This window comes from Sorghum bicolor, chromosome 1 (genome assembly GCF_000003195.3).
Source record: "Sorghum bicolor cultivar BTx623 chromosome 1, Sorghum_bicolor_NCBIv3, whole genome shotgun sequence".
In the NCBI taxonomy this organism is placed as follows: Eukaryota; Viridiplantae; Streptophyta; class Magnoliopsida; order Poales; family Poaceae; genus Sorghum; species Sorghum bicolor.
Window position 1 is genome coordinate 22,200,015 of NC_012870.2, and position 105,772 is coordinate 22,305,786.

The following is a 105,772-nucleotide window of genomic DNA, read 5'->3' on the forward strand; positions in this document are numbered from 1 at the left end:
TGCAGTCGCGCCTGGGAGCACCGAGGGGCTCCCGAGCGCGGCGCCGACTACAACAAGCAGCCCGACCAGGGCTGGAGAGGCTCCCCCAACTGACTCCTCAGAGAAGGGAAGATCTCCGACCGCTCCTCCTGCCGGGGGGAGTGAAGTCCCCCCGCCGCCCCGAGCAGGAGCCTCTTCGGCTGCGGGCTCCCCAGGTCTGGTCCAAGGGCCAGTGATGCCTGGGACCACCACCGGGGGTGACGCAGCACAGGAGGAGGAAACCCGGGCGGCCTCCGATGACGAGGTGGAAGAGATCGAGGGTCGTCCCCGTGATGGCCGCCAACACGTGTATGTGTGGCGCCAACGCGGGGATCACTTTATCGGGCATGAGGAGCTCACCGAGTCCGAAGAGGCCGCCAGGGTGGAGCGCGCAGCCAAGCGCCTCGTCGACGAAGTCAAGGTAATCGGCTTTTTGTGCTGCTGCGCATTCTTTTGCCTTGTCTTGCATGGTCGTTATATGCTTGCTTTGTAGGACGTAATGAAAACGGCGAAGTACCGGAAACGGTCCTTTGACCAGATAGAAGGCGTCATGACCGAGAACAAGGCCCTTGCCGCGGAGGTAGACCGGTTGCGGGCGGAGGTCGGGGAGAAGGTGGTCGAGATGAGTGCCGAAAAGGAGCGTCGTCTCGACCTCGCTCGTCGTTTGGCCGACCAGTACCGGCTGCAAGAAGGTTAGTCACACGCTCCGAGCAGCTTCGCGTGCTTGTATAGTTTGCTTTGCTGACCAGTTTAGGATTCACGCAGACTTGGAGGAGGAGGTGGCGAGCCTCCGACAAGAGAAGGAGCAGCTCAGCCAACAGCTCGCCGGTGCGCTGGAGTCCGGGCGGCGAGCAGAAGAGGAATTGGGTCGAAAAGACCGGGAGCTATCTGGTAATGGGTGCCGCCTTGTTGGTTGCTGCCTGCCCCTTTATTTGTCTGGTATGCCGAAAGTAACGTTTCGTTTGTTTGCAGTGCTCAAGGTGAACACCAAAAAGCACCTGGATGACCTGATCAAGGACCGGGACTCCTGGAAGGTCAACTGTTGCAGGATCTGGAAAGGAGTGTCCCCGGTCCTGGACCTGATCAGTCCCGAGCTCCCGGAGAGCCAGCCCCGCGCGCCGCAGTTGACCCCGGTCGAGAAGGCGCAACGGGCGTGGGACTGGCTCCAGCAGTTTGTGAAGGACGCCGGGGAGTTTGCCGGCGCGCACGTCCTCAGCATGGTGCGCGCCCACTACCCCCTGGTCGACTTGAGCAGGCTGGAGAAGGGGTACCCGAAGGAAGTCGGCCCACAGGAAGCGGACGAACTTCGGGGTAGTCTGCTGGACTTGTCGTCGACAGTGATCGGCGACATCAATCTGTGCGGAACGGCCACTCCTCCAGACCAGCCGAGTTCAGATAGGTCGGCCAGGGAGTTGTCGGGCGCGTCCGGTTCGGGAGATGGGCGGTCGACGCCTGCGGTCTCGACCAGCCAGGCGCCGGTGGCCCCGACCCCTTCGTCCGGGCAGCAGGGCCAGGCGGGTGATCAGCCCGAGCAGCTAGGCCAATAAAGTATTCTGTAGGAATAGACTAGTGTCTGCCCGTCAGGGTATTTATTGTAAACTTTGTATGTAAAGTTTGTAATAAAGTTTGCTTTTTGTCATGACTGTTGTTTTGAGCGCTGTAAGACTATCTGAGTGACGTGTCACCGTATTTGTCTTGGTTGTCGCTAAGAGCATCCGTTGCAGGAGTTTTGCCGAGTGCTGTGTGTGACAAGGTATGGGCCAAAAATAGAGAATTTCATTATCAGAAATTATAAGATACTTACAAAAGAAAGTCATAGAAAATCTTTATGGATAGAAACGTCGCAGTTTGTCGATGTGCCAAGAGTTAGGCACTCGTGTTCCGTCTGGGTATGCCAATCTGTAGGACGTAGGTCGTGTGACCTCGGTCACCACGAAGGGTCCTTCCCAGGGAGTGGATAGCTTGTGCATTCCCTCCTGGCTTGTTTTCCATCGAAGCACCAGATCGCCGACCACGAAAGAACGGTCCTTGACATTCCTGTTGTAGTATCGCCTGACTGCTGCGAGATATTTTGCTGTTCGGAGACACGAAACTAAACGCTTTTCCTCCATGCAATTGATTTCGAGTCCTCTGGCGTTGTCGGCGGTCGCCTGGTCGAAGTGCTCGATTCTAGGAGATCCGAAGTGTATGTCAGACGGCAAGACCGCCTCTGCACCGTACACCATGAAGTAGGGAGACACCCCTGTGTTTCGACTGGTCTGAGTTCGGAGGCCCCAGACCACTGCCGGCAATTCTTTCATCCATCGACCGGGTGCTCTGTCGTTTTCGGTGTACAACCTTTTCTTTAGGGCATCAACGATCATTCCGTTAGCACGTTCAACTTGACCGTTGGCACGTGGATGTGCCACTGACACATATTTTATGACTATGCCTCTGTCATCGCAGAAATCCCAAAAAGTGGTGCCAGTAAACTGAGTGCCCAGGTCGGTGATTATGCTGTTCGGGATGCCGAATCTGTGTATGATTTGATTGAGGAACTCCACAGCCTTCTCGGAGGTTGCCTTGACCAGGGGCATGTATTCAATCCACTTGGAGAACTTGTCGATTAACACGAAGACAAACTTGAAATTGCCCGGGGCTGGTTTAAATGGTCCGATCATGTCAAGCCCCCAGCAAGCAAAGGGCCAAGACGACGGGATGGTTTGAATTTCATGGGCAGGTACGTGGGTCCTCTTAGCGAAAAACTGACATCCTTCGCAATGCCGAACCAGTTTTTCTGCGTCGCCGACCGCGGTTGGCCAATAAAAACCTGCTCGGAAAGCCTTTCCGACCAGCGTTCTAGATGCGGCGTGGTTGCCGCAGGATCCGGCGTGTATGTCCTCCAAGAGCTTGATACCATCATCTTGGGGTATGCACTTGAGCAGTACTTCGGAGCTTGCGTTTTTCCGCATGAGTTTTCCGTCGACCAGGATGTAGTTCTTTGATCGTCGGATGAGACGCTCGTTCTCTGTTTTGTCCTGAAAGCCTGTCCCGTCTGATATGTATTTGATGAACGGGATACGCCAGTCACGCCCACCGGTTGTCGGAGTGGCGTCATCTATGAGCATTGCCTCGGTGGGTTGCTTGCCGACCAGGGGGGAGCTTACGCTCGGCTCATGGATGTCCTGGACGAAAATACCCCGCGGGATTTGGGCCCGAGACGAGCCTAACTTTGACAACGCATCTGCTGCTTGCTTCTTATCCCGGACCACGTGGATGTACTCTATGCCATAGAAGTTAGTTTCCCATTTGCGAATTTCTTTGCAGTAGAGATCCATCTTCTCGTGGGTTGCGTCCCACTCCTTGTTGAGCTGGTTGATGACCAAAGCGGAGTCGCCGTAGACATAGAGGCGCTTGACCCCCAGTTCAACGGCTAGCCGTACGCCATGTAAGCATGCTTCGTATTCGGCGACATTGTTTGACGCCGGAAAAAGGATCCGAAGGACGTAGCGGAGTTTGTCCTTGTTGGGTGATACGAACAATATCCCAGCGCCTGCACCGTTGATGTTCAAGGACCCATCAAAGAACATTGACCAGTGGTCTGAGACATCTGGAACGGAAGGCTCGTTGAGATCCGTCCATTCGGCAATGAAATCGACCAGGGCTTGAGACTTGACAGTGGTGCGACTCTGGAACTCTAGGGAAAATGGACATAATTCCATTGCCCATTTCACGATTCTGCCATTGGCGTCTTTGTTGCGCAGGATGTCCCCGAGAGGAAAGCTGGTTGTCACCAGGACTCGATGGCCGTCGAAGTAGTGCTTCAGCTTTCTTGACGTTATCAGGATGGCGTATATAAGCTTCTGTATTTGTGGGTACCTGGCCTTGGATTCGTTTAAAACTTCGCTTATGAAGTAAACGGGTCTCTGGACCTTGAAGACGTGACCTGGTTCATCTCGCTCGACCACTATTGCCGTGGAAACAACCCTGTCGGTTGCAGCAATGTAAAGGAGTAGCTCTTCATTGGGCTGAGGCGCTGTGAGGACAGGCGGTGAAGTGAGGAAGGTCTTAAGCTGAGTGAACGCAGCGTCGGCTTCCTCTGTCCAAGAGAATTTTTCTGACGCTTTCAGTAGTTTGAAGAAAGGGAGGCCTTTTTCTCCCAGCCTTGAGATGAAACGACTGAGGGCGGCCATGCATCCGGTTAGCTTCTGAATATCCTTGACGTTCTTCGGTGGTCGCATGTCGAGTACGGCTTTGACTTTTGAAGGGTTTGGTCGTATGCCGTCGCGACTGACAACGTTGCCGAGCAGTAGACCGGAAGGAACGCCGAAAATGCATTTCTTGGGGTTGAGCTTCCACTTGTACCTATTGAGTGCCTTGAAGGTTCGGTCTAAGTTGTCGATTAGGGTGCTCGCGTCCCTTGTTTTTACGACCACGTCGTCCACATAGGCCTCGACGAGGCCATCGCGAATCTCGTCGTGGAGGCATTGCTGGATGGCCCTTTGATAAGTGGCCCCGGCGTTTTTAAGTCCGAAAGACATGGTAGTGTAACAGTATGCGCCGAAGGGTGTGATGAAGGATGTTTTGATCTGATCTTCTTCCTTTAGCGAGATCTGGTGATAACCAGAGTAGCAATCTAGAAAGGAGAGGAGTTCGCATCCGGCCGTTGAGTCGACCACCTCGTCGATGCGAGGAAGACCAAAAGGATCTTTAGGACAGTGTTTGTTGAGATCGGTGTAGTCAACGCACATTCTCCATTCATTATTCTTTTTGCGTACAAGAACCGGATTGGCGAGCCAATCGGGATGATACACTTCTTTTATGAATCCGGCTGCTAGAAGCCGTGTTATTTCTGTCCTAATAGCCTCCTTTTTGTCACGAGCGAACCGTCGCAGTTTTTGCTTGATTGGTCTTGCGGTCTTCGAGACGTTTAAGGAGTGCTCGATCAGGTTTCGTGGGACACCGGGCATGTCTGCGGGTTTCCATGCGAAAACGCTCACGTTGTCCCTTAGAAACCTGACGAGCGCGTCTTCCTATTTTGGATCCAGGTTAGCCCCGATGAGGGCTGTCTTCTCGGGGTTGCCTTCGACCAGCTGCACTTCTTTGTGCTCCTTGGATTTCGAATTCTTTCTGGCTGTCTCCTGCTCAGGTAATCGGAGCTGGTCGGGAGGCAGCTGTGCGGCTTGGTTTGCTGTTTCCGCCATGCGGATTGAGAGGTCAATTGCCTCGGTGATCTTGAAGCTTTCTTCTTCGCAGGTGTACGCAGTGTAGACGTTGCCTCTGATGGTTAGGACACCCTTCTCCGTGGGCATCTTAAGGACTAGGTATGAGTAGTGCGGGACTGCCATGAACTTTGTCAGCGATGGGCGACCCAGTATGGCGTGGTAGGTCCCGTCGAAATCCGCGACTACGAAGTTGATGAACTCCGTCCGGAAGTGATCGGGTGTGCCGAATTGGACAGGCAATGTTATCTGTCCGAGGGGCACCGAACTTTGACCTGGCAAAACCCCCCAGAATTGGGCGTCGTAAGGTTTTAGTTGTGCCGGTGATATCTTGAGGGCGGGGAGGCTGTTGCGGAAAAGGATGTCGATGGAGCTTCCCCCGTCCACGAGCACGCGCTCGAATCTGATGCTATTGATGCAGGGATCAAGAATCAGTGGGAAACGTCCCGGCTCTGGGATAGCGGCCCACTGGTCCTTCCTGCTGAACGAGATCTCCCTGTGGGACCAGGCGGGAAATTTCGGATCTGCGATCAGCCCGTCCGTGCTGTCTATGTTGAGGCAGGCTCTCTTTAACAGCTTTCTTTCTCGATTGGACTCAGTGGAGACCTTGCCCCCGAAAATGGAGTGGACCACGTCGGTGGGGCTAACGTATTGGTGTCGGGGGTCCCTGTCTTGGTCCTCAACCTCATCTTCGTGGTTGTGCCCGTCGCGTTTGTTATTTTTCTTGGCGGAGTCCTCTTGGGCGGCCCGCCGTGTATAGATACTTTTGAGGACGCGGCACTCTTCCATGGTATGGTTAGACTTTGGGTGTAGCTGGCACGGTCCCTTCAACGTTTTGTTGTAGTCGTCTTGGTAGTCCCGTCGTCCGTTGGGACGTTTGACCGTATTTACTTCGTGGTCGTATTCACGAGGGCGCTTTCCTCTGAAGTCGTCGCGGCTGTCGCGCCGCCAATCCCAACCCTCTCGGTGATCGCGGTTGTCGGAGCGGCGGTGATTTCTGTTGTCGTAGCGACCACGACCGTCATCTCGCCGAGAAGGCTGGTCGGGGCCTCTCGCGTCGTCTCGGATTAGTTTTTCTGCGTCATCAGCATCGGCGTAATTTTTAGCCGTGGCGAGGAGCTCTGCTACCGTTGATGGGCGCTTACGCAACAACTTGTTCCTCAGCGCTTCATGAAAACGCAAGCCCTTGATAAAGGCTGATATGGCCTCGTCATGAGAAATCTTCGGGATTTTGAGGCGCATATCCGAGAATCGTCGGATGTAACCGCGCATAGGTTCATTCTTCCTGTCTCTTATCCTTTCAAGGTCATACTTGTTTCCGGGCTGCTCGCATGTGGCGATGAAGTTGTCGATGAAAGCCTGTCGTAACTCTTCCCAAGAGTCGAAGGAGTCCTCGGGCAAGCCGAGAAGCCACTGATGACCAGCCTGGTCGAGGACTACGGGGAAGTAGTTAGCCATGACGTGCTCATCTCCTGCCGCTGATCGGACGGCGATTTCATAGAGAGTGATCCAGTTCTCTGGATTTTCCTTGCCGTCGTATTTTTTAAGTTTTTCGAGCTTGAAATTGCGGGGCCACACGACCTGGCGGAGGTGTGAGGAGAACTGCCTTAGGCCCGGAGGACCGTGGGTCGCATCGTACTCGATGCGGCGCAGGTTTTCGTGGACTGCTCTCTCTGCGGCGCGCCTGTTGATGCGGTCCCGGGCATCTTTGGGAGGGATGTTGTGGCGGAGATCCCTGTGTTGATCTTCTTCTTCTTGGCCGCGTACGCGGTTCTGCTGGCGGCGGCCATCGGCGTCCCGACCACCATCGTCGCGCCGTGAGTCCCCTCGACGGTTGTCGGGGGAGCGGCTGCGGTGACGCCTGCTGGGTGAGGCCCGGCTACGATCAGTCTGGTCGGAGGCGACTTCCGTATAAGAGACGTCCTGGACTCTCTTGAGCAGAGTGGCTGTCTGTCCCATTGCGGCGATCAGGTGTGCTCGGATGCTGGTCCGGACTCCCTGGCACTCGGGGGTGTCAGGAAGCCGATCCAGGTTGGCCATGGCGACAGCCACGTTGGCGCTTGGCGTTTTGTAGACCGGCTGGTCCCCGACCATGTCAAAGGCATCGTTGAGGTTACTTGGTGGCATCTGTTGTTGCTCGTCCGCACGCCGTCGGGCGCGATCGGCGTTACGCTGTTCGCGGAGTTGCCTCTGGTCATCTGTTTCTCCGTCAACAGCTGGTTCGTCGGCGCTGACATTGAACACGATATCCCCTCGCCGGGGGGGGAATATCGGGAATCGGTCGAAACCCGGAGGGTGTGAAGGAAAATCCAGGTCGTAGCCCTCGTCTTCGGTGTTTATAACCTCGGTGGGGACGGAGCCGGTGCTTGAGTTGGTGCTGGAAACCTGGCCGTCCCGTAGCGCTCGGATTGTCACCATGTTGACATGGTGGCGATTGTTCCTCGTCGGCGACCAGCCCGCTTTGCTGAAAACGGATTGGACATGCTGTGAGTAAACAGAGGCCGAGTTGTTCAGGCCGCGAGGATAGTCTTCCTTTTTGAGCTCGACGGATCGTCCTGAGGGGGTTGAGGTTATCGTCAGGGACGTTCCCAGCCGTTCGTGTGTGGCGACACGAGTTGGCCGACGGGATCGAGCAGCTTGGTCGGGTCGGCGCAGAACTCCATCTATTAGTTGGGAGACTTCGAGTAGCTTGGAGTCAGCGCGATCGAGCGCTTGGAGGAGGTCCGAGCAGTCGATCTCCTTTCCCTTGTAGAGTGGGAATGGTGGTCGGGAGCTTGGTGCCGTCATGCGTGTGGTCGGAGACGGCGTGATCTCAGATTGGATCTGGATCTCTTTCGGAACCGTGGTCGCGAAGCCGCCGCTGCACGTCGTCCACGTGATCTGGCCGACGGTGAACGTGAGGCCTTCGGGCACGGCCGCGGAAGCTGGGATCGTGACCATCTTGTTCGCCGGAAAAGTTGCACGCACACCCCCTACCTGGCGCGCCACTGTCGACGAAAGCTAGTCGGCAGTCTACCTTGGGGTATACCCACGGTAGTAGTTTATCGGTAGACGGTGCGCGAACTACGAACTCGACGGTGACGCAAGACACGGACAAGCTTTTTATCCAGGTTCGGCCGCCGAGTTGGCGTAATACCTACGTCCTGCGTCTGGTTGTATTGATTTGTGCTGAGAGAATATGATATCCTAGGGGGGTCCCTTGCCCCTCCTTATATAGTCTGGAGGGCAGGGTTACAGATCTGGAAACTAATCCTAGTCGGTTACAATTGCCATAGATAATTCGATATCAATTCCTATTCCAACCGGCTAGAATCCTGCTTGATCTCCACGTCTTGTTTCCTTGCGCGAAACTCCGAGCTGTCAGATCAAGCCTTGAACTCGTCTCGTAGTGGGCCAAGCTTCCTGGCTGAAGTCTAGCCGTAAGGGTATAGGGGTTTATACCCCCACAGTATAGGGGTTTATACCCCCACATGACTGCCGTGAGCATTTTTTTCACGCGTCTGAATAACAGAGAATACAATCAAAACAACCAAGAATTGAGCTACAATTACTGCATACTTTCATGTTCCAAAACGGCAAAATCATTATCCCCACACAACATAATTTCATTGGCTAAAACAAAGATTAGTGCCTCTGTGCCTGAACAATAGTTATAACATAGTATTGCATACATCCAGTTGAAAGCACACTTTCTCCATGTAGTGTCAGCGCATCCTCTCGATCTTAGCCATTTTTAGATGAGCTTATCCATCTTAACCATAGTATGCTTCTCTAGCTTTATTTGTTGTTGTGTGCTATAACAAGCTCATATTTGGACCCCTTATAAAAATCAACAACCACTCAACTCCTATTGTAAATTTTCTTACCTAAATTTAGAGAATTGCCGGTGCTCGCGATGAATAGGCGCCTCTTATTAGACTTTCTCTCCAATCGAAGATGCAAAGAAATCATGCCCCTTGGAAGTAGGTTTCTCCAACTTAACCTGCAAAAAAGACGGCAAAATCATGAGGAAAAATATCTCAGGCATACTGTAAATATATGTTTAATGTAATTGTGAAGAAAAATATCTCTAGATGAGTAGAAAATTCCAACTCTCATACTACAACTATTAGTATCAAGGACTAAACTCGCTTGTGGTAATTGTTAATTCTTTTAGCTACTACCAAAAATAGAAAATACACCGATGCTCGAATGTCAGCTAAGGCTTTGTTTAGTTGATCCCAAAAACCAAAAACTTTTCAAGATTTCCTGTCACATCGAATCTTACGGCATATGCATGAAGCATTAAATATAAATAAAAACAAAAACTAATTGCATAACGAGAATCTTTTAAGCCTAGTTACTTTACGTTAGACAATGTTTGTCAAATAAAAATGAAAGTGTTGTAGTGTCGAAATCCAAAAACTTTTCAAAACTAAACAAGGCTTAAGAACTACATTCTAAATCGAACGATTCATGAATGTCATCTACGAACTGCACATGAACACATCTTGGTACAAGCAACGCAGCGCCACCAAACACATCGTTGGGCGCAATGTCCGCGCGCTGAATTAAAGATCCCATTGTGAATCCGTTGGTTTTCACACAGAGAGTGTTGCCGATCTGTATCTTGGACCATACTCCCTCGTTATCCTAATTAGATGGCGTTAAGGACATGAATATAATTACAACAATCAATTGTAGCTTAGCTGGCCAAGACTCTGCAGCCTGAGCCCAGAGGGTGACGTTTCAAATCGTGGCAGCAGCAGCCCAAGGATACTTGCATCCAAAACAGGCCTCACAAACATAAACGGTGTTCGCTCCACAACGTGGCGGCAACCCAAGGGTACTTGCGTCCAAAACAGGTCTCACAAACATAAATGGTATTTGCTCTAGAACATCTTCTATTTAGGATATGAAGGGAGTATATAGCTTGATATCAATTCTATTCTATGCTCGAGGGGAATGGGACCAAGTTGCTTATGGAATACTTCCTTCGTCTCAAAATAAGTGTTGTTTGTGCTTTTCGAGAAATAACTTTAACTAAACATATAGTAAAAATATTAATATTTATAGTACGTAATTAGTATCATTAGAAAGATCTTTAAGTCTAATTTTTTAACAAATTTATTTTGAGACACAAATATTACATGTATTTTTTATAAATCGAGTCAAACTTGTGGCACAAAAACCTAAAACAACACTCTCTTTGGACGGAGGGAGTACACTGCTACGCCATCACATCGTTTCACGAACCTAAGGCCTTATTTAATTCCTAATTTTTTTTCAAGATTCTCTGTCACATCGAATCTTTAGACGCATGCATAGAGCATTAAATATAGATAAAAAAATAAATAATTACATAGTTTGTCGATGAATCTTTTGAGCCTATATAGTCCATGATTGGATAATAATTACCAAATACAAACAAAAATGTTACGGTAGCCAAAACCAAAAATTTTTCCCCTAGAAGTTGTACTATCATCTGTGCACAGCACACCATGTTGAGTTTTCCCCTAGAAAAAGAAAAATAGAAGTAAAATACAAATCATGAAATAAAAAATCTTGAAAAGAATAATAAAAATACATGAAATAAAAATAAATAAACAAAACTAAAAGATATATTGAAGCTAAGAAATAAAAAATAATAAGTAATAAGAAAAGAAAAGAAAACTAAAAAACTAAAAGAAACAAAAAATGAAAAAGAATAATAAAAAATAACAGAAAAAGGAGAAAAATGAAATAGAAATAAAACGAAGCACATAAAAGAAAAAGAGAAAAAAAAAGAAAATTAAAAGAAAAGGAATAAAGAATAAAAACTAACGTATCTAGCTCTCGCGCGCATGAAGCACGTAAAGGAAAAAAAAAGAAAAACAGAAAAAGAGAAGGTGCTGTCGTTCACTCGCGGACCAGGTGGTGGGAACCCGAGCCTGACCTGGCCGGGCGCGCTGGCGCCCCGCTCTCCGCTCACACGCGACACGCACGGCTCGTCCTCGTAGCGAGCGAAAACGTCGTGCACTCATGCTCGACGTGCGGTTCGTCACTTTGTACTGTAGCCTCGACCCGCGGCAGGCAATTCGCCAACTTCTCAATCCATGCGCTGCGGTGGGGTGGTGACGGGCACCGCGTGTCGGCTTGCGCGGCGCGCCAGTCGCCACGACGGAGACGTGCATGGACATGGACGCCGCGGGGGCGGGGCGAGGCGTCCACGTCGACGTCGCTCGCGGACTCGGCGTGAACGTGAAGCTGCCAAGGGCGCCAGAGCATCATGCGTCGTCCGCTGCCGACGTCACTACGCTCGCGCCCCGGTGGGAACGGTGCGCCGTGGAGCCCGCGGGTCGCCGTCGGGTACCGGTAGAAAGCCGAGCGCTCCGCGGAAACTCCAAACCGCTTCGGCTTGCGGCCGCAGCCTTTATCTTTCACCGTTCAACTTGCTTTAAGATTTGTGCGCCGGCTAACTCCCGCTTCACACTCTTCCCATTCCCATGATGTCTGTGTTCTGATTTTTCATTCCCATGCTGTACTCCCTCCTTCTCACTCATCCCACTCAAAGCTGGTCGCCGCTCCCATCCAATGAAAAGACGACAGCACCTGCCACCTGCCTGCGCGTGCGTCCGGACCGAAAGATTTCCGGGAGTCAGAGGCACGTTGAAGAAGTTGACGTCCCCACTTCCATCTTTTTAGATGTAGAGACTTGTTTGTTGCTTTTATACCTTCAGTTTGATTGAATCAAACAACTAGGGCCTGTTTAGTTCATGAAGGAAAAAATTTCGCGACACTGTAGCACTTTCGTTTGTTTGTGGTAATTATTGTCCAATCATAGACTAACTAGGCTCAAAAGATTCGTCTCGTCAATTCCAACCAAACTGTGTAATTAGTTTTTATTTTTATCTATATTTAATACTTTATGTATGCGTCTAAAGATTCGATGTGATAGGGAATCTTGAAAAATTTTGCGTTTTTTTGGTTGAAGTAAACCAGGCCTAGGTTGTTAATGCAGATGCAGTGCAATAGCGAGTGTCTCATTCTAAGTTTTTTTTATTTTAACACTGTAGCATTTTCATTTTTATTTGACAAACATTGTCCAATGATGAAGTAATTAGGCTTAAAAGATTCGTCTCGCGATTTACAGGCAAACTGTACAATTAGATTTTATTTTTATTTATATTTAATGCTCCATACATGTGCCACAAGATTTGATGTAATGAGAAATCTTAAAAAAAATTTAGTTTTTAAAGTGAACTAAACAAGACCTAAATTATGAACGGCCACTTTACAAATGAACATGTGGTAACATCTACTTAAACTAGTTTGCTTCTGCTCAATCTTTGCGCTAGGCGCGGCGGGAGGACGTTGTAACACCCCAGGTGTTTGCCACGAGTTAGACTTTAGGTTTTGAGCTCAAACATGTCATGATGAGTGGTGATGATCATGTTAAGGTTAATCCATGAAAGTGAGCCTGAAGTTAAACTTGGAGAATGCACCCTTGCTTACATATAGGCCCTTTTCAAAGTGCATGCTTGAGTGATATTAATGGTACCTCTCTCATGTGCCCCACATCCATTACAACCTATAGTGATCACTCAAAGAGTTTCAAGAAGTTTGGAATCAAAAGGTCACATGAAATGTTAAGTTACATGCTTGTTGGAATGACCTCATTAAGTGAATAAAACCATAGGTCATCAACAATTCTTTGAAACCTTGCCCAAATGACTCTAGATGAACTCTACAACAAAAGTCATGAAGGGTCCATGTTGAGCTTGTGCCCAGAAAGTGCTTCAATTAGCCTAAAACCTTGGTGTGAGCTTTATCAAGTTGCTGCTTTGACCAAAGTGAAAGTTTAACTTCTGTACTAGTTGTGAGGTTTGACTTTAAATGAAAGTTGTAGTTTAGATTCTGTAGAACAAACTTTGTTTAATGGTCAAGAGCTAGTTTTGCCCCTAACCTAATCATATTGAGCTTATAAGATTCAATGCAGTGCTGTTTTGGAACTCCATAATTTTGGCTAAGTCCTGAGGTGCTCAGTTTCGGGTATCCTAGTTGGGAGCCTTGTATCTTCCAAATATGGCTGAACCAGTACAAGATCCTTTAATAAAAGTTGTAGTATAGTTTCCATGCTACAATCTTTGTTAAAGTTACTAAGTCTGAATCATCTTTTAAGCATATCAAATAATAGTCCTAAAATTGAATCTGCTATAATTTCCAGCACTTAGAGTTTCTAAGTCTAGGTTTGCAGTTCATCACGTTGGCATTCCGCGTTCTCCAAATTTTACTAAACAACATGCTTGGGTCCCAGAATAAAAGTTGGAGTACATATTGTGGGCAAGAGCATGCCAAAAGATGACACCAGTTTGACTTCGTTTTGGTCATCAATTTTGAGTTTTTCTAATCACTATCAATTCGTTGACACTTATAGATTGACATCAAATTATCTTCTAATCTGTAACTCTAATGACCATGGCGCCTTAATCAAAGTTGGAGAGTGTCAAGAGTACGACAAACTTCATTTTTGGTCCATGCCCAAATTCGGTCCACATCCGGCCCAAATCGGCGTCCCACACTGGCCATACCGTCACCCGCCAGGTGTTCGCGTTTATGCTTCAAAGGGCGACGCGTGTCTGGAACGTGGCGACCAGGCAGAGAGCGCCCACCTCCATTGCTGCCACCTCCACCTTGCCCTGTCCTCTCTGCGCCATTGTGGACGAGCGCCAGAGAGCTCTCCCTGTCCTCCTCCACTCCCTCAACGCTCTCCCATCCTCCACTCGCCTTCATCCCTCTCCACTCTCTCCCTCTGTCCGCCATGGACAGGCAGCCTCCATGGGCGCCGGTGCTGCTGCACTGCAGCTTCCTGCAGCGGCCAAGCCGTGCACGTGGGAGTACGTGTGCACAGGCCTATTCCCGTCGTGGCCACGCCTTTCCTTGCAGCAACCGTCGGCCGGCCGGACTCCTCCTTCTCCGTCCGGTTCCGTCTCTGCTTTGGTAAAGAGGATGAAGAAAGGACCTCGGGTTCGAATAAGAAACAACCCAGGGTTCCAGATGCGAAGCCAAGACTCATATGAATAGTGTTTGTGGGCTGTTAAGTGATTCATGGAAAGTTCAGGGTCCCCGGTGAAAGATCTGTTTTCCTTTTCTTTTGTTTTTGCAGATTTCATGGGTGAACTTTGGAAATGCATAGAAATTCGTAGATACGTCGTAAAATAGCAAATGTGGACTTTTTGGAATCCTTGTGAAATTCTCTATGCAGTAGATCTATAATATGGCATGGTTTAGTTTGCAGTTTTAGCGGTAAAAATAGATTTATACAGTTCTGTTTTGATTTCTTGTTATATTTGTCTTTTTCATAACCACTGTTTTATTGCTCACATAAATGTGAAAATATTGTGGCATACTTCACATATAATATTTGATGTCTGGTAAAATTTTGATGAATTTAGGAATGACAAATTAAGAGTTATAAAAATAACAAATGATCTGTGTTGCCTTGCTCCTATTCTGAGTGTATCTGCATGTTGATATTGTTTGTCTCAGTTAGGTTGTGAATCATGCCTTGATGAAAATATATGAGTTGTAGTATTTTTCATAAGCTTTCCATTAAGCTAAATAGCATAATTTTTGGTTAAGCATATCTTTAGTTATAGTGGTTTAAAGTGCTATTTCAGTTTCTGTCTAAACCCAGACAGCAATACATTGTTTGTTATGTAAGTCCTTGTTAGTGGTAGATTTAGCTCTAGATGTTTATAACAAAGTTGTTAACAATTTAGTAAGCTTTCTAGAAAGTACATAACCATAATTTATGGACATGTGAAATTCAAGTTATGGCTGTTTAATGTGACATGATAGATTCTGTCCATGTTTTGGACAGAGATATCGTTATGGATCTTGATAAATGGTTTATAAGTATAAATAAAAATGTAAAAATCAAAAATGTTGTTCCAATACAATCCTATGATATTGTTGTATCATGTTTATGTATGTTATGGCCATGTGTTTGAAGAAAATATGATTTGTGCATTTATCTTGCTCTCACATGGTTAATTGCAATAGCAATTTGTCTTTTTCATAGTTGTTGATATGTTTATCCACATGCAGTGAAATTTGTACAGTAGACTATGGATGGTATGTAGAATCTACTGTAATTTTTGTAGAATTTACTGTGCATGTTTGTTATATGTTCTTCAATTCACCTTATTATCCAAATAAATTAAGAAATGCATTAAATAAATTTATTTGGAAATGACCACTATGTTTTCTGGTGTTCTTTAGATATATGAAAACTGTTGGTAACAATGGTTTTGCTCAAATGCATGTTTGAAATATAAGTTAATAATTAATTGCTTGCAATTGTTGTTTCTGGACAGTTTCGGGAACTGTTTGGATTACAATGTGTAAATGATGTTTTTTGGGAATCTTGTTTATAGTAAAGTTGTAGATAATTCATTTATCGAGCTGTTGTCAAAATTTTGTAGTATTTGGCCTTGTGGTTTGTGAGTTATGTCTGTTCAAAGTTGAATTCCAGAAATAGCTGCTCTCTGTTTGTCAGGGACAGATTCTGGAACTTTATAATTTCTACCAGCTTAAGTTCAGAATCATGCTTTTATGTCTAAATATCAAATGTAGATAATTTCTTAAGATTTTCAGAATGTCTTAATTCATGTCTTTCAGATTCCTTGTATTGTTGTTGCTTGGTATATTGCTATGTATGACTCATGTCTTTGGTAATGGCCAAGTTAATACACCTGAGATCTTGTGAAACATGTATGCCATGCCTGATATACTTGGTTGCATTCTTTTCTATCTTAGTATGTTGATTGTGTTATGTTACTTAAGCAGCATGAAACACATATGTATGTGTAGAGTAACATAATATTGTCTCCTTGCTGTATATCATGCTTTGTCTATTGCACTGCTACGTGTTCATACACTTGCATCTTGCATCTCATTTAGGTACGCTAGATGAACTACGTGAAGGACTTTATGGTGGACCTATCGGGATGATGGAAGGACTACACAAGTGTTGTCACCTTAGATGTCGTCAAGACGGTGCAAGCTAACTTAATTGACTTGTGTCGGATTCCAGGCAAGCCCCGGAGCATTCTAAGTCTCCTACCCTCTCTTTTTATAAAAGCACAAGAGTATAACTTTATATGATGCATTAGGTGATAGGAGTTGAATGAAACCGTTGGTGCATATATTCCTACCTTGTCCACTATATGAAACTACCTGAACCCTTACTAGTATAAGGAAAACGTTCTATGCTTAGCTATGCTTAGCTCGGTAGAAGCCAGGTGATTTCCTGTCACCTGCGAGAGATAGGTGGATACCTGATCACGGTTGGCTATATTTGCTATCGTAGAAATAACCATGTGCTAATAATGAATTTGAGACCGGGCGGAATGACGATAGCGAAGCAACAAGGCATGGAGGTCTTGGGTGTGAATCTATCCCCGTCTGTGTCGTTTAAGGACCGAATCACTGTACGTCCCCGTGTCATGTTGAACGCATGCCTATCACTTAGTTGGCCGGATAAGTCGTTCCGACCGCGAAGCCTACGAGTGCAACTCCGGCCGGATACCCCGATCTGGTTAAAGTGCGCACCCCGGTTGGTAGTAAGGATGTGCGGGGAGTCAATGGCGTAAGACCGATGAGTCAGGTTAGAGTCCTGACCCTGGCAGATTGGCGGTCCCTGGGGGTGCGGCGCCGTACGGACCCGCGAATTGGTCCGGAGTTGTGCTAAAGGTGATCCAAGCTACTCTAGCTGAGTATGCCTGGGTGAGTGCTAGGAATACCCCTCCAGCTGGATAGGAATCGATTCGAATCGCCGTCTCTCCCGGATAGTGAGAACTTGACTCGGGCAGCGGCAACGTAGATAAACTAAATGAAACTTAATGGTTATGATGATGATGATGGCTACATGATAAACCAGATATGGTTATTAATGTGATGCTTATTAATCAAGTGATTGCTATAGAGTAGGTGCAAAATCTAGCTATGGTAGCTTAACTGAACTTGATGCTAAAATATTGACTAAAAGGTTGAAAGTAAGGACTCATGATAGTAATGCTCTTTTTGGCAAAGTTATGCTATCCAACCAACTCCACCAAAAAGCCTTGCATATCCTTGAGTGTCTTTTATTTTCTCTCCTGTCGGGTAAGTCTAGCTGAGTACATTCAAGTACTCAGGGTTTATCCCACCATGTTGCAGGTGAAGTCTTCAGCTTGCTAAAGATGGTGGCTAACCGCCGGTGGGCTCGGTGATTCTATAAAGTGTCTCATCTACATGCTTTTGTCGGAGGATGTCACTTATGCTAGTAATGTATTTGGAACTTATGTTATTGTAATCATTTGAAAGCTATGTTGTTTTCTAATCGATTTGGAAAATTCAAACTTGTATTATTATTTGTGAACTCTTTTGTAATATTATTTCCGCTGCAAATCTCTGAGTATGTGATGTGTATTTGCTTAATCATGCGATCTTGGTGTAAAGTTGATTTACCGAGGTCCTTTGTGACACTCGGCAGACTACCGGGTTTATATAAGTGAGAGTATGCGCGTGTCAACGTGTTAAACGGGGACAGTCGTACTTAAGCTTGTATAAATTGGGCGGTTCTGTCACAGACGTGGAACACGAGTTCATGACAGAGGTGAAGGAATGGTCTTTTTTAGGCCGTGTTTAGTTTTAGAAGCGAAAAATTTCGCGACATTAGAGCACTTTCATTTGTTTGTGGTAATTATTGTTCAACTATGAATTAACTAGGCTCAAAAGATTCGTTTCGTAAATTTCGACCAAGTTGTGCAATTAGTTTTTATTTTTATCTACATTTCATACTTCATGCATGTGTATCAAGATTCGATGTGACGGGAAATTTTAAAAAAAATGGATTTTTGGATGGAAGTAAACAAGGCTTAAAATAAATATGAGGGGTTAATGCTAGCATGGCACGCTAGCCAAAAAATATTCATGTGGCTGGCATGAGCCTACGGTGCACCGCTTAACAAATTTAGGATCCAAAAATACGTTTTCCAAATTTATAGACCTATATGTACCATTAAAACGTATTCTCCATTCCCCCATCAACAGGTATCGCCAAAATCATTTTTACCTACCTTTGTTTGCTTTTGATTTTTTTAGAGGTTGTTTTTGTAATAAAAATTGGTTGTGTGCAAAACTCTTGCAGAGACCGGAATAAAAATTCCTTTTTCTAAAAAAAAATTGCCAAAATTAGCTGCGCATCTTCTTACCAAAAGGTGTCACGGACCAGCTGGGTGTCCCATCCACCGGTAATTGGGTTAATCAGCTCAGCCACCTTGCTTAACAGGCTCGCTCCTCTTGGCGTGATCGGCTTCCTGGAAAAATCCCTGAGAATCCAGGCCTCATATAATCTTGAAACAGCTTAACATACAAACTCTGTCACGGGTTGTTTCTTTAGTTGTCTCTTGACAGTTTTATAATAATCCATTAAATTGTGTTTTAGGATATGATAAACTCCTGCTGACCAGGGTCAACCGAAATCCTAATCCAGACAGTCAGATACTGAGTAGGCCCCGCGCATGACTTGCTGCATCACTGAGAATCCAGGATTACAAGATGATGGTTGATTGAACTACTAATTAAAACAATGGTTAAGTTGGTACACACAGCAGACAAGTACAAAACAGAGAACGCAAAGCAAGTCGTACTTGCCCAGGTAAGAGAATCCAGGATTTTCCAGGTTTCAACCAGATGATTAGCGTTAAGTACTCAATTTGCAAATTTCGCAGACAAACACAGGCAAGTAGTAGAGGTTAAGGAAAAGAAAAGAAAATGACAATGAGTGCATAACGAACATCTTGCCACGACTATATTCCATAATAATGTGATGGTTCAATTGTATCTCATGCTCAATTGCATCTCATGCGTTCTACCATGTGGACCACAAGAACCAATTTCATTGTCCTTTCTACTTTCTACTCTAATACTCTCGTGTACACAATGTATACTACTACCTGGACGTCAGCATTTACAAAAAGAACAAAAAAAATCTGTCAATGCCACATGGACAGGCATCATCTCGATCTGCCATCTCTGTTTAGAGTCTCCCAACTAATCTCCTGGCCACACTCGTCACAGGTTGTCGTGCACCCTGCTTTCGTGCCATGACTTCTTAGAGTCAGCAAGTGGGTTAAGTTGTTGCACTTCTTTTGATTATTTGAGTTAACCTTAGGTTGCTGCAGTTGCCGGCTTCTCGAAGCAGGCTTAAGTGGCCGCACAACATTAGGATATGTTGGAGCTGCGCTCATGTTTGATTTTCTCTCGGAATCAAGTGCAGCTTTCCTCAATGACTCCCACTCTGACAAAGCCATATCTTTCTCCTCCTTTGTAAGCCTTTCTTCTTCATTTTCTTGGAGGAGAGCTTCATGTTCATGGTAACCTGAAATCCACCTGTAAAGTCCAAACAGATGTTAACCAACAAGCAGCTACTTAGTACAGTTGACATATAGGCTGCCAGGCAATAAAGGAAATAAACAGGTGTGACATGTCTGATTAGATATAAATTAAAATCCTTATAGGATTAGCAATGTTTGGACCTTGGATGCATAGTATTTTTGGAGTACTTTGGTTTTGGAGCATGTGTTTGGATGCAACAAACTTTATGGTTTTGAAAACCATAGTATTGTGAGTTTCAAAAACTCCACTCTAGACCTCTTTTTTCTAAACCATAGTTTTGCACATCTATAGGTTCTAAAACTACAGTTTCTTAGTACCATGTTTTTAGGTACAACAGCATCCAAATAGGGTCTAAGTATTCATAAGTAATAGGATGAGAATTACCGAGTTTGCTCACTGAGTAGGCTCAGCATGAGACTGTCGACAGGTACAGGCTCAGAGGTTTTAATAGTGTCAGAAGTGGATGGCTTCTCAATTATGGTAGAACCATTCTCATTCTGTTCCATTAATTCCTCTTCACCAAATTCAAAAAGATGCAGCATCTCTTCTTTGGAAATGGTTCTTGAAACTTGCTGTCTATCCACCACCCTTGCTGCAAGGCCTTCTTTTGTCACCTATTAATACTCAATGAATTGATTTCAAACAAGGATGGAGCTTTATCTACCAGGTACAAGAGAATGACCTGGATAACTAAAACTGAGAACTCAAAACCAGAAGAAAAATGCAAAATTACCTGGCGCTTATATATTTTCTCTTCCATTGTTCGATGTGCCATTAGGCGGTAGGCATATACAGGTTTGGTCTGGCCATACCTGGAAAGATTATCCCCACACAAAAAAAATAAATAGCAATATTCAAGTGCAATTAATGAGCAGCCCAGGTGACAAGTTCTTGCCTCCAAACCCGATAAATGGCTTGCAAATCATGTGTTGGATTCCATGATCCATCCAGAAGAACCACGCGATTTGCAGCATGAAGGTTGATACCCAGGGATCCAGCACGAGTTGATATCAACGTGCATTTCACTCTTGTGTTTCCAGGGTCATTAAACATCTCCACGAGATTCTGCCGTTCAGAAGATGGAGTGCTCCCATCAAGCCTGTCCACATACGAATATATAATAATTTGCAAAATCAGTCATAATGATGATAAACAACTCTGGTAAAAATAATATGCCTAGAAAAACAATAGCCACTGCAGAAATAGATGTCTCAATGGTGCTATATTGCTATCCAAGCCTTTTTGTTTTGCAAAATGATCATTATTCATAAAGATTATATTGTCAAACTAGCACTACTGAATCTTCCAAACAGAGACATGACAATTTGCCTTAGTAAAAAAAAGAACATAACGGAGTCTGGAGTCCTAAAAGGTTACTAACTGACCAGCGCACCTGAATATCCAAGCAGAGTTGAGATAGAAAGATTGGTGTCTTTTGCTGTGGAGTATGATGTGATATTGTGATTGCAGATTTCCTAGTTCCTACTTGAAGCACCCTTGGCAGCCATTCATATTTTTTCCATTATTCATGATGGTAGATCAATAATTCCAAATACTCCAGAACAAAACATAGCAGATGGCACTAAAGTGATACCAGCATCCAGGAACTACCAAAATGCAGATGTTCTCAGGTTTCACAACGGCTTCATTCCCAAATGAATTGGGAAGAAAGACCACTTTACAGGCTCACAGCACAGCCTAGTTTTTCAGTTTACAGGAATAGACATCATACTATGGGAAGGCCGTAGAAACACATGTATACAAAGCAATAGGTCCAGGATCTTGTTGAGACAGTAGGTTATGGACAGTTTATCTCATGAGCATGTAGACACGAAGTACAAGAAACCAAAAGAAAACAGATACTTGTGGAACTACCACGCCAGTAGCTGCAAAGTTTTTGTGAACGAAGGGAAACTTTTGAAGTGTGGAAGCATACCTGTACCAATCCTTCCCTCGCTTCCAGTGTTTGCCTTCTTTTCCATTGATTTGCAGTTTTGCCAGATAAAACTCCACTAAATCCAGAGTGGTCAAACTCTGGCTAAAAACTAATACTTTGTCGCCTAATTCAGAACTTTTTGACAGGATATCTAGGAGCAAGGTCATTTTGCCACTGTAATCTGCTTCCATATAGGTATTCTCATCTAAAAGTTCCTCCCACCAGTTACTTTCCTACAATAAATAATAATAATAAATATGAAAAGGAGACACAAAAAGGGTAATCAGAATCAAATGCTTAGTCTGTCATGCAAAGTATTCCCCCATTAGCATAGGTATCTTTTGATTTATTCAAGGTTACAAAAGGCGCTGGGAGGTGACCCTCCGCCTAGAGCCTAGGCGCGCCTACCTCACTGAAGAGAAAGGTCCATCAAACAGGAAATGCCCCAAAGCCCAAGTCCCCAACATCTTATCCGTTATTTCTCCTCTGCTCGGTATCAGCTCGCAGCCGCTGGTCTCCCCCCTCCCCCTCCCTCCTCAAGTCCCCAACACCTTATCCCTTATCTCTCCTCTGCTCGATATCAGCCCACAGCCGCTGATCTCCCTCCAGTCACCACCCGCACATGCATGCGCCCCCCCCCCCCCCTCCCCCCCCCCCCCCACCACCACCAACGGCGACCTCCGCCCGCCGCTCCTCCTCCCCCACCGGCGACCTCTGCCCACCGCTCCCTTCCTCCACCATCGCCAATGTCCACATCGCCCCTACTTGTCCCTGCCTTAGGTGGGTCGGTGTGCCTTCCGCCGCTTTTGCATGCAGTCCCATGCAGTACTATAGAACAAAAGTTTCATTTATGGGAACTTAGTTACTATGTGTGAGTGTGTTGGTGTGTGTTTGACCGCATTGCATTCTCTACATTTTCTTCTTAATGCAAGAACATCTGGAGACTTTCAGCTTCAGGAGAATACATGACAAAGTATGCATATGATGCGTTCTTTCAGGGCGCCATTTATTTCAGACCGTATGAGAGAATATGGAAGTCATGGACCCCTCCCAAATGTCGTTTTTTCATGTGGCTGGTTGCTCATAACCGGTGTTGAACAGCTGACAGGCTTGCTCGGCAAGGACTTCACATACGGCCAAATGTTTGCTGTGTGACCAGGAACAGGAAAGCATCCAGCACCTCCTGATTAGATGCATTTTTGCTAGGCAGTTCTGGTTTTCACTCTTGTAGCGCATTGGGCTCTCTTCACTCACGCCTCAGCCCACTGATTCAGCTTGGGAGGACTGTTGGGAAAAAGCGGAAGCAGCTACCGCTGGGGATGCGAGAAAAGGCCTAAACTATATCATTATCCTTGGCGCCTGCAGCATTTGGAACACCGGAATGACTGTGTCTTCAATGGGGCTGCACAAAGCATTGCCACAACCCTGAGTCTAGCTAGGGATGAAGCTCATTGGTGGTGTATGGCAGGAGCAAAGGGTCTGTACTTGCTCACTGCTAGGGGCTTTTAGTTTTAGCCCGCTCGGTCGCTGTACACTCAGAAACAGGTGATTAAGTCATAGAAAATAGGGAAGGTGCAGAGGTGTGGGTGTGGGTGTGTGGGTCTATGTATGACTCCTTTTCTTATACTAATACAATGATACGCAGCTCTCCTGCGTATTCGATAAAAAAAATATGCATCTCTCCTGCGTATTCAACAGAAAAAAAAAATCATAATTCATGGTGGGTAAGGTTAAGAACCTCATTCACAATGTTGCTTTTTTTGGACTGCTGATCAGCTCTATCCTTCTGCTTCTCTGTAGAAATGATAAAGTGTATATATCAAAGGAACTTCATCAGATAATAACACAAAGTGCACTGTGCAGGTTTGCCGAACCCTGATGAGTGTTATCAACAGCGGCATATAATAAATTACCTCCATTAGGCAAGTAATTTTCAACATTATCATCGCTTGAACTCTCATCCATCATAAAGTTCTCAACAGTGTCTTCACGACGCAAATTTCCTCTCTGTTCTTTAGCCATCTGGAGGAGCCCCGGATGATTCCATACCTACACTTCAACAGTGTTACTCCCTCGCCCCTCCATTCCAAATCATAGGTCACTCTAGCTTTGGCCATGTCAAACTTCTTTAACTTTGACTAGGTTTTTAGAAAATTAGATTAACAATGAAAAGTTCAAATACATGCACTATCAATACATTTCATAAAGACTAATGAAAATAATTTAATGTTTTACATGTTGGCTTGTTATTCTATAAGACTTGGTCAAGTTGGAGACTTTTGACTTAGGAGTTAGGAGAAAAGCTAAATTGACCTATGATTTGAAATGGAGAAAGTAGACAGCAATTCCACCTAGTTTTTATCTAAGAAACAGCACAAAGATGCAAGGTCAACGTACCTGGGCTAATGTTTGGTACTTGGCAAAGAAGGAACTGTGAGATTTTTCTGAATAACCACTACTTGAGAAACCATGAACATCTAAGAACCTTTTGTATAGCTTCCTCTGCAGCTGAGAGAGCTTTACAGTAATAACAAAAACCTTCTTTGGTGGTAGATCATTCTTCACAACATTCATGCTCTTCCGCTGGACAAAACCTTTCAGTTGTTCAAACAAGATGTGTGATCGTTGGTTCATGATCTTGACATCATCTGATGTTGAATTCATGTGTTGCCCATTTTCAATTGGGTTCTGGAACCTGATAAAGCAGAAAGAATTCATTATTTCAACTTTAAATAAAACTACGGTGCACGTATGGCAGCGTTCACCTACCTGTTTCGGAATTCATGAGTACTCCCAAGAAAACCTTCCCTGACAAAATCAACCATCTGCTCACAAGATTAAAACAAAATACGTTGGCAAACTACTAGTATTAAACATCAAAGTAATTTCATTAACTGGATGATTAAGCAAACAAAACAGCAGGGATGCATGGCTCCTTACACAATAATATTCCATCAAATTATTCTGCAACGGAGATCCAGTTAAAGCAATTCTTCTCTGTGTTCTTACTTGTTTCAGAGCTTGCGTAATGTCGGCCCTCCTGTTCTTTATCATATGTGCTTCATCACATACAAGAATATCTGGCCCACACTGGCAGTACAGTGAACTGTGTCAAAAACCCACAGCTAACATGTAACAAAGTTGGGAGAAAGCATACTATATGTCTATATGTCATAATGTGTGCCAAATGCCCACATTACCATGAAAATAGAATATTATTGAAACCTCAGTAGTACATAGCCACAAGAAGGAATCTAACGAGTTTACTATAAGACCTTGAAACAGTACCGATAGCAGGGACATGGTACGTCACCTGCAAAGCATAAGCAATTTCGTTTGCAGAATTTTTGTCCTTCACATGCTTTCCAAGGGATAAGTTCCTAAATGATGAATAACCAATGAGAAGCACTCCACCCTTCACTCGCCATCTGGTTAGTAAATCTGGCCTTTTCACCCTGCAAAAAAAAGGAGTCAGATGGACCATTCCATCCTAATCCTAGTAGGTAAAGCTTTACTAAAGGGAAACAGTACTCCCATGTAACCAAAGGGGGGAAAACACAAGCACACCATAAGTAAATAATTCAATTGTGCAATGCAATGAAAAAACATCCTAAATAATGCAACATAGAGAAGGCCAATAAACCAATGAGGTGAAAGTAAGGCTTGTCCCATAATCAAGTGAATATTTGAAGAAACATTTGATCCAGTGAGATGGATAGAGGATCACACTAAAAACTACTTGAAGAAAGTATTAAGAAAAAAGGCAATAGAGTAAAAGGACATTTAAGCAAGCTTAGGAAGCTTTCATCTTTGAGTACTGTTGACTCCAAATTCGAGAAAAGTAATCAGAATGACCTAGTGGGAATGCCACTATTGAACTCATACATCAAAGGAACCAAATACATGCATTATGTGTACAATTTATAATATATGAAGTTCCACTTCCAAGATTAAGTTCTCAATGTACAAATAGTGTTAAAACACTGGCCTAATCCAGAAATTTGAAATAACTAGAATATAAGTCATTTTGTCAGGTAAGAGTTAAGACTACAGCAGGATGCCTACGCCCAATTACAGGATTGAAGCAGCTTTCATAGAATGTTTGTAGTTGAGTTGCAACCTCCCACCCCGACCCAACCGTAGCTGTTTTGACAATATGTGTTGTTTAGGGCTTGCAGTGTTTTATCTTCTTTCCTAACTCTATCATTCATAAGCATATGTACTACATATGTTGTCTTGGGGAAGGTGCAGGAAATTCTTTAAAATTTGGCTTCTTAAGGAAAATACATGGAAAAAGTAAAACTAATAGGCTACTTAAAAGTTTCATCTAGCAGACCACACCATCGCCAATTAATTCAAGTATTCAGAATACACTTGTACAAAGATGGATTTTGAATATATGTGCATACATTCACAAGGAATCTACCCTACTTTGCGCATCCAGAGTGAACATCTTGTAGTCATATAAACAATATATTGGCACATAAAGGCTCTATGTCACATCTATTAGGTGAGGAAAAAACTAGCTGCATGAATAACAAATTAACAATAATGCAACAAAACAAGAAAATTATCTGCACCTTGCAACATCTTCCAACATAAAAACACGAAGAGGTTTCAGCTCTGCTGGACGCCACTTGCTAAACTCTTTCCTCCAGTTATGAAGAACATTGACAGGGGTGACAACAAGTGCTGTGCGCAATCCCAATTGAGCACATCTCATAACAGTATAGAGGAATGTAATAACCTGCAAAGTGCAAAAGAACAAAGATAAGAACGTAACTCCCATTATGTCATGTAATGGAACATGTTAATTGCATAAGTATATGAAAACTAAATGTCAACCTAACAATAACTTAATCCAAATATGAGAATACAAGTACAGAAATTGAAGTTGATTGACATGCAATGTAATGGAACACGATAACTGCATCAGTATGAAAATTAAATGTCAACCTAACAATAACTTCATCACAAATATGAGAATACAAGTACAGAAGTTGAAGTTGATTGACGTGCATGGTCTAGTTCCAGCACATAATTGATTGCCACAGGAACAACAGTTGCAGCATACAACGAATGAATAACTCGAAGAAATGTATAACCAAGCTATAAGCCAACACAGACCTGAAAGGTTTTCCCAAGGCCCATGTTATGCGCCAAAATGCACCCAAGACCTTTATCCCCGGATTTGACCTTTTTAACAGATTGAATAACATTTTCCCACATAAACCTTATTCCTTCTACCTGTGATATCATAAAATCCAGTCAGACTCAGATATGGGTTCCCTGTACTGGTATTAATTGCTGGTGCAAGAGCAACAGCATAGCACTTGCAAACAGTTAAATCCCCTCATTAAGTCATCACATATTCAGGATTAATTATGGAGATAATAAGAGAGGAAATCTTGACCAGGCAGACCTGATGAGGTTTCAGTTTAGAAGACATGCTGCTTGGAATCCTAACAGGTTCCTCATCCTCCTCCCTGGCAAGGTTGACTATATGTCCATCACCAGCATCCTGTAAACAGATTTTCACTGGAGCTTCAAAGGGAGTTCCAATATTCTCACTCCTTAACTTGGTGGCAGATTGCTCTTGCATGGACTTCAAATGGTCTTGCCTTGCCTACAAAATAATGTTACAGCCTAGATAAAACAGCTTCAAACAAGACTATACATCAAATAAAGATTAGGCTGAAAAATCACAAACCTTCTCCATTGCAATTCTACGCTTTGTTTCCTCACCAAGTTCTGTATCATCCATAATTCTTCTAATACTCTTCTTCATTCTTCGCTTGCTGATAACATGTTGAAGGAATGACCAGGAGCTGAGCTTTGGCATGCTAAATGAAATAGGGGAAAAGATCATACCTAACAGTTGCACTATTCTCTGGTCCAGAAAGCTCTGTGTTGCTACTCTCTGAATCAGAAGATTCCACGCCACCGAGGGCCTTGTCACATTCAGAAATTAAAAGTTCCAGTTGACTGGGTATGCAGCAGCAACACTGCCAACCAGTGGCTTTAGCTTCTGATAAGCATTCTTCACCTAAATTCTTTGACAGGCAATTTGTACAGAAAAGAAGCTTACAAGAACTACAACTTTGAAGCAGTTCACTTCGTGCACACCAAGTGCAATAACCACCAGATACAGGATCCTGCCCAAATGTAAACAGCATCTCTAAGAAATCATTAATGCCTAGTTGATGATATCAATAGTCAGACCTAATTATGTATAAAGTTCAAAAGTATCTACTATTCTAAAGGAGGTAAGTATCCACCTCAAGACGATTCTTCTCTATCACAAGAAATCTGCATGATCCACAAACAACAACATCCAAGACAGGGTGGCGATGCACATCAGAGGCATTCAACATTTCAGAGCAAATAGTACATTTGAAAGTTTTAGGCAAACTCTTAGTAGGGAGCTTAGGGCTTTGTGATGGGAAAAGATCAAGATCAATGATATCAACCACTTTTTCGACTTCTGTGGAACTACCTTCACCATCCTTTTGTAAAGCTCGTTTGTTATCTGTCTGCATATCATCATCACTTTCTATTATAACAGTTTTCAATCTCTTCTCGTTATCATCATCTTCAAATGTATGCTTCAATGTCTCCATAGAAACTTTGTTTTCATCAGTTTTGAGTTTTTTAGATGAAGGAAGATCACTTTTAGCACCTAAAACACCATTTTCTGGTAGAGGTTTCTCATCACATGATGAGACCAAACCAATGTTCTCCTGAAAACAGGAAAGGCTGGATTAAATGAAAGAAATTCACCCAATAAATCACAGACCAATCTACAATGCATATTTATAAAAAATTTAGTTAACACGGAACAGAGCTTGAAACCATTTACTTTAAGTAATTACCTTACACCAGCCCCTCGTCCTTTTTCCTTTCAAACGACGCTGCAGGCACTTCATTATTTTTGCATCATCCTCTTCCGTAACCTACATTAATGGTATAATTTAGTTTCCCATTAACTAAGAAAGTACACGAAGGAATTCCCTATCAAGAAAACCTTATATTTTGCTACTAGGAAGTAGGAACCCAGCAGCTAAACAGAAGCAGTGATAGTAGATTCTCATTCTTCAGTTGGGCTACTTGGGTTGCAGTGGTGTTACCGCTAACAGCAGTATCACCCAAATTTGCCAGTGCAACCAGTAAGACATGATAACTATCTAGTATCTACAGCCTGTCCACTAAGAGAGAAAGGGGAAGAATAAAGTCCAACTAACATCATGGCTGTCAATGGAGTCACATGATCAAACAGTATTTGGTTAGTGCTTTTATAGATTACCTATTGTCTGGTTCAATTAGAACTACATAAAACCTCGACACCTCCATGCTGCTCCCAATCTAAGATCTTCAAGCAAGTTCTCAGAGATGAAAGCTTAGGTACTGGGTTTGAATAGAGGATGACCCACAGACCCAGTTGATCAGGCTCAGGCCTTAGTAAAGCAAAGACAGACCAGCACATCCATGAGCAGCACCTTCCTATATGCAGGCACGAAGGCTTGTTTGACTGACAAAATTTGTTTACCTCCTCCCACAAATGGGCACATGGTCTCTCACTCAGTGAATTGGTAAAGGGTAGGCAGTAAGGCCTTCATGCTTGATTACAGTTTCTTCCCACAAACGACACTAGGGGCATTATTTTTCTATAGCTATTTTTTTCATTTCAATTAACCACATCTGTGCCTCCTAGAATGTTGCGTCATCTAAAACCCTGGTTTAGGGAGAAGGGGCCATTTGCTCTGATTTTGAGGCTCAAGGAGTCCAAACAAGATAGCTTGTCATTGATGGTTTGAATAGACATGTATAAGTACTGGGTTAACGAATCTTGCATCTCCTTCCTACATTATTCACTGATGCCTCATAGAGGATTCAGATTGGGTCTATAAATAATCTGCAGATGCCGCTGCAATGTAGCAAAAACCTTAGACATGGCTGCCAACAGTACAAAAACGAGGTATGAAACAAAGAAACTATTAGACTACCACTATGATAACTAGGCATTCATATACTGGGAAGTGGGAATAAACAATAGTGTGACAAGCAAAGGTAGATATAAGGCATACCCAAGCTCTAAAGCAGAAACAAAAGGTGCATGTGCTGCAATTAAGCCTAGAACCACAAGACCAAAACCAGTGGCATGTTTGCAGTTTTAACTAATTAACAGAGCTAAAAAAGTAGTCTCAGCTGACCTTTCTGTATTTCCTTCTCTGTTCCTCAGAAAGCTCTACTTCATCTACACCTTTTATATCATCAAAAACACCACCAACTTCAGATATCTCCTCTACCTACAGAATCGTAACAATGATAGCAAAGATTTAGACGGAAGAATCATAGGTGGCCAGCGGATTCAAAAAATTCATACCCTGCTAGTTATCTAAGAGTATAACATGAATAAAAATGTACTAACTGAAAAACATTCTCTATTTATCTGTTTAATATTTAATATAGATAAAGAACGTAGACAACAAAACACTTTAAGTTCCACGGTAGTGAGTAGTGACTATTGACAAGTAGTTCTCTTTCTAAAAAATATTAATACAGCTCCAAACACAGTACACGGTACAGCACTAAATAGCAATTACTTCCAAATTCATCACGGTCTATCTTGCAGTAATATTATTTTAACTAGAACAAATTACACTTGCTGTGCATACCATTGTGAAGAGATGAAAAGCAGGACTGCACAAACATCTTGGTGACATTCTTTTAAAAGATGCAAGATGAAATACTAAAACTGGTCAATTTAACCATGGTCAATCACCTAGCCATTGTGCACATGAGAATTGACAATACAATAGACAGTCTCATACTCTCGTTATAAAAATAAAGTTACTGCGCATTGTCCTAGTCTTGTCCAATACCTTTGTCCTAACATTGCATGAAAACAACGCTTCAACACAGGGTGGGGTGGGTTTTCCCCTCTGTTATTCTTCAGATTATCAGATAAAGTAAATGAAAAACATGTTTCTAAAATTAAGAGAAGAGGGTAGGATAAGATTTCAAGAAATCCATGAATGAGACTAATAAATAGTCTAATGATTGCATCACAAAATATGAGAAAGTACTCGGTTGAAATGGCACCTCGTCAACTCCAGGAAACTGGAGACCTAATGCGGCTGCTTCCTGGGGGGTGCTTGCAAGATAAACTGATGCCCAGTTACTGCTACCAAATGTATTCTCAGCATTCTCCTTAGATTTAATAAGTTCATTGAAAGAGCTCCAACTTTTCTCATGACACTTAACAGAATCATCATCCTCAACAGGAATTTTTCCAGTAAGAAAGCCACTAGCACCTTCCTCCAGCAACCTCCCGTGTTTTCTGATCGAAGAAGACAACGTTGAGTCTTTTTGAGAGAAAATACAGCAGGGGAGGCCCCCACTGTTTGCTTTATTAAAACAAAATAAAAAAATAAAAGGACAACACTATACAACGCTGTCTCTCATACAATATACACAAAACAGCAAAATTGTAGCCCCAAAATTACCTCCGTACAGGTCTGCGAGACTGAAGGTATTCATCAGCATTTTTAATGGATCGGTTAGCTTCTTCAGGCACTTGAGAACCAGCCCAATGTGTCCTGCTCTTCCATGCTTCAGTTTCACAAACATTTGGAACTTGACTTTCAATTGACTTATAGAGTCTGGGAAGTTCAATTCCAGCAGCATCAAGTTGTTCCTGCATCATATAAAAAATGCAAATTTTATCTTCAGCCATGCAAATTTGTCTTCAGCATGATGAGTAACATGGGGCTTCTCAAAATATTCTTTTCCTATAATAGAAATAGATAAAAGCACATACCAAGCATCATGGGAGTAAACAATATGTATCAGTTTAACATAACCAGCGTTAAAGTCTAACACAGAACCAGTACAGAGAAATTTAATGTGGCCATTTTCTTTGTGCTTAGCAAAGCCAAGTCCCCCAACAGGATTATACAAAAGAACTCCAAAGATACAACAAATGTAAGTGCCATTATCCATAAGAAAGACAGGTTGATTCGGTTCAGCACTAAATCTTCATATGCATTTATATAGCACAGGAATTTAGGAAATCTATCTGAGACAACACGTGCAAATGGTAGTTAGTAAATGTAACATGGACAAAAAAAAATATTTACAAGGGAAAACATTACCAACAGAATAGAACTACGGATCTCTAGATCATCAAGTTCATTTTCCCATTGCATCTGGAATTGCTCCATCTCAGTTGACACAGCTGATTCTAACTATTTAAATAATTAAAGGATAATATATCAGTGCACAGAAAGAGAAACAATTGAGGATTACGATTTACAAATTACGAAATAAATATGAACATGTTCAAAAACCTCATCTCCTTGAAGCCTCTCAGATAACTCCAATCTTACTTCAATTTCAACTTTGTCCAGTGACTCCTTTTCAAGTGACTCTTGCGCTTGAGCTGCCTAAAAGTCACCAGAAACACGATCAATCAAACAGCAAAAAAAGGGTGTGAATAAAACAGAAAAGATTATATAGGTTACTTTGCTCTCGACTTCGAGGAATTCAGCAACCAATTCTTCAACTTCTTCCTCAGTAAGAGGTACCTGTTAGACAATCAAATTAAAAAAAAATTTGTCAAATACTATTTAAATTTTAAATAGAAACTACTAAATTTCTGCCCATCAAGATTTTAAACTTCTAAGAAGAAACTACAATGTAGTTAATATTTAAGTGTAAATAACACAAAAAGGTACTCCGTCCCAAATTATAGATTGTTTTGGCTTTTCTAGGTACACATAGATTTTGCTAGGCACCTAGATATATGGTATGTTTAGATACAGAACAAACGGATGTAGCGTAAATTATATAGAACATCATGTCAATCAACAATAAAATAAATAAAGATGGCCATCAATAAAAGTTCCCAAAATTCCACACCAAGTTGCCATACTTTCTCTATGGGTGCCTATGGTACATAATAATATTGTTACCTTCAATGAAAATATATGATTTATTAATACCAACTAAACCTGACAATGGTTTGGGTTAAAACCGGGTTTTTGGTTTGGTTTTACTTTTGGGCTGTATTGGTTTGGATTGAAACAGGCTGAAAAGGCTGTTGGGCCAGTTTGGTTTGGGCCCTATTAAAGTGGGCTGAACTGGCTTGGCTGTAAATAATAGAGTTTACAATGATTTTTTATTCTATCTATTTATTTTTTGCTTTTGTTTATGGCTAAATATAAACAATAGCATGAGGTGCCGGTGAAATGGTGGGTTGGAAATGTATTTTAATGGGTCTAGCGCATAAGTGGTATGATTTGGTGTGGATGATTGAAGTCATGGTCTAATTTGGTTTGGATTTGACTTTCACATATATATGTTTTGGATTGGTGTGGGTTTGGTTTGGATCTCAGCCCACTGTCTACCAACAGAACTTCACAAAACTTAAGTAGACAACGATAGATATCGAAATAGTTTATAGGATTCACACACCTCAGTGCCTTCCACAGATGCTGAAGCTTGTTCATTATCTGATTCTCGGAGAGAGCTTTCATATGAATCGGACTCTGTATCATCATCAGTAATGGATGTTTCTTCATTCGCATTGTTGTCCATTGTTGTGCATGGAGGCTCCTTATACTCCTTCAATGAACTGTCTCCTATGCTAGTACTAGTATCCACACCAATTTTATTTTCATCACTTTGAGAGTCGATGATTATTATATCTACTAGCTGTCCATTTGGTTGAACAGATTCCATCTTTGCCATCTTATCATCAGACAATATTCCATCCTTATTCATAGTATTATATCATTTACTTCTACAGAAATATATCTGGTTCCACCTTTGCATACATTAACTATTTTACTGCAAAATACAAAAAGAAAAAGAAATAAGCAAAACAAGAATGCAGATTTGCTCAGGTACCAAAACAATAAAATAAAAGTAAAATGGTATTTTGACAACAGAAATAAAAACAACTGCAGGTTTCACTTTAGGGTTGAATGAAACAGGACCCTGTTTACTGCTGGATTTAAAATACTGAAACACAAATACTTTAAGGTTGATTAAATGGCATGCCTTCATGAAGTGATTGTGTCTATACCCAGGACATTAGCATAATTCTAAAGAATAATGATAGGATTCCCATTAGCAAGTTCATAACATGACACGGTAACTACAATTATACATACAACGGCGCAAGTTCAGTGATAGTTTTTTATGCTAGCCAGTCAAACTCATAAATGTTTGGATACTACTAATAGTGCAGCATCAATCCACACGCACAGAGCAAAAATTGGCATTATTGCAGGTCCATGTTTTTTTTCTTATTTTTTCAACACGTACGGAGCAAACACATTAGTTTGAAACCAACATGCTAGTGCTACCATCTCCCCCGTCGAAGTCTAATTGATACAGTAGGAACAACATTGCAGGGCTGAAGAAATAGTTGATCGTTGACGCATTGCCTGCCCAGAGGGGCGGACCTAGTAAAGGTACATGGATGTACACATGTGCACCCGGTATTTTTTGCAAAAAGTTCGAGGTTAGTAGGCATCAAATGGCCAAATAGCTTTCAGTTAGGGTTTGGGTGCTTGGTTTCGCACAGCAGAAAGGGAGGCGAAGAGGTGGGAATACCTGGTGGGTGCTCGTGGCCGGCGAAGAGACCAACGAAGGCCTCGGCACCTGGCGTAGGGCGGCGGCGGAGCTAGCCCACTCAGTTCGTCGCAGAAAGAGGGGGGAGAGAGAGAGAGGGAGAGGAAGCGCGCACGCCGCACGCGGGATGAAATGAACCGTAATTTCAGTGAAGGAAGAAGTGCCCTCGACCCCTCAACTTTTACGCTCGTCTGATTCAATGTTTAACCTCAAAATCAATGTCCCCTCAAAAAATAACTACAAAATCAATGTTTGACCCTCTCTTTTAAAACAATTTCTTTTGCTGGCCAGTTTTGTTGGTTACCGCTGACATGCTGCCATGTCACACGAGAATACATATCTTTTGAAAAATATCGAAAATCATAAAAAAAAATAGAAATTATCTAAATATTTTTTATATGGAAAAATAGTGTAATTGAAAATCTTTAAACTCTAGTTTAATCTTATAAAATTCATATAAATTTTGTTTTAGCTCGAAAGATTATAAAAGTAGTTTTTGAATATTTTTTTCTATAACTACACTCTATCCTATCCTATGTGCCTAGCTTAAAATTGTTTGAATCTTTGCGATCTATTTTGTTGCTCTTCACTTTGTCTATTCTAATTAACTAGCAAACATTATGTGTGTTGCAACGAAAGAAAAAAGACATCAAACATTCATGGAAAACAACAACGTGAATGGTACTTATCTATTTATATTTTATCTTATCTATAAAAATTAAAAGCTATAATTTATTTATGGTGATCATGACATCCATGTTTTTAAGCTAATGTTAGTAGTAATACAACAATGTCCTATTAAGTCAGTGTAAATTTGAAAATACAAACTTATTAAATTTTTTCTGTTACAAGGCACATAAATATTTTGATAGTCAAATTTCAAGTTCCTTGACTTCGTTTTTTGGACTCATAATTAAGAATCGGTCTATCCATTTATGATTATGATAGGAAACATCTTTAAGTTTTTCACATGTAACCCTGGTCAAAGATTGCATATGTAAATAAATATAGTTTAGAGACAAATTTATTGAGACCGGATCAAACAATAAATTGGTCAATATTTTATTTTAACGTTTGATTAGTTAGACCAAAAGTTTAATTGGTTATGATAAGATAATTTTTTGTAATAAAAATAGCATTAACATCTTGGTAGTCGAAATATCATTTTAAAGAGGGTCAAAACTTTAAAAGATCCACACTCAAAATTTTCTTGTGCTAGTTCTCATCATACCGAGATTGATTGACTTGAACTAAATTAGACAATAAATTGCTATAACATGATGGTAAAGAAAGTTTGTTTCTTTGAAAAAAACTAATAGTGGAAAGGCTCATGATATTATATTTATTTAGTATTTATTTTGAGTTTATGGAAAATAAAAACTGCAGGAGCCATTGTTTATTTTTGAGTTTATGAAAAAAATAAAAAACACAAGAGCGAAAGAATTAAGAAATGACAAAATAAATTGATTGATAGGGATAAATAGAGAAAAATGAAAAAGGTAATTCGAGATAAAAAAGATAAAAATAGAAACGGAACAAGAAAAATAAAAAAAGAAATGTGAAAAAAAATAAAATAAAAAAGACAAACGGAACAACAGGAACAAGGGAAGAGAAGCAATCAAGATTCTTACCGTGTGTTTGGTTGGGAGTTGGAGTGAGTTGGGTTGGGTTGGATCTATCCCTATGACTGTTTGGATGGAATCCGAGGTGGGTTGGGTTGGCTCGAGAAGGAATATTCATGTGAGATGTGGGTTGGCTCCGTCTGCTGAAATCTGGCGGACGGAGCGAACCCCCTTTTCTCCGTCGGGAGCGTCGTGACAGACCTGCGCGACCCCAGGCGGAGCTCGCCCGTGGCCGGGGCTCACGCGCGCAGCGGAGGTGGCCCGTGCGGACGTGCGGTGGAGCTCACGCCCGCGGCGGCCGAGGCTCACCCGCACGGCGGAGCTCACCCGCCTCTGCTCTATACCGAACCGAGATAAAAGATAAGGGTCATCAGCGCAATATAGTTTCAATTTCTGGACCTTTATACAAAAGTGCTATGATTCATAGGTTTTACAGATCCGACCTTGTCTAATTTCTAAAATCTCAGGGTCTTTAATGAAAAGTGACCTCACTAACGTTGTTATCTTGTCATCCAACCCGTTTTTTTCCAATTTCTTCAATCAAACAAGAGATGAGTTCAATCCGTCCCTAAAATCATAGTTGTAACCAAACAATAGTTGGGTTGGCTCCGTCCCTAAAATAAGGGTTGGATCCAACCCAACCCACCCATCCCGCAACCAAACACACGGTTACTCTATATGTGTATAAGAAACAGAGACGGTCGTGGAGCCAAGGTTCGATGAAAAAAACAAACTCTACAGGAAATAGAAGTAGACTCTACTACAAAAGAAACAAAAACAAAAAAAATAACGAAAAAGAAAGCAAGTAAATTAAGATTTTGTCTAATTTCTCATGCATCCTTTTCTATTTAGGTTAGGATTCTTATTCAATTTGGATAAAATATCTATTTAGGTTACTTTAAGAACTTTTTAGAATCAGGCTCCATATCACGCTAGACAAAAGCTATTTAAACTCATATAAGCACGAGATTATATATAAATCTAAACATAAGAAACTCGCCATTGTTCGGTAGTTACAGGGAGATGAATCCAAAAAATAGATGACAAAAAATAGGCTGAAATTTTGTCCTTTTGTTACCACTAGTATAAAAAAAGAGAAATAGATACAAACACAAGGTCTCAAACCTTGTTATAGAATTTTTGCTTCAAAGAAAAGAAATATCATATATATTCAGCAAATGAAATAGAGTCGGCGAATGAAGCAGATTCATTAACAACTCAATTTACAGATCAAAAATGAAAAAAAAGAAAGCATTGCCTTCTTTCTTATATCTTGTATTTATCGTACTTTTGCCCTGGGGAGTCTCTTTCTCTTTTAACAAATGTCTGGAACTTTGGATTAATAATTACCCTATCCCACACAAATCGTTTACCTATAACGATTCACTACCCTTATGAAAAATCAATTACATCGGAGCGTTTCCGGGGGCGAATACACTTTGAATTTGATAAATGCATTGCTTGTGAAGTATGTGTTCGCGTATGCCCGATAGATCTACCCCTTGTGGATTGGAAATTTGAAAAAGATATTAAAAGAAAGGTATAGATAGATTGGTTTTGATAGTCCGAATTACGTAGAAAAGCTGGTGGAGTTGATAGGATCATAGTAGGCGCTAGTCGTCCCTTGCCTTGTATAAATTTTTAAAGGAGTTGTCTTAGCATGCCTAGATGCATGCACTACGAAGAGCATTTCCAATAGTTTATAATCCGGCTTTCTCATCCTTAATTATCTAGCAAAATAAAAAACAATTCTCTCCAATAGTTTGATATATTCTCTCATTATCTTTTCCAATCTCGTAAAAATTTCTTAAGAGCGCACATATATGTGCGCGGCCTATGAGCGCACATCCGGAGTTTCCCGATCCGTCTAGTAAGTAGAAAGAAAGACAAGGTTCCATATGAGAAAAATGCAAGAGAAAAAGATCTGGTGGAAGGACTAAAACACATACAGAAACAAATTCAAGGTTACTGATATAAAAGGATCAGGTCGTAGGAAAAAATGTTGAGAAACAATTTAGAATAGAAATATAGAAAACTCTTGGAGATGACTTCTTTTTTTCCTCCTCATACTAATTTAGGAGTTGACAAACATCATATTTTAGGAACAAAATATGAGAATCTCTTGAAGATGCTCCAATACATATGCATACTTTTGTTTCGCCACGCAAACGCTCTGTCAAACTAATTATAATAGGTGGGAATTTCTACTAGCAAGTAAGCACAAAAAATAATCCATCAATATTTAAAAAATCAAGCTAGCAACCATAAACTAGAGCATAATTTTAGGGAAAATGGCAGTAGTTCGTAACTTTTCAAACTTATAACAAGATTTCTATAAATTTATAAGCTCGATTTAAGGATTTCTTTATTGCATTGTTTCCATGTAAAAATATTTAGATAATATTTTAAAAATTCAGTTTTTTATTGATTTTTGGATATAGTTGATTAGATCTCTTGTGTTGGAACTTGTCCAGTAAAATTAAGTTCTCAATTTGATGTGGGTGATTGCATTTTCCTAGCGTCATTTTGTTAGTGATAGCTACGTGTTTGTTGATAGCAAAGGGCCTATGATGATTTAATCAATCTCGGGATATGTCAGTTAAATCTCAATCTTTCGGAGGTGTTCATAGAGTAGTGTGTATGCATGTATTTACATAGGTGAGTGTGCATATATGTATGGGTGTCTACCCGCAACTCATAAAAAAAAAGATAAGTTTTACATGAATCATGAAAAAAGTTGTAGATGGCAATACACGAATCATGATGTTTGGACATTGTACAAATAGGATCAAATGACACGAACACAATCAAGTCTTACTTATATTCATACTATATACTATGATGTTGAATTAAAATTACTTGCTAGTCAACACAGATCTACTACAATTAATAGTCAATGAGAGGATCTGCTAGAAATTAAGCACCGGAAAGAAGTCGGTGTAAGATTCATTTAATTCTAATTTTGGCAACATAAAATGATATACAATGATTTTTTAAAAATATGAAATTAGTTTCATTTTTTTAGCTAAATCAAAATTTATATCAATCTAATATTGAAGTTTAGAATTTTTAGTTGCATATTTTTTCTAAATATTTGGACAGCTGTGCTACGTAGTAAATCAAAAAATATTTGGATTTATAGTCTGATTTACTCCCCTCGTGATTGCGGTAGTTCTACATAGGACGGTTGATATGACATCACGTTATTAAAAAGCACCATCAATCATCCACGATGCAAAAGTAATAAACAGTTTAAAACTCGAAAAAGGTGAAAAATAGTTTTTTTTATTTGAGAGGAAAATTGGACAACCGAAAAAAATTGAGGGCTCAAAAGAACTTTTTCTCCAAGGAAACTGTATGGTTTGTGCATGTCTGGTGGTGCACAGATTTCTAAGTTTGCAGTGTTGTTGTTGAGAAAAATATTTTTATTATTTTATAGGATTTGATTAATACGATTGATACACATGAGATATGATATCCGTATTACTTTATATATCAGTCAATTATGTTCGTTAGTTCATGGTTTATCTTATGAAGTAATGAGGTTTACTTGCCTACAAACAAGCGAGCTCAAGCTTACTCAAGAGGAACCAAGCTCCAGCGTCTCTATATGATCCGTATTGATATCCGTATTAAGCGTCTCTAAAGCTTACTCAAGAGGAACCAAGCTCCAGTAGATATTAAGCTGCTAGGATTAAATTGAGCACCAGTACCAAATCAAACTGGTATATGAAATGTGCTCCAATACCAAATCTATTGTTTAAATGTAGATGAATTTGCTCGTCAAATACCAATTCTTGTTCTCCCACCTCTTTTGCAACCCCACCCCCTGCATCGATCTCCTCGATGTCTCACGCCGTGTAGCACTGACGTACTACTTATAAGCAAGCTGACCGCGAGTCGGCTCAGGCATAAGGCCTTGTTTAGTTCCACATAAATTTTGCAAAATTTTTCAGATTCCCCATCACATCTAATCTTTAGACATATGTATGGAGTATTAAATATAGATGAAAATAAAAACTAATTGCACAGTTTGGTCGGAATTGACGAGACGAATCTTTTGAGCCTAGTTAGTCTATAATTGGATAATATTTATCAAATACAAACGAAAGTGCTACTATTCTTATTTTACAAAAAATTTAGAAAGTAAACAAGGCCTAAGTACATAACCCCGACGCTGTGGAGGCTGGCCGCGAGCAGGCTCAGACACGGTGGCGGCAGAGGATGACCGTGGGCGGATCTACACAGGGTCGGACATGAGGAAGAAGGGACACTGAACTTGAGGAGGGAGGTCTCTGGCCTGGCTTGTGCCGGACTCGACGAAGGACGTGGAGGGAGGCCAGTGGTTGGGGCATGATTCAAAGGAGGTGCACGGTCTAATTCCACGCGATAACCAGGGTAAAGCTATGTATCAGGCTTTGTTTTTCCCACCAATAAACTTTTCACCATCATATCGAATCTTCGAAATATACATAGAACATTAAATGTAGACGAAAATAAAAATCAGGCCTCATTTGGTTTACCTTATTAAAGTTTACCATCTATCACGTCATATCAAATGTTTGAACACATACATGAAGTACATAGACTATTTACGAAACTAAAAACAGAGCTAGAGTAATTTGCGAGATGAATCTTTTGAGTCTAATTAGCCCATAGTTAGACACTAATTGTCAAATAAAACAAAAATGCTACAATACATGTTAAATTTTAACTACCCCACCAAACACCCCCTTAATTGGACAGTTTGTCGAGCTCAGGGTGCCACGCTGACAAGCCTGTTCGCTCAAGCTTATCTACCAACTCTGCCAGCTATTCAACAAGGCAACGGATCTAGTGTAAACTCATCTCCCGTGCAAACTCTAATCTGGATCGCAGGATGTTGATCCAAGGGGGCGCATGAGAGAGGTGGAAGGAGGGATTTGTAAAAGTGTGATTAAGAGCGGACGGTTAAGTGCAAAATTACCCAATCTCCCATGCGTCCCCTTGGATCAACATCCTATGGTCAAGATTAGAGTTTATATAGTTTGCACAGGAGATGAGTTTGCACTAGATCCGTTGTCATTCAACAATGTTTTTCTCTCACAATAAATCAGTACATAGTGCTAACTTTTCAACAAGCAAATAGGGAAATTTTTGAAATTAAGCGAGATTAAATATAGATAAAAAAATAACTAATTGCATAATTTATCTGTAAATTACAAGATAAATCTGTTGAGCCTAGTTAGTCCATAATTAGATAATAATTACCGAATACAAACAAAAATGCTATAATAGCCAAAGCTAAAAAAAATTTCCTACTACCTTATTTAATTCACCCCAAACCAAGAACTTTTTAATATTTCCCATCACATTGAATCTTTCGGCACATGCATAAAACATTAAATATATTTAGTTCACTCCAAAACTAAGAACTTTTCAAGATCTCCCATCACATCAAATGCATAAAACATTAAATATAGATAAAAAATAACTAATTGCATAGTTTGTCTTTAATTTGTGAGACAAATCTTTTAAGCCTAGTTAGTTCATGTTGAACAATAATTGTCAAATAAAAACAAAAAATGCTACAGTACCCACAAACTTTTCAGCTCCGCACCTAAACAAGGCCTTATTCAAGCACCTTTCCAGCTATAAGCAAGTTCAGATATCGATGGAGTCAAAACCTTTGTAAATCCCCAGCAGGGGCGACAAATACAAAATCATTTTATTCGCCAATTCGCCTTCTATAGCGATCTGGAAACAATACTACCAGTTCCGGCAATTTTGGTGGGTGTAGTTACATCGCGTCCTTGGAAAGCCAGTTATGGGTCGGGATTCCCCGAGAATTGGTGAGCTCATCGACGCAGTCTCCACGCTCGAATACGGCAGCAGCACCCATCCCAGAACCTGTCATCATCATTACATGTCAAGGTGAGAAGGTATCTGTTACCATTTCTGCTCTAATAAAGCATCTATTTGATGCAGGTAAATGGAATACATCGGTAAATCATGTACCTATGCACATAGAAATCACTCCGAACCGGCAATCCTTGCCACGGCGCTTCATCTCATTGAGAAGAGTACTGACACACCGTGCGCCTGCCAAGTAGAAAGCAATGCTACTGTCATCATCACTCAGAGTATTGTAATCAGGCTGCTCAACGGTCTCAATGTTTTGCAAAGTTAGTCCAAGGCACATACATAGTCAAATGAAATGAATCTGTGGAACATAACAATCTGGAACTGGAATAGCAAAAAGCAAATACCTGTACAACCCAATGGATGTCCAAGAGCCATTGCACCACCGTTAACATTGACTTTAGCAGGATCAAGTTCCAACTTCTTGCAGCAGTAGACATACTGAGATGCAAAAGCCTATGGACAAGAGAAAGTAAATATCATCTGGGAATTCTAGTTTTATGATGTTGTCTAATGAAACAACTCAAGAGACAGATCAAAATATACCTCATTGATTTCGAAAAGATCAATGTCATCCATCTGGAGGCCAGCAGCTTTCACTGCTGCAGGGATTGCAACAGCAGGACCAATACCCATTACAGCTGGATCAACTCCAACAGCGGCAAAGGTCCTACATTTGCACATTCAGATATATTGCTCAGCCTCTTAACAGAAATATACAATAATCAATGGTATCATAGGCTAACAATGATAGTGTCGACCATTGGAATTGCTCAGTGAAACTGGTGTTTAACTGCTTTTGGTCCTAGCAGCAAAGCGGCGCAAGGACTAGATCACTAGATTGATTGCATATGCACTGCACATCATAGGGGGACAGTAATCATACCTAAAGACACCAAGAATTGGAAGACCCTTTTTCATAGCAACATCCCGTCTCATTAGCAAGACAGCCCCAGCGCCATCGCTCACTTGGCTTGCATTCCCTAAAGTTAAACAACAATGAACTTTTGTGTGGATACTACTAACGGACAACCACAAAGAATGTATAATTCGCTTTTAGTTACCAGCAGTGGTGGTGCCATCCTTTGAAAATGCTGGTTTGAGTTTTGACAGGACTGCAAGCGAAGTATCCGGTCGGATTCCATCATCTGCTGAGACTACAATCTTCTTCTCCTCACCAGTTTTTGGATCAACAATCTTTATAAGGTAACATTGTGTTAGCATATAATACAGATGAAAATTTCACATCTTTAATATGTAAAAAATCTTCAATAGCTAGCATAGTTACTATACAAAGGTAAATTAAACTACATTACCTTTGTATGCACTGGCACAATTTCCTCTTTGAATTTACCAGCAGCTGCTGCAGCAGCAGCCTTTCTGTGTGACTCAACCTATACAAGAAAATAATAAAGATTAATAAGGCTTTAAAAGCAAGAAACATATTGTGCGACAACAACTCATAGTCTCATATACACAAAAAAAAATGAACCACAGAACAGGAATCAGGATACTTACAGCAGCTTGATCTTGCTCCAGTCGTGTTATGCCAAAACGGTGTGCAACATTCTCGGATGTGAGGCCCATTGGGAGAAGGCAATCGCGTGCTTGAGAAAATAGCTCAACCTAAAACCATAGAAAGATTCCAGACAAACAAATTAATCAGATCAAAGATGTTTGCACATGTATCTAAATATATGAAGTTTTGCTGTATTAAACCAACAAGCTACACTTACTTTGGGGTTCACTTGCCCATCAAGACTAACTTTATTCACTGTCATGGACTCCAAACCAGCAGCAATACCTTGAATGGAGAAAATAAAACCCAATTCATGAACCAATCCAAAACAAAACAAAGTAAGCTAAAATCAGACAGCAACAAATCCTACCAATGTCATAGAGCCCTGCTTTAATAGCAGTAGCAACATCTGCAACTGCCTGAAGGCCAGACGAGCATTGCCTGTTTACAGTCTTAAGAGGAACAGTGTCTGCATCCAACCAACAAATTGGTCAAGGCAGGGATGATGGTTGTCCGACATCACAGGAAGATGCAGCAGAGGAAATGCCATTACCAGGGAAACCAGCATAGAGTGCAGCCATTCTGCATTCGATTGCCCTCTGGGAACCAGGAGCTAAGACAGTACCGACAACAATGTCGCCAACTTCACTTGGGTCCAGCTTCGTCTTGTCTACCAAAGCCTGTGGTTGAGAAACAAAATATATGTAAGTCCCAAGAATATTGACAAAGAAATAAATCCACTGGTTTAACATTAAGCTGCACAAAGTGAAATAACACGAAAAGAGCAAACCTTGAAGACAGGAACCAAGAGGTCCTCAGCGAAGGTATCCTTGAAACCACCTCTCTTGGCCTTGCAAATGGCCGTCCTGTAAGCACTGGGGGCAGAAAGGGTATGCAATGAATCATATTTCTTCCATGCTTAATAAGAGAAATAATAAATAACAAAAAAAAGAAGAAAAAACAATTCTATCTACAAAGTCATTCCAAACTATCAGGTGCCTAATGGTAAGATCAAATAAGTATCAAATAAGTATCTACTAGGTCTGTCCGTCTGAACCGTCACAAGTCAACAGATAGGTCTAGCATCGCTCCCTAATGACTTCCAAAAAAGGGTGATGTTCAGTTTGACTAGCAGCCAGAACCCAAGATTCATCGCAACGCATCATTGCAGTCGCAGCCACGGGCGCGCTCGACCATAGCAAGTCTACACAGTCCTGTCGCTGATTCTCCTTGGAACCATCGCCAGACAAACGGCCAGACAAAAACGGCCGGAAATAAAGGGAATTCCCACAGCAGTCTAGTCGCAATCAAGAGCTTTTTATAACAGAAAAAAAAAAAAAAAAGCAGAGAGAGAGGCCGCCTGCCGATCAATCAAAGCACAAAAAAGGGAGGGAGTCGAATTTCACTTACGCGACGATGACGACGTCGTCGGCGAAGGCAGGCGTCCGGTGGTACGCCGCGCTGTCGCCCGCCGCGCACGCGCTCGCCTGCCACGCACCCACACATACAGCACCCTCGTCGGTCAGCAACAGATCTGGGGGCCGAAGTGGTCGGACCAGCCTACGCCCGATTTGGCCGGAGCGAACGAGAGAGAACGAGTAAGGGGGGCGGGATTCTCACGGAGATGGCGGGCGGGGCGGGGCTCTCCGCCGCCGCCGCGGGGCTGAGGTGCCGCAGCAGGACCCGCTGCCTGTCGATGGCCTTCTCCATTGCTCAACTCCTTTCCTTGGCTGCACGCACGCTCCTCGTCACTACTTGCTGCAGCAGGTGCTCCAGTCCTCTCGCGCAGGGTCTCGTCTCGGACGAAGCTGGGGTGGTTATATATTTGTAGGTGGGGAGACGACTGCCGCCGCGGTGGGTGGGGTGGGGAAGGGAAATCACGGAGGTTTTACCACGAAGCTTTGTGGGAGGAGGAGCCCGAGGAGAGGAGGGGCGGACAGCGAGAGTCCCGCTCCCGGTGGTCTGCGAGGCGTCAGTGGAGTCTTTTTTTTTTTTTTAAACTGCGTCAGTGGAGCCGAGGTGGCAGAAGAGAAATATAGGGGCTGTTTGGTTACCCGCATGAAACCATACATGCATTTCGGGATGCAGCGTGGCTCTGTTTGGTTGCCTGCATGAAGGTTTGGGCCAGGCTCTGGGCATACAAAATGGAGCCCTCAGCCAGGCTGAGGAGGAACGCCCAAATCGGCCGTTCCTGGCCAGCCAGGCTGGGCAGCCGTTTACGTGGCTAATGGTGTATTAGTGCGTGATTAGTAAATATCAAATGATATTAGTGTACTTTAAAGTTGATTAAGATATAATTAGATAAAATAAGACCTGTAAGAGTGTATTCGTATAAAAATAAAAATTATAATCACAATCTTATAATATTTTTATCTCATACAACTTACCTTCATACAGGCAACCAAACAACATCTAATCAGAACCTGGCTTCACATATGCATGCAACCAAACTAGGCTTCCAGCATGTATCCAGCCAGACCAAAGACAGCCTGGCTCCCTAGAGCTGGTCTGGTTGGAATGAAAAGGGAACCAAACAGGCCCATAGCTGGTCCTTGGTTGGGTCATAGATACTGGCCCGTGCCAGGTATGAAACCCTGTCTCCGTGTGGTGTGAGGACGGATCGGGCGGACGGACGGGAGTGCTGGTCGCGGTCGCGGTCAGTCGTCGTGCACGCAGCACGGGAGGAGTGATCTCCACGCGGTGCACGGGCGGGCCCGGCAGAGAAAAATAACAACCAATTGTTTGAACACGTCGAATTTGTATATGTGGGCAAGATGTATTGTGGCCGCTACTTGTTTACACGGCAAATAGCTCCAACTAAAATTTGGGCCTCCTACTTTACAGCATATACTTTATATATGTCTAAATTATATATGCTGCAACCAGTAAAATGAATTGTTTGTTTTTTATTTCCAAAACTTCTCATATCATTTCATGCTTTCTTCCCGCAGTTTCTATCCATATAATATTTTATATTTATCTAGATGTTATATTATTTTATTTTTGGCGTGTTTATAAGCATATATGAGATTTACCGCGGCTGAGCCCATGACGCATAGTCCCACCTTCCAATATGATAGACTCTTCATCTTGTGCATAGTGCGTATTATTTTTTAGCCCGTTTAAAAGAGAACCACATATAGTGTGGTTGAGCCTATGACATAAAAGCCCCACCTTTCAACCCTCCGCTCCTTACTCATATCTCCATCTATCTTCTATACCCCCCCCCCCCCCTTCATGCTACACTCTCCCCCTATTCCCAACCCATGGCACCGTCCATGTTTGTTGTTGCCCTTTTCCAATGCCATTGCTATTGGCAGCTACCATCACCCATGCCCCAAAACCATTCATGAGCTACCTTTCGGTCTATGAATCACAAAACACCATTTGAGCCACTTGCCGATTCAACATTCTCTAAATAACTACACTTTAGGCAACCTCCGAATACTAGACAAAAGCACCCAATTACTAAGGAGGCTGAGAGAAAAAAAAGGTCATGACTTAGGCGTCGTTTGGATCATTAATTGTTAATATAGTAGTTACCTAGTTAAGATAGTTCATAGCTAATATTAGCTAGTTAAATATTAGCTAGCAATTAGTTGGTTTGGTCCAACTAGTGAGGTGTAGTTGTTAAATAGGTATTAGCTAACATTTAGCTAGACCCATTTGAATCAAATAAAATAATTAGTACTCCAGTAGCTAACTATTAGCTCTACAAATTCAAATAAGATCTTTATTTAGACGTGAGCATTTTATGAAGGCTAATAAAAAGGCCAAAAATTTTAGAGAACCAGAGTAGAACCAGCTAACCGCTATTTTTTAAGCATCTTTGACGGTCTTTGCATTTTATCTTTGGCAAAACATGGAGTTTGCCAAGTCTCAAATCAATACGAGGGGAAGAAAAAAGTTACCTCCAATGGTTTGACAAAATTAAGTTAGCAAAACCCAAAGTGTGGACCTAGCGGTTGTTTTTTCAACGAAAATTTTCTTCACGCCATCGACTCGGTCGCGCGTCTTTCTTCACGCGCTATTCCTGGTGCCGCCGCCTTCCAATTCCTGGTCGTGTGTGCACTTGAAGAAAGAGAATAGATCAGGGCGACCGAGACTGCTTGCAGCCACCAAGACTTCTTGGAATATAGCTAGCGTGCTGGAAGATCAGGGCGACGGAGACGGCTTCAGCCAGGTCTGCGGGAAGAAAACGGCGGTGATAGGAGAAAACATACGGGGCTAGGTGATGCCAAGCGCAATACACGGTTGGTATATGCCAAACATGGTCAAGAATTTGCTAAGTTAACTGAAATGTAAAGCATATTTGCCATACCGTTAGATATAAGCTTTTAAGATTTTTTTTACAAAAATAAAAACGTAAGGTCCATTTGCAAAACCGTTGAGTTCGAAACGGAAATCTACACTCCAACAATAGTTGGGAGAGGTACAAACGTCACTTTTTCGTTGCATTAAAATGTCCCGATCCTTTCTGGGTTCGTCATTTCTGAGACTGAGGCCTTGTTTAGTTCCCAAAAAATTTTGCAAAATTTTTCATTCCCCGTCACATCGAATCTTTAAACGCATGCATGAAGTATTAAATATAGACGAAAATAAAAACTAATTGCATAGTTTGGTCGGAATTGATGAGATGAATCTTTTGAGCCTAGTTAGTATATAATTGGACAATATTTGTCACAAACAAACGAAAGTGCTACAGTACCTATTTTGTAAAAATTTTTGGAACTAAACAAGGCCTGACAAGCGTGGCCTAAAGTCCTAAGGAAACAGACACGGGGCCAGACTTAGCCGTCGGGCTCAGGCTGGGCCGGCCCACGTTTGCTCAGGTCCATTCGGAACAGAAACCAGCAAACGGCATCTCTTCCCGTCCCGTCACCCCCTCCGGCACTCCCCGTCCCCTTCACCCCTCGCCGCCGTCGTCGCCGCCGCACTCGTATCTGCGGCTTCCCGCGCCGTATCCTGCGGAAGAAGTGCTTAACGGGCTACACCCCACCACTGCACGATGTCGGCAGCGGCGCGGGTGCTCCCGAAGGCGGTGACCTTCGTGACGGGCAACGCCAAGAAGCTGGAGGAGGTCCGCGCCATCCTCGGCTCTTCCATCCCCTTCCAGTCGCTGAAGCTCGACCGTGAGTGGCCCAATCCATCTTTGTCGCCCCGCATCTGCAACCTTATAGGAGTAGCAGCCTAGCAGAGAGGGTTTTAGCGTTAGTGGTTCAAGTGCGCGCCACCATGACTCGGTGGCAGACTGGCAGTCTGGCAGAAGGGGGTGGCGTCGCTGAACTGTGGCCTTTGGGCTTGTGGTTATCTTCCAATCGAGGAATTGAGAATCTGAGATACACTGGTACATCAACGCAGGAGCTCCCGGGTCTTGTTATATCCGATTAGCTGATACCGCTGGGATTTTTAGTAACTGGAGATTCAGGATTTTTATATCTGATTAGCTGATACCACTGATACACCACGTTCCCTTTTCTGTGATCATCAGTCATACCTTCAGGGTGTCAGTAATTTGATAGCAAAGCTTCGCTGAAGTTTCTCAAGGACTAGCTGTGTGATACAATCAGGAAGTTAGGTAGCAAACATAGGAAAATACAGATATATAAGGGCAGGTGGGCTGCATCAGGCGTTCTGGGTTAAATAGACTTGTAGCCAATGTGTTGTTTAGTTACTGATGAGCAGAATTCTAACCGCAGCCTTGTGATTCTTTTCTTCTGTTGTTCTGAGATTAACACTGACTAAGAATTTGTTAATAGTTGGGGGTTATCAGTGGTGGACACAGATACACGAATCATATGTAGTTTGGTGCATTGAAATGGAAGTCCGGGCTTTCCACATTTGAAAATTCAGATTATGACATCCTACACTGAGAATTGATATTGCATCTCCACTGTACTGCCAAATGCCCCAGAATAGCCAGCCAATCATCATACCAAATGTTACAGCTCTATTTTTTAAAAATCTGATGGAACTCATACAAGTTCACCACGACCACAACATCTAAAGCTTGATATATCATGTCTTTACTTCCTCCATTCCAAATAGATCACTTTTGCTCTGTCCTAGGCTTTGTTTAGTTGTGAAAATTTTTGGATTTCGCTACTGTAGCACTTTTGTTTTTATTTGACAAACATTGTCCAATCATGGAGTAACTAGGCTTAAAAGATTCGTCTCGCGATTTACAGACAAACTGTGTAATTAGTTTTTATTTTCATCCATATTTAATGGTTAATGCATGTGCCGTAAGATGCGATGTGACGGGGAATCTTGAAAAGTTTTTGGTTTTTGGTGGGAACTAAACAAGGCCTAAATCAAACTTTTCTAAGTTTGACCACTACATCATATCAAATGCATTTTTCTATAGACTCAGTCCAAATTAAGTTTGATTTAGGACAAAGCCAAAGTGAAGTAGTGAACTATAATTTGGAATGGAGGGATTGCTTCATATTACTTCATGTATTGCTATTATTTTCTTTCTTAATACAAAACATAAGACCTCTTTGTACACTTTGTCTGTTAAATTTGTATTTGGCAGTGCCAGAACTGCAAGGGGAGCCAGAGGACATATCCAAAGAGAAAGCACGAATGGCTGCATCTCAGGTACTTCCATGTTTCTGACTGCTCGCATATTGGGATATACATCCAATGAAATAACTTTCAGGTCTGGTTGAAATCTCCCATCTTGTTCTTCATATAGGTGAATGGGCCTGTATTGGTGGAGGACACCTGCCTATGTTTTAATGCACTCAAAGGCCTACCAGGTGATTTATTTGCACTGTTCTTCCCGTTGAGTTCTTGTAAATTGATTATGCAGAATTTGACATGCACATCTTTCTGCTGCAGGACCCTACATGTAAGTCCTTTTATTGCTCAGGCATTCTAACCGTACAATCTGATCCCTAAGTCACACTTAATAAACATCCTTGGCCAACATAACTCATTGACAGACTGTATCTTGATCTTGGAGCCTTTAATGCCATTACTAATGTATCTGCTCTTTGTTCGGATATCTTGCATACATGAATGAACAGAAAGTGGTTTCTTGAGAAGATTGGGCATGAAGGTTGTAGAGCCAACTGATTCTCATCCCTTGTGTTCCTTGTTCTTTTATGTTTTGACTAAATAACCTTGTGCACCATTTTTTTATAGGTTTGAACAATCTGTTAAAAGCTTATGAAGATAAATCAGCGTTTGCTATGTGCATCTTTTCTCTTGCTCTTGGACCTGGAGAGGAACCAATCACATTTGTTGGAAAAACTGCGGTAGGGTGTCATTTTCTTTTTGTGGAGTTTTGAACTAATTTATTAAAATCCTTGCTACAGTGCTGCTGTTGGCAAACCTGTATATTGGAGTATGTTAGTTAGCCTTATTCCAACAGCATGATTGCCTTGTTTCACCCAGATAATTTGATTGTATCATGGCACTTTGATGAATGCCACAGCATATTTATTTTGGAATGTCATGTTTTAAGACTGGCTCTCTTTGTGCAGGGAAAAATCGTACCTGCTAGAGGTCCTAATGATTTTGGATGGGATCCTGTATTCCAGCCAGATGGTTTTGAACAAACGTGAGTACAGTATTTTCCTGACAGTTCACACTCCTGCATCCTTCTTCACACTGATGGCATAACATGTAATGCAGATATGCTGAGATGCCCAAGTCAGTAAAGAATGAAATATCTCACAGAGGGAAGGCTCTTGCTCTGGTGAAAGAACACTTTGCATCTGCTAGCTATACAGTTCAGAGCGATAACTCAGCTTAAGTTTGACTTCGGTTCCTAGATGAATGAACATCACATTCTGGAATGTAAACTGAATTACTTCTAGTGGATACTGTGGTTTACTGTTAAGTTTATTCATAATGTACTGTAGTTTGTTTGATTGTGATATATACTTGGTGCCTATTATTATCAACTTACGATATTTCTTCACTGGATCAACATTAGAATCTGAAGGAATACAGCTTCTGCCCTCGATTATGCATTTGAAAATAACCAAAATCACAAACTGGATAAACAAGATAAATTATCTCAGCAACCTTCAGTACCAACGCCGATAAGCCAGCACACCCAGATTTTCACACGGGAGACTACACAGTATCTGCAATCCAGCAGCTGCAGAAGACATCAAAAGAATCGTTGCAACTCAAAGCCTAAAAACCTACCACTCTCTAGGGCCTCCTGAGCTTAACGTGGAGAGGCATCTCCTTGTAGGAGGTGACTCGTCCCTTGGCCTGCCGCAGCGGCCTTCCAAGAGACGATCTGCGCAAGAACTGATGCCCAGGCTTCTCACTGCCAGAAGCACTCTCTGGATCGATCTTGCAGCTGCTGATGGCGAGCTGGACGTCCTCTATCTCGAACAAGTCCTCTGTGCGGTTACTTGGCTGAGGTATTCTCATGGACTTCCTGCAGAGGAGGGCCAATGATCTTAGCGAAACTGAAGTGTCAAAACTTCGGCAGGGGTTTTGAGCTAGTGTTTACCGTCTCTGAGAGGCATCCCTATCCTTATCCTTGGGAAGCGCCAGTTTCACCGATGTCGTAGGTCCTAGAGCTGAAAAACATTGGGCATTCGGTCAGGCATTCAGACGAAGTCGATCCCAGGTCATGTGGGATAATCGGCTAACTGAGGATTGGGGATTATTACATCGAGATCTCAGCACCCGTTTCCTGCTGGCGTTCCCGGACTTCTGGATGCTCATCGCACGCGATGCGTCCGAAGCGGGCTCTGAATCGACCACATCTCCATCCTTGGTCTGCGCAGCTCTGTCAGGACCCAGATACTGCGTCCTTTGCACAGGTGCGTTGCGCCGCTGCATCGTCTTCTTTACATCCTGTAGCAAGAAAGCAAGAAAACAAGAGGCGGCATTGCACACCGTTGTTCATATATCAAAAAGGAAAATGACCGGACATGGAAATGAACTGATTATATAGGGAGAAAAAAAAGCAGTGTCCTGGATCCGGCGTACCTCCAGTTCATATGTTTTAGCTTTAAGGCTGGCTCTTGAGCACGCAAGCTCATGCTGCAGCGCTAACAACTTGAGAAAGAAAAGAAACCACGGGCTCAGATTGTTACCCAACATGCTATGAAGAAACCTACCGTGTCTGACGATGTCAAACTGTACTTACCCTGTTTTTCCCAAGGTTAACCTCCTGCAAAATTAACAAACAAAACGATGAGCGACTAAATATGCCACATGGCAAGAAAGCTTAGCTGCAAAGACTTCAACCAAGAACTGAACATTCTAAGCTTTCTTGCCGATAATTGGAGGACGAAGCAGAGGAACATACATACCGCCAACATATGGGAATTGGTCCGGGCAAGTTCCCAGTTGGCATGTCGCAGCTTCTGAATCTCTACCCCGCTCAACTGTATGATCTTGCTGCACAGACACCCAAACCAAATCCAATGGAGTCAGACCAAAAGGGAACACCCCAAGATCACTGCCCAAGAACCATAACCGGTAGAAGAAAAGAATTCGGTGGAGCAGAGCAGAGCGCGCAGAGACTTACTCTCTCTCCGCGAGGAGCCTCACGAGTTCCTCGTTCTTCTGTTTCGGTCAAAGAGGGGGAAAAAAAACGAAGAGCGACGTTAGCCATACACGCCAACCAAGAAATCTATCAGGAAGGGCGATCTTACCTTTACTAGCTGCGCAAACTCCACAACACCGCCCGCGCTCGCGGGCGCCGGGCACGCTGACTCGTCCGGCACCGGCACGTCGGCCGGCTCGCGCTTGCTCAGGTTGGTGATGTCGCAGAGCGTCTTCCTCCTCGCGGCCCTGGACTTTGGGGTCGATGCCAGCGTCTTCTTGGACAGCGTGGCCGCTGGGGGCGAGACGGCCTGTTGGGGCGCGAGGACGGGCGCCTCCACCTCCATGGGCTGTCCGTCAATCATGGCGACGATTGGGGGGGCGTACCGAGCGATGGACGGCAACTCGGAGAGAGAGGGAGGGAGGCGCGGGGTAGAAATCCGATGATTGGGGGGAGCCTTTGGGAGCCGTTCTGCGGGGTTGAAGAGGGAAGAGGGGCGGCGCAACGGCTAGTTGCAAGGGCTGCGCCAGCCCTGTTTGAGGCTGGGCGTATGAAAGGGGGAGCGGCGCAACGTTCAAACTAGAGTGTGGGTGCGGACTGCGGAGATCGGACATTCGGATCGGGCACGCTAAAGCCCGGCTCGAGCATGAGATGGCCCATTAGTAGTCATGCCTGTGCTGGTCCGGTCCGCGCAATCTCGTGGCGTGCCTGTTTGTGTCTGGCCCTCGGTACGACATGCTGGTCGGCACGGTCCGATAAGAGTCTTTTTCTTGTGAGTTTATAGAAGAAGTTTGCAATTTTTTTTAAAAAAAATTCCTCAAAAAAGTTTGTAATTTCACATAATAAACCATTTAAAAGTAGAGTGTTATAGGTGCACTAGTTTGAACATTTTTACCCTCTATATTATTCCATTCACTTTTGCCTCGTGCAACCACCACATCTATGACCGTCTCTCCTCTCTCCGCCTCTCCCTCCCCACCGCACCTCTTCTCTCCACCTCTCCTTTTGAAAGGTCCTAATATGGCTAGAGGGGGGGTGAATAGCCTATTTAAAAATTCTACAAACCCACTAGAGCAAGAGGTTAGTAAATAACAAAGCGAAGCTTTTTGCTCTAGCTCTAATGGGGTGTTTGCAAGCCACCTATCCAACAATTCTAGTTGATATAATCACTAGGCACACAAGAGCTATGTCACTACTTACACTAGAAAGCTACCTAAAGTTTCTATACAAGTAAGTAAGCTACTCTAGTTTGCGGGAATGTAAAAGAGATGGTTTGAACTTTATACCGCCGCGCAGGGGGAATGAACCAATCAATAATATGAAGTCCAATCACTGGGAGAAATTCAATGAACAATCACAATGGAGACACACAATTTTTCTCCCGAGGTTCACGTGCTTGCCGGCACGCTACGTCCCCGTTGTGTCGACCAACACTTGGTGGTTCGGTGGCTAAGAGGTGTAGCACGAACCTCGTCCTCACTAGGACACCACAAGAACCTACCCACAAGTGAGGTAACTCAATGACACGAGCAATCCACTAGAGTTACCTTTCGGCTCTCCGCCGGGGAAGGTACAAGACCCCTCACAATCACCGGGAGATGGCCACGAACAATCACCAACTCGTGCCAATGCTCCTCCGCTGCTCCAAGCCGTCTAGGTGGCGGCAACCACCAAGAGTAACAAGAAAACCGCAGCTTGAACGATCCCCAAGTGCCACTAGATGCAATCACTCAAGCAAATGTACTTGGAATCACTCCCAATCTCACAAAGATGTTTAATCTATGAAGGAGATGAGTGGGAGGTGTTTGCTTATGCTCACAAGGATGTCAAGTATGCTAGAATGCCAAGGGTTTTTGGCCCAAGCCAGCCAAACACGTATTTATAGCCCCTCAAACAAATAGAGCCGTTGGCTCTTTCACTGGACGAAATACGGGGTCACCGGACGCTCTTAAAGGGGCACCGGACGCTCAACACCAGCGTCCGGTGCTCCAACGTCAGCCACGTGTCACGCTCGTGTCAGAATCTAACGGTCACCTGCAGTGCACCGGACGCTGAGCAAGTGAGCACCGGACGGTCCGGTGCACACCGGACTCATGCGCAGAGAGCTCCGCAAACTCGCAGGGTCACCGGACGCAAGCCACCGGACGCACCCTGAGCGTCCGGTGCTCACCGGACTCATGCGCAGAGAGGTTTGCAAAACATCCACACACCGGACGCACACCACCGGACGCTCCAAGCTGCGTCCGGTGTCTATCGTCCGGTGCCTAACCCTAACCGAGTCAGGCAGCCTGCACACCGGACGCTCAGACACAGCGTCCGGTGCCTCTGAGCCAGCGTCCGGTGAGTGTTCCTCAGCGAGAAACACTCCCGCGACTTCTCCAATTTTCCCACCGGCGCAATAGAAAGTATGCACTTCATTTTCTCAAAAGCGCCGAATCCCGCCTCGCAAGCTCGGCGGGAGGGAGAGAGGAACCCATCCTCTCTCTAACCTTCAAACTCCACCTCCTTCTCAAAGTGTGCCAACACCACAACGTGTAAACCAACATGTGCACGTGTGTTAGCATTTTCACAATCATTTTCTTTGAAGGAGTTAAGTTAGCTCACTAGGTTCTAAATGCAAGCACATGAACAATGACACCTAGTGGCACTTGATAACCGCTTAGCCAAAGCATTCCCCTCTTTATAGTACGGCTATCTATCCTAAATGTGATCACACCCTCTATGGTGTCTTGATCACCAAAACCAAAACCCTAAGCAATACCTTTGCCTTGAACTCCATAGGGTTTTGTTTTTCTCTTTCTTCTTTTCCAAGTTGAGCACTTGATCATCTTGTGGTCATCACCATCATCACCATGATCATCACTTGCTCCATCACTTGGCATGGACCAACCTCATTAAGTCTACACATACTTAGCATAGAGGTTAGTACTAGGGTTTCATCAATTATCCAAAACCAAACTAGGGCTTTCACCTTCCCTACCACCCCTCCTCTCCCACGATCTCCCTCCTCACTGCCCCTCCTCTCCCCATATATCCTTCTCGATTCTTCAAACAATCGTTCATGATGCTGATCTACCTCTTCTCTCGATTCCCTCTCCACTCCGTTAAAACAGTCAAGTGTTGACCCCATCCGATGTTAATTCGTCCTTAGGTTTCCCTCCCTAGTCTCGAATCCGTTGATCGACTGAGCCCTTGTCCCGCAACCCTGGAGGCTACTCTCCACACTCACAGCTAGAAGCAAATGCGCGGCAACTACAAGTGGCCGAGCTAGTGTCCCCTGGCCTTGAGGGCAGCGACGAAAGCTAGGATCGACTAGCAACGAGTTTCATCTTGATGTGTGACTTTGTGAATTTGCTTGTCTATGGGGTGGCCATGGGCAAGATTTTCTAGGTCTAAAATGGACAGATTTTTTGGACCGACATGAGTTCAAAAGGTGCTCAATTTTAACGGTGCTCAACAAACAACTTGCCCGACGACATGGTTAATGTTTGTTGCATGCGCGTACAGGCACAAGACGAGTTCGATGCACATTGCACAATATCCTATCTCAAGACCTCATCTTGACGATGTACGCTCTTGATAGCAGGTTGATAAGCGTGTATGAGTTTGGGATGAGACCAATTCACAAGATCATACGACTAGTGTGTACAAACACTGAACACTAGGAGGTGGTCATTCTCGTCGAAAATAGAGAGCGAGCAATCACACGATATGCTCTCCCAAAATCTGATCACCCGTATACACATGTAGATGTCACAGATGGATTGCAGTTACGGATATCTATTCTCTCGTTGCCTGCTCGCGCGAGAGCTACGACGAGAAAAGTTAAAAACAAAAGTAATAAAAAGAACTATGTTGATTGCATACTTTTGTACTTCATGTGCGAAACTAAAGACAAGCACCCCTTGTAGAGGACCTAGAGGTGGAAGACGAAGAGAGGAGGGTGAACCTATATGAAGACGTTCATCGATTACCACAATGAATGTAGTCATTAATTACAAATAATTCTTCACTAAGCTTGTTAAAGCAATGTTGTTAGCTGATTTGTTATGAGAAAAAAATATTGTTAAATAGCTGATAGATTCGACGGATAATCTCACGTCAATAGGTCGGTCCAGGTCGAGCTGATCCGTGCGCGTCATGCCCATGCGCTATACAAGGGCTGTAGTCTTGGCCAAGCCTCCAAAGAAAAGCACTGAACATGATTATCTTATCCCAATTCCTAAGCCATGGATGGATATCTCCTTTTTTGCGTTGGGCCTTGTTTACTTTCACCCTAAAAGCTAAACTTTTTTGAGATTTCCCATCACATCAAATCTTTAGACACATGCATAGAATATTAAATATAGACGAAAATAAAAACTAATTGCACAGTTTGGCCGGAATTGACGAATCGAATCTTTTGAGCCTAGTTAGTTCATAGTTGGACAATAATTATCACAAATAAATGAAAGTGTTATAGTGTCGCGAATTTTTTTTTTGTTGAGGAACTAAACACGGCCTTGGTGTGGTGAATGAATCTACAGAAGCAAAGGATTTTTGTAGCTTACGCGCCGCCGATTCTTGGTCCTCGGCGGATGCAATGCAAGCGAACGGGTTTTGGTTTTGGCAAGTAAAGATGACGTTGACGTGTCCTACGGACGTGGAATGCGTGCTTTCACGGAACGGCGGTCTCTTGCGGGCGTGGTAATCCTAATCTGGGGATGATTGCTGTGCCAAGCATGCCATTACTAGTTTTTTCTTTTGCGATGTTCAGCGATCGACTGTCGGTCTCAACTCTGAACACAGCAGCGCTAACAGCACCAGCTTAGTATCGATCATGCCAAATCATCGTTTTGCTCGCAAACAAACAAAAAAGAGATCATTGCTCTGGCCCGTGACGCAGTCAGTTGGGCTGTAGTAGAAACCGAAATCTAACAGCACGGCCGTTCGCACCGACCTCTCTCACGTAGAGAAGCTGAACCTAATTTGCCATGGTTAGAAACTTGACTCAAATCCTACTCGATATGTTTAGTTAAAAAGTAGTTCTCATAAATAGGACGAGTAGTTAAATTTGAAATTAAATAAGTCAAACAACTTATAATTTAGAACAAAAGAAGTATAATTCTAATTTTACTTTTAGGTCTTGTTTAGTTCCGAAAAAATTTCGGATTTCGCTACCCTAGCACTTTCGTTTTTATTTGACAAATATTGTTCAATCATAAACTAACTAGGATCAAAAGATTCGTCTCGTGATTTACAGACAAACTTTGTAATTAGTTTTTGTTTTCGTCTATATTTAGTACTTCATGTATGTACCGCAAGATTCGATGTGACGGAGAATCTTGAAAACTTTTTGGATTTCAGAGTGAACTAAACAAGGGCTTAGCTAAATAAATGTTCTCGTCCAAAATCAAATTTAAGACTGAAAAACAATAAGTGTTTTTTCTACTGAGGGAGTAATAATGGTTAGTGCAAGAACGATTATACTTTCCTTGGCTCCACTCAACAAGGCATGAGAAATCGGAAACAACAATTATACCGAGCTAAGGAATGGATCGCGTCATTCAATCAAGAAAAAGTAGAGAAACAAAGAAGAACTCAATTTCGCATTTATCTACCGTTTTGGTGCTAGCATCTCCCGCCCCACGCACTCTCTCGTCTCACCCTCAAACCCTTCCCTTTACGTCTTTTAACAAGCAAGAAATCTCCCCCAGGTGATTCCAAACCACCTCCCTCTTTCTCTCTCTCTCGGGTTTCTCCCTCCGTCTCTCTGCGCCTCAGACCTCAGTTCGCTCATCCCCTTCCCCATTCACACTCGCCTGCTCCCATAGCCACTTCCCCCCCCCCCCCCCCCCCCAACTGCCATTGGTGCCCCAATCCAAGCTCAAAGTCTCAGGAGCTTCGTCCCCGAGGCCTGAATCCATGCCCCCACTATCCTCACTCCCCTGCATTGCTATAAATCCCACTGCATCTTGGCTCTGGCCCATCTAATCTGCCAAGGAACCATGGCCCGGCCTCCCAAATCCACCGGCATTGCCTTCTCCCTCCTCCTGCTGGCAGCCGCCGCCGCCGCCTCGGACCTCCTTCTCCTCAACTCCACGCTCCCCGACCCCGCCGCCGTCGTCGCCGACTTGCACAGGTACATCAGTCTTTTTCAAGCTGTTGCTGCTGCTGCAAAGTTGCAGCCTTTTGTTTTTTATATATATAAAAAAGGTGGGTTTCGCTGATGCTGAATGCGTTGCCCCGTCTACTATGACGGGCAGCAAGGTGGCGATGTCGCGGCGGCGGATGCAGGAGGCCGGCGGGGCCAGCGGCGGCGGCGGGTGCCTGACGGGCAACCCAATCGACGACTGCTGGCGGTGCTCTGGGACGGACTGGCGGCAGGACCGGCAGCGGCTTGCGGACTGCGGCATCGGGTTCGGGCGCAACGCGCTGGGCGGCAAGGGCGGTCCGGTGTACGTGGTGACGGACTCGTCGGACGGCGACCCCGTGAACCCGGTCCCCGGCACGCTCCGGCACGCCGCCATCCAGGAAGGCCCGCTGTGGATCGTGTTCGCGTCGGACATGGCCATCCGCCTGAACGAGGAGCTGCTGGTGAACAGCTACAAGACCATCGACGGGCGGGGCGCGCGCGTGCACATCGGCGGCGGCGGCGCGTGCATCACGCTGCAGTACGTGTCCAACGTGATCATCCACAACGTGCACGTCCACGACTGCGTCCCCGCCGGCAACGCCAACGTGCGGTCCTCGCCGACGCACTACGGGTGGCGCACCAGGTCGGACGGCGACGGCATCTCGCTGTTCGGGGCACGGGACGTGTGGGTGGACCACTGCGCGCTGTGGCGGTGCGCCGACGGGCTGGTGGACGCCATCATGGGGTCGACGGCCATCACCGTGTCCAACAGCTACTTCGCGCACCACGACGAGGTGATGCTGCTGGGCGCCAGCGACGCGTACCTGCCGGACTCCGGGATGCAGGTCACCATCGCGTTCAACCGGTTCGGCCCCGGGCTGGTGCAGCGGATGCCGCGATGCCGGCGAGGGTACTTCCACATCGTCAACAACGACTACACGTCGTGGGAGATGTACGCCATCGGCGGCAGCGCAAACCCCACCATCAACAGCCAGGGCAACCGCTACATCGCGCCCGGCGACCCAAACGCCAAGGAGGTGAGCATGCCATGCCCATTCGCCCTCTGCCATCAGAACTGCTGCTGCTGCTGCTGCTGCTGGCTTCTCGCCGTCATGCCGTGCCGTGTCTGCTCTGGCCGCTGCCGTGGGTTACGCGGCGCTGCTCGCCTGCTCTGTTCTTTGCTTGGAGGGCAGAGCAGGGCACGGGCAGCAGCAAACACGCAGGCTTGGTTTCCATTCTTTTATTTTGCAGCATATATATTGACCACTGTCCCAAGTCGAGTTGCAGAAAAAGGGACATTTCTAGGCATTTTTGCAGCATATTGACCTGTTTGTTCGATCTGGATTGAAAGATTGCCTGCCTGTCTGCCTGCGGTGCGGGGAATGTTTGGTGCATCTTCCTCATCTTTTTCCTTTGACACAAACACCACCTCGCATCATGTTTTCCCCAATCGGCCGGGGGTCCCAGCCAGTGTTGCCGACCCCAGCAAGCAGCAGCACCCGAGGCGCGTGCGGGAGCTGGCACTGGCAGTGTTCCCGTCGCCCGTGCGCGCGGGCACCAGCACGCAGGAACGAGAGATCGAGTTGGAAGCTGATGAATGCGACGGTACGTGACGTGCAATTGTGTGTGGCATGGCAGGTGACGAAGCGGGTGGACACGGCGGAGGGTCAGTGGAACGGGTGGAACTGGCGGACGGAGGGCGACATGATGGTGAACGGCGCCTTCTTCGTGCCGTCCGGAGAGGGCCTGGAGGAGATCTACGACAAGGCGTCCAGCACCGACCCAAAGTCGTCGGCGCTCGTCGACGTGCTCACGCAGAACGCCGGCGTCCTCGGCGATCCCAGGTACCATCTGACCCTCTCCCACAAGGCCCTGGTGGAATTTTGGGAAATATCTCTCGGACGGGTGGACCCCGGGTACCCTACGTGGGCCCGCGTAAGGACGCCCCCCGCTCGTCTTTTTATACTACTATACGCGGCGCTTTTGACTTTTGTTACCTTCCTCCAACGGCCATCATCGGGTCCGGGTCCGACGCCGCACGCCGGAGTGCCGGAGAGTGCGGCCCCTGCTTGACTGACTCTGCGGGAAAGCGAGACGAAATAGTCCCTGGGAGCGAGCTGGGACCCGGGTAGTTTGCATGGGACATGGCGTGCGGTGCGGCGGTAGGCAGTCTGCGTCTCCGGTCCGGCCACATGCGCGCCACCGGTCCATGGTTTTGGTTTTGTCGCCCGGATCCTGCGCTCTCTTGCACCCTGTTTGTGAACTTGTCCACTCTCCCTTGTCCCTGACCTGTTTGTGTGTGCGAGCGAGTGACCTTGTGCTGTGGAGTGTGGACCAGCACCGTCGCCACTTGGGGTTGGGGAGAGGCTGCTCTCTGCGGCATGACGAGTGGCTGTGATTCAGGGCTGCGATGCTCCGTGATTCATTCATTTCAGTCATTCTTATGCACATGCTAGAATAGCAATTATCCTTCTACTGGCACTGGGATGCTATACACTTTCAGTTCAGCGTTCTTGTTCTTGATCTCAATAGTGTCCTTTGCTAAAATAGTGAATCTTGCTGCTAAGTATCATAACAAGTGACCTTTTAGGAACGGTCCAACCGGAACGACCGAACCGAACGGTTCACTCCTGGCCCCACTCTCCCAGCTCAGCGAAAAAGAAACTGCCGTGTCCTGTGGCTTGTGGCTTTTTTCGGACGTTCTATTCCATCACCCTCCCCTTTCCCAGTCCTAGAGAGCACGTTCCTCGGAATCGAATTCCTATTCCTTGTGCGCTCGTGACAGCGGTGGTAGATCTAAGCTTCACCAGCACTTAAACACACACAGAAGAGTCTATCTAACTCGCCTCCAGTTTGCACTTGTGTGGGATAATTTAGTACAGTAGATGCTATTCTCGCGGTGTATATTATTGTTTATGTGTTTTTGCTTTTTGTAATAACGAGTAGTGAGGAGCTCATTCTGTTTTGGCAGGAACGATGCCGAAGAAACCGGGTACAGGGGTGTCAACTACGCCGGCGTGGGAACTGGCGGCGGTGGCGGCAACGGCTACGGCTACCTCGGGATGGTCTATGCCAACGGTGGCGGCGATCGGAGAAGCAGATCACAGTCGGCGCTGTCATTGATTTCTTCAGTTACCACCCTCATTGCGCTCGGATGCTTGCGCTTGTTGTAACATAACTTATATAGTTCATCCTAGCTTCATTCAGGCGCTTCGTTATGATTCTCAATTGGAAAAGTTAGCAAAATGGGAGAAGGGAAAGCTTGTAGCTGGGGTGGTGGTAGTAGTAGCAGCAGCAGCAGCAGCAGCCTAGTAGGGAGGTAGGCAGGCAACAGAAACCATGTGTAAAGTTGCACATGGCTGGGAGGATATTGCCAAGCTAATCACTGTACTTCTTACAAGGAGAAATGGACGATTCCATCCTAACTTTACTACCTCTGGTCTCTCTGTGATCTCTAAGACATTATAATTCTGGGAGCAAAAATGAAATGGAAAAGCAAGTTCAACCAACATAAAAGTGGCAGAGAAGCAGCGCCATGACTAAATCATAGCCACATTTAACACTATAACACTAATTCAAAAATTCCAAAAATTCACTGCTTCATCGACTATATAAAAGCCATATGACATATGGAATAATATAAAAATAACAACATAGCATCTAAATCAGATCAGGACTATAAATTCAAACACAGAATTTTTATCGTCCAAGTGCTTATTAAATGGCCTATCTTACACGTCCGCTCTGTACACGCTTGCATCACTGTTGATACCGATCGTATATAGCAGCGTTGCAGCATCTGGCACCCTTTCTACCCTCCCATCAAGTGCATCACAACCACGATCTAATCTAAGAGCAAAAAGTTGGCTAAAATTATGACACCAAATAGCTTTGCTTGAAATCTCCACCTTCAATAATTCAGTGGCAACAGAACATGCATACTGATCATTGTAAACGTATCACGTCATCAGAGAATGCAAAAAGTGGGTAGACAATCACAAAATTCATTCATCTTCAACACAACATAAATAGCTGTTAATCTTGAGTTTGTATATGTCAGGTAAACCCTCAAATCTCATCTTCACCTGCGTTGACAAGTTACAGGGAAGATATATGAAAGGATCCTTAGTCTACAGTTACAGCTTGCACATTGACCAGACGGTACTTTCCTCTGCATGTGTTTAACCAGATGGTGGAGGCGGTGGCGGCATAGACATGGGAGGCGGAGGCATTCCACCTTGTTGTGGCGGGGGTGGGGGTGGTATCCACATAGGTGGTGCTGACATACCAGTGGGAGGAGGTGGCGGCCTTACCATGCTGACCGGAGGGGGCATCATGTTTGGTGGTGGAGGCCTCATTGGGAGCCTGTACTGGAGTTGCGATGCCATGGGGGGCGGCATAGGCTGTTGAGCGGGCCAAGCAGGTTGCCCATGCATCTGCATTGGAGGGGGGAATTGTCCAACAGGCGGTGGAGGTGGTTGGCGCATGTGTTGAATCTGTCCCGGAATTGTGCCATTGCCATAAGGCCGTGGCACAGGCGGACCACCATTTGGAAGACCTTGGGTCGGTGGACCACTTGCAAACATTGTGTGTGGCCTATTCTTCTGAGATCCTGGATTGTTTGCTGCCAGCAGTCGCTCTGTCAATAGTAAACAACAAATTAGATCATTGTGAACGTAAAAATATTCATGAAGAAACTCTAGAACGTAAAAGGACAATTCAGTTGAAGAATTTCATATTTATCCTGTTTGGCAGAGCTTCAGCACATTTTTTTAAGCTGAGCAAAGCAGAGCTCAAGACCAAGAATGGAAATTCAACTTGGATATACATATAATACTATGCTTGGAGACTGTTTGGATCAGGATGAAATATAAATATTGAGTGAACTGAAGCGTATCCCAGGTGCTGGTGGCCAGGGAATCAACTGATCAATTAGACCGTTGAAACACATTACCTGCTGGTGTGCCATGGCGCTCTCCTTTCGTGTCTTTCTTGTAAGCATAAGAGACAGTGATTGGCCGGTTGCATAGATGTTGGTTGTTCATGGCCTGAAAAATACAGCAGAGAAAGTAGCATGAAACAAATGCCAGATAGCCAGGACCACTGCAAATTGAAATAAAATCAGTGTGATGAATACATTACCTCTATTGCTTGATCAGATGATTCAAACGAGTCATAGCTCACAAAACCAAAGCCTCTAGAATTTCCAGTTTCAGGATCTCGCATTATCTTTGAGAACAGAAAAAAGAATATCAATGAATTACTGCATGTGACAACTATGCTTCAGAAAATAACAGACACTGCATACCGATGAGGTGTTACTCCTAAAACCATCTTTAATTTTATAATAGACACATGACATCTTACAAGACGACTGATTAGATGAGTTTATCTTAGGAGCATGCACACATAGAGTTGTGCCCAGAATACCCAAGATCTATGGACAATATCTAACTGTATACTGGCTACCATGATTTTAGTTCATCTAATCTCTCAGCTATTATTGTATTTTGTACAGATGAAAGCAGATAGTGCTATCAACTTGTATTTGCTTCAGGCGTTTATATAAGACTGCTGCTCGTAAATCAGATATTATGTTCCACTGTTACATCATAAGCAGAAAACAATAAATCAATATAACTTTGCATGAAGATAAAAGTTGCTGTGTGTCACCTTAGGATTAGTTACAATGACTCCAAATGCACTGAAGGTATCATAGAGGAGCTTCTCATCAACATCCTGTCAACAAAGCAAACATGGGAATATTACACAGTATTCAGATGAATTGAAGAGCAGATACTAAAGAAAGTAGGATTTAGGCCTTCACCGGATCAAGATTGCCAATAAACAGATTTGCTCCAACGTCCAAGCTCTTCTTATCCTGGGAAGCCTGGAATAAGAAAACACAATCATGTTATGTTCAAATAATACTTGTTTTTTCAAAGCCATAATAATGATAAAATACTACAGATGAAGGGAATACCTTGTTTACTCTTATGGGCTTACCGTATAGTTTGATCATATTCAAAATCTTAATGGCCTGTGGAAAGCAAACAATTTAAATAAAAGGGTAACTAAATATGGATGTGGCGATCTGCTAGAGGAAATATAAAAGGTAAACTATGACTTTGCAAAATAATAGCCTTACATAATCTGCATCTTCCTCGCTCCTGAATTCTACAAATCCATATCCCTGGTGTAAATTCGTAACTCTGTCTTTTGGGACATACACATTGACTACAAATTGAAGAATGGTAATTCTGTTAATAAAACCAAAAAGAAATGTATTTACTTTATATCCAAAATAAAAAAACTTCAATTACATAATAATATAGTCCATAAAAAACCAAAAGAAACAAAGAATAAAAAATGCTGAAAGGCAACTATGCAAAAAAAACACACACAAATGCTGTTATAGGGCAAGACAAAAGTGTTACATACGGCAAAATTCTCATCTCAATACAGAAAAATATATATTATACAAAAAAAGTCCACTTACCAACAGGGCCTGCTTGGACAAACAATTCCCATAGAAGCTCCTCGGAAACCTATCAGATATGGAAGAACTATCAGCATCAGTTCATGGATTTACAGAAACTGAAGAAACAATATATGACCATACACTACGGGATGTTCATTGTTTCCTATACAGTATACAGGAGAAGGAGCAAAGATGTGCTCCACCAGGTAACTGTCAATGTAATTACAATGTGCATTCCTGGTCTATGGTTCTATTTCTACAGAGCGTACAGACGTATGAATTTGAAGGACTAAACAGCAATGTTCATCCCAACCTAACAAATAAGCAGTACACTTTACATACAGTCTAGATGTAAGGTACTTCAACAACAACAATCGTTTGTAACATTACCACCTAGCGAAACACGCACAATTTTCCCAGCGACAGTTCAATCGCAGTCTCATTACTTGTTAACATCTAGCGTTTGCCGTCACTCACGCTGTCCTTGCAATATGGTTGCGCCACCGCCACTGTACCTTCGATTAAGGAGCAGCGACTTACTCATCCGGTCACCAGTTCACACAAGTAATTCTGTGCTTTAGGGATATTTTATCGTGGGCGGGGATCTACTAAGCGTCGCAGTAGCGAGAGGTTGTGGGGAACCCTAACCTGAGGGTCGAGGTTGCCGACGTAGGTGGTGGCGTCCTGGTTGCGCTCCGCCGAGTGCTGCCCGAGCAGGTTCGCGCCCACGCCCGGCGCTATGCGGGTCGTCATGGCTGGCTGGCTGGCCCCTCCGTCGCCGCTGCAAGGCGCGGCGGGTCACTGGTCGACGACGGCGGCGGCGGAGAGTTCTGGACGGGGCGCCAGCGACGCGGCGGTGCTGAGGTTTTGGTTGAGGTTCTCGGGTCGGGCCAGAGTCCCTTGCTTACTGGCCCAGTTCCCCACCTCGAGTCGGTAAGTGATTTTGGGCTCCTCTAAAAAAAAGTGATTTTGGGCTAGGCTGTTAGCACCGTGGTCCATGGGCCTTCCAAATGTTTAAAGACGACCCAAAATGCAGAAGATAAAAACTTTACAGCTCACCAACTAACCTACACAGTAGATTTCAATTGGAAACCTAAAATATTGGCTTAAAGATAAAAAAAAACAAGTTAGGAGAAGCTGCACTCCGAATTCATTGCATAATGGCTACAACAGTTGCATGTGGTGAGGTTGTTTAGTTTAACGAACGGGGCTAGTACGATTATTTGGAGCACCACTTTTTAGCAAGTTTAATAATATAAAAGATACATTTTAAAAATTTATGGACCTAAGTGTCACATATTGACAGTTTTAGAGACATCTTATGCATTTAACTCTCTTTTAGTGTGATTTTTATTGCATATGTTAAATCAATTGGACAGGAGCTCCATTTACACGCGACAATCCTGAAAGTTGAAACGGAGCGCGCGGAGGAGATGCTTCGTAAGGATACTGTGTAACGGTGGGGCTGTGTCATATCATAGAAATAAAATCTGCCCCATTTGGTTTAATCAATTAAATTGGATTCGCATGCAAATTACGCTCAAGAATGGCAGGTAACGATCCTTTCCCCATATCTTTACATCTGAAATGAACCAGATATACTGTAAGTGCGTACTCACGTGCTGCAACTGCAAAATTTGCCAATCGCCACTTCCCCTGGACCACCGCGCAGGGCACAGGCGGGCGGCGGGACACGCGGCTATTTTCACGGCTTCCTGCAATCGTCCTGGTTTCAGCCAGTGAGTGTTTCGACAACAGCATCGGCCATGCCCCGAGACATGGGCATCCCCGTCGTCGTCGTCGTCGTCCTGGCGTGCGGCGCCGTAGCAGTGGCCATAGCTGCTGCGGCTGCCTTCTTCCTCGTGCTGAGGGCGCTGCGGCGGTCGATGGCACGCGAGGCGTCCCTGCGGGCAAACCTCGTGAGGCAAAACGACGCGCTGCGGCAGGCGGAGCGCAAGAGCCTGAACAAGACCAACGCGTTCGCCGGTGCCAGCCACGACATCCGCTCGGCTCTCGCGGCGATCTCGGGGCTGGTCGACGTGTCCCGTGTGGAGGCCCAGACGAACCCGCAGGTGCTGCATCACCTCGACCAGATGGACGTGTGCACAAACAAATTGCTTGGTGAGTTGAATCCTAGCTAGTTCTCTGAAAGAATATAATGCTGCTGTTATTTTTGTTTACACTACACTACACTACACTACACTGCAATGCAATGTATTTATTTTTTTTGTCTGCAGGGATACTTAACTCGATTCTGGACACAAGCAAGGTTGAATCTGGAAAGATGCAGCTAGACGAGTCCGAGTTCAACGTAGCAAGTGTTTTGGAGGAGTCCATGGACATGATCAACATTGTAGGTCTCAGCAAAGGGCTGGAAGTGGTCTGGGATCCCTGTGATCTATCTATCCTCAAGTGTGGAAACGTAGTAGGGGACTGCCGGAGGCTAAAACAGATTCTTGACAATGTACTCGGCAATTCTGTGAAGTTTACTCAGCAAGGTCACGTCGTTCTCCGTGCCTGGGCAAACAGGCCTGTTGTTGCAAGAAGCTCAGTCTGCTGTGTTCCTTCGAGGTTTGGCTGTTCCAATTTTTTATGCCTGTTCATCAAGGGAAGAGAACATCATGAGGATTGTTGTTCGTTCAGCTCGATCCAAAATGATCCCGACTCGGTTGAGTTGTACTTTGAAGTGGATGATACTGGCATTGGAATCCCAAAGGAAAAGAGAGAGCTGGTGTTTGAGGACTATGTTCAGGTTAAAGAAGGCCAAGGAGGAACTGGCTTGGGGCTCGGAATTGTTCAATCATTTGTAAGTTCTATATATTTTCATGGTTGAAATTACATTTTTCACATAACATCTCACGATGTTGAGACCGGGATATTTTTCATTTGCTTGATGAAATAACTTTTTTTTTTGAAACAATTGTTGAATTATTTCATATATCTGTTAACTAATATAGGTCCGTTTGATGGGAGGCGAGATTAGCATCAAGGACAAAGGGCCTGGTAAAGCAGGAACCTGCATTGGGTTCAATGTGTTTATGAAGATGGGTGGAATCCATGAACAACAACATGACATAGAACAAGGCAGTTCATCAAGTAGCCAATGCTGTATCGGAGCCTCTGCCTTCAGAGAGGCTAATACTAGCTTTGAGGGTGGACACTGCATGCTTCTTGTTCATGGTGACGAAACACGAAGGATATTGCAATCTTGGTTGGAGAATCTTGGGATCAAAGTTTGGCTAGTCCCACAACTCGATTCCTTTCCCTCTGCTCTCGAGAATGTCTGTCATGTTGTTAGTAGTGCTTCTCCAAGGACGCCGTCAGACAGTTTCGAATGCCACGCAGACTTTTGTTTCAGATCCAGAGACACGGTTAGCGAAATACTCCCTGTTTCACTTAAGAGCAGCAGCAGCTTCAAGAGATCAGGCGCCTTTGGAGCCAACAACTTGTCTGGCGTTCTAGTCGTCATTGACGCACACTATGGCAAGATGGAAAACATATGCACGGAGGTGAACTTTCCTGAGATCAAGAAACAAATCCCATGCAAAATTGTTTGTCTTGCCGATGCGAATACCTCTTCTGGTGATCTGGGAAGGCTGAGGCACCACACTTGCTGTGATCTTGTCCTGCAAAAACCAATCCATGGGTCTCGGTTGTACGCTCTCTTGAACACCTTGAGGGACCTCCAAATGGCACAAGCTCGTCATCACCCATCTCATGTTAATCCTGAAAATGCCGAGACCAGAAATCCTGAGAATGCTGGTACATCAGCCATGGTTGCGCTCGCACAGTCATCGTCTTCGGAACCAAAACGGGACGACGAGGAGAAATCACTGACCGGAAGGCGTGTACTGTTAGTGGAGGACACTTTGACTCTGCAGACGATTGGGAAGAAGATACTGTACCAGCTTGGAGCAGATGTTGCAGTAGCAGAGGATGGAGCCAAGGCTGTCAGCATGTTCGAAGCTGCCCTTGCGCAAGCCAATAAGGCTGGCTCACGAATGGATGCAGCAGCGTCCACTCCCTATGATGTTATCCTTATGGATTGCCAGGTCAGTTTCAGCAAGAACCCTACAATAGCACCGCAGTTCTTGTACTGTCGGATTACGACAAATTTTGACGAAATTTGTTGCTGGGACTTTTTGCTCCAGATGCCCGTGATGGATGGCTATGAAGCGACAAGGCGCATCCGCGAGGTCGAGAGCTGCTACGGGGTGGTTCACACTCCGATCATCGCCTTGACCGCCCACGCCATGGAGGACGAGGAGCAGTGGCAGAAGACCATCGCCGCCGGGATGGACCTTCACCTGACCAAGCCCATGGAACGGAGGAGCATCGCTGAAGCCATCCGTCGCGTGTGCGTAAGTCAGGAATGACGCCGCGATCACTGCTGCCCAGTGGCCACAAGTGTGAATCTTTGATCCTCTTCACTTGAGTTTTTCGATCGAAAATATTCAACAATATTTTTCTCATAATAAATCGACAAATAATATTTTTAGATATGAATTTTTTTGCTAAGGGAACGGGCTCTTTGCAGTGGTAACCTTTTTGTGATAAGGGCAATGAGTCAGTTATACATTGGGAGAGTTCAGAACTTTTGGGTTATCGACTAGTGTGATGGGTAGGTAGGTCGCGTGATCATCGTTCGCGGCCAGAATCGTGGACTTAATCCGGGGATATCTGGGTGGCGAGAACTGATAACTCTGTCTGTATGTGGTCCTAGACAATCATTGAGATTAGGGACGAATAATTCAGCCGTCAGAATCAGCATGTCCACGCGGAGATAGCAGTATGGAACTGTTGTTGATAGTGCTCCATATGGACATTCAAAAACTCATAACGGTGCTTACAAACTTAGTTAGAACAAACTTGCTCATCTAGTTTGAAGATGAAAAATCTCGATGCTGTTCCTTACAATAATGTTTCTAAACAATTTAAACCAACTTGGATCTTTTGATCTTGTGACACTATCTAAGAGGAAGACGGGTCGTGTGTTAACAATGTCCGTTCAAGAGGTGGCATTGGACACGTGACTACGCGAGATGGTTTTCCGTGAAACAAAAGTACTCCATGAGAAAAAAAAAATCGGTGTGATGGTGACCAATGGCTATATATCTTTGTATCCCCTATATATATTTTGAGCAATTACTACTTCTCTTACAAGTTACGTTACTCGTTTGTACTCTTGATCGTGTGCCTGATTGTCTTTAGTGTTCCTCCTAAAGTGGTCGTTGAGGTTCAGTTTTTGATGCCACCATTTGATTGTTTGACACTTGTTTCAGCTTGGATCAGACCGGGTAGCCATGATCATCATGGACTAAGTGAAAGATATTTTTTCTAAACTTTGGAAGTATGGGCATTACATATATTTAAAAAAAAAAGAAAGAATCTGCGGACTTGTTGGATCGGACACGCTTCTCGATCGTCGCCAATCATTGAGGTGCGTCGGGGGAACAACTGTCAAATACAGCCTAAACTTGCAGGTTTTGGAAATACAGACTTTAGGTTTTGACTAGTGTAACATTTTTGTTCGTATCTAATAATTTTTATTTAATCATAAACTAACTAGGCTTAAAAGATTTGTCTCATAAATACAGACAAACTATACAATTAGATTTTATTTTTCATCTATATTCAAAGATTTGATGTGACAAGGAATCTTAAATTTTTTTGGAAAATTTTGGGAACTGAACAAGGCTTTAGTTTCCAAAAAAAGAATATAAAATTTTTCAGATTCCCCATCACATCGAATCTTACGGCACATGCATATAGCATTAAATATATATTAAAAATAATTAATTGCATAGTTTATTTGTAATTTACGAGATGAATCTTTTGAGTCTAGTTAGTCTAAGATTGGACAATATTCGTCAAATACAAATAATAATGCTACAGTGTCCATTTTGCAAAAAAAAAAAAATGGAACTAAACAAGACCCAAAGTGTACTATAATCAATGTTTCCTGAACTCTAAACGGTATGTTTAGCCATTATTTAGGCTAAACAGTCTATTAAACAGGTTAAAGTCAATTAAACGGATTAAACGGATGATTAATGAAAACGGTGTACTACTATATAGTATTTACATGACATTTAAATGGTCTAAACGCGGCTGTTTAGGTAAACAGTGACTATAGTACGAGTCTTGCATAAAGAACTAGAGAAGGCTAACCCGATTACCCGAACACAAGAGGTTCATGATCCGGGTGGCTGCGCAGATACGGACGAGGGTCCATTTCTTCGCATTGGGTGAATGAATCCACGAGGTGTCAGTGCCTGCGCATGGGGCCCGCGCGGCTGGCCTCAAACCGTTGAAACCCGAATGCAACCAAACGAGAAACGAGACTCGCACACACACACACAACACACACACACACACACATGACAGAAACGGAGCTGATGATTGATGAGAATGGAGATCTCACTTTAACCAATTCAAGTCATCTGCTGGTTTTAGTGTAGTAGCCGTGTAGGGGTTCCCCAAGTGGCCGAGGTGGCGGCGTGATCTCGCTCCCGTTGCTCGTCCCCTCAAATCCATCCGATCCGACGCGTACATGGCCCCGGCATCCTCATCCGATCCGCTCGCTCCAGAGAAGCACACCAATATAGGTCGGCGGCCCACGCTGCCGCCCCGGTCCCGTTCCCGTTCCCCTATTTTTTTTTTTGGCGGCGAGCCCGCGTCCCCGTCCGGCTGTCATCCCGTGGGCGCGCTGCTGTCGACCTGCGCACCAGTTTCTATGATTACAAGTAAATTATCATTACAGTATTATTATTTGCCTGGCCAGGCGCCATCGTCGACGCGGCACGCGGGCGGGACAGGTGAGGTTCGTCCAAATTCAACCCGGGTGCGAAAGCAGTGGTGCATGCATCGAGCCAGGGCCGCCATACTCCTCCCTTGTTCTTTCCGCTCTCTCTCGTTTCCGTGTGCGGTGTGCCCAGCTGAGCTAACTAACAACCCGGCCCAGGATGGGCGATGGCAGCTTTCCTTTCCTATAACCCTATCCTATAAAACGGAGCGGCCCTGCGCGGGTCGCGCCTCCATCATCTGCACCTGCAGTCGCGTGTGCAGTCCTCGCGCGCTCTGCTCGCACGGGCGGACGAGCGCGAGCTTCGTTCTCCCAATCTCTCTCCCTTCTGCCCTGCCCTGCCGCCGCGCTTAGCTTCCTTGCCTTCTTCCTCTCCTCCTTCCTCCTCCGCCAAGAGGGGAGCGGGCGCGGGCGCGGGCGCGGGCGCGAGCGGCGTCGTTCAGATGGATTCAGGCGCCGTGCAGCACGGGTAAGCAAGCAAAGCAAAGCAATCCATCCAGGAAGCGTCGAGGAACAATCTCATGCATGATCTCATCTAACAGAGTTTTCTCTGTCTGTCTCCCTTGCCAAACAAAAAGCTGCGCGCATTACAGCCGTGGGTGCAGCGTCGTGGCGCCCTGCTGCGGCCAGGTCTTCGCCTGCCGCCATTGCCACAACGACGCCAAGGTTCGCTTCGCTTCATCTTCGTCTCGCTCTCCGTCCTGGATCGCATCCAGTGCTTCCTTTCTTCTTCCACTTTGCCTTCGGTAACCCCTGGCCTGGGTGTGCCCCCCCGCAGAACTCGCTCGAGGTCGACCCGCGCGACCGGCACGAGATCCCCCGCCACGAAATCGAAAAGGTCAGCGTCTTGCAATCTCGTGCTTGTTTCAACCATTTGCTATCTTCTGTTTATTATCACCAAAAATGAAAAGAAGAAGAAGAAGAACGCCATCTTCTCTCTTCTCCATGTAGTTGAATGCAACAGCAGCTCTCGGTTTTCCTCTTTTGGAAATCCACGGCTCCGTTTCAATCTCGCTCTCGCCCTTTCAATTTGTGAATGAATTCAGAGAGACAAGCGTAAGTAAGCATGGAGCAGCTGCCACAAACCTTTCCCTTCCTAAGATTTTTGCCCCCCATACTTCTTCTTCACATAAGGACACAAGGTTATACTAGTACTAGCTTAGTGTTGTAGGGATCTTAGATTTTTGTTAGCCATCTCAGATTTTTTTTTTTCTCTCGCGGGCCTTGAGCTTCTTCAGATAAGGCCATATCAGCTTAGTGCACTGGGAATCGTTCCGTATTCATACCCCCGTTCTGCACTCCACTTGTCATCACTAAAAAAATTGGCCACTTCTGTGGCCGCCACAGTGTGGTCCACAAGATTTTTAAGCCCGAGTCACTCACAGTGGCACTAGAAGGACAGTCGTCTGGGAGATTGGAGAAAAAGGGAAAATGAGAAAGGGATACAAACGACAGAGGCACATTTCACCATCAAATTGAACAGGGACAGGGTTTAACTGCCTCCAGTTGATTGAGTGCTGCATACTTGAGGACCTGGAGGATATGATCAGTGCCGTGTTTGCTATCTAAATCAAGTGCCGTGTCAGTGAATTTGATGTCGATCGGCTAAAACTTATTTGATTCTTATCCTTTTTCTGGAGAGTAGGGTACGCATGTCTGATTGTTGTTTGTCTTCAATTAATCAGGAATATGACGGCCACCCATATATTCCTTATCCCATTTTTAAACAGTGAAGAATTCCGTGGTGATTTGGGTCAATTGTTCTGAACTTCTGATCATTGGTTAAAAGTTACTCCAAAACAACATCGGAGTATTTGGTTTTTTGAAGAGTAGGGTGTAAATGCCTGATTCTTGTTCTCCTCAAATTCGTCCGCCGCAATAAACGTTCCTATCCTGTTTTTGATAACGGCATATATGTTTTTTCAATTAATGTAATCATATTATCCATTACATTTGTTAAAAAGAATCTGAGTAGATATGGATACAGCACCTGTTCTTCTAGATAACGATTTCAATAACTGTTCCCTTTTGTCACTGAAATCACATGAATCAAGACTGTGGACTTACTGAAACTGTTCTGCAGGTGATCTGTTCTCTCTGCTCCAAAGAACAGGATGTAAGTTGTCTACCAAAAAGTACTCCTACAGACTACAGTAGTGTTTCGGGGGCAATTCATCTTTGGTTGTACTAAATGCATGAAATCTGTTCATTTCCATTGACAGGTGCAACAGAACTGCTCCAACTGTGGGGCCTGCATGGGGAAATACTTCTGTGAAATATGCAAATTCTTTGACGATGATGTAAGCATACTTAAATCCCAGATGATGAATAAGAGATTGAATTCCATGCGTCAGTTGCTGCATTTTTCATAAATATGCCGGTGCTTCTTAATCTGACAGACATACTGATCTGTTCCAGGTCTCAAAGGGCCAATACCACTGTGATGGGTGTGGCATATGCAGGTAATTACCCCATACTGACAGCTATCTGTTGGACTTACCACTCAGAAGTCTAAAATTTTGTTAACTGTTCAAAATGATAAATTTGGATTCCTCATCTTCACTATTCAGAACTGGTGGCGTCGATAACTTTTTTCACTGTGATACATGTGGTAAGTTTCTGCACGAACTTCTTTCTGCTAAGATTCCATTGCGTGCTGTGCAACAAAGATTTAACTCGCACTCCTAATGCCCTTTTTGCCAATCCGACTGCAGGGTGTTGCTACAGCAATGTCTTGAAGGATTCCCACCACTGTATCGAAAGAGCAATGCATCACAACTGCCCTGTCTGCTTCGAGGTGAGAAACCTCCAGTTCAACGAAACATGACTCGGAACTTTCCAGTTTCTTGATCTTGAAAAAAAGATTTGCCTCCCTGCTTTTACAGTATCTGTTCGACTCCACAAAGGACATCAGTGTGCTGCAATGCGGGCACACAATTCATCTGGAGTGCATGAACGAGATGAGAGCGCACCATCAGTAAGTATACCATCCTCTTCAGAGTTCAGAAACAACGTCACCTGAAAACATTCTCTTTTAGCCACAACGATGATCTCAGCCCAAGTTTGATCTTTCGCAGCTTCTCGTGCCCGGTGTGCTCGAGGTCCGCCTGCGACATGTCCGCCACATGGCGGAAGCTCGATGAGGAGGTTGCGGCGACGCCAATGCCTGACATCTATCTGAAGAAAATGGTAGGAATTTCTGACCGACCGCTCTCTGAACCTTGTTCGTCGTCGTCCGGTTACATCTTTCCACACGGTCTTTTGTAATGCACGGCTGTTTGACGAGCCTGGAACCTGTCCGGTCCGGTGCCGATCGCCGAAGCTGAACAACAAATGAACGCTGTGGATGCAGGTATGGATCCTGTGCAACGACTGCAGCGCGACCTCGAGCGTGCGGTTCCACGTGCTGGGGCAGAAGTGCCCCGGGTGCAGCTCCTACAACACCCGGGAGACGAGGGCCGCGTGCCCCAGGACCTGATCAGGCGAACGAGGCCTAAGTCGCAAACGGCAGGGAGATGCTGTGTTCAACGACTAGTGGAGATCATCCAGCAGGACGGTGACGAGCGCGAGACCAAGCCGGGCAGTCCAGTCTTGAGTTTGGTGCTGTGCATTTGCAATGTTTCCTGTACTGTAATGCGTCCGTGAGTGCTGACGAGGCATACCTGTGGAGGATGGCCCGGCGCAAGGGCCGTAGGAAAGCTGCAGGTTAGGCAGATTAGCGGGGGGCTGTTCTCTGTTCACGTTTACGGCGCGAATGCAACAAAATTCCAACGTCGGCCGTGAGTTCGGCATGTAACCGAACCGATTATTTCGACAGTATATCTATTAATACAATAACAGTTTTATTATCAGCACCACAAATATACTAAATAATTGCTACTCTTAAGGCAGAGTACCTGCCATTGCCAAAAAGAGAGAGAGAGAGTTGTCCACGATGCACAAGATGATCCAGACCACTAAATAGGTGCTCTGAATGACTGAACTTGCCGGGAATTGAATGACATGAACCGTTACTAGGTATTGCTCCTTCTATTCTAAATTAGTTATTCTGATTTTTAAGTACATTTTTCTTGGTAAGTATCTAAATATAGTGTATATCTAAGTGCATATAAGTGTATAATTTAAAACAGAGGGAGTACTTATGGTTGCACAGTGAACAAAATTTGATGGAAAACTTGTAGGAAATTCACCAAACTAGCTCTTAGTTGTTGTACCATGCCTTAGATCAATTCGAAGACACTCTTACATCCTTTGTAATTGTTAGGAATGGAGATTTTGATAAAAAAAATATCCTCCAACAGCTTCTTTTATTGATTATCTAAATATAACTGTTTTTTTATTTCGGAATTCTCGCTAGCCAAAGATATAAAATGAGAATGACTCGGTAGAGTACCAAGACGATACAGAAAAAAAAAATTGGAGAGTAAAAAGATGTAGAACGTGATTTTTATATAAATAGCTCTTTAAATGGTGATTTAGAGAGTATAAGCTTTTTCCTTAAAAAGGTAGTTGGAGATGCTCTTATATGTACCATTCTTTGATGGGCCTAACCGCACCTTCCAGAATGGGCCTCGTTAGCTACTTAGACTCGATGGATTTGCTTTAGAATTTAGCCCAAGAAAAAAGAGCAATTCTGGTTGATATGAAACCTTTTCTTTTTTATTGAAATAAAAAAAGAACTGCTCCCGGAGTGAATATCTATCTACTCCGTCTGTCCTAATTGTGCATGCCTGCATGGACCCTGGCCTCCAGAGGCCTCTCCCTCTAAAAGATTCCGTGAGCACCCAAGAGAAAAAGTGAATTGGATATCTAATTTGAACTAAAAAACATAAGAATTAACTAAATAGTAAAATCCATCGCCGGTCCCTAAACTTGTTTTGAGTGTGTCATCCTAGTCCTTGAACTTGCAAAACGACCGTTTAGATACCTAAACTTGTTTGGTTGTGTCAACCTGATCCCTAAATTTAGAAATCTCTCGTATAGGTCTTTAAACTTATTTAGTTGTGTCATCATAGTCCCTAAACTTTTTTTAAAGTCTCATTGAGATCAAAATAGGACGAATCTAAAAATTCTATATCAAAACATAACTCATAACCTTTTCATATGAACTCAAATAAAGATAAGCTTTATATCAAAGTTGTAGCTAGCAACGTGATCTATAACTTTGTAGTTGAAGTTTTTTAAATTAAAATAATTTAGGGTCTCAAAATATATTTTATAAGTTTATAGGGACCGAGATGACACAGATAAACAAGTTCGAGGACCTAAACGATCAATTTGCGAGTTTAGAGACCGATATGACACGACAATATAAGTTTAGGGACCAGTGATGGACTTTAGTCTTAAATAAACTACCACAAAAAAATCATAAACCACTCAAATGTAATGTGAATTAAGATTTTTATAGTATTCTCTAACTTACCCTTCCACAAAAAAAGGTTTGCAAACTATAGCCAATTCTATCAACTAACAAAAAACTAATCTTAGAAAGATAAATATCGATACAATTATTCATTTCTTCAACCTCTTGTTCCATTTAGATTCAATGTATTCTAGTTTCAATACATGCAATATTTTTTTGTCTAATAACATTGCTTTGTTTTTAGTTGTAGAGTCCTCAAAGTCAATATGTGTTCCTTTTGGACCGTCAGCTATGCAACCATTCCATTTCCCGACTTTATGCATAATTCTTTATGCAACCGTTGATATACCCGCAACATCTAATTTCCACATGGATGCTATCTGGTATGGAGCTTAGGCCAGTCTCAATGGTGTTTCATACACATTAAATATGGTGATGTGGCGCTATAGTAATGAAGAGAGAGATATGATAAAAGTTTCATGGAGTAGAGAGAGTTTCATCCCCATGAAACTCTTATGCACTGTTTTTAAAATATGGATGTGTTGAAAACTGGGTTATGAAACTCCCATTGAGGATGGCCTTAGGCTAGTTTCAATATATGTTTCATGAGAGTGTTATGTACATTAAATAGGGTGCCACATAAACAAAATTGCTAACTTGGTAGGGTTATTAAATGAAGGAGTTTTATCAAATGAGAGAGGAGTTTCATCCTTATGAAACTCATATGGCTCGGTTATCTAGTTTATAGTCTTGGTAACCGTGCCATGAAACTATGCATTAAGATTGGTCTTAAGATAGTTTTAATGAGGTATTTTTGCTGAGTTTTATTCCTATTAATTACCTTAATAGCTTAGGATAGTTTCAATGGGGTATTTATACTGAGTAGTTTTTTGCTGAACATGGCTAAAAGTAGAGAAATGATTTCTTCCGATGAAACCGAGCCGATGCTGGGCCTATTCGCTCTGGCTAAACATGGCTAAAAATACTATTTATTGATTTATTATAAGAAAAGAATACTGCTTAATAGCTAATGGTTTTATTAGATAAGCTCAGACTCAGTAGCATCGATGCAACAAAAAACTAGGCAAATGTTCTTGGAGAGACTCAGGCCTTGTTTAGTTCGCAAAAATTTTCAAGATTCCCCGTCACATCGAATTTTTGGTCGCATGCATGGAGCATTAAATATAGACGAAAATAAAAACTAACTGCACAGTTTACCTGTAATTTGTGAGATGAATCTTTTGAGCCTAGTTACTCCGTGATTGGACAATGTTTGTCAAATAAAAACGAAATACTACAGTAGCTAAAAACAAAAGTTTTTACGAACTAAACAAGGCCTCAAATAGTTTAGATCCGAATCTAGTGCGTCGCAGCCGCCGCTGCCGAGAGCAGAAGGTGCGCACTCGCCCTCTTGCCTCGGTCTTGCCATTTTTCTGCAGTCAACCTCCATGAGGCCTTATTTAGTTTACCCCGAAAATCAAAAAAATTTCAAGATTTTCCAGTCACATTGAATCCTGCTGCACATGCATAAAGCATTAAATATAAACGAAAACAAAAATTAATTACAAAGTTTGCCTGTAAATCGTGAGACGAATCTTTTTGACCCTAGTTAGTCTATGATTAGACAATATTTGCCACAAACAAACGAAAGTGCTACAATAGCGAAATCCAAAATATTTTCGCATCTAAACAAAGCCTGAGTATGCCTTGCGCTTGCCGTCCTTCGTGATGCCTCCGCGTGCCACTGAAGCCACCCTAATTGCTCATCAGACTTGGCTGTAAACTTTACATTCCAAATAGGTTGTTTAGATGTTTTCTAATTTATTTTTATCTACAACTAGGAGGATTTCCCGCGCGTTGCCGCGGGTATGAAGAAGAAATATAAAATAATTTGCACTGAAACACATAATCTATCATCAAACAACACACGTAAAAATAAATGGACGATATATGTTTTTGAGAGGAACCTGATTTGAAGATCCAACACCTCAATGGTAATGCATGGACTGTGAAGAGAGATATACAGAACATCCAACACCTCAATGATAATGCATCGACTCTGAATAGATATACAGCATATCAATTGGCAGCAATGTTCCAATATAGAATTCTGTATGACGTAACCTGGGCAAAATTAGAGTGTAATAGCTGCTGGGTTTAGATCTCAACTATTCTAAAGTTGGAAATACGAACGCAATAGAACATGAACACACCTGGACCTGCGATGGGGATGACAATCTGAGAGCACACGGACATGGAGTGGCATATAAATAGATAATACGGGTAGAGGACATGGAGACAAAGAGATATAATCAAATCATCAGTTACACAAAGAATCATCGGTTACGGAAAGAATTAAGGGCGTGGAGGAAGGCTGTGCATGTGAGTTGGTGCAGGAAGGTGAGCAGCCATTGGAGGAGAGGGCCAGACATCCGCAGGAGGAGGGCGAGATGGAAGAAGGGGAGAAGAAGCACGACGCTCTGGATGGGAGCAGAGGCGGCGTCCTAGCGAAAATGGCAGGGGATGGCGCTATGCGGTAGGTGGGAGAAGGGGAGGGGAAGTGCGGTGCCATGGATGGAAGGAGAGGCGGCTGGCGGGAGAATCTGGCAGAAAGCGGCGGTTGGAGTCGGGCGGCGCTGGAGGGATGGGGTGGAGGCAGAGGGTCGAGGAAGGGCAGAGGAACCCGTGCTTGACCATCGGGAGAGGTGGGATCAGTTTTCCCTAACTGAACATGCGGTGGTCTAACTGAACATGCAGTGGTGGGCTGGTGACGAACGGATCCGTTTGCGCGCTGCGGGAGACGGCATCGTACCGACACATAGGAGAGTGGATGACGTGGCTTAAGGAGAAGCAAAAGAATTAGGCTATTGGGATTTAGCTTTATAGGAGATATAGATATATAAGATACGGACCCCTAAGTAAGTTTATACAGGTTTGGGACTCCAAAGTTTTAAATTCCAAAACTCTATAGTTTAAATTTACAGGCTCCCATTTAAATTATTTTTTAAAAAATACTTATTTCTCCAAAAATTTTGACCGCTGCATCTAAACTGGGCCTCAGTCGACGCGGCACGTGTACCGCTTGCCGCCAGCAGCTGCTACGCGACGCGAACCTAGCAGGCCCCGCCGTAGCTGCGACTCTAGGTTGCTCACTGTCGGTCGCACTCACTGCCGCCCGGGCTGCGCAGGGCGCTCATCGTCCATACATGTTTCTCCATGGTGAGCACGAGGCCACGATCACGCTAGTGGTCAAGATGTAGGCATCAGACTTAGACCCTGTTTAGATTTGAAATTTTTTAGCCAAAGTGATAAAATTTTTTGTGGTTAGGACTTTAGCTTAGAAGTCTGACACACGCGAAAGGCCACAAGGGGGAAGATAGTTTTCATGCATAATATCTTGTTGACGTCACCGTGAAAACCGTGCTTAGCAAGACTGCCCTTAGTATAGGAATTAGGGATGGACAAGTGGATAAAATGCAAGTAAAGTATTTACCAGCCCCGCAAGTATACTTTGTGATCCATTGAATTTTACGTGTTCTAAACATGAATTGGTGAACCTATTGTACAATTAGGTTTTACGGGATTTGAAACTCAAGATATCAATACTTTTATCATGGTACAGCACACCTGCAATTTTGAATTATCATTAGTTCTTTTTTCTCTCACTATAAGTTTATAAATAACACACTGACATAAACCTTTTTTTAAAAAAACAATACACGGACATAAATCTAGTTATTTATTTATTTAATTTCGCGCAAGTGATTGTGTGCAGCCGCACTGCCTTTGTTTTCATTTCTTGGCAATGAGTCTGTCACCCTTTTTGGGTACCCTCCCATGAGGAAACTGGCAACCAAGCGTTGGATGGGGTCCTCGGGCCGGGTCAGCAACCTTCTGATCATCTACCTGATTTGATTAGCCGAAAATGATTGATCAACAAAACGGACGCCTTTCTCTTTACAAATCATCCCTCCTGTGATGCATAACGATAGATAATGCTCCGTCCTCCCTGTATACCAACACGCCACAACAAAAGCCAACCTCCTTCCTTTTCCCTTTTTTTTTTCTCCTCCTTCCAGGAGAACTTAAGCGGTGATCGATACACCAACACCATCATGTTTTTCTACTGATTTCTTGTGAAAACAACCCTTATCTGATTTGATTAGTATATGAGAGCGGACGTATGATGCTGCTTGACGCATGCAAGTGGATGGATGCAGTTTTCTATTTGGTACCGACTCACTTTACACATCTAAAATCTAAATTCCATAGCTCGTTCGTTTGGCTGATAATTCATAGCTGAAAGTGTTAAATGACTATTAGATTCGGCACATAACTTTAAACGAACAACATCAACAAGGCGAGAACAACTCGTCTTCGACGCAGACTGAGACAGATGGTATTTCCAAAAAAAAAAAAAGCGCAGACAGATGGACAAATTAAACAAACACAGGAATGACCAACCGAGTCAAATGCCGTTGCGGATACACAGTCGCGAAAGGTACTGTATCCCAAAATCGTATCCAATGCGCCGATTAACAACTGACAGATACAAGTACGATTATTTTTCTGATAAAGATATACACACACATTATCAGTATTCGCTTGGCTTTGAAATAAAAAGTATTCGCTTGGACCTAGCTGGAGACCGGACGCAGAGCGTCGCAGTCACGCGCACGACCACGTGCTGGAGGCATACGCGACCAGGTGTCCCGTATGATTGCCAGGTAGTCGTGGTAGTACACTAGGGCCTTGTTTGGTTTACTCTTAAAGTTTTCAAGATTCTCCGTCACATCAAATTTTGTGGCACATATATAAAATATTAACTATAGACGAAAATAAAAACTAATTACACAGTTTAGCTGTAAATCACGAGACAAATCTTTTGATCCTAGTTAGTCCATAATTGGATAATATTTGTCACAAACAAACGAAAGTGCTACAGTACCGAAATTTTCGGAACTCAACAAGGCCATGTTACTGAGTTTTTGAAATCGTGTCGCTGTCAGTACGTAACCGGCGCATGCTACGCCCCTCCTCCTCGGATCCTTCTGCAACTGCAAACGTTCCCCCGGGCCGTCCATCGGAAACCGGAGTAGTGGCTGGAGACCTGGAGTAGCGCAGCGATCCATCGCGGCACGTACGTACTATCCGCTGGCCGCTCCACCCCCGCGTGCCCGACGCGATCGTGTGACCGCGCAAGCGCAGCCGAGAGCCCGGGACGGCCGAAATGCGAAACACATGTCGTCGACCCCCGGTCCACCCCAGAAAAACAGCCAAAACCGCGACACCCGCGAGGGAAACTGACCGCCGGGCGTCTGCCGGCCGCTCCGAGGCCTTCATCCCTCGTGACGTGCCCAGTCCCCAGACGAAACAAGCCTGGCAGCCAGCCAGCCACCTTTGCCGTTGCCGGCCCGGGCGGGCGGCCGGGCCTCGGCCTCGGCCTCGTGTGCGCGCGGCGCGGACCGCCTGGGCCCCCCCGCGCCCTTGCCAACTCGGCGGCTCATCCTGCCCTGCCCCAACCCGAGCGCGCCGCCTGCTGCCATGCCATAAGTAGCTGGACCAACCAGCCGTCACCCACGTCTCCCTCCACCCTCACGGAGACGGAGCCCCCCCCGATCTCGCTCGCTCGCTCGGTCAAAGCCAACACGACAACACACCAGTCTGGGTAGCGGTCTCCCTGGACGGGCCCCCTCCCTCCTCCCTCCTCGGCGCCGCTGCCGGCCAGCGCCTGCTGCGCCCCGCGCCCTCTATACCTCCGCCCGCCTCCCTCGTGTCGTGCCGCTCTGCTGCCCAGCATTCCGCGCCCGCCTCGCCGCCCCGCCACCGAATCGGGCGGGCGGAATCTGAGGGGAAGTTGGGATGGGGTCGCCGGGTGCGGGGAGCAGCGGCGGCGGCGGCCACGAGTGCTCCTTCAAGATCCTCCTCATCGGGGACTCGGGCGTCGGCAAGAGCAGCCTCCTCGTCAGCTTCGTCGCCGCCTCCAACCTCGACGCCGACATCGCCCCCACCATCGGTACGCCCGCCGCACGCCATCCATCGCCAGTTTCGCCACGCCTCTGCTCCCCTTCGCTGCGCTGCGCTCCACCTCCACTTCCTCCCTCGCCGTACCTCCACGCCGGGCCCGCGTCGATAATTCCGATCGCACCTCTAGCGCTAGCCGCACGCGACTGCGCTGCCCCCGTGTCAGAACTCAGAACAGGGCAAGACCTAGAGCCTCGGCGTACGTACGCTCCTAGCAGAGCAGTGGTACATCACCACCACTAGGATTCCAAGCGGACGAAGCCGTCTGTGGAGGCAGAAAATCAAGGCGGCGTCCGTGCGTGAGCCCCTCACACCAGGAAGATGGCGGGCGCCCTCAAACCTTGCTCTGCTGTGGGCTGTGGCATCGCCATCACCCGCACGGGAGAAATTTGGAAGCGCGCCTCAATTATTGCCTCTTCCTTTTTTTTCCCACTCCGAGTCTACTATCTATAGCTCTATTAATTACTCCGTGGTGGCGATCCACCATTTGTGTCAATTCTAGTGTCAGCGTCGGATCGGCCGGGAGTGTGAAGTAGGTGGTGTGGATTAAGGGCACGAGCGAGACGGCCAAATTTAGTGAGCAAAACTTCCACCATTTTTAATGTTGGAGCTGGCTTCTGCTCTTGCTTGTACTGGGAGTTACTGCGATGCAATGCTTGCACCTTTCTTCCTGTCAGTTGGGGGAGTTGGAAAATTTTGCCCATGCTGTCACTGCTGTACCGTGCACTAGACCTTGTCCACAGGTGGTTAAGTTAGCTTGGATAACTAGTATACTGATTATGCTGGTTAGATTGGCTCCCTGATCCCACTTTCCCTTCCCTCGTGCTAGGCTGTACCACTAAACTTTTAAAGGGCAATGGTGCTTTCTTTGCAAATAAAAATAAAAAATAGATATACTCCTCATGCAAGAAGGCCTAAAATAAGTGACTGTCCTGCATAGACTTGAAGGTATAATACGCTGAAAATAGATATACTTCTCGTGCAAGAATACCTGATCGCGCACAAATCTTCAAATAAAAATTGTTATTCTTAGGTAACCTGCTGTTTCAGAAAACTTCAACTAGAGTATTGTAGTTTATATATGCTATCCACTGAGGATGGTTCTAACATGCCAGTTATATTTTCCTCTGCGATTCCAGTTTGGTAATATCATTTTTCTGTATTTCATGCTTCTGGTGCATGACACTTTTATCTAATTATTAAATGGCATGCTGTCTGAATTGTGTTACTTGTTGCCAGGTGTGGATTTTAAAATCAAGTTCCTTACAGTTGGTGGAAAGAAACTAAAGTTGACAATATGGGATACTGGTAAGTACTTGGATTATGCAAAAAATATCATTTAATGTGTGCTATTATATCTCTGATTGTTGATGGGAATACACATTGCTAGCAAGGCTGTTTTGTATGTAGTTTGGTATCGGCATCAGAACTTGTTGGACATTCCAACGTTTGCTGCTAAATACTTCTGTTTCTACTCATTTTAGAATTCCACCCTTCTCTGCTCTCATTACTGTTAGTGGTTTGAGAATCAAAGGTTTGCTTTTCAGCTAATATAGTTGGTTTCTTCTTCCATGCCTGTCCTTACATCATGGCTATTGGGGTTTCTTATTCACAGATTTTAGCTCCACCTTTCTGCTTTGTGCCTAAAATATTTGGCTACTTTCGCCATGTTAGGCCTCACATCCCTAAAATCATTGCGACCCTAGGTTCCATTAATATCAAAAGTTTTGTTGTTTAGCCCCACTAACTCCTTTACCCAAAGGTATCTCAGTGCTTCACCATGTTACCTCTGTCTACTACTGCTAGAACTTGAAGGTTTCTAAGTTACCTATTAACAGCATAAATTATTTACATTGTTTTTTGATATTTTCAATATTTCAAAAAAAAAACTTGGATGCCTTCGTGTGCTTTTCGTTTATGTTTCTTTGCGGGTTGGCTCTCTCAAGAGCTTGTGGTTGTACTGTAGCCTGTTGAGGCGTGTGTGCCATTGAGGCAAAACCTTCTGCTCTTTTTTTTCCCTTACTTCGATTCAATGCAAGGCAGAGCTCCTGCCACTTTCTTTCAAATAAATAAATAAATACTTACAATGCTTTGCAGCTGGCCAGGAGAGGTTTAGGACAATTACTAGTTCTTACTACAGAGGTGCTCAGGGAATTATTCTAGGTAAGACAATATTTTTACTACAAGTTGACTGCTTAAATTAAATATATTGTAACGTCACATAGTGTCATTTTTGTCACCTTTATGTCGGATTATTGAAATATGCCATAGAATGGTATAAGTTTGATCTATTTAGTCACTAAATGCGAGCTCTCCATAAGCTTGGGTATCTGATGTTGCGATATCTTGATCTATTTTTTATGTTGAGGGTTTTACATGTAGTGTCAATGTGTCTCTTACAGTCTCGTCATGTCAATGATATATCTTGATTTGCGGGTGAACAGTGCTTATAAATTACTGTGTATGAACTCATTATATTTGTGAATACAGGGATTCACGGCAGTAAAAATCACCTCCATGTTTTGTATATTCATGTACAAACTTTCCAGAGAAGCATATTGTATTTGTTATTTGGAAACCATATCCATATCTTTGTCATTTTTCATCATTTTATGAATTGGATCTCTGACTTAACTTTTTGTGGATGATAATTTCAAATGGTTGCATCCCATGGACAATTTAGTTGCTGCATTTATGGAATCTGAATACCACCTATGATTAATTTTAGTGGTGAATAGTCTAGAGATTTTTTTGGATGTTTGGTCCATATTCTTATTTTTCATGCTTTAGTTATTGCATTTTATCTGAATCCTTCTGCATCTAATGGAAGTTTTGCCTATGGAATTTCTATCCGGTCCTTAATCTTGTTCTTTTGTACTCGGATTATTTAAGGTCTAATGACTTTGTATTTCACTCCTAGTATATGATGTCACAAAGAGAGAAAGTTTCTCAAATTTGTCTGATGTTTGGACTAAGGAAATAGAAGCAAACTCAACAAACAAAGACTGCATAAAAATGCTTGTTGGAAACAAAGTTGACAAGGTACCATCTCTGCCAGAAACTTTATTGTTATTTCTTTTCTTGTTGCTACGCAAGTGGCATCTATACGTTCTTTACTCTTTTAATCCTTTTTAACCCCTAACATTCTGAAGTTCTAAAAAGTAAAACTGATGGGCTCTTTAGGGGAGAATAACTACAGTTCCTACTACTTCCTATTTCTGAGTTTGATGGCCTCATCTTGCAGGATGATGAAAGGATGGTCACAAAAGAAGAAGGTCTTGCTTTTGCTGAAGAATCTGGATGTCTGTTTCTCGAGAGCAGTGCAAAAACACGAGAAAATGTTGAGCAATGTTTTGAAGAACTTGCATTGAAGGTATGCTTGGAGAAAGATATTAGGCACAATTTATGTTATCCACTTAAAACCGTCCTTTCATTACTCTACAGATAATGGCCACATATAATTCTTCATGCTTGCTGATGCTTTGCACAATTGCAAGTTTGATGAGGTGTATTGAAGAAAGTGCAAAAATTCCCATAAGAAGCATGTGGAAAATATTTCTGCATGTTAGTGCTACAAGAAACGTGTCTGTTTCTGTTCCTAAATGGCATATAAGTTCGTTAAATGATTATTACACGGAAGTAGATGTTTTTGTTCTTTGCTGCCAGAAACGTGGCTGTTGATGTTCCTGCTGTTATCATGCAGATTCTTGAGGTCCCTAGTCTCCTGGAGGAAGGGTCGTCTTCGGTTGTCAAGAGGAACATCCTGAAACAGAAGCAGGAGAGTCATGCAAAGAACAGTAGTGGATGCTGTCAATAGATTGTGCTGATCCACACGACACGATTGGCTGTCTTCGTGTGAGCTGCCCTGATGTTCTGCTGTACATGAGTTGTATCTACATGGTCTTGTGAGTAAAAAGGGGGTTAAAGAATCAGCTTTGTTTGGGGGTGGGGGAGTGAGCATAATTGATTTGTACAAAGGACATGGCAGTTTGGTGTCATTGATTTTTTTTTTCTCATCTCCAGTTTAGTGTAGCAATTTTGTTGTCGCCCTAGCAATGGAAATATGGAATCATCTCCTCTCTCTTCACAGTATTGTACTAGCTGCCCTGCTGGGGCAATTAGCGTTAGGATAGTAGTAGCGCCGACGGTCGGTAGCCGCACATGAGGAAGGAGGCGGTTTTGGTTTGGTCGTGTTTGGGGAATAGGTGGGACTGGCGATATCAGTTTCTACTGTGTTTGGTTTGGATAGCTTGTTATAAAAAAAAGAAAAAAGTTTACATAACTCCTAAAAACTATCTAGGGTGGACTACTTTACTTTTTCTATAAAATTGGATATTTTACCTGAACTCTTTAAAACCAGTTAAATAACCCTTTTGAGCGGGTTTAGAGAGTGATTTTGTCCTTTTCTTTTTTATTTATTTCTGTTGAATCTTTAAAAAATCATAACAAATCATAAAAAAATCGTAAAATGAAAAATCTAATCTCGTTGGATTCTTCATGAGTAGATCTACATAGTGAATATATAATACGGTATGCTTTAGTATAGAGTTTTTGCTATAACTTCATATCTATATTTTTCTGTAATTCACATATGCAGTTTCTATGGTTCAACTATGGTGAAATTTTTGTGGTGAGTTAATACCCATTGGATCATGTATAACTTAGTTATAGATTTATTTAACTTTATTCTTGTTAAATCTATGCTTTATCTATAACTAAGTTATATTTGATCCAATGAATATAAATTTTTTACCATAGTTTAAGCATACAATAAAGAGTCCACCATAATAGACCATAGAAACCGTATATATAAATTATTCTAATTAATTACAGAAAACATAGATTTAAAGTTACAGCAAAAACTTTACATTAAAGTATACTATATTATATATTTACTGTGTAGATCTACTCATCTGGAGTCCAACAAAATTGGACTTTTCATTTTATAATTTTTCTGTGATTTGTTATGATTTTTCAAAGATTCAGTGAAAATAAATAAAAAAGAAAAAGACAAAACCACTCAAGAGGATTAACTTGACCGGTTTTCAAAAGTCCAGGAAGTAGATTATCCGGTTTTATAGTTCGTGGGTAAAGTAGACTACACTAGATATTTGAGGGGGGTTATGTAGACTTTTTCGTATAAGAGAATGGGATACAATCATTCTCTGTGAGGAATATTTCTCTTAGACGCTAAAAAATTAGTTTAACTTGAACTAGACCTGGAATTACATCCTTTTTGGGATGGAGGGTGTAACAACGAAAATTCTTTTTCACCTGCATCGTAATGTGGTAAAAATCAAATGCCGAATAGAACTTGGGCTGTCAAGTCCCAACCATAGATTAGGCCCTTTTCTCAAAAGCATAGGTTAGGCCCATTGCTATGGGTTAAGAGAAAATTAGGATTGAAATTGAAAAACCATAGCTTAGTTCATTAGATCCTTCACTTAGGTTCAAAACATTAGCTAAAAAAATGTGCTCATTTTTTGTATTTATTTTATAATTTAACAATACTATTTTTGCAGTAGCAGATGACACACTCATCAACATCAAGATGCCTATGATTTGCCAGTCTCCAGATATGATAGTTTAATCTTTTTAGATATGCTCTGAGGTAAGACTATGGCCTTGTTTAGTTATGAAAATATTTTGGATTTCGGTACCGTAGCATTTTTATTTTTATTTGACAAATATTATTTAATCATGGACTAATTAAGCTCAAAATATTTATCTCGTGATCTACAGACAAACTGTACAATTAGTTTTTATTTTTGTCTATATTTAGTTCTTCATGCATGTGCTATATGTTTTAATGTGATGATGAAGAATCTTAAAAAAAAATTGGTTTTTGGGGTGAACTAAACAAGGCCTATTTTGTAGTTGGACCATATAGCTGTCGACAACAAGATACATATGATTTGACAATCTCGAGGTCTGTCGCTTACGTTCATGTGGATCTGTTCTGATTCGTAAAAGAAAGATGCAAAGATTATAGGCAATGGTAAGCCAACCAGTGAGGCAATAGGGTGACAACTGGAAGGGCATCGCGTGAAGGGCGGCAACACATTTGGCCGGAGAGCCTAGTGCCGATGGTTGATGGCTCTGTCGCTAGAGGAAGAAAAATAGCAAGAGTTTACATGTGCTTATCATTTCACATTTTAAAGAACCTTTATACTGTATTTGATAAGAGAAACACTGGGTATCAAGTTCAGTCACAGGATATGAGAATCCGAAGTTAACCGTTGGAACAAAATTTATTCGTCCACATAGTCTCTCGGTTGGTCATACAGTGAAACCCCTTGCCATGTCCAAGAAAACGTAGCCTCTCATTCTGTTCTTTGGCCCTAGTAACGGTAGATGAGATCGTTAAATGCACCTGGATTCTTCGCGAAGTGATCGATCTCAGCCTGCGGCAGAAAAAAATGCCGGAATGGTGATGGAGTCTAAAATATTTTCGTACAAAATACTATTTTAAATTAAGACAATAAAAAGATATGAAAGCATGCTAAAAGAAAAGAAAATTAAAGAATGCTGACCTTCCGTATAGCTATAGCAGCTGTGACAAGTTTATCACCAATTAATTCATGGAAAACCTTATCTGCAGAAAGCGATTCTACAGATTCCTGCAGGTTCTGCGGTAGCCTTTTCAGTTTGGAAGCGTGGTCAGAAGGGTTTGATTCTACAAACAACACGAATCACATAAGGTATTTGCATACTGAGGTAATGATGTTTTCTAGACATATAGTACTTCATTCAGTACCCAAGGCATAAATTTTGGAAACAATGGCCAAAAGGAAAAAGCCAGGCATAAAGGAATTCATACCAATCGGTTCAGGCAACTTAAGGTCTCTTCTTAGCCCATCGATGCCAGCAGCAACAATAGCAGCAAGACCCAAGTGCGGATTTGCGCAACCATCGAAGGATTTGATCTCGAAGTTGCTGACTAAATCAAGAGGCACTCCAGGTGGGCATGCGGTTCTTAATGGAGCCTCCCTGTTCTCTTTCCCCCAGCATTGATAAGCTCCACTCCAAGTATCTGGCTGAATCCGGTCATAGCTATACACCAAAAAAAAAAGATGAACCTGATCATTAAATAGGGAGCACATAACATACTGTTGAAATGGTTTCATCAGTATCCTGGCACTTGTCAGAGAAGTAGCAAATTATGCTCTCTGGATTATAGGGGTATATGAATTGATATCTTGTAAATATCATGCAGCTTATGTGAGAAACAAACAATGTATTGAGTTATCAAGATTTCAATTAAATTAAAGGGCATTCTTAGAAGCGTTAATAGAAGACATTACCTGTTTGGATGAGGAGCAGTAAATGCCAATATTGATGGAAGATGATGATACACTCCAGCAAGGAACTGTGCTCCAGTTTTTGACATTCCATGAAAATTATCTTTACTTGACCCCATAAAAACATTCTGATCATTCTCCCACAAGCTCAGATGCACGTGAGAACCAGATCCAAGATCATTCAAATCAGGCCTGGAAAGTGTCCAGGAAGAAGAAAGAGTCAGATACCAGATAAATAGGTTTTTTTTTTGTTTTTTTGAGAAACAATAGGGACTATTTGGTAGGCTGCACGAGGGTGGCCCGTGAGGATGGAATGGACCCGTGTTTGTTTGGAAGGATGAGCTGTGGGCCATAGCTTAAAAGCAACAGCCAAGCGCCCCTTTTTGACCCAACTGTTCTGAGCACGGGTAGAGCCTAGAAGAAAAGAACCTCATTTCCGTTTCCCCAGGTGCAGGCTTTGGGCTGCTTTAAGCGGCGTGCCAGGCTTTCCAGCCTACCAAATACAAGAAGCTGCAGCCCGTCAGCCAGGCCGCTCGTGCAGGCAAACAAATAGGCCCATAAAGTTTGAAATGATTAGAGATCCAGACATCCAGTATGGACCATATTTCAGCTCACTTCAGCACCACAAAAAAAGAGTTTCAACTCACTTTTGCCTGGCCAAATCTGTTCACAAACATTTTGCTAAGCACAAAATGAGGTAAACAGACAAATCCATTCTTTGAAGCTAGTACTTAAATTGTTTTTGTTTAATTTAATAAATTGTTAGCTTAATTTCACTTTACTGTTTTTCACCTATGGTCACAAGATATTAAAGAAAAACAAAGTTAGTCTCCATTATCGAACCATAATGTGGTGAAACTTAAATGAGCAGACCTATCTATGTTGATCCATAACTTACTTTGGAAGAAATGTTGCTAGCAGTCCATGCTTTCGAGCAATCGATTTAATAGTCTCACGGGCGTATATGAGTTTGTCAGCCGCGAGAGTGCACAAGATATACTTCAAGGCTATCTCAAACTGCCCTTTTCCAGCTTCAGCATGCAACTGCCATTTTTTAGAAAGAGGGGGGTTGGGGATAGAGGTACACAGAAAAGAAAAATCAATCAACAAATCATTGCAAATGAACTAATCAGTTTGACATCAAATGTTGTACTTTGACATGAAATTTTTGCACATGACAAGTGTGAAGCACTTACCTGCTCAACAACAATGCCTGAAGCTTTGAGGGACGAATATACTTCTTGCAATATGGATGATGCGCCATCAAATGCTGAAGTTGAGCAGTAATTGGTATTATCATATGGAACCCACTGCTCAACTCCATCACTGCAGAGATTTTCTTTCAGATCCATAAAGAATAAAAAGGTTTTAAAATTTTCAATAGGAAACATAGCCTGGAAAAGCTACCTTACTAATTTTCTGCGAAGAAAAAATTCATTCTCAAAACCTGCCTTCATTGTCTGAAAGGATAAATAACTAAGCATGAATACTAAAACAAATGCAATTTAGAATCCATGAGGCCAAATGGCTTCGAAAATTTAGAGAGGAGAAAGTGTGGTATTCTTACCACATTAAACTCATCTAGCAGAACTTTTGTGACTTTCCTCAAGGCATTTCTAGGACAATATTCCCAGCCTTCTCCAGGCCTTATTTGCATGTCAGCCATCACCATTTCCTCGCGTCTTGACCTTGTAACAAGAGTAATATACCATTAACATAATTAGAAGTGAGGCTTCTAGAAACATAAAATTTATTCTAGCATAACAGAGACAATTTTAATAGGTAATATTAATATTATTAAAAGAATAAAACATGATGTCTTAATGCATTTGACGAATTAATATGAACTAAACAAGAAAACAGAATCACTAGATGGGCACTTTTGAGTCCTGCCCTGGCCCTGGTAGTTGTGTCACTTGCTTTTGTCATAGGCTAAAAGTTTGTGCTTTCCCTAAGTAAGGTGGGTGTGTTTGTGTTATGGGGTTTCTTATCTCTGTGTACTCATCTTTCTTCTTAATGAAATGAAACGCAGCTCCCCTGGGTGTTCGAGAAAAAAAAACAAGAAAACAGAACACTCTTAACCATAATGTAGCAATTGATTTTTAGAGTTATAAGATAATTTAGTTTTTTATTTTACAAGAATATATTAGGTGATTACTAGTAAAGGAATGAGAATGGCATGCTATTTCAATATCCCCTATTCTATCACTCTCTTCGTTCCAAGTTTTAAGTCGTTTACGTATCTAGACATAGCATATATCTAGGTGCATAATAAAAATTATGTACCTTGAAAAAACAAACAGACTTCCAATTTGGAATTGAGGGAGTAGTAGTTACCCATATAATTAGCATAGGAACTTTGAATGCATAGATATGAGAGAGGAATAGATGAATAGCAATAGAATGTAAATCAGCATATCATTGATGTGGAAACAGGAGTAAGCAGAAACAAGAAATAACAAGAACGAAAACAAGTGTCATAATGGGTGTGTCAACTAAAAAGTGAACTTAAGAAGGAACTGGACTGAGTTCAATTGGTGTGCACTCCCACCAACCAGGTTAAAGTCCTCTTCAACACGAATTTGGGTGGTTCTTTCTTCATATTTATATTTACAATGCCACATGGATCAAGTTATTTTAAAAGGTGAAGAATGTTCAAAACAATCAGAAATACCATGGGATCCTAACAAGTGTTGGCATATCTGGTACAAGTCTGATCTCGCCTACACCAGTAAGGTTAGACCCATCTGCTGGGCCATCACAAAATGAAGTCATTCCCATCGCTGCAAAAGTCAGACCAACACCCTTATTCCTTGTAATCTCATAAAATCGTCTAGCTGGCACAACCTGGAAGTACAATTCTTTGATAAGAATAGAATATGATGTACTATTTTTCTCAAGACTCAGAAAGAACACTTGCAACTATAAGAACATACTTAACGTGCTATGTTGGTTGCCTTTTTTTGTTGGCCAAAAACAAAAAATAAAAGAAAAACAAGTTATCAGTAGGTATAATACGCTGGGCAAAGTTCATTATACAAACTTAGATAACAGTGCAAGAGAAAAATCAACTGATAACATTATTTTCCATGGTAAAACTAACAGAGAACTTTATTGATCCATGGATCATGATTAGTGATCAATACTTTGCATCATATTAATTGCAGTATGTGGTCAGAAAAAGGTACTTACGCGGCATCTATATTGACCAGAAGCATCGCTCCAGATTATTCGAACAAAGAGCACATCTTCTTCAACAGAAGACAATGACACACTGTCACCAACTATGGTGGTTTCATGATTTATTGATCCGTTGTCAACATTTAACTTGTACAAATGCAATGCATTTCTTCTAAAGATGTCCTCAACAGCTTCGATGGCTTCCTGAATGCTAAGGTCTCCATCTTCACATGCAGCAGATAGGACACGATAAACAACATCCCGTGCCCTTTTTGCACCTGTGAATCAGCACAATGTACGAATCAAGAAATGAAATGTTAAACCAGCATATATTAAATACATGTTCAATATGTAGATACAGCCTTCATAGTTCACAATACAACCCGTAACAACATATCTGTATCAAAATCCCATGAACCAAAAAAATTCCTTTTCTAATCTCTTTGTTCATGGTAAAACAAAAGGTATTTTTGCTTATCCTAATGTAAGCTACCATTCGCGCACCTTACTTTCTGGTAAGATATTTAACATTTTTACTGATATGCAATGCTCCTTGATCATTTTATGAACTATATAAGATGATGAATGTACCTAGATAATATGTCTCTGGAAAAGCATATCCATCTGTACTGAACATGACCTGAAAACTTTTGCAAATTAGAAATACCAAGCAAAGTGTACCTTGACATGTTGAAATACATAGGTTGCTCATATCTAAGTGGCAACAAGACAGTCACATTCATCAGGATATTTATATAATCAATCAAAATGGAGTAATGTTACTAAGGTGACATGATACTGAATATTAAAGAAAAGTACTAACATCAGTAAATTGAATGTATTGTAGCACAAAGTAGGAACAAGATACTTTGTAATGCCTAAGATGGAAGGTCTGACTAGGCATCACTGAATTTCTATGGACAAACTTTTAATGCAGCACAACGGGGCTCAAACCACATGGGTGGCGTCACAACTGATGCCCCCACCCATCACGCTAGCAGTGTGTATGCCCACTATATTTAACTGCAGCATTGTCTGTTACCAGAACTTGAATTCTGGAACATTTCCTGTTACTGCAGCATTTTCTGTGTTTATTAAGCTTAGCTCTGCTAGTGTAGTGAGAGTACAGAGTAAAATATGAACAATGTGATCCATAGTGAAGACAGGATAAAACTAAATTCCGTTTTTAAGCAACACAGGATCATAAGGTAGACTGAATTAATTTCAGAACTTGAACTTTTCTAGAAACTGTTAGTCACAAGATGGACGCTTTACCTTCTTTATGGGAGCAAGCTCCAGAAGCTCTTTCAGGGACGATGTCATTCCGTGAACACTAAGTTTTGGAATTGCCAAGCCAAAATCAAGGTAGACCTGATTGTTGTTTTTTAAGGATGGATAAAACTTAAAAGCCATGAAACCAAAATATATGCAATAGGAGAAAATCAGGATCTACCTGGGAGTAAACAGATGCAAGATAGGATGCTTCCTTAGAAAATGGATAAGAAGCATGTAAAAGAACAATTTGGCACTTAGCAAATCTTTCGTCTTCAAGAACAGCACGCAAATGTAGTGGGTTGCACTTTCGCAAGTCCAGGTCCTTATCTCCAAAACTGAAAAAAAAGTATAGGAGTATATGTACATGTATGAGATATTGGAACAACCAAAACACAACATTGCTTTCATACTAGGAGCCAAAATGTCATCACCCTGTGTGAATTTGCACTGGCAGGTTAAGTGAAACAGCAATTCCAAGACTGCAGGTAAATAGATAGTCAATCAGGTTCTTGTTTGTAATCCGAAATGGCCTAGGACCTGAAAAACATGGAGGAACAAATTGCAAATTTTGTTGAGATTGTTTTAGGCATTCTATCTCCATGACAAAAAAAAGTGTCTACCTGTTAGCTCCTTACGAAGACCATCCTCTGCATCGGTCTTGCTAACATTGGGATTGATCTCTAAGCCGCTTCTATATGCAGCTATGCTTTTTAATGCAACTATTTGGTTAGAAACTGTGAGCAATAAGTTAAGGATATTCCTAAATCAAAAGGAGCTAAAGAAAAATAATCCAATTGGTTTGCAAAGGTATTGGAAAATCTGGAGGATATGAATTCAGCTTAGCTATGTAGCTTTCAGTGAATGAGTCCAGTGTCCAGCTTGATCCACTAAATGACTCCTGAAAATGGTAATCGTGCAAGTTGACTAAACATTACTTTTTAAAAGGTAGTTAAAACGGATTATTATTGACTGCACATAGCTAATCTGATATTTCAGTAAAGAAATGCAATATAGGTTACTGGTTCCGTAATGAATGGTCATGTTATTTTGTTAAAGTAAATTCTTTCCAAGAAATCTTTGCACTTAGGGGGTGTTTAGTTCCCCTTTTTTCCCAAAAAATTTTGGGTTTTGGTCTATCATTTTGCAAAATGGAACTAAACACCATGCAAAATTTTTGGCAAAAAGGTAATTATTCTCCATTTTGGATTTTGGCCTCAAGAGGCCAAAAAAACCCAAAAAGAGCCTCAAAGAGGCTCTCATGAGGGCAATAAATTCTGCATTTTGGATGGAATTAAACATGACCCTGAAAATTTTGGCATTTTGCATTTCATCACTCCAAAGTAGTTGGCATTTTGCATTTTGGATTCTGGGGAACTAAACACCCCCTTAGTAACAAAAAAAAAGTGGATAGAAAAAAAGTAATACCTAGAGAGAGAAAAACAAGAGAAATACACTCACATCATTGATGATTATTTCTGCTAGCCTTTCTATTCTCAGAACTCTGCCAACTACAGGAGCAAATGCCTTGTGAGACTCCGAGTCTAGCATTTTGTCGAATGCTATGCCATCATCTATAAGGATGGCAGATATGTTGGCAGCTTGGAAGCATTTGGAGGCAACCGATCTCAATCCTTCAGCACTTCTGAACTTCTCCACCTTCTCAAGTACGGGCTCGCAGTTGTACAATGCAGCAATGTCCCTCAGGCTTCTCTGCATTTGAGCATTTCATGAGGTTCCAAGGATGTAATGAGTTATATGAGAGTGCAGAGTGCACCCAGCACCCTTACGTTGGCTAGGTGCCTTATAAAAAACATTCTACTACATAAACGGGCACATGCCTTGCGTCAGATTTCCCCACGCACTATTAAAAGAAAAATCTAACAAAAACATGTTGCAAGTGCTACAGTAATCGGCTAATCGCATGGCAAGGACAACGGTACTGACATGGGTAAAGCTAGTAGGAGGCCTACTGACTCTGTAATTACTGACATGGATAAGGTGCTGGAAAAATTGCCCCACAACCCATGAGGCCATGGACACTTGGCTGGGCATTCCAGACCAGCTCCTGCGCATATATGCAAAACTCGGTTCCAGTTTCGGAACAAGCAGCCCCACCACTCTCAAGGACCCAGGCATTCATGACTCATCAGGAGGCAAGAAGACGATCAAAGGCGGAGTACTATACAGCCACCACGTTCTACTGCACGATGGCAAGGCAGCCCATAATTTAGCTGCTGCCATCTGCATGCCGCACTGCAGAAAACGACGAGCTTAGCATATTCTGCTAAAACAAGCTGGCCAACTGCAGTAAATTTGCATCCCTGCCTATCAGTTATATGTGCCCACCCTGCACAGCTGCACTACTACCCTTCTAAAACGAACTAGTTAAGCTGTAGGAGCAAATCTGCTAATGCAGTCAAATCAGGACTAGGAGTACTTGCCACCTTCTAAAACAATTTATTGAGTCGATCCACAGTGCTAGTGAATTCAGGAAGTTGAATCAGGCGTGTAGCAGCGTTTGCACATCAGGGACCGCCAATAAATGAAACTAGTAAAAAAAAATGCCAACGAAAACCTCAATCGACACGATCTAGCATTGCAACCCAGGCTGCAGAGGCTCCCATCAATAATGTCGCGATTTCGAATGTACTGCTACCAGAGTAGCAGCAGTGCCCGGAGTAAAAGTAGCAAAGCTCCAAGAGCACAGCTGCACTGCACAGGACAGGAGCGGGGAGAGAGGAAGCGGGCCCCGTGGCGGAGCGGGGAGTCGTGGGAAGTGGCGGGCGGCGGCGCTTTAGCCTTTACCTTGAAGGAGAGGGAGTGGGGCGCGAGCGCGAGCGCATCCCCCTCGGCCTCGGAGAAGCAGCGGAGAAAGGGGAACGCCGAGCCGTGCTCCACCAGGTTGTGCGCGTGCGCGTCCACCGCCGCCACCTCCTCCGTCGCGCGCCGCAGCGCCTCGTACCTCGCCTCCATCTCCCTCCGCGGTCTCCGCCGGCCGCCGCTCGCGCTCGCTGCCTCGAGGGAGGCGGAGGGAGTCACAGAGTCGAGGTCACGTTTGACCGAAGCGGCGGTACCGGTGGCTCTGTCTGCGGGGGTGGACAGCCGGATTGGCGGAGGCGAACGACGCACGGCGGCAGGCAGCACGGAGTGCCGAGTTTTTATATACCAAGCCAAGGACTGCCACGGACCGCGCGCGCACGCGGCACGCCCCACCCACCCACCGCTCCCGTTCCCGTTGCTGCTCCTGCTCGGCCGAAGAGTTGCAGGAGGTCTCGGGGTGGACGCGGTGGTGAAGCTGTGTCTGACATGCGGGCCCCAGCCGTCAGGAGTAAGGAATTGCAGAGTCGAGTGTTTGCCTGTTTACATCAGCGGGAAATTGTTAGCTGTGCTGACTGGCCAGCTATCTAGCACACAGTATCTTTCTAGTATTAACAAGGCTCTGTTTGATTCCTCTAATAGTAACTTTTTGTTAGCTGGTAATCCATTTTAAGCTATTAATTGGATTATTAGATGGGGGTGTTTAATCCCCTAGAGGTAATTTAATTTCAGTGCTAAATAGTCTTCGTTGCTTGGATTAAAAAAAGGGCCAGCTCAGAAGTAAAGCATTTCTATACATTGATGATGATGATCTCATTAGTGATGCCAGCTTCGGCTGGCTGCTAAAGCCACAATCAACTTTAGAGTGGATATAATTTATCTAGGACGTTTTTGGGCCTTTTTAGTATAGCTCACAACACTCTATGAGCTATTTTAAGCCTTTTTTTGTCAAACACTCTTTTTCAAAACAACTTCATAAGTGAAGTTATTTTTTTCGGAAACGATGTGGAGCGGGCGTCCGGCGCTCCCGCAACCGTCCGGACGCGCCGTATGTGGGCTTTGAGGCCGTTTCGGGCCGGTTTCGGAGCGCGGGCGGCCCACTTCATTCGCGTCTTCATTCCTGGACGGTTTCCCCACTCCCATTCATCTGACACGCCCCATTCCGACAACCGCGGTCGCGAGCGCATCCACCGCATCGCGCGCGGCGCCTCCACCGCGCCTGCCTCTGCCGCGCCTCCCGTGTGCAGCGCGTCGCCGGCCGTGGGCGCGCGGCTGGCCTCGAGTGCGCGGCCAGCCTCGAGCGCGCGGCTAGCCTCCACCTCGGCGCGACCGCGCCGCGCAGCGCCTCCACCGCGCCATCCGCCCACCGTGCCGATACACCGCGACGCTCGTCTCCACCGCGCCGGCCGTGTTCACCGCGGCGCTCGTCTCCACCGCGCCTCCAACCCGCCACCGTGAGGAATCGCTTTCGCGCGGCCCGCTCTTCACAAGGATTGCGACGGTTACTCGTCTCCCCCAACCCTAGCAGCGCAGGTAACACTCAGTGCTCCTTCTAATCACTTGCTGAAGCTAGATGTAGGCGAAAGTGTGCCATGGCTCCCCTTGCTGCGGGAGAAATTGGGGAGAAATTAGAGCTACTACTCACGCTTGACTGCATGTATGCATGTCTCACATTGTTGCAATTCTTCCTGAGTTAGCTATATTCACTCCTAGGTATGCATGTCATGTACAAATTATTACCCGAATTATTATAGATTTTTTGTTTTTTGTTTTTGTTGAGAACTTCACATATTTGATTGACTTTTGTATTAGTTATGAGATATTTTTCATGTAGTTAAATTGTGCTGACATTACATAGCGCTTGAATTAGTTGTTGTTCATGATTATGATGAAATTGGCCCCCTCTTCATCCTAATCCTACCTCCGCCACTGCTTATAATCCATACCTGTTATGTATTTCTCCTTGTCATCGGCTTCTCATCGGTAACTGTTGTTTGTTTTTTTTAGGGATGCATACCAGATCAGGCCTAAATGCTTCACCCGGCAGAGTTGATTCGCCTAGCAGCAGCGATGATGAGGCAGATGCTGGGCGGGATGCTGGGCGGGGACGTGGTCGCCACCGTCAGGCAGTGAGGAAGATTTCCAACACCAGAGCCCGAGCGGCTGTTGCAGTGAGCAGGGCTCGAACGACTGTTGTAGTGGGCAGAGGCAAGGGCAACATCGCCAAGAAGGCAGGTCAAGCATCTTCGAGCAATCCACGATCGAACCTCTCTGTGAAAAAATCTCCAATGAAGATTGTCAACAAGCAGCAAGGTATGATTATTGTGTAATGTTTGGATTTGTGATCATTCGCCCATGCTCTTTATAATTTCTGGATCTGTCACAATAATCAACTTTTGAACATGTTTCATTAACCAGTATTTCTTTGTTTCACCATGACATTACCAGTGTTTCATACCTTTTTGTACATATATATTTTGCAACAATCAACAACATGGCATCTATATATTGACATGTTTCATTTTTTTTACAATTTACAATGTGATTTGTACAGAGCATGTATGTTGTCCACCTGTGTGTTTGATACATGTATCACCTTGTGTGTGTTTTTTAAAGTGTTACAAACTATATACCCCAATTTTTGGATTTAGTTTTAATATGTTATTTTCTCTATCTTTTTTACACAGCAATTAATGTTCCCAAAACCAAAAGCATTGGCGATGCCTTCAAAACCAGATTTTCGTTGCACAGGATCCGTGACTGCAAGTTCAATCAGGAACAAATAGGTTGGATAAATGAGGCTGGTTTAGGTGCTTTACTTAGCATGTCTGACTTTTCCATGCCTGTGAATCTTGTTGCATGGATCATGAAGCACATTGACCCTGATTTGAGAGAGTTTAGGCGCAAAGATAAAGTTATCGTATTTGACAAGCAGCTTATTTGCAACATTCTTGGTGTGCCAAGTGGAGATGAGCCTGTTAAGCTTACTTGCCATGCGGATGAATATGAAGCATTCCTGAAGATTCGTGAGCCTTTTATGGATGGAGTGCGAGGAAAATTGTCCCAATGCATTGATGTGTTGAAAACAGCTAATGACAAGACCACTTTTCTGAGGGCATTCATGTTGCTTGCCTTGGGGTCTGTACTCTGCCCAGGCACAGACAATGCCATCACCCCACGGTACTTGCACAACTTAAAGGATGTCTCTCTAATCAGATCATTTGATTGGGCTGGGCACATTATTGATAATTTGATGAATGAAGTCCGAAAGTACCAAACCATTTCAAAACAAGATGAAGGTGCTACTGAATGTCCTTACCTTGGCTCTTGCCTTGTGGTTTTTGCGGTATGTTGATTATCCCTTCTATGTTGTACCCATCTGTATTTCCATTGCAATGACTTTGCTGATCTGTTTCAATGGTACTACCTTATATGTTGCATTAGCTATCTATATATGTTTGATTACATAAGTTTCCATATACTGCAGCCGTGATTTCCTAATGTTGGGCCTTCATGATTTTTTGTACCATTTGTAATGTAGATTGCATACATGGACTGTCTTGACATACCTGCTGACCGGGCTACTCACAAAATCAACTATTCTGTCCCACGCATTTGCCATGTCACCAAGAAAGACTTTGAATTCATTTCAAATGTTGACAGGAGTAGGGTTCAGCTTAATGCATATGGGCAGCAACCTGTGAGTTTGATGTTTTTTTCCATCTTCATTCATCTTTAGTCATTCCTTTTAGCCATTGCATTATTTATTTCTTTGTTATAATATATCTTCATTCATTGTTAGTTCCGAAAGAAAAGCCCCTATCCTATCCCAGTTCCCATGACTGGTTACACTCCGTCTCCATTGTCTGGACAAGATGAAGATCCAGTGCAGCCAAGCCTTAATGACTGGATGGATTCCCAAGGCACTTCCTCCCGCCATCCAGATGGTACTCATGCGGTTTCCATTGAGGTGATTTTGTCAAAACCAACTTGTAAATTCCAGACATGTTGCACAATGTGCATTCATATGTTTCACTGTACTTTTCCCAATGTTTCATTCTCTCCACTTCATATATTGCATTATTTATTGCAGTCTCTTCCTGAAGAATACCAAGTTCTATTGGCGGAGCATAATTCTTTGTTGGAGAAAGATTTTGATGAGCTTGCAAATACAATGAAAGAGCAAGGAAAGGCGATTATGGCAAAGCGTGGTGCTGAGTTGGCTTCTAAATTTATTCATTTGAACAAACGTCTGAATGATGTTGCTGATATGTCAAATAAGATGAGCCACCTGAAGAAACCTACCAATGACAATGTCAACATGCATCCTCCACCAGATCCAACAGGTTCAGCTGCTGTTTCACCCAAAAAACCATCTAACCCATTAGAGAGTACAACACATGCAAGTACTTCTAGTGCACCAATCGCACCGGAGGATAGTACAAAAGGTCCATTTCCTTCCCCTCCACCAATTGCACCAGATGTGAGTACTAAAGGTCCAGTTCCTTCATCTCCACCAATCCCACCAGCAGATAGCACTAAATATGCAGTTCCTTCCCCTCCACTGATCTTACCAGATGAGAGTACTAAAGGTCCAATTCCTTCCCCTCTAGCAATCCCACCAAAGGATATCACAAAAGATCCAGTTCCTTGCAAGCCATCAAGCCCTTCATATATAGATCCGTATATAGATGATATCCCTTCATTTGACCTATTCCAACCTGATGACCCAGAGTACAAAGATGTCTGTGGAGAAAGATCAAGAAGCCCTACGCCTACCGGTAAACACTCCTAATTTGTACATGTGTTCAAATGTGGCTTCTTTTTCCCTTTTTTCTATACCCATTGCAATAACTTTCCTAATCTGTTTCATTTGTACCATCTCATGTGTTGCATTATATCTGTCTACATGTTTCAGTAGTTATATTTTCTAAATACTGCAGCCTTGATTTCATATTGTTTCATTAGTACTGGCTTATGTGTTGCAACAACCATTCATATATGTTTCAGTGATACTGCCAAATGTGTTGCAGTATATCTGTCTATATGTTTTAGTAGTTATATTATTTTCTAAATACTGCAGTCTTGATTTCATATTGTTTCATTAGTACTGGCTTATGTGTTGCAGCAATCATTCATATAGGTTTCACTGGTAGTACCACATGTGTTGCAGTAGATATATTTTCTAAATACTGCAGCCTTGATTCCATATTGTTTCATTAGTACTGGATTATTTGTTGCAATAATCATTCATATAGGTTTCACAGGTACTACCACATGTGTTGCAGTATCTATCTACATATGTTTTAGTACACTTGTTTCCATATACTTTATCCCATATTTTTTGTCCAGCATACACAACCATTGATGCTTCCAAAGACAATCAACCAGGCTCAAGCACAATTGATAAAAGGAATAGAAAGAAGAGGAAAAGGATTGATGTTGGGCTTGGGCCGAAGCAAACAAGACCGAAGAGTGATGATGCTGATATCAAAGAAATTTGGAACAACTTTTTGGCTAAAAGAGCCTTCGATCAGGGATTCAAGTTAGAGGGTGAATGCCAACCGTGAGTTTACCCACTCCCCACTCCTCCTATCTTTGATCAGGGATACAACTTTGAATTGTCCTACACTTTGTGCACTGTTTTAATGTGCTACCCATATTTTGTTGCACCAGACTTGTTTACTTCTTGTGAATGTAGTATGCATGTGTTGAAACTAGCTATTTTTTGTTTCTATACTTCATTCATACTTGTTGAAACAAGCTTCTTTTGGTGTAGCACTTCGCTCATCTTTCTTGTAGTAAGTTTTGATTATATCTCCTTTCCTTTTTCTACAAGGCCACCTTTCATTGAGATTGATCACTTTCACATTACGTACGATGAGTTCTATGATTCCTTCAAGGCAAGGGGATTGGTTGGTAACAATGTAATGGCTTTGTGGAGTTATGAGTTCAATCTTGACCAGCTTCAAATGCTTAAAGAGAATAAAACAAGAGATATTAAATTTGCTTTCCCCCAGTTGGCCACGGTAATGATACAATACCTGTGACTTTCTATTTCTAAATGAATTCCTCGAACTCATCTTTTATTTAGCTTTTTTCATTTCTTATTTTTTCCAACCTTTTTTTTGTGTGTGTGCTGCACAATCATTCTTGAGTGTGGATCCAGCTTCTTTCAGTAATGATGGGACTCTCAAGAAAATTTACACCAAGATAAATGAAACATGGACTATCGCCAAGATGGATCTGGTACGTGAGGTGTATATACATTGTTTCGTTCCAATGAGAAAGGCCATCAACGAAGCAAGATACACTCATTTCAAATGTTTCCATACATGTTGCACAATGTGCATTCATATGTTGCACTGTACTTTTCCCAATGTTTCATTCTCTCCACTTTATATATTGCATTGTCATTTGCTGCATGTGTCAATGACTGAAAGGTGTATGCAGATGTTCTTTCCGATAATTTTTCAAGACCACTGGGTGCTTCTTTGTGTTAGTATGTTCATGAAGCAAATTGCCTTCTTTGACTCTCTAAGCGCCTCTAAGGATAGCTCATGTTTGAAGTGTGCCCAGAACTTGGTAAGTGGATCGGTGGATTCCTTGCTGTTCATTCTGCTTTTGTTAAAATAGATCTCGATTTCATGTTGCATCATTCATTCTTTAGATGTTGAAGTAGCTCTTGATTCTGGGTTGCATTTGTATTCCTGAATTGTTTCATTTATTTTCAGATTCAGAATTTTGCAGCCACCGCACTGAAACATGGGGTACTCAGAACTGATGTGTCTCGTTTTGAGTGGATCTACCCCGAGGGATATCCTAAACAAAAGAATGTGTATGTTGCACTTTTAGCATGTCCTTCCTAGTCATCATTGCCTAATGATTTGTATGTTCACATGTTTTATTTTCCTTTTTCTTTAAAAGGTATGACTGCGGGATATTTACAATGGTTTATATGGATGCATGGGATGGCAAGAAGATTGTGGATCCATCACTTGTGAAAGTATGTGTTTTGATTCTAAAATATTCTTATTTTTATAACTCTTATTTTTTGTCTCTAAATATGCTTGCTCAGTCTTGCTTTGCTTTCTTTTTTTCATTATGTCTCTGCCTAGGATTCGGTGCTAGACTTCAGGAAGCATGCTGCTGCACTACTCCTTGGATCAGAACACAATGTGGTTAAGCTAGATGAATTTGTGAAGAAGTACAATGCCAGGAAGACCTGATGAAGTTGACGCTATGTAGATAGGAGGTGTTAGGAGAGCGATGTGCCATGAAACATCATATTTCTTGTAATATGGAGTTGATTCATGATACGCTACGTTATCTATCGGTCCATGCTTGTTAATGTTTGTTCAGTGTTGCCGTAATTTGAGATGTAACAGAAGTTGATAACTGTTTCCTTGGAGAATTACAGATGTAACAGTGTTGAACCATTGCTGTTTCACTAGAGTAATTCAGATGTAACAATAGTGCTACTATGCTGTTGCAATAGAAAATTACAGATGTAACAATGTTGAACCATTGCTGTTTCACTAGAGTAATTCAGATGTAACAATAGTGCTACCATGCTGTTGCAATAGAAGATTACATATGTAACAGTGTTCAACCATTCGAATGTACACAGTATATACAACTGTT

At 43.3% G+C, this 105,772-nt stretch overlaps 10 protein-coding genes and 1 long non-coding RNA gene across 15 annotated transcripts; 5 read left to right on the forward strand and 6 right to left on the reverse strand.

Moving 5' to 3' along the window:
• On the reverse strand, window positions 19,010–34,376 carry LOC8059275 (protein CHROMATIN REMODELING 20). Of its 4 annotated transcripts, none has more exons than XM_021447713.1 (26): window positions 34,180–34,375; window positions 33,034–33,408; window positions 32,082–32,144; window positions 31,908–32,003; window positions 31,713–31,805; window positions 31,065–31,255; window positions 30,661–30,898; window positions 29,769–29,864; window positions 28,431–28,511; window positions 27,837–28,298; window positions 27,430–27,713; window positions 27,269–27,356; window positions 26,981–27,184; window positions 26,686–26,805; window positions 26,139–26,305; window positions 24,834–25,013; window positions 24,499–24,664; window positions 24,328–24,383; window positions 23,956–24,253; window positions 23,472–23,607; window positions 23,297–23,352; window positions 21,559–21,791; window positions 20,518–20,721; window positions 20,356–20,434; window positions 20,007–20,236; window positions 19,010–19,616 (listed from the first exon to the last, which is right to left on the reverse strand). In XM_021447713.1, exons 2-26 carry the CDS (start codon window positions 33,340–33,342, stop codon window positions 19,241–19,243), a joined length of 4,506 nt encoding a protein of 1,501 aa, XP_021303388.1. In that variant the 5' UTR covers window positions 33,343–33,408; window positions 34,180–34,375; the 3' UTR covers window positions 19,010–19,240. The 4 variants fall into 4 exon arrangements, with proteins under 4 accessions (XP_021303388.1, XP_021303397.1, XP_021303403.1 ...); XM_021447722.1 differs by having other exon boundaries at window positions 19,241–19,616; window positions 24,568–24,664; window positions 34,180–34,376; XM_021447728.1 differs by having other exon boundaries at window positions 19,241–19,616; window positions 24,568–24,648; window positions 24,872–25,013.
• Window positions 41,404–45,230, reverse strand: LOC8059276 (3-ketoacyl-CoA thiolase 2, peroxisomal). The gene is made up of 14 exons (XM_002467088.2): window positions 44,860–45,230; window positions 44,650–44,726; window positions 44,030–44,114; window positions 43,793–43,919; window positions 43,610–43,708; window positions 43,457–43,524; window positions 43,239–43,346; window positions 43,037–43,114; window positions 42,785–42,917; window positions 42,607–42,703; window positions 42,267–42,390; window positions 42,068–42,176; window positions 41,817–41,900; window positions 41,404–41,708 (listed from the first exon to the last, which is right to left on the reverse strand). The coding sequence occupies exons 1-14, from the start codon at window positions 44,947–44,949 to the stop codon at window positions 41,599–41,601; spliced, it is 1,389 nt and encodes a 462-aa protein (XP_002467133.1). The 5' UTR covers window positions 44,950–45,230; the 3' UTR covers window positions 41,404–41,598.
• On the forward strand, window positions 48,050–51,172 carry LOC8059277 (inosine triphosphate pyrophosphatase). Its single transcript, XM_002464483.2, has 8 exons — window positions 48,050–48,371; window positions 49,778–49,842; window positions 49,940–50,003; window positions 50,086–50,095; window positions 50,274–50,305; window positions 50,392–50,504; window positions 50,733–50,809; window positions 50,884–51,172. The coding sequence occupies exons 1-8, from the start codon at window positions 48,248–48,250 to the stop codon at window positions 51,002–51,004; spliced, it is 606 nt and encodes a 201-aa protein (XP_002464528.1). The 5' UTR covers window positions 48,050–48,247; the 3' UTR covers window positions 51,005–51,172.
• On the reverse strand, window positions 51,192–53,373 carry LOC8070526 (shugoshin-1). Its single transcript, XM_002467089.2, has 8 exons — window positions 52,878–53,373; window positions 52,751–52,788; window positions 52,533–52,620; window positions 52,367–52,390; window positions 52,207–52,275; window positions 51,885–52,071; window positions 51,722–51,791; window positions 51,192–51,646 (listed from the first exon to the last, which is right to left on the reverse strand). Exons 1-8 carry the CDS (start codon window positions 53,130–53,132, stop codon window positions 51,412–51,414), a joined length of 966 nt encoding a protein of 321 aa, XP_002467134.2. The 5' UTR covers window positions 53,133–53,373; the 3' UTR covers window positions 51,192–51,411.
• Window positions 58,448–62,316, forward strand: LOC8059278 (probable pectate lyase 5). The gene is made up of 4 exons (XM_021448546.1): window positions 58,448–58,889; window positions 59,014–59,920; window positions 60,522–60,727; window positions 61,855–62,316. Exons 1-4 carry the CDS (start codon window positions 58,756–58,758, stop codon window positions 62,054–62,056), a joined length of 1,449 nt encoding a protein of 482 aa, XP_021304221.1. The 5' UTR covers window positions 58,448–58,755; the 3' UTR covers window positions 62,057–62,316.
• LOC8070527 (splicing factor 3B subunit 4) lies at window positions 62,868–66,272 on the reverse strand. Its single transcript, XM_002467090.2, has 9 exons — window positions 66,013–66,272; window positions 65,383–65,431; window positions 65,032–65,120; window positions 64,867–64,923; window positions 64,711–64,773; window positions 64,557–64,622; window positions 64,026–64,112; window positions 63,838–63,931; window positions 62,868–63,522 (listed from the first exon to the last, which is right to left on the reverse strand). The coding sequence occupies exons 1-9, from the start codon at window positions 66,115–66,117 to the stop codon at window positions 63,065–63,067; spliced, it is 1,068 nt and encodes a 355-aa protein (XP_002467135.1). The 5' UTR covers window positions 66,118–66,272; the 3' UTR covers window positions 62,868–63,064.
• On the forward strand, window positions 66,116–69,740 carry LOC8059279 (probable histidine kinase 2). The gene is made up of 5 exons (XM_021450935.1): window positions 66,116–66,228; window positions 67,037–67,485; window positions 67,602–68,170; window positions 68,322–69,416; window positions 69,516–69,740. The coding sequence occupies exons 1-5, from the start codon at window positions 66,116–66,118 to the stop codon at window positions 69,738–69,740; spliced, it is 2,451 nt and encodes an 816-aa protein (XP_021306610.1).
• LOC8070528 (E3 ubiquitin-protein ligase MIEL1) lies at window positions 72,045–76,023 on the forward strand. Its single transcript, XM_002464486.2, has 11 exons — window positions 72,045–72,638; window positions 72,748–72,835; window positions 72,948–73,007; window positions 74,253–74,285; window positions 74,392–74,469; window positions 74,588–74,631; window positions 74,740–74,780; window positions 74,884–74,966; window positions 75,055–75,146; window positions 75,247–75,358; window positions 75,522–76,023. Exons 1-11 carry the CDS (start codon window positions 72,613–72,615, stop codon window positions 75,645–75,647), a joined length of 783 nt encoding a protein of 260 aa, XP_002464531.1. The 5' UTR covers window positions 72,045–72,612; the 3' UTR covers window positions 75,648–76,023.
• On the reverse strand, window positions 79,119–80,446 carry LOC110431908. 2 transcript variants are annotated; one of them, XR_002449376.1, is made up of 3 exons: window positions 79,745–80,446; window positions 79,499–79,655; window positions 79,119–79,314 (listed from the first exon to the last, which is right to left on the reverse strand). It is a non-coding gene; the product is annotated as an uncharacterized LOC110431908 (long non-coding RNA). The 2 variants fall into 2 exon arrangements; XR_002449377.1 differs by having other exon boundaries at window positions 79,122–79,314; window positions 79,499–79,590; window positions 79,745–80,435.
• On the forward strand, window positions 83,110–87,642 carry LOC8070529 (ras-related protein RABC2a). The gene is made up of 6 exons (XM_002464487.2): window positions 83,110–83,547; window positions 84,795–84,863; window positions 85,653–85,718; window positions 86,476–86,597; window positions 86,800–86,928; window positions 87,259–87,642. The coding sequence occupies exons 1-6, from the start codon at window positions 83,394–83,396 to the stop codon at window positions 87,370–87,372; spliced, it is 654 nt and encodes a 217-aa protein (XP_002464532.1). The 5' UTR covers window positions 83,110–83,393; the 3' UTR covers window positions 87,373–87,642.
• LOC8070530 (protein fluG) lies at window positions 89,676–98,465 on the reverse strand. The gene is made up of 18 exons (XM_021450921.1): window positions 98,117–98,465; window positions 96,770–97,021; window positions 96,142–96,209; window positions 95,932–96,047; window positions 95,743–95,848; window positions 95,490–95,646; window positions 95,312–95,407; window positions 94,628–94,676; window positions 94,049–94,314; window positions 93,531–93,703; window positions 92,424–92,544; window positions 92,264–92,316; window positions 92,053–92,182; window positions 91,755–91,900; window positions 90,860–91,048; window positions 90,376–90,608; window positions 90,089–90,231; window positions 89,676–89,959 (listed from the first exon to the last, which is right to left on the reverse strand). The coding sequence occupies exons 1-18, from the start codon at window positions 98,282–98,284 to the stop codon at window positions 89,897–89,899; spliced, it is 2,529 nt and encodes an 842-aa protein (XP_021306596.1). The 5' UTR covers window positions 98,285–98,465; the 3' UTR covers window positions 89,676–89,896.

Excerpts from the sequence above, each read along its gene's own strand:
- LOC8059275 (XM_021447713.1), bottom strand. The coding sequence starts at position 33,342 with ATGAATAAGGATGGAATATTGTCTGATGATAAGATGGCAAAGATGGAA. Across the intron at positions 26,806-26,980 it reads CTAAACTGAAACCTCATCAG|GTAGAAGGAATAAGGTTTAT; the intron begins GTCTGCCTGGTC and ends ATGATATCACAG. Across the intron at positions 24,254-24,327 it reads ACTCATGAATTCCGAAACAG|GTTCCAGAACCCAATTGAAA; the intron begins GTAGGTGAACGC and ends CTGCTTTATCAG.
- LOC8059277 (XM_002464483.2), top strand. The coding sequence starts at position 48,248 with ATGTCGGCAGCGGCGCGGGTGCTCCCGAAGGCGGTGACCTTCGTGACG. Across the intron at positions 48,372-49,777 it reads CCAGTCGCTGAAGCTCGACC|TGCCAGAACTGCAAGGGGAG; the intron begins GTGAGTGGCCCA and ends TGTATTTGGCAG. Across the intron at positions 50,810-50,883 it reads CCAGATGGTTTTGAACAAAC|ATATGCTGAGATGCCCAAGT; the intron begins GTGAGTACAGTA and ends CATGTAATGCAG.
- LOC8059279 (XM_021450935.1), top strand. The coding sequence starts at position 66,116 with ATGGCTGGCTGGCTGGCCCCTCCGTCGCCGCTGCAAGGCGCGGCGGGT. Across the intron at positions 67,486-67,601 it reads GTGCACAAACAAATTGCTTG|GGATACTTAACTCGATTCTG; the intron begins GTGAGTTGAATC and ends TTTTGTCTGCAG. Across the intron at positions 69,417-69,515 it reads TTATCCTTATGGATTGCCAG|ATGCCCGTGATGGATGGCTA; the intron begins GTCAGTTTCAGC and ends TTTTTGCTCCAG.
- LOC8070529 (XM_002464487.2), top strand. The coding sequence starts at position 83,394 with ATGGGGTCGCCGGGTGCGGGGAGCAGCGGCGGCGGCGGCCACGAGTGC. Across the intron at positions 84,864-85,652 it reads GTTGACAATATGGGATACTG|CTGGCCAGGAGAGGTTTAGG; the intron begins GTAAGTACTTGG and ends AATGCTTTGCAG. Across the intron at positions 86,929-87,258 it reads TTGAAGAACTTGCATTGAAG|ATTCTTGAGGTCCCTAGTCT; the intron begins GTATGCTTGGAG and ends GTTATCATGCAG.
- LOC8070526 (XM_002467089.2), bottom strand. The coding sequence starts at position 53,132 with ATGATTGACGGACAGCCCATGGAGGTGGAGGCGCCCGTCCTCGCGCCC. Across the intron at positions 51,792-51,884 it reads ACGGGTGCTGAGATCTCGAT|CTCTAGGACCTACGACATCG; the intron begins GTAATAATCCCC and ends AATGTTTTTCAG. Across the intron at positions 51,647-51,721 it reads AGGGATGCCTCTCAGAGACG|GAAGTCCATGAGAATACCTC; the intron begins GTAAACACTAGC and ends CCTCCTCTGCAG.
- LOC8070527 (XM_002467090.2), bottom strand. The coding sequence starts at position 66,117 with ATGACGACCCGCATAGCGCCGGGCGTGGGCGCGAACCTGCTCGGGCAG. Across the intron at positions 65,432-66,012 it reads TCGGCAACCTCGACCCTCAG|GTTTCCGAGGAGCTTCTATG; the intron begins GTTAGGGTTCCC and ends CATATCTGATAG. Across the intron at positions 64,924-65,031 it reads GCGAGGAAGATGCAGATTAT|GCCATTAAGATTTTGAATAT; the intron begins GTAAGGCTATTA and ends TGCTTTCCACAG.
- LOC8070530 (XM_021450921.1), bottom strand. The coding sequence starts at position 98,284 with ATGGAGGCGAGGTACGAGGCGCTGCGGCGCGCGACGGAGGAGGTGGCG. Across the intron at positions 97,022-98,116 it reads CCCACTCCCTCTCCTTCAAG|AGAAGCCTGAGGGACATTGC; the intron begins GTAAAGGCTAAA and ends GCTCAAATGCAG. Across the intron at positions 91,049-91,754 it reads CTAGCAACATTTCTTCCAAA|GCCTGATTTGAATGATCTTG; the intron begins GTAAGTTATGGA and ends GACACTTTCCAG.
- LOC8059278 (XM_021448546.1), top strand. The coding sequence starts at position 58,756 with ATGGCCCGGCCTCCCAAATCCACCGGCATTGCCTTCTCCCTCCTCCTG. Across the intron at positions 58,890-59,013 it reads GTCGTCGCCGACTTGCACAG|CAAGGTGGCGATGTCGCGGC; the intron begins GTACATCAGTCT and ends TATGACGGGCAG. Across the intron at positions 59,921-60,521 it reads GCGACCCAAACGCCAAGGAG|GTGACGAAGCGGGTGGACAC; the intron begins GTGAGCATGCCA and ends GTGGCATGGCAG.
- LOC8059276 (XM_002467088.2), bottom strand. The coding sequence starts at position 44,949 with ATGGAGAAGGCCATCGACAGGCAGCGGGTCCTGCTGCGGCACCTCAGC. Across the intron at positions 42,704-42,784 it reads GGATGGCACCACCACTGCTG|GGAATGCAAGCCAAGTGAGC; the intron begins GTAACTAAAAGC and ends GTTTAACTTTAG. Across the intron at positions 41,901-42,067 it reads ACATCCATTGGGTTGTACAG|GCGCACGGTGTGTCAGTACT; the intron begins GTATTTGCTTTT and ends TCTACTTGGCAG.
- LOC8070528 (XM_002464486.2), top strand. The coding sequence starts at position 72,613 with ATGGATTCAGGCGCCGTGCAGCACGG. Across the intron at positions 72,836-72,947 it reads ATTGCCACAACGACGCCAAG|AACTCGCTCGAGGTCGACCC; the intron begins GTTCGCTTCGCT and ends GCCCCCCCGCAG. Across the intron at positions 75,359-75,521 it reads ACATCTATCTGAAGAAAATG|GTATGGATCCTGTGCAACGA; the intron begins GTAGGAATTTCT and ends CTGTGGATGCAG.